Consider the following 143,585-nt stretch of genomic DNA (forward strand, 5'->3'; position numbering starts at 1 on the left):
CCAATGGGCAATCACTCTCTCTATGAAGAATTTCCTCCTAACATCCAGACTAAACCTCCCCTGGCACAGCTTGAGACTGTGTCCTCTTGTTCTGGACTTAAACTGACTTTTTTCTCCTGTCACTTTAAAATTTTTTGCCAGCTATCCCAATTTTGTGTCTCATGGTACTTTTAAACTAGAGCAGGGCAGATTTAGGTCAGACATTAGGAAGGGTGGTGAGACATTGGAACAGGTTGCCTAGAGAAATTGTGAATGGTTAATCCCTGTAAGCATTTCAGATCAGGCTGGATGAGTCTCTGAGCAACCTGGTCTAGTGGGAGGTGTCCCTGTCCATGCTAAGGGGGTTGGAATTGGATGACCTTTAAGGTCCCTTCCAACCCAAACCAGGCTATGAGTCCACCAATCTCTGAATCTGACTCAACGAGGCTTTGAACAGCTGGGTGTAGTAGGAGGTGTCCCTGCCCATGGCAGAGAGTTTAGAACTAGATGATCTTTAAAGGTCCTTTCCAACCCAGGCTGTTCTGTGATTCTCTGATATTGGGAAGGGCTGGTTCATGGCCTCAGTTCCTTGAGTACTTTGATTAAAGAAAACATTTGCTTTCTTTTACAACACAAATAAGTACCAGGTGTCAAAACTGCAGAGCAGAAGTGTGAAAATGTAGCTTACTTCCATTCCCAATGGCCTCTTTTTCCCCCCAGAAAACTTGTGTTTCCTACATCAGTTGTGGTTTTGTGCAGGCCCTAATAGAAGGTCTTTCAATAATGAGGATTGGCAATATTATTTCTAAAGGAGGTTGGTTGCCTAACTCAAAACAAATAGAAACTTTTTTTCTCTAACTATCATTTCACTTCATGTAAAAGGAAAAAAACCACCCAAACACATGCAAAATAGCTGGGCAGCTACTCAAGTTCCTTTAACAATGTAATTTCCTACCCACAATGTCTATTACAAATTCTTCATCCCATTATCTCAGAGGAGGAGGCCACTGTGGGAGTTCTTGTACTTCATGGTACAGTTCATCATGCTTCACATTTCCTTTGTTGCTTGATTCATCTATGTGCTGACTGAAATACAGAACTGAATCCCTAAATAGTTCTGGCAGGGGCTGTGTTTTGTTCTGCAGGCTTTAATAGAAGGCAGGTGAGCACCACAGCTTATGGAGCTCAGCCTGGTGTGATTAGGCTGCAGAGATGTCCAGCATTGCACAGAGGAGGGTGACAGGGAACGTTCCTCTCACAGACTGGGAGTGATTTCTTGCTGTTTACACTTGGGAAAGAGCCAATCCAGCTAAGATCCATAATGTTAGGGTTGGATGAAGAGGGAAAGGTCTCTAGGAAACTATGCAGAGCTGACTTTGTTTTGGAGGCAGTGGGCACATTTGTGGTCTGCAGTGCAGCAGGAGAACAAGTCAGGGAGGGGACAGGTCTGAGCTGCCTCAAGGCATGAGAGGAAAATAACAAACTTCACCAGTAGGCAGGTGTTCAGCTTCCAAATGCTGGCTGTTGTGTCAGAGCCTAAATCTGGTACAGGTTTCAGACAGAATGATGGTTTTATTTATTTACTTAAATAAAAAACACAAAGTGGAAGGCTCCAGCTTGTGAATCTGTGTCCAATTTGTTGACTTGTCTAGAAAACGAGCACTAAACTCATCCCTCTGTCATGACTTTGCTCTGTATCCCAAAGAAGCAGCAGCAATGTGGAACGCCAGAATGTCTTACCTTGACATTTTAGAAATGAAACTCTTCATTTCCTTGATGTTTGCTTTCAAAGTGCTGCTTCTTTGTAAACTGAGTGCAGTCTGACCTTAGAGATAAACTGGAAAAACCAAACCATGCCTGAGGATCAAATGCTTTCACATAATTCAAATCTATTTTTGCTTTCTCTCCTCCCACTTTTTGACTTTTGGAACTTTTTTTTAAGTTTCACTGGAGAAATGGACTCTTTTCAGGTCAACCTGCAGGGCAGCTTCTGCTGGCCTCTCTTCCTCCTGCTGTTTCCTACTGATCCAGCTAAGCAAAACTGAAAAATATACCCCTTTGCAGCACAGAAGCTTCCTTTGTGCATGCAAAGATCCTCCATCCAGGTGGAAGAGGGAGCACAAGAAAAGGAGATGGGTTGTTTTCTTCCTAAAGTCCTCTCTGGCAGCTTGCAACATTAGTGCACAGGCCTGGTGCCTACCTCACAGCAATATCTTTGCAAACTGGGAAACCTGAGCTCTTCCAGCTGGAGCTCCTACCCAGGATGGCTGTAGCAACACCTCCCCCTAGCCTGGGAGCATTTCTCATGCTTGCTTTCCGTGTGGGGTCCCAACCAAAGATGAGGTTTTATCCAGGAAAGATCAGTGGAGCTGATCTTATGACAGTTACAGCGATGCCAAGGAAAGGCAGCTGGCTGGTATGAGCTGCTCAGATGGTGGAAGAAATTGGTTGATGGGCTGAGACATGCTGATGGGAGGTTTGGGGGCATTTTGCTTCTAACTCAGGTGCACATCCCTGCCTGTGGAACAGATGCTTGGGATCCCAGTTGCCTACCCTGCAGAAACTCAACCTCAGGTGAGCCAGGCTGAACCAAGCATTGCAGGGAGCTCAGAGAGTGCTGGGAAGCAGGACAGCTTCTCTGGGTATGCTCCAGTCCTTTCTGGGAACCAGGACAACTTCTCTGGGTATGCTCCAGTCCTTTCTGAGAACCTGTGGGCTGAGTAGGGTGACAGGCTTTGAACCAGTGCTGGTTATTAAAGACACTAAACCAGTATGCCAGAGCAAGCTGTCCCACAGCCAGCTGCACCCAGGAGACCCAACAAGCTGATGCCCCATGCTCCTGGCCAGCACCCCAACAGCAGGATGCTGACTGTGATGCTCCAGCCAGCTGCCAGCTCCTGTGGGTGGACAGGAGGCAGCCCAGCCACGGCTGGGTGTTCTGCCTTCAGACTCCTGCCTCCTGCCTGGCACGGGCAGGGCTGTGGTTTTCAGATGGGATGATTACATCTGCAAAGCACTCGGGAATGCTTTGGGATGAAGTGTGTTATGTAAGTGTAAGATAATGTTATTTATAGAGCCAGGTTTTGTTCAAAATGGAATTAAATTTGTGTTCCTGAAGCCTCTGCTGTCCCCTTTCCTCTAGTCTTTTGCATCTGATTTGTTCACTGATTTGTTCACCTCCCTTCAGCCCAAAGTTTAAGAATGTGTTTTATTTACACATCATACCTCTCAGGAAGCTAATAGATCTCTTTTCCATCAGCTGTGAGGTGGCCCTGGAAGCCTGGGCTCCTGCCATGCTTTGCAACCACAGCAGCTGTGGCACTGAAGTGTCATAAACCAGGAAATTAAGGCAGAGCTTGAGCTTGGTTAGACACCAAAAACCCCAGAGCAGTGTCCCGGGCACAATATTCTGCCTGCTTGTAACAATCCTTGTAGCAGCCCATGAGCTGCAGGGAGGGTATCAAGCTTAAATCCCTGACGGAGAGGGCACAGGTTCATCAGGCTCATGTCCGTGCTCCTGCAGAATTAGAGACCTCGTGGCCTTTTGCAATCTTGCCTGATCACTGTAAAGAACTTTATATGAAATATTAGGCTTGAGGTCCTCCTTTTTACAAGCCACAAAACCCCAAACTGCTGGGCTGCCTGCTGAAGCCCGTGCTGACAGGTGTGAGGAAGAGAGAAATTGGGAGGTACAGCACCTCACTCCTGTCAGTTTGCGCAGCTCTCCTGCTGCCCCTTGCTTCTCATAGTATCTTGCATGAAATTCCACACATGCCTTTTATTTAGGAAAGAGCACAAAAGTATGTTATCTTATTCCTCTGGAATTTTCCACAGCTCTTTAGCATGTTAGTTTAAGCATAATTGGTTAGTGGGCTCTTGAAATTTATATCTTAGCAGCACTTATTTACATCAGGCTTAGAGTAATTCGTTTTGGTTGAGGTAAATGTGAAGCATTAGATTGCAAACGTACCTAATCCATCTCTCCTCCCCCACGACTAGAAATCCTGTGGTTAAAATAACACAGCCTCTATTCAGAGCACAAACTTAGAGCTGCTGGTGGGAGCGGGCTTGGGATTTAGACAACTCTCGGCAGATGAGCCTGTTCAAGGGTCTTTCTGGGGTTTGTTTTTCATCCTACTTCTGATCCATGAGAGGAAACCAGGCTCTCTCCTCTGGGAATACAAGGTAAAGCTTTTCTGCATTCTGTGTACGCTTGCATGTGCTTGTAAAGGAGCCTGGAAACCCGACTGCAAGACTGCTGTTGCAAATGCAATTGTAAAGATGTTGTTGCTCACAGAGCACATTTGGCAAATGGCTTCACAATCTGTAACTGTTAATCTCTTTTTGTGGCTCTTTCCACACGACAGTGAAAGGATGGAATGATAATCTTGCCCGGGGAAGCAAGCAGCAGCGATTCTCTGTCACCCGTTAGAGAGGCTGAGCATGTAGCAATAGAGGCAATACCAAAGCCAGGCACTGTCGCTATCAAGCCAGACTAAAGCCAAGCTGGCATTTTGTTGTCTGTCAGGTAGAGTCCCCCCCGGGTTGGTCCAGCTTCTGTAATCCCGTGCGGGAGGCTGAGGCTGAGCCGGAGTCTGTTTGCAGGGCGTCCGCTAGGGCAGCTCCAGCGTGACTCCGACGGGGACGGTGCTTTCCCCTACACTGGGATGTGGCGTGCCAGATAATTAACTGTCTTCATTTGCCTTTGCTGCTTTCCAAGTCACAGGGGATGTAGGAAAGCATCATCTTTTCCTTGAATCCTGATTTTATTAGAAATCCAGGAAACAACTGTGATGTCTGTGCTAATGCCCGTGGAACTGCGCTCCCAGTCTGGAGCCAGTTAACTCTCCCAGTCCCAATGCTCTTGCTTCTCCCGTGCTGTGACTCACAGGGGATCCCGAGTACCAAATCAGTCTTCCTGCACTGTAGCGTTCGAACACAGGGGGTCATGCTGCTGGGTAAGACAGAAACAGCATAACCCAAATTTGCTTAGTTTGGAGGGCTCCAGTGTGTGTGTGTGTGTGTGTGTGTGTGTGTTGGATAGGAACTTACACAAACACTGCTCCAGGTACTACCTTCCCCAGGCTAGAGGAAGCCTTGTCTCCAAAGCAGAGGTTCTCCCTGTCTTCCCCCTCTTTCCACTTCCCAATTCCCTTCCCTGAGCAGGACAGGCTGGTTTCACAGTGTCCTGCCTGCAACAACTGGCCTCCCCTTGTCCCTGCTGTCCCACCGCTGTGTTACTCTGACAAGACACAATCCACTCCTCTGCTTCTCTGCAGAAAAGAGGAGAACCCTGCTTACATGCCAGGTGCCTCACAGCACAGAGCTGTGGTGCTGCAGGGAAGCCCCTTAGCTGGCATAGGTGCCCGCGTTCCTTGAGCCAGCGATGCTGATGCGTGCTGGAGGGAGGACTGCAGCTGTATCACTGGGGTGCCTGGTGCAGGGAGGGGCAAGCAGGGCTGTGAGGAAAACACACAGAGCTTTTCCTGATACCCCTGTACAGCAACCATGGCAGGGGCAGCTCAGAGGAGGGAGAGTATCTGCAGAACAAAGAGCTGTGGTCAGGCAGCAACGATGCAGTATAGAAAGTGGAACTGATGTCATTTTTAACGTCCCGAGCAGTGCCAAGAATCCTAAGCTCCATATCAAGATTCAGCGCAAATCCCCCACACACTCACAGTTTGTTCTTGTGGAAAAATGAACTTTCATGGAAAATATGCATGGGAACCTGCCAGAGGAGTGTGTTGCTTTCTTTCTTTTATTAATTCTGAATACATTAGTTCAGAGAGCAGTCCTGTTTTAGCATCAGCTGCCTCTACCCAAGGAGACGAAGCTCAAACGCAAATACCGGAGGCGAAGGGAACTGTGGGGTTGGTACAACAGTTGTTAGATGAGAAGAGCTTTTGAGTGGGAAGGGGTGTGGGAAGGCTCAGTGGGATGACGGAGGTAAAGCTTTTTTGCTGCTGACATATCTGAATCGTGATAAGACACCTGAATGGAACAGCATCAGCAGCTATTATAACTCCGGCTGCGTCAAAGGTGGGATTGCTTGCAGCTGCTGCGGCTGAGCTTACTCCCGTCCTGCTGGAAGGCCGCAGTCACAGTTGCTTCAAACTTTGCCAGACTTGAACAGTTTAGACTGAGTTCTTCCAACTGGATTGTCTGCCCCTAGGCTGAGCAGTTTGCTGGAAAAAAAATAAATAATAATAAATCACTTCAGCCCAAACTCTCCAGCCAGCCACTTCCAAGAACGAACACATCAGCAAAGCAATTGTTGTCCAACTGCAAAAAGAAAAAGCCTGGAAGAAAGAGGAGGGGGAACCTGGTGCTCCTTCCCTTGCATAGTTCTTATCCCTCTGTGCTTTGGAGCAGAGATCTGACTTTTGGCAGCTTTGTGTTTGGACTGCAGTTTTATTTTTTTCTTTCCCCTCCTTTGTAAATCTTCTCCAATTTGGCTTAGTGAAAGCCTTTGAAGGGAAAAAATAGTAACTTATTAGGGACGTGCTAGGGCTGAGCAGTCAAAAGCTTCTGAGATTCCTTCCCATGTGAGTGAGCTCAGCCCAGCATCCCAGCAGTTCCCAGTGCTGAACCCAATGCTCCTGTGCACCCAGTCAGTGCTACCAAGTTCCTGCTGCTCCTGCTGCCTCCTCACAGCTCTGCAGGGACCAGGGTCTCTGTGTCTCCTCTCTGCAGCTCTAGAGCCATCCCCAGCTCTAGGAATGGGATGAAGCTGGGCTCTCCCCATAATGCTGCTCAGGGCAAAGGGATCGGGCAATGGGAAGGCAAGCAGGGGACAGCACTCTTCTTTTGACACCTTCCCTGCACAGCCAGGAGACAGCTGGGGACTGTGGGGATGCTGGGCTAAGGGAAGGTCTGGTACTGAGATAACAAAGGATAGCATGGGACTGGGATGGAGAGCACCTGGTACAAGTGAGGAGCTGGGGGCTTGGGTGGGAGCAGGGTAGTGAGGTGTGTGTCGAGGTGTGTGTCAAGGTGTGAGCCACAGGGAGGGGCTGGACATGCCAAAGTCCTACAAGAAACCAGAGCTGCCCCATTCCCTGTTTTGGGAATGTGAGTGCTGCCCTGCAGAGCTGGTTTCAGTCCTGCTCTCCCTGCAGGATCTTTTGCACTGGCTCACACTGAGGCTTTCCCCAGGCTGCAGTCAGTTCCTGTGGGATATGTCCCCTGTCCATGCATGATGTACTGATACTGAGTGTTTGCTGCTGGGATGTGAGTTGATGGGAGCATTGCCTTGAGCACATCCAGTGCTGCCTGACGCTGAACTCCCTTGCATGGCTCCTGCCCCTGCTATGTCTATTGGTCACCCCTTGGTCTCACCTCATGACCTTGAAGCCCTGGGCTGTGGGACCTGTAAAGCCTGCAAGGCTGGATGTAGGCATGAATCTTGCTACAGGGAAGTCCTACCACTGTGGTGGGGGTCAGCTGGAATATGTGACCAAGCCAGACCCATGATAAACTGGTGCCTGATATGATCAAGTTGGTTGCTTGCATGCCTGTTGGCTCTTCTTATTTCCACTTTGTTCAAATGGATAAAGCACCACCACACCCTCTGACAGAGGTCAGAGACACTTGTGAGGCACCCAGATACTACAGGGAGGTATGCCACTGAAATGTCCAGTGCTGGTGCAGTAATTTTTCTACACAGGGGGAGTTGGTTGACAAATAAAGGCTAAGATCACATTGAACACTGAGGAAAACCCCCCAAATTCTATATGATATCTTCTCCAGTGCAGACACCCCAGCCTGTACATGAAAAAGGGACAGAGGGGAGACCTCTGGCAAAATACTGTGTGATCATCTAATTAAGCAGTGCATCATAACACATAGCACAAGGGAGGCCTAATTCTAGCATCTCTTGGGTTTTTGAGGCTTAACAGTATTCTTACAGCCTATTTTTATAGGCAATACATATGCAGCATTTGCAGACAGATGGTGAAAGCTCAGCCTTTCCATTTTGCCACTTGATGTGATTTCCACATGGAAAGGTAAGGAGCTGCATTCTGCTTACTTCTGCTCCTGCTGGAAGGGCAAGGAGAGGTGCTTTCCTTCACTTCTTTTATGACTGTGGGTTACAGAGCATCCTGTACAGCCTCTCCTTCTACAATGCCAGGCAGTGAAGTTTCATCATCTTTACCCTGGGAGCCCCATGCACTCACCAGGGCTCGGCTGTGTGAGGTGGTGTGGAAGCAAACACCAGAGACCATGAACTGACAATGTGAGAAGACTAGAGCTGCCTACAGACAACTAATGAGAGATGAAGGAGTTCTAAGAAGCTGTGAGATGGTGTTGGCCAGCATGGCAAGCGGTACTTGCTGCAAACCAACAGCCTTGCCTTTGTCAAGGATGTCACAAGAGGGAGTTTTAAGCAGGCGCTTGCAGAAGAACTGAAAGAGAAAGGAGTGGTAGGCTTCTGCTCCAAGGGTCATGGATGAAAACAAGAAAGTGCTTGTCTGGACACTGTGGAAAACAGGGCATTTTGATGCTGGAGGAGGGCAGAGGGGTAGAGTGGAGACCTACAGTCAAAGACTGGAGATGTTTATTGGGGATGTCCTTGTGGAAGCTGTCACAGAAGAAATAAATCCTGGAAGCTGTTGCTGTTACAGCTTTGATGTTATGCCCTTGGCATTTTCTACCTGAGAGTTGGAAAGCATCTCCTTGTATCCAGCCTCTGATGCTACACAGCGTTGAGCTTTGGCTATGCCAAGCACAAGGTGACTCCAAGCACAAGGTGGCTCCAGCTCTGTAGCCACAGAACACAATAAACACTCAGCCAAGTTGTCAGCTCAGAGACTCAGCCAAATCAAACAGGGGTTTTGAGTTTCATGTTGCAATGTGCAGCTCTTTGGTATCAAGTCTGTGACTGTGTGACTGCCAAAGACTGGCCCAAACACGTGATGGTCATACATGACTGGCCATACCCACCTTTGTCCCCTTCTCCTTGGGCACACAGCCCTGCTGCTGCATGTTGGGTCACTGGCCACCTGGCAGGGCATATTCTGCAGGGCTGAACCCTGCCCTTACCGTTGTCCCCAGACATTCCAGCAGACAAATGCCAACAGGGCATGGGGAATCATTCCTTGCACAACGCTGTCGCTGCCAGGGCTGCCAGCGTGTCTCCCTTTAGTCACCTTCTGTCACCCAGTGACACACACACCATGGCACCACCACCCCCCAACAAAAGGGATTGGGGAAAGGAAAGGAAACCCTTGGGTTGAAGGGGAAAGAGATTTAATACAACAATAATTTGAAACCATAATATTAATACTAATATAAAGAACACAAAGTTGAACTTGGCTCATGTAGTGGTGGTGAGCTGTGCTTGCCCAGCAGGGAATGCTGGATGAGAAGCACTGTGAGCACCACACCTCCAGCAAAATTGTGATGGTCACAGCCAACAGGAGTGTAGACCTTGGGAGCAGAATGATGGGTGAGACCCTCGAGGGATGGGATGGAACGGAACGGAACGGAACGGAACAGAATAGAATAGAATAGAATAGAATAGTTTAAGGATGTTGCTAGGTCATGTAGGAAAAAAATTAGAGAGGCAAAAGCCCATTTAGAGCTTAGACTGACCTCTGCTGTGAAGGACAACAAAAATCCTTCTATAAATATATTAATAGCAAGAGGAGGGGCAAGGACAACCTCCACTCCTTGGTGGACACAGATGGAATCATGGTAACAAAAGATGAGGAAAAAGCAGAGTTATTTAACACCTTCTTTGCCTCAAATTTTAATAGCAGGACAGGTTATCTTCCAGACAGCTGGCCTCCAGAGCTGGCAGATGGAGGCAGGGAGCAGTATAGTTCCCCTGTGATCCAGGAGGAAGTAGTTAGAGACCTCCTTAGCTGCTTGGATCCCCACAAGTCCATGGGACCAGATGGGATCTATCCTAGGGTGCTGAGAGAGCTGGCAGATGAGCTGGCCAAGCCACTCTCCATCATTTTTCAGCAGTCCTGGCTCACTGGCGAGGTCCCAGAGGACTGGAAGCTGGCCAACGTGGTGCCCATCCACAAGAAGGGCCGGTTGGATGAGCCAGGGAATTCCAGACCTGTCAGCCTGACCTCAGTGCCAGGCAAGATTACAGAACAGGTCATCTTGAGTGCAGTCACACAGCACTTACAGGATGGCCAGGGGATCAGGCCCAGCCAGCATGGTTTCAGGAAGGGCAGGTCCTGCCTGACCAACCTGATCTCCTTCTATGATCAGGTGACCCGCCTGGTGGATATGGGGCAAGCTGTCATGTAGTCTACCCGGACTTGGATGATGACCATCAGGAGGAAAGGCTGTCCCCAGCAAACTTTCCAGTTTACAGTGAGCATGCCATTTATTGTATGGAACATTTCTGGGGGCCAGCTTGGGTCAGCTGCCCTGGTTATTCTCCTCCTGGCTTTAGGAGCTGGCTAACGTGAAGCTACTAAAGACCTTGATCGCTATGGAGACCCACATACAATGGCTGACCAGGAACAAACCCAGAGTGTCTTATCAATTTGTTCTCACCAAATCAGGTGGTGCAGTGCTTCTCAAAAATGCAGCTTTCTTGAAGAGAAAATTGATTCTATGACTCCAGCCCAGCAAAAGCAGGACCCAGGGTTTGTACCTCTGCTGCACGTTGGCACTAGACAGATGTGGTGCTGTCAATAACCGATCTCAGAGCAACAGAACCAAAAGTAGTTGCTTTCTCCTCCTCTGCTGCTTTTGTTCATAACAGCTTGCTTTGGCCTCTTGCATGTATGTAATCAGACACTGCTGCTTTCCACATGCTGCAGCTCACTGTGTTTAAATTGAGGGGAATCTCCCTTAAATATTTATTTAAACAATAACATCCCTTGAGCTCTGTGTAAATCATTGTACAAGACTGCCTTTCATAAAAGGCCTCAATCTTTTCTTTTTTCCTTTATTTATTTATTTGAACTACTTTCTTGCTTCACCACTGTGCTGTGGGCCAGCATCTCCTTCTGCTGGGGCTGCAGATCCAGCAGGTCAGAGCACTGGTGCCTGCTTTGCAGGGCTGAAAGAGTCAGCCCTCAAATCCTGCCTGTAGCTCTCACAGGGCAGAGTTGCAGCAGTCATATTGTTTCTGTCCCAGGAAGTCAACAACCCTGTAGCTCCCAGGAACAGGCTCCTTCCAGACACAGGAAAGATGCTCTGAGACCTCTTACCTGTCTTTTCAACAGCTGAGGCTGGGGACACAAGGATGCTAACCCTCTGTGGCTCTCACTGGCTGGGAGGTCAGACTCAGGCTGCTGGGACCGTTCAATAGTGTTTAGATTGTAACCTCAGAGCCTACAGCCCTGAGCATTTTCTGGGCACAAGACACACAAGACATGTGATGCTATTCAATGGGAGTCTGCAAAGCTAAGAAAAACTCATCATCCAAAAAAATAGAAAGATTTTGACATAAAAGAGAGGATTCCAGCTGTTCACCTAGCAGGCCACTTAGTTGTGGCTACCTTTAGCTGAAAGTGGACTTTCACCAAAGTGCTGCTCTCTGTTAACAGGTTTGCCCCAAAAGATGAGTGTTTAAGAAGAAGTGGTGGAGAGCTGCAGTCCTTCTGAGGCCTTGAGCACAAGCCCTATGAGGAGAGGCTGAGGGAGCTGGGGTTGCTTAGCCTGGAGAAAAGGAGGCTCAGGGGAGACCTCATTGCTCTCTACAACTACCTGAAGGGAGGTTGTACCCAGGAGGGGGTTGGTCTCTTCTCCCAGGCAACCAGCACCAGAACAAGAGGACACAGTCTCAAGCTGCACCAAGGGAAGTTTAGGCTGGAGGTGAGGAGAACGTTCTTCACAGAGAGAGTTGTTAGCCACTGGAATGTGCTGCCCAGGGAGCTGGTGGAGTCACCATACCTGGAGGTGCTCAAGAGGGGATTGGATGTGGCACTTGGTGCCATGGTTTAGTACTCACGAGGTCTTGGGTGACAGGTTGGACTTGATGATCTTTGAGCTCTTTTCCAACCTTATTGGATCTGTGATTTTTCCACATCTCTAATTTCACATCCTTCCAGCATCTCCATGAATCTGATACAGGCAACATCTCCATAGTCAAGATAGATTTGGGTAGAAATTGGATTACTCACCAGCTAAAGTAAGCGCAAAGGAGATAATTTGTTATGCTGTTACTTAGCTATAATTAAGGCTCATTTCACCATTTGAGGCTCTGTGTGGGTTTAATCATGGGACCTAAACAGGGGAGAAGTACCAGAGCTTCTCTGAATCATTTTTATTCTAGTTCCAGCTCTTTATCATTAATTACATCAAGGCATATTTCCATGGAGACTCAGAATGGTGCCATCAGCCCTACTGTCCCTCAGGTCCCCTTGAAGCCTTCACTTGCTTTGCAGTGCAGCCTGTCCCTGGAGGGTCCCTGGGGAGGAAGAAGCAGGCTTCCTTTTGCTCAGGACCCTCCTTGTTCTGAGTGTAAATCTGAACAGGCCATGTGAAAAGCTAGAATGCTGATGGTGAAGCTGGGGGATCAATTAGCCTTTTCTGGTGACTGAGGATGATTGCAGAAACAGTTTTGAGCATCAGGAGGGTGCTGAGTGCTGCTTTCCTCCTATGGTGAGTGCAGCGTGTGGAAAGTCTGCCTTGGAAAGCCTTTTCCTTTTTCCAGTCTGAACTGGAAAGACCTCCTTGTACTTTTTCTCTCCAACAGACAAGGCCATCATCAGCAACATGGATGAGCACCACAGTTTGGTGATTTCAAATCAATGCTTTATTACTTTGCTCCCTTCAGAGGAAACACATTTTTCTCTGCAGGGGTATGTGGAGCCTTTATTGAGCTCATGTCCACGCAGTCATCTCGTGCCAGGGGCAGGGGCAATTTCCTCCTTTTAATTTCCTCTCATTCTTTATTCACTGCATCTGGTATAGACTTTTGAGGGTGAATGGATGTGAAAGAGTATTTCCAGAACAAAGCTCTTACATCTATATATTTCTTTTTTTAAGTTCTTGCCTAGTCAGTCTGAACATCTGCTTGGTAGCATGAAAAGCTCTCTCTCCCTCTCCTTCCAAGCTTTTGCTTTTCAGTAGCAGCTCTTGCACAGCTCCTGCATTGCACATGGCTGCACTGGTCCTAGTGTTTCCAATTCATGGGAACTTCCAAGAGTTATACCCTTGGTCTTGGTACACAATCAGGCCAAGTCAAATTGCAGAAAATCTACAGGAGCAGTACAGTCCTGAAAAACGTTGATTCAGATGTGTCTAGGTCAATTAACTCTAGAAACAGAACATTTGGGTGGTTCAGAAGTGAAAGAACTTGTTTCCAGTTTGAACTGAACCAAAACCTCTGACTTCCTCTCAGTTTGATATTAGTCCATGCTGTCTCTTTCCTGCCCTGGTGTCTCGTGGAGTGGCTTGTGGTTACCTACAGTATCTCTGTCTCACCAGCTGGGCTGTATGCACCCGTGAGCTGCAGCAATCACACTCTTGTGTCACTACAACGGAGGTGGCAACACCTCTCCAACACTGGAGCAGGCTTTTCTTGTGATCCTGCACACCTGCAATGGAAGATATTCACCCTGATAGAGAATAGAATAGAATAAACCAGGTTGGAAGGGACCTTCAAGATCATCGCGTCCAACCCATCAACCAATCCAACCCACCCAAACAGCTAACCCATGGCACCAAGCACCCCATCAAGTCTCCAAGAGGAGTCCTCTCAAGAGGACTTTGGTGATGTCATCCAAAGCACTACAGTGGAAATCCCACCTCCTCCTGGAAGCCACTGAAGACCCAAGGTAGAGCAGTGAAAAATGCAAGGCTGAGGAAAACTAGTGATGTACCATGAAGTGAAGCTGTACTCTTGCAGGGGCTGCAGCTGCCTCCTGGACATGGTGAGGCTCACTTCCCAAACTGCACCATCCTGCATCTGGAGAAGGGGCTTGAAGTGCAGTGCCCTCCATCCACACTGGTTGTCCTGCATACAAACCCAGTCATTTCCTTCTGCCCAGTGAGTGCTGGAAGAGGTGTGGACAGCACAGGCACCATGCAAGAGCACAGCTGGGCACTGTAACCCCTGTGTTAGGCACCCCCTGCAGTTGTCCCTGATGTTTGCATGGCCAAGGTCTGCTGAAAGAAAGACTCCTTTAACTCCACTTCTGTGTCCGTGTGGCTCTCCGAGCGCTGGAGCCGAGTCCACACAGCTAACTGTTGTGATTTATCAGGCACCACTCTGCCCAGTCCCGAGCCTGAACTCTCCAGGCTGACGCCCAGTGTGTACAAGCAGCCTTGCCTCTCTCCAAACAGCACCCAGCATCCGTCATGGCACTGTAAATTGTTTACACAGCACTGCAGACATCATAACTTATTAAACAACTCTCTTGTCAGTCAGACAAGTAAATATTTCGAAAGACAGCAAACACCACAGCGAGCTCCAACTGGCCAGACCAAGCCCAAATGGATCCAAGTTAACAAGGGACCAGATTTGCCTTGCCTTTTGATCTCCCTGCTCCAAATCAGGATGAAGAGAGATCTGAAACCAAGCCTCCCTGAGGGAAGTTAGTGCAGTTTTAAAGATGCTCAATTTCTGTAAGGTAACAGGAGGATGAGAAGCATGGGAAGTGTTCACACAGAAGCTGTCTTCCTGAAGCTGTACATTTGTACTTTGGGGAGCTAGAGCCTCCCCCTCCTTCTCCACATTCTCCTCATTTAACCAGGGCAGACAAATGAGGTAGATGCCAGCAAACCTCTGCAGAAGGGATGGAGTGCTCACTCCTTGGGCCGTATCTAGAGATGGCAGCGGTGGCTCTGCAGCACTGTTGGTGAAGGCAGATGATGGTGGTGCCTTATCACAACCCCCTCACAGTGCAGTGCAGTGCAGTGCAGTGCAGGCAGCAGTCCCAGGGGCTTTGTGCAGGAGGAAAGGAAAGGCGTTGGCAGGGACTCCCACACCTCCACTGCCTGCCTCTGTGCTTTGGAAAACTCACCATTTCACAGCTGCTTCTGAAACGTTCAGCCCTCTCTTTGGTTCAGGATGTTGTTTTATGAGATATTTCATCCCAATCATTTCCAACAATTATTTGGGATCTTTTTCCTTTCGTGTTCACTGGGTTGTACAAGTTTCAAAAGAGATCCTGTTACAAGCAGGAATGTGAACCTAGAAGAGCCTGAGTCTCTTGCAACAGGAATTTGTTTTGGAAGCAAGTGAGTTGAAAGGAGAGGAAATGGGCAGCCCACCAAGGGCTTGGGCAGGATTATCCCACCCTTTCAGCAAGCTACAGCAACCCATGGGCTGGGGCTGAGCCTGCTTCCAGGGGAGGCAGGGACAAACAGACCACTCCTAACCAGCAGCTTTTACTCAGCACAGGGTCTGGTTCTGTTGTTTGAAACCTCACCTGAAAAATTCTCTCAGGCACAGACCTCACCAATCTGATAGTCATCATGAGTGCTGGGACCCTTCTTGTGTGTGTAGCTGGCTGCTCTTGGCTGCTGTTGTGTTCCTGGGGTGTTGAGGAGGCCAGTTCTCCAGGCCATGCACAAAGTTCATTATTAGCTGGAAGCTCATGGGCTTGAAGCTAACCTAATGCTGCACCACTGGCTTAGCTGCATGCTCCATGTTTATTTGTCTGACACCTTTCTGGGACATCCTTTCATGCAATTCCAGTTTTAATTTGTTGTCTTTTGAGTTACTTCAGTATCTCCTGTTGCTGATGCATCTGGGTTGTCTTCTTAAAATATACCTTCCTGTGTACTGTGTGCTCTACTTCTTTAATGTCAGAGGCATTTGTGAGGCTCTCCATGGCTGCAAAAAGGCAGGGTTTCATCCCAGGACTAAAGCAAATGCTGCCAAGAGAGTACAGTACAGCCACAAATAAAACAGAGGTTGTAGAGATAAACTATCAGTGGTTCTCATCTCCTTAGATACCAGTTCCTGTGTGTCATAGTAGTATCAGTCAGGGTTGGAAGGGACCACAAGGATCATTCAGTTCCAACCCTTGTCATGGGCAGGGACATCCCACAGTAGATCAGGCTGGCCAGAGCCTCATCCAGCCTGGTCTTAAACATCTCCAGGGACAGGGCCAAGCCAGGAGTGCACAGCCTGGCACTCCTGCCTCAATGCTTTCAGTGTCCACTGGTGATCAACTGAGAAAACATGTTGGCAAAAAAGAATAAATGCTTACAAGTGGGTAGATGAAGAGGGGAGATGGCCAAAGGCAGAAGTATCATTGTCACAATGGGACATGTGCCAGTGTGAAAGACAAGCAGTACAGTCAATGTGTTCATGTCCCACAGGTGTGGAGAAGTCTCACAGGTGAATAAAGATTTCCTTTCACACATGCCAGGAAAGGACAGCACACAGAGGTGATGATTTTCAGGGAACCTGCCAGAAAGAAAGGTGCTATTCTTTTAAAGAGAGCTGGAAACACTCAGCTGTGAGTCCAGATCCAGTTCTAGTCCCCAGTCACATGGATCCTAACCCACATTGTTGCAGACAACACCTAAATGTCACCACTCCTGTGGGATACATACCTGTCCTGCATGGCCTGCGTGGCTGTCAGTGAGCAGTATGATGCACCCCTGTGCTGTATGCACCTGTGGACATTTCAGGAGAAGTATCTTCCTACCACCTGCAGCCTCAAAGCCCTGGGACTCCCACACCATGCAGGACCCTACAGCTCGCCTTGCCCATCACAGTCATGACCCCTCTTGCACTCTGAGAGAATCTTTTCGGTCAACCAGTGCCTCCCTGCTAGGTGCAGACCCTGCTGGCTTCTCTCTGAGTAGTTGATGTGTTGGTAACTATGCTTCATGAGGCTTTTCTGGAAGCTAAAGGTGCTGTGTAGCTGCCTCTGTCTTAGTGCTTCTGTAGACCAGCACCTACAACAGGAAGAATGCAGTGAGAGTTGATGTGCCCTTGACTGAGTGCATTTCATTTCTTATCTCCATTGCAACGTGCCACTGGTTTTTCATCCATTAAGGATTTTTCTCCCCCCCTCTCCTAACATTGTCTCTGGATTCTGTGTCATGAGGGGGAGTATTGTCAGATCACATTCTCGTGATGGGAGAGGCAGAAAATCCGTTCTGTACATCATGTGCCCTTGGCTCCCAACACCACAAAGGATTTCTTCAAGCCCTGCTCATTATCTCGTTTTATACTTTAAAAGAAAAGCTAAAATGCTGGTGACAAATGGCCTCGTTTATCACATTTAATTGACTGACTGCTCATTTAAGCCTCTGAAATACACACTTTGGGCCAAAGCACTGGAAAAAGAACATGCCACTTACCCTGGTCTGCTGCCAGGTCACATTAAAAAATGTTCAGGAGGTGTTTGCTAGCCCAGTACATGGAGCCTGCTTTCTCCAGCAGCGTGTCTCCAGCTCCATGATAGGCTGCTCTTTGAAAAGGAGATCAAGCAGCTACATCAGAGGTACTTTTTATCCTTTTCTAATTACACTAACAACTTTACTAGAGACATCTGCACAAGCAGCACAAGGCCTGTGCCCTCTACAAGAGGGTAGGACTTGGAAAGACTTGCAAGGGTCCATGAAGCAGAAACATGGCCAGCCACATGCACAGCTCTTACCACTGTGAGGTTGCTAATGCTTATTGGAGCAGCAGAACTCAGTTGTTGCACCAAAACAGAGGCACCTTGCTCCTAGCCCATGCCTCCCAGTACCTCACATGTTTTTCCTTCTTGCAGCAGAGCCCCTGCACCATTTGAAGTCCTGTCTGTGCCAGCTATGATTGGGGTCTTCAAAGCTTTTCTACAGAGGGCCCCCGCTCTGAGTGGTTTCTTTCCTCTCTCTCTTCTTGATGCAGAGCGTCCTACAGCTCTATGAGTGATAGAACAAGAGTCAATGCACTCAAGTTGCACCAGGGGAGGTTTAGATTGGATATGAGGAAAAAATCTCTTCAGTTAAAGGGTCTGGAAGAGGCTGCCCAGGGAAATGGTGGAGACACCATCCCTGGAGGCGTTTAAAAGATGTTTGGATGAAGAGCTTAGGGCTGTGGTCCAACAGCTGTGTTCAAGGAGATGTTAGGGCTATGGTTGGACTTGATGTTCTTAAGGTCTTTTTAAACAAGGTCATTCTATGATTCTGTTTAATCCTATGTGGCAACTAAGCCCCATACAGCCCTACACAGCCACTTGCTCACAAACCCAGAGTGGGATGGGAGAAGAGAATCAGAAGACTAAGAGTGAGAAAACTTGTGGGTGGGCATAAAGACAGCTTAATAAGTAAAGCCAAAGACATGCACACAAGAACCAAGGAATTCATTCATTACTTCCTCTGGCAGGCAGGTGTTCAGCCCTCTCTGGGAGAGCAGGGCTCCATCATACATAAGAGTTACTTGAGGAGACAAATGTCATCCCTCTAAATGTTCTCTCCTTCCTCCTTCTTCCTCCAGCTGTATATGCTGAGCATAATGCCATATGGTATGGCATATCTCTTTGGTCAGTTAGGGTCAACTGTCTCCCCTGTGTGCCCTCCTAACTTCTGGTGCTCCCCCAGACTGCCTACAGATCAGATGGAATGAAAAGCAGAAAAGGCCTGGACTCTGTATAACACTGCTCAGCAAGAACAAAAACATCTGTCTTATCAACACTGCTTCCAGCCCAACCCCAAAACACAACCCCCTGCAAGCTACTGTGAAGAAAATTAACTCTATCCTAGCCAAAACCGGCACAAGCCCCCACAGCCCCCACCCTATGGGTGCTACCTGCTTTGCTTGTGGTGTAAGTGGGTGCACTCTCACCCCAGCAACTTTTCCTCCCTCCTTCTACCAGCCCTGGCCCTCTCATCCCTTTCATAAGCAACCAGCAGAAATTGGTTTGGAGCAAAACTGTTAGGGGAAGGGTGAAGCCATCACAGAGCTGTATGCATAAGGTGTCAATACATTGCTGTCGACTAGGGGAGTGCTTTGAATGGGACCCTGGGGATCTCTCTTCGTTCTAGAAGTAACCAATGTCGTCACTGACAGCTTGGGCAATGGAAAATTAATGCAATGTGCTTGTTGCATCTGTAGTGGGCATTGCTCAGGCTGTAGGCTGCAGGAATGCCCTAAGAGGGGTGAAGGCACAGCTCTCCTCAGTGTCCCTGAGCCACGTTAGGGATGGCTGCCTGGGCCAGCTCTGAGGACCTGCAGGTTGTGATGGGTCATGGACTGTAATGTCACATTGCCAAAACCCCCTCCAAACTCCGTTGTGGAATACACAGCATGCAAGACATCTCCCTTCCCTCTGTTCAGCTCTGCTTGCTAGTGTGAAACTTCACCTAGAGATTTTTTTTCATGGATGGGGATCCTGTTTCTCAACAAAAGGTGTATCCAGGTGTGGGCAGGAAGGTAGGCTAGAGAATCTGGGTTTGATTAAAGAACACATGTCTGAAGGTGGAAATGATGGCTTGCAGGCACATAAGAGGCTGAGCAAAAATCAAGTAAATAAGCTGCTCTTTGTCCCCACTGCAGATAGCAGCCACATGCTAAAATTTCCATGAGGGTGTGTACTGGGCCTGGCTCAGAGAGAGTTAAGAAAGATTTAAGGCTGATTTCAGAAATGTTCTTAATAGCAAGAGTAGTAAAATGCTGAAACACTGTCTCAGGAGACTATGGAGGTTCTGTTATTAGAGGTTTTTAGGAACAGGTTATCCAGACATCTGTAGAGACTGACCTAGGCACAGGGTGGAGGAATGGATTGGAGCCAGTCTGAGTCCCTGGGGACCCTTCTGCATTGCATTTTCATTGGGTTTATGTGAACATATGAGACTGCCCTTACAAAGTACTAAACCCATCACCCTGGTTTCTCAACAGCCCCTAGAAACGGTTTCAATGTCAACTGAGTCCATCTTTACTTTGAAGATGGAAAACTGACTCTTTCCCCACCCAACCCTTAGACAAACCAAAGAAGGGGCACTAAAGCCTGCAGTCATTGGAGTCTCCTCCCATTTCCCATCCTCTCCTGCAATGGGAGCCCTGAGCTGGAAAGGGCAGCAGCAGGACCCTTGTCTGAGGCTCTGGAGCCCCATGGCTTGGCAGAGCTGGTCCCACATTCCTGCTCCTCATTAGAGCAGCACACACAGGGCACCTCAAATCCAAGTGCCGCTTCCCACAGCTGCTCAACCCCAAGAAGCGTCAGTCCCGTTGCATCCCCAGCCACCCCACACTGACCACTGGGGATGTGGCATCACATCCTAGGTAAAAGACTGGCACAAATCCGGCTGTCCTCATTAGCAGCCCATCTAATCCCTGTGATGTCAGCAGGGTTTTGCATGGCCAGATTTGGCCCACTGCCCTCATGCCGGCTCTGCTGAAGAGCTCGGGGTTTTATTCCCCTGCCTTCTGCTTGGTGGTTGACAGGAGGAGGCTGCAGGTGTGAGCCTGCACCAGGAGCCTGCACTGGGGTTTTAGTCACCCAGCAAAATTCACTGCCAAGTGTTGTTTATCTCAGGGGGAAAATGGGATACAAAGGTGTTTCCTGCAGCAGGCAGCAAGCCCCCCCCCGCCTTGCCCCCAGCAGTTCCTCTTTAACTGCACAGTGTATATACACATACACATGGGATTGATTAGATCTGTGTGTATAAATGTATATACTGCAATTATACTGTTTTCATGCTTCCTACAAGCACAGTTACTGGGGTTAAGACAAGGTACACATGTTGGTGGGGGGGTAGGGGAGGAAAGGGAGACATAGAAGGAGAGGAAGCTGCCGCCGGACACAGCAGCTCTCCTCTAACCCTCATTTTTCACACTGCTGGAATGCACCCAGCAACTGCTTCTACTATTTAAGGAAAAAGGTTCCTATACAAAATCCTGTGGTTTTGAAGTGATCCTTTTATAGGCATAAAGAGATTTTTTTTTTCCACATCCCTCTATTTGATTTCCTTTTTAACTCAGACCTGGCCACTCAAGTAGATGTTTGTGGGATATCATGCACGAGAATCAGAAAGTTTGTTCCTATTCTTGATGCTGGGGATCAAATATCCCACCACATAAAGCCATAGGGATGCAAACTGAAGTCAGTCTAGCTCTAGGGAAGTGTAAGAGAGTTGAATTTGGTGCTGTACCCACCCAGAGGGATTTTTAGCTGGCATTGCCCCATCACACAGCTGAATGTGCTCTATGTTCTGCAGCAGATTCGCCACAGTCACAGAGCTCTCTGATGAGTTGGATACTCTCCTGCTTCTCAGCAGTGGTGAATATTAAAAGCATTTGGGATCTCCTACATTTAGAATAAGATTAACTCTAACCTAGGGTTCATAGCACAGGTTTTTAGGGTGTGTATCCTACACAGCAGTTGGCTGCAATGCACAACCTGCACCTGGAGCAGGGACTTGAATATTCATCTGTCCTGTCCCAGAAACGGAAGACATGGCAATCGTGTGCTCGAGCCCAGAAAACTGTGAGCACATCCTGAATAGTGAATTGCCATCAGTGACGTGGGACAGGGAGGAGACATGGAGTGCCTGGGCTGTGAAGGGCAGCCTGTGGGTACTCAACCCAGGAAGCATGCATCCTGTGTGGGGTGTCAGGTGGGGGACATCCAGCCTGAGGGCAGATGTTGAACTGCTTGACCTAGCCAAAATGTGGGGATATGAGGAGGCAAAGCAAACCTTAGGGATTTTTAAGCAAGACCATGGACACTTGAGAGTTCTCTGAGTCCCTCCTTAGGCACCAATGTCCTTGGGGGAATCCAGGCACAAGTGTTAAGTAGGGACCTGAAAGCAGCATTACACAGTTCAGTGCCCAGTGCAAGGACCAATGAAATATTTAATTTGTCTCTCCAGACTGTACAGCCATATACTGCCCTGGAGGTGGCTGCTCTGGACAGAACTACAAGCCAAGGGCTATGCAGAGGCCCAGCATCTGCTCAGTGCCAGATGTCTATTATCTCATCACATACATATGCTGCGCGAAGGCGCCGGCGCTAAGGCTTTCCTTCACCACCACGGAGACATGCCTGGTACCACCAGTTTGTGCTGACATAAATAACAACCTGTCCAAGCATCTCCCCTGCAAGTGCTGGGGGAAGGGGGAAGGACATGTTCCGTGTTCCAGATGGAAATACAACTGGGGGTTGTGCCCTCAGTGGCTTTGAGAGGTATTATTTTACCTCAGTGTGACCTGAGTGGGAGCGAGTCCTCCACAAACTGCATTTTGGCTGCTTGCACACTCACTCTTTTTATGAAAGCAGTGGGACTCCTAATAGGAATGACAACAAAACTACTGCAAAGCATCTGAGACCCCCAGTATATCTCAGAAAACATTAACCTTCTACCTGGTCCCCCCTCAACAGATCAAGCATGTCCACTTATTCCTGCTTTAAAGTGGTCTGACTTCAGAGGCATAAATCCCAATTTACTCCCACACCGAAAGAGTGGAAAATGTTGAAGTTGGGTCAATGGTACAGGTCTCAGCTCTCCAGGCTTTGAGGACTCTCAACTTCTAATCATCTTTTAACTGCATATGTGCCCTGCCCTGGAAAGTTATATGATCCAGATATAGAAACATAGAACACAGAAACATAGAATCAATAAGGTTGGAAAAGACCTCAGAGATCATCAAGCCCAACCTATCACCTATCACCCAACACCTCCTGACAACTAAACCATGGCTCCAAGTGCCACGTCCAGTCCTTTTTTGAGCACCCCCAGGGATGGTGACTCCACCACCTCCCTGGGCAGCACATTCCAACGGCCAATTACTCTTTCTAGGAAGAACTTTCTCCTCATGCTTCCAGTTCATCTGGAGAGAAGGATTAAGGCCAGCCTGAAGATACATTGACAGAACAGGGATGGAAAACCAAGTGCTGTCTGCACACTGCACACGGAGGGCCAAACTCACAGCCCTCTCCCAAATTGTGGGTGGTCTCTTGTGCATGGCTGTAGTCAGTGATAACATTACACTCATAGATGCAAATCTAATTTGAAAACCCATTATTTAAAGAGAACAATGACTGCATTGTAACCTCGTCATTTGCACACGCTGAGCCTCAGCCCTCTGCTCTCCTCCAGGACAGAGTGGTCTGCTCACAATCCTGCAATTTTACTTAAAAAGAATAAAATAATAATGCTGTGGGCGTGAAGTTAGCACAGAAGTACACAGACCACTGATGACTCTGTTTTCATCCACACAGAGCAGAAGGCAACCAGATGATTTATTTTTATTGGCACTGCAGGCAGATGAGCTCCCAGCGTCATGGGGGAGAGCAGCGCGGGCTGGCCTGGGCTGTCAGTCAGAGCGTGCCCAGCAGAGAGGCTACAAACCCAATTCAGTAATTGCATTCTCCTCGAGGATGTACTGTGGAGGAAGGCCAGGCCCTCTGCTTCTCCCATTCATCTTGGAAAGAGCCAGGAGAGGTCCTAGTCAGCAAAGGACTTGGACTGTTGCTGATTGTTGTAAATGTTGTGGTGCGTCGTGGGACATCAGGGCTGCGCTGCAACTGAATCAGCAATGTCCAGCTTAGAATAAGAACTGAGCACTGAGGCTGAAAAACAGAAAGCCTCGATAAAGGTGCCGAGATGTGGTGCCACAAACTCCCTTCACAGACTTTGGTGGGGTGAGGGCAAGGTAGAACATCTCTACTTGAAGAGCTGCAGTCTGGGGAGGCTCATCAGCTTCTCCCTCTCTCCCAGGCAGGCTCAGCTCCACGTGGCCCTCCCACTGCTTGTCAAACCTGTTCTTCATCCCACACAACCTGCCTCACTGCCCACATCCACTGCCTCACTGCTGTGCTTCACCCCCTGCCAGCCACGGGCAGGGAGGTTAGCCTGTGATCATTTTTCTCCTGTGGCCACCTCAGCAGGGCTTTCCTGGTGTAGAGACCTCACCATACAAAATCTCCTCACTTTGCCTGTCACTCTTCTGGCTTCTACAAAACAAAGATTTTTGTGATCACCTGGTGTCTGGAATTAAGTGGACAAACTCTGGATGGATACTCCCACTCTTGCTGGGTTGTGGCTCATTTTTCCAGTTCCTACCTTTCTGTTGAAGGAGACCTTGATTGTCGTGTAAAAGACATTGTTATTCCATTCCTCTGAGATCTGAAGTGGGAAATGATTATTTATTTACTTTAAAGAATTATTTTATTAAGGACTGCTAGAGAACTCTAGCAAGCAAAGAGACCACAAGTACAAATGGGTGATCAAACATCAAATGTGCAGAGAAGGGCAACAAAGTTGGTGAGGGGTTTGGAACACAAGCCCTATGAGGAGAGGCTGAGGGAGCTGGGGTTGCTTAGCCTGGAGAAGAGGAGGCTCAGAGGAGACCTTATTGTTGTCTACAACTACCTGGAGGGAGATTGTAGACAGGCAGGGGCTGGTCTCTTCTCCCAGGCAACCAGCACCAGAACAAGAGGACACAGTCTCAAGCTGCACCAGGGGAGGTTCAGACTAGATGTTAGGAGGAAATTCTGCACAGAGAGAGGGATTGCCCATTTGGAATGGGCTGCCAGTGAGGTGGTGGAGTCACCATCATTGGAGGTGCTTAGGAGGAGACTGGATGGGGTGCTTGGTTGCATGGTTTAGTTGATTAGGTGGTGTTGGATGATAGGTTGGGCATGATGATCTTGGAGGTCTCTTCCAACCTGGTCTGGTTCGGTTCGGTTCGGTTCGGTTCCATTCCATTCCATTCCATTCCATTCCATTCCATTCCATTCCATTCCATTCCATTCCATTCCATTCCATTCCATTCCATTCCATTCCATTCCATTCACTACTAACAGCCCTGCAGAACTGCTCCATAGCTTTTAATCCCAGTGCTGTGTGTCTGAGTGCCTCTACAGTTGTACTCACACCTCTTGGATGGTAGCTTCATACCTTCCACCCCCTTCTGCTGAGAGGGGGAAAAAAAGGCATCTCTCCTGCATCTTCAAGGCCAACAACAAAGGCATCTCAAAGTAGAGCAAATCACAGCTCACTGTACACCTGCACATGCTTTGGGCATGTCTGAAAGCATCCACAGCAGGGAGCAGAGCTACTCGGACTTTCATGACTCAGAAATGTTCTTCCCAAAATAAGGGTTTTGTTATTGTTTTCAAAAGTCATTTATTGCAGGGGAATGTTGCTTCTGGACAAGGTTTATTTTACACTGGATTTAAAAGAGCAGCACCTGAAATTTAAGTCTTCAGGTTCTGGAAAACAAAATACCATGAGCGATTTTAATTTCATTTCTCCATCTCTGGTATCAGGTAAAGGAAGTTCTTTCTGTTTGGTTTTTCTCCTTGTTTGTCCATCTCTCTCTCAACCCTAAAGCCTGCAGTTGTTCAAGGGCATCCTGCCTTCCCTGCACACCTTGCTGAATCAGTTCACCTGAATGGCTCCAGCACCACACAGAATCACAGTATCACTAAGGTTGGAAGAGACCTCAAAGATCATCAAGTCCAACCTGTCACCACAGACCTCATGACTAAACCGTGGCACCAAGTGCCATGTCTGATCCCCTCTTGAACACCTCCAGGGATGGTGACTCCACCACCTCCCTGGGCAGCACTTTCCAATGCCTAATGACTCTCTCAGTGAACCACCAAAGTGCAGGCTGCATTTTGGAGAGGCATGAGCAACACCCCATGCCAGCCATGCAGAGGAGGAGCTGTACCCTAGGTGCACCCATGGGCACTGATGGGACACCTCAGGTCAGACCACTGGTTGGATGCTGTGTTCTTGCTCTCCTCCTCCTTTCTGTTTCCTGGGCTGAGCTTAGAAAAGGTCTGACCTTTCTTTAGCTGGTGGCTGAGTGCTCAGTGCTTTCTGCTGCTGGCATTGATGATTGAACCTTGGAGGTCAATGTGCTTTCCACGGACAAATTTGGTGGCTCAAGGCAGTCAGGGGCTGTGCCATGGGGACGCTGTGGCCTTCAGAGGAAACATGGTAGGGACAGCAGGTGTTGTGAGGGTCTCCATCTGTTACACCTGTGCTCCTTCCCACAAATGTTTCAGGGCCCCAGGTTGCCTGGATTTCATAGAATCAATAAGGTTGGAAAAGACCTCAAAGATCATCAAGTCCAACCTGTCACCCAAGACCTCATGACTACTAAACCATGGCACCAAGTGCTGCACCCAATCCCCTCTTGAACACCTCCAGGGATGGTGACCCCACCACCTCCCTGGGCAGCACATTCCAATGGCTAACAACTCTTTCTGTGAAGAACTTTCTCCTCACCTCAAGCCTAAACTTCCCCTGGCACAGTGTGAGACTGTGTCCTCTTGTTCTGCTCTGCTGCCAGGGCATAAGAAGCACTACTGCACCCTCTACCTGGCTCTGGCCAACCTGATCTAGTGCGGGGTGTCCCTGCCCATGGCAGGGGGGTTGGAACTAGATGATCCTTGTGGTCCCTTCCAACCCTGACTGATACTATGATACCTTCTTTAGGGCACCACACCACAAAATGGATCTAGTGGGAAAGGACCTTCAGAGATCATCTTGGGACTCAGGTTACCACCCCTTGCACTGTTTGCCCTTCTCCTTCTAGCCAAAGATGGGATTATTTCCTTCAGCTGTCAGAGGCTGGGGGAAAAAAAATAAAAGAGAGTCAGATCTGATTTTGTACTGCTGCAGTTAGATTTTTCTGTCCTCTGCAGGGAAAACAATGAAAGGTGAAATCCCTGCAGGGAAGGATTTGTGAAATTCTGCAGGAAATTGGTATTACAGATAAGTGTTTCCTGCTGAGGGGATCTGCAGAAGCTTGCAGAAAAGCTGCCCTTTTCAGCAGTATCCACTGCAGCACACCTAGGCACAAAGGTCTGTCTCTGGCATAAATATGCTCCACTGCACACTTCCCTGCTGCACTTGAAAGCTAATAATGGTTAATTCCACTGGGATTTCCTTCAAGAGAGACACCATAGTGTGAGTGATAAAGCTGTTAAATTGCAAATGAGGTGAAGTGGTGGGTGCTTTGGCCTCTGGAGCATGAAGGCTTTGATTCTACTTGGTAGCTGCTGAGACTTACCTGCTGTAAATGAGTAGGGAAAATTTACTGACTGTCAGAGCAAAATCTCCCCTCCTAAGCAGGCTCAGGCTGCCAGCAGTCACCAACTTTGTTTCACAGCACTTAACTGAGCATAACAAAGACACCTATGAGCAATTCCTTCTTCTTTTTTGTATCTGGTTTCCAGTATTTTGAGAATATGTCCTTTATTTCTCCTTGGTGAAGCACAAATAGATTAGTAAATATGATGTACTGCTACCTTTCACCATTGGATATGGCCATGGATACACCTGCACACCAAAAATCCATTCCTTTCTCCAAGCTTTGGCAAGCTGCTCTGAGCTCTAACAGTGTTAGCAATGCAAGGGAGAGTTGTTTCTCCAACAAACCCTCCTCTTCACTCTTCCACTGAACTTACCAAAGATGCCCAATGATATCTGCTGGATCAGATACTGCTGTCCACTGAATAAAGCCTTCTTGCTCACTTGTCTCTGACAGCTCCAAACTTGAAACAACAGAGCCTTAAACCTAGACAAAAGGAAACTTCTGCTTATAATTATCACAATCAGAACGAAACCAAGAAGGGTGGTTGTAGCCAGGAGGGGGTTGGTCTCTTCTCCCAGGCAACTAGAGCAAGGGGACACAGTCTCAAGCTGCACCAGGGGAAGTTTAGGCTCAAGGTGAGGAGAAAATTCCTCCCAGACAGAGTTGTTAGCCATTGGAATGTGCTGCCCAGGGAGGTGGTGGAGTCACCATCCCTAGAGGTGTTCAAGAGGGGATTGGACATGGCACTTGGAGCCACGGTCTAGTAGTCATGAGGTCTTGGGTGACAGGTTGGACTTGATCTTTGAGGTCTTTTCCAGCCTTGTTGATTCTATGACTGTGACTGTTTGATTAACAGTGTGCTTTGCTGCTCCCAACCTTTGCAAAATCTGTGTATCCAGCACTCAAAAAAATGTTTCTGCTTGGACCTATTTCATATGGATTGTGAAGGATAAAGACATTCCTGAAAGCTTGCTTGCCAGCCATGCTGCTCTGCCAGCACCAGTAATTCGAGAAGGAATCGTGGTCTCTTCAAAACACAGATCTCTGCATGGCTGGAGGATGGGGCACAGCCAGGTGCTCACGCATGGGCAGATCCACAGAAGATTCATTTTCCATCCTACAGTAGCCCACACCTTCCCTCTTCTGCTGCTCTGCAGTTCTCCTGCTGAGGACACACATAGACTGAGAAGACATGAAACCCCATCTCTGAAATAATTTCAGAAACATGCCTCCACATCTGACTGTAGGGAGAGGAGCCAGCAGCAGAAGGCTGGAGCAGGAAGGAGCTCAGATCTCTTGTTCTCCTTACGTGTCTCAGTAATAGCCTGATGAAGAATTAGAGCATTTTTGCAGGACTGAAGGGTGCTGATGGCATCTGGTTTACCATCATAAACCTTGCTTGTCATCCTAAATTTACTGGCTAGCAGACCAGTTCATCTGTTAGATTGGCAGAGTGGCTCCCTGACGTCACCAGGAGTGAATATGTTACATCGATTAAGCCTTTTACAGTCCAGCACGGATTTAGGTAAACTGCAGGGGCTGAAGGGCTTAATGAGGAAACCAGCTTGTGCCTGCAGAGCCCCACCTGAGACACATAGTTGAGAAGTGCAAGTGTCTGTTACATGGACCCTAACTGCTTTATCAGACAAGAGGAGAAACCTGGCAAAGCTTAATGATCTCATGGCAAGACACGTAAGCAGAGATGAAAGATGTCTGTCAGATGGCCCAGATGTGCTCAGGCTGGGGGAAGGTCTGCTGCCACCCCAACTAATGTGTGGCCAGCACATGTGCCTCAGCTCATCATCTACCCCAAGAGCTCAGACAGTTAATTGGCTTTTTCAGGAGCAGGGTGGATAAGCTCTAATGGAAGAGCAGCTGCCCTTTCTCTTGCTCCCTGTAAGTTGCTGTCTACAACTACCTGCAGGGAGCTTGCAGCCAGGTGGAGGTTGGTCTCTTCTCCCAGGCAACCAGCACCAGAACAAGAGGACACAGTCTCAAGCTTCACAGGGGAAGTTTAGGCTCGATCTTAGAAAGAAGTTCTTCACAGAAAGAGAGATTGGTCATTGGAATGGGCTGCCCAGGGAGGTGGTGGGGTCAACATCACTGAAGGTGTTTAAGAGGAGACTAGATGAGGCACTTAGTGCCATGGTTTAGTTGATCAGACTGGGTTGGGTGATTGGTTGGACTTGATGATCTTGGAGATCCCTTCCAACCTGGTTGATTCTGTTGTTCTGTGAGTTTGATACCCAGATGTCTGTAACTATTTTGAGCTCTGTCTTGACTAAAGAGGCACACTCTGCAGTCTAGTGGAAGAGTTGGTTAATGGAAGTATTTTATACCACGTTAGGAATGACTTTATGCTGTTCTTGTGCAGCTTTATTGATGGGTGGCAATATGACTGGCTCTGAGCCTGCTGACCTGTAACCCCTCCAGCTTCCACACATACAGCAACCACCAGACTGCAGAGTCCACCTGGTTCCATGGCTTCATCAGGCCATCAGTAGCAAGGGTAGTGGAAGAGGTGGAAGAGGAAACATCTGTTTTCTGAGAGGGGTATATTCACTTCTATCCTAGATCCCTTTTAGGGGGTGGGAGAAAGTGAACGATACGTGGGGAAAATGTGCTCAAGACAGGCTCATCAGCATCAAGTCATCCTTGTGCCATACCCATCATGACTCTCCGGCTTCAAAGAGGCAGCCAATACAGCCCCATCGTGGTGGGGAACCAACAAGGAAGAGCAGCCCCAGCTACAGTTTGAGCAAGAGAAGCAGTAGCTGCTGAATTCAGAGGTCAGGGCACAGCCACAGAGCACCTCAGTGACACCAAACGTGGCCAAGTCATCTGCAGAGCCAGATGGCAGAGGGGCAGAAGGCAGGCTCCAATGGCCAAGCCCAGTTAAGATGGTAACCCCTAGAGTCACTCCATTGCAGAAGTCCAGGTTCTTTAAGAGGTTCTGGGAAAAGGTGTACAAAAAGGGAACCTAAGTCCTTAGGCAGCTGTGAGTTGCTGTCTTGGGTTTAGGCACTAAGTAGGTTTTTTGGATCTAATCCCAAAAACTTCATTGAGTGAGTGCTGCATTAACAACAGCCCAGCCAGAGGACAAGCAGCATCAGAAATACTCCAAACTGCTCTTTAATGCATCCTAGGATGTGAACAAATGATCACTGCAGAATCAGTTGTACTGGGTTACAGTGTCATTGCCCCAAGCTGTTTCCTTGATCATTTCTGCAGGGAAACACCCCTTAGCACAGCTTTCCTCACTGTCTTCACTGCAGAATCACCAGCCTAGTGCACTCCAGAATCCTGGCCAGGCTACTACCACTGTCTTGGTGTTGAAATAGGTTTGCAGCTTCCACTAGTCACACATCTGACACCATTAGACAGGCAGGTGGCTCCTGATGAGTACAGGAGGATGGCATCTCAAGGTAGTACTGTTGTTTCTGCAGTGATTGTCCTTTAATGTGGTGTGGCCACTTGTAAGGATCTGAGCTATGCTCCGAGCTTTGCAACTTGCTCAACAGCTTCCCTTCTGAGATGTGTCAAGTACTTGCATGGTTTGTGGTGTTGCTCATGACTACTAAGTTGATGTTGACTAGGACAACAGAAGCTCTTCTGAGAAAGATGGAAATCAGAAGGTAAGGCTGTGTGTGCCATTTTTTACTTTAGGCAAGCATGCTCTGACTTTGGAGGGTACATGGATGCAGGTGCACGCTGCCTGCAGGGCACAACAAAAGGCAAAGCTGTAGCGAGTTCTATTTTAACTTTCTCCTTGGCAACTTGGCTTCTCTGATGTCATCTGCCTGACAGGGAGAGTTTAATCTCCTTTCAAGCAGGGGTTCATTTGCAGACTGGCTGGATGCTTTTCTCCCAGAGCTTTCCTGAGGACAGAGCAGGCACTCCAAACCAGCTTGAATTAAGGATTTTTATAGCCCACTCATCCCCCTTCCCTAGGCTCAGGTCTTTTAGAGAAGTGAGGTCTTGCAAAGTCCCACTCCATTCAGGCAGGAGGCTATGGGATCTCCAGAGTAGGGATTGGCCTGTGGGAGCCACTGATTTGGGCAGAGTGGTGAAGCAGTAAAAGAGCACACATGGGGCTAAATGTCCCTCAGAGTCTGTGTGACTCTGTCACAGCTGCAATACCCCACATATCAGAGGTAAAGCCTGAGCCAGTGAAAGAAAGGATGTGACAAATTAAGGCTTTCAGATATGTTTTTTTCTGGTGCAAATCACAGGAAACATGGTGAGGAGAGGTGTAACTTCCACTGGTGAGCCTGGAAGCACCCTGGTGAACCAGGAGCTGTATAAACTGTGCAGAAGCTGGCCCCAGAACACAACAGCCTAGTAAAATACACAAGGATGACTTGTGGTTAATCTGAATGAGGCTCTGCCAAACAAAAAGCTTCTGTTATTTTGGTGCTTGATTCCATATCCTCTTTGGTCCTGGATAGAAAGAGGGCCACGAGAATGACCAGAGGGTTGGAACACCTCTCCTATGAGGACAGGCTGAGAGAGTTGGGATTGCTCAGTTTGGAAAAGAGAAGGCTCTGAGGAGACCTTCTTGTGGCCTTCCAATATCTGAAAGGGGCTACAAGAAAGCTGATGAGGGACTTTTTAGGGTGTCAGGTAGTGATAGGACTAAGGGGAATGGATCCAAGCTAGAGGAGGGGAGATTTAGATTAGACATTAGCAAGAATTTCTTCACCATAAGGGTGGTGAGACACTAGAACAAGTTGCTCAGTGAGGTGGTCGAAGCCTCATCCCTGGATGTTTTTAAGGCCAGGCTGGATGTGGCTCTGGGCAACCTGATCTAGTGGAAGGTGTCCCTGCCCATGTCAGGGGGGTTGGAACTGGATGATCCTTGGGGTCCCTTCCAACCCTGACAATTCTGTGAAATGGAAAGATTCAGCTGCACAAGAAAAGCACTTTGGTACAAGCAGTTGGATTTCTCTACCTTCCAAGCAAAGTTTTTTTTTCCCCAATATCAGTATGAGCTCCTACTAAATACTTGCTAGAGTCTAATGACTTTCAAACCCAAACACTGTCCCTACAGACTTGCAAACCTCTATGTCGCAGGCTGAGGTTCTGGTGTTGGTGCTGCAATCCTCTGCAGTGTTGCTGGGCCTCAAAAGATGATTGAGGAGACCCATGTAGCGCTGCTCACACGAGTTCTTGGCAAAAGTACTTTTCTGCAAGTGTCTCCTCTCCAGCCTTTGCAAAAGCAAATCCAGTAGAGAGCAGGTAAGAAATGAGGACGTCAGCAGTGCCTGCAGAAGTGGAATCCCTGCTGTAACATAATATGAGAGCAAATCACAGTTAAAACTGAGACTAAAATACACATGCACAAGGCAAGTTTCTTACTGTTGGGCTGAAGACACATCCTCACTCCCTCCTCTAAATCTGTCCACCAGCAGGTGTTGGGGGAAGGCAAGCAGCTTGGTGAGCATGACTGTGCAATGGGGGGGGGGCTCTGCACGGCTATATTCTGCTGGATTTTGGATTCCTGCTTGAAGCAGAGGTGGGTCTGTACCACCCTCACAGATAACAGCATGCTCCCTGGGTGATTTCATAGCTTTAAGTCAGGCATTTGGAAAAGATTTTTCTATGAAGAATGGATTTGAGTCATAATCCCTTGACCCCCTGGCCTGTTCAAGGCAGCCGTGACATGTCATTGCTCTCTGATAACCATTCTCCACGCTGCCTCTTCCTGCTCCCGTGGTGCTGAGCTGCTGTGGGGTGGGTCCACATCCCTGGCCTCACTCCAGAGCTCTGGGATCTGTGCAATCTCCAGTGTCAAGATGTGTTTGGATATGGAAAGCCAAGACACTCTGGTATATATCAGCTAGATAAAAGGAGCATCCCCTCGCCTGAGGAGACAGATGCCTGGTGCTGGGTGTTGAGTCGCCAAGGGTTCATCCCTCTGTGGGATTTCTGCCTGCTCTTTAACCCTGGATGACACTCACATCTTCAAGGGGTTGTTCTTTGGAAGATAAACATAGCTTTTCTGGTTCACAAATTACAAGCCATGCTCACAGATTTTGTCTTTAACAGAGGACTGTAATTTCAGCTTTTTGGGTGAGGCTTTTTGTGGGAACTCGCTGGCATGAAGGGGTCTCACAAACTCCTCTTGAACTTCTTGAGTGCTCCCATCACAGACAACCCATTCTTCATGCTCTGCCCTTGCAGCTGTGCTCAACTCCTCTTATGAAAAACAAACAATCTGCTAGATATTTTTCTCCCCTTGATCCCCCAAAACCAGATCATGCAGATCTACAGAAGGGAGGCAGTATTCTGGGAAGGACAATGCTACCTTTTGAGAATTAAGATTTAAAAGCTAGCATTGCCACAGCTAGAAGCTGAAATTGGTGAGCTTAATTTCAACAGCTATCACTTAAGTCCTTACAGAAATAACAGGAATGATGCCAGAGAGCATTTATAAGAAGAGCCCTTTCATTGTGTGGTTTGTGGCAGTGCTGCTCTCCCCTCCCAAGTTTGAAGACTTGCTGCAGAGAGCCATTGCCAGCAGTACCCAAAGCCATGCTGCTTGAAGCAGAGCAGGTGCTGTGGGAAGGATGGCCTCTCACTTCTGAAGCTGTTTACCTCCTGCTTTCTAAAGGCAAGCAGGAGCACTATCATGCCAATAGCTGGCCCATAGCCTGGAGCTGCCCGTCTGACTCATCACTCCACTGTGTTCCCCTGACTGGCTATGTACAGGTCCCTCAGCACCTCCACCCTTGTCTTAATAGCAGTGACTGGGGCTGAGGGAAAGGGCTAATGTGCTCCATGGAAGACTATTCTTTATTTTCCCAGTCATTACAGTCTGGCCAAAGCTTTGAGCAGCATAACCTCCTCTCAACCCTATTTCTTGATATTTACTGTCCTAACTTCTTTTGCCATTGGTATATTTTCATTTGTACCTTACAAACCTCAGGTCCTCAGCTGTGTCTTATCACAGTGATTGTCACAGCCTACCTAGATTGGTGGGAAGAAATAAGAATCTTTTTATCAGTGATGTATTTGCCAGCTAATTGCTTATACATATACATTCTGAAAAGGGAGGAGATATTCCCAAACCACATCTCCTGTTTCTGCATTACTTCACATGCCTTTATCAGCCTGTCCCTCGTGCATCTCCTCCCACAGGTGCCTCATTCTTTCAGACTCTGCTCTCCCAGAGAAGGAGCTGCTCAGCGCACACTGCGTCTTTGCAAGTTAAATGATCTGCATTGATAGGAGCAAGTTTGTAGCTGTTTTGAAGATGAAGTTGTCTTATTTTTTTCCCCCCAAGTAGATTGCCAATTATCTTCATGAAAAATGCAAAGAATGTTTAGCTAATGCCTGTGGGCAACCTGAGCTTGCTCTCATCCTTCACTGTAGTGCCAACAGATCAGTATCTGAACTTGCCACAGTAAATCACAGCTGGACGATGCTGAGGTGTAGCTAGAGATTTGCTGGGAGCACAGGATGGATCCTACTGTTTAACTAGACCTACATTGCTTACCAAACAGAACCCAGTGGGCTGCTGAGTGTTGGCTGGGAGGTGCTGAGCACCCATAAGTACTGGCAAAGTGGGCATTTCTCTGGAGATCATCAACATCTCCTGGTAATACCCAAGATCTGACCAGGGCCCACTCTTCTTTTGCCTTATCACAGCATCACCAATGTTGGAAGAGGCCTCAAAGATCAAGTCCAACCTGTCACCACAGACCTCATGACTAGACCATGGCACCAAGTGCCACATCCAATCCCCTCTTGAATACCTCCAGGGATGGTGACTCCACCACCTCCCTGGGCAGCACATTCCAATGGCAAATGACTCTCTCTGGGAAGAACTTTCTCCTCACCTTCAGCCTAAACTTCCCCTGGTGCAGCTTGAGACTGTGTCCTCTTGTTCTGGTGCTGGTTGCTAGAGAGAAGAGACCAACCCCTTCCTGGCTACAACCACCTTTCAGGTAGTTGTAGAGAGCAATGAGGTCACCCCTGAGCCTCCTCTGAAGCATGTTTTCCACCAGCACCACTCCACACAGTGATGTTAATGGGATGCACAGCTCCTGCTAACCCTTTCTTTCTGATTAGAGAGATCAAGGTAAAACCTTGCCCGTGCTTGGTAAACGACCACTTTGTGACTGCACACTGCTCAGCTGTGACCACACTTCCCACTGTCTGTGAGCCTTCACCAGCAGGGATGACAGTGTGACAGCCACAGCTCAGCTTCCATAAGTGCCCTCATGGAGTCTGATGGAGCGGTGGTAATGCCTGCATTAGACCATTCGTGTACCTTTGTACATAATACATCAAATGCAGGGATTAGTCTTCTCTGGAGTAGTAAGCATCCACATTTTAAAGTAGGGAAACCGAGATAGATCCAACACCAGTAAGCTTTGCTACTGTAACTATTCCACTTTCATCTTTCCCTGCCTTTGGGGACCAGACACCTTTCTGGGAGGCCAGCTGGAGATCTTAACCCTTCTTGAGAGCTTTTCAGATGAACAACTGTACAAATATTTTGGTCAGGAAGTTCTCTTGAAAAAAACGAGGCTCAACTGTTCTGTTTCTCAGCTGGGTGAAGGGGGTAATTACTGTGATAACTTCCCATCTCTCCTGGGTGTCATGGAGAGAAACTCATTAATATTTGCTGAGCACCCTGAGCCAAGTCCTGGAATGAAAGAGCTGTAAGGATTATTTTAACAATATTTAGCACTTCAAAAGTTTTGGAAGCCCTACCAAGCTTTCCCAAGTACAAGCCAGCTAAATTCTGAAGGGTGAGTTTTGTGCCACACCTCTTAGGCTTTTTGGCAGCCTTCACAATGTTCAGGGAAATACATGGTGTGGGTTTACACTTCCTCTCTGTTAATTGGTGTTTTGTGTTTTCACCTTTTTTTTCCCCCCTCCCTTCAGCACACATTTGTGTGTCATACTCTGAGGTATATCTAAGGGATATGATAGCTGAGACCTTACATTTAAAGGAAAACATTTCTCCACCAGTGCACTGTTGCTCCTCCCTAGCAGCTGGTGGTCCAACAGCTTGCACAGAATCACAGAAACATTCAGGTTGGAAAAGACCCTCATGATCACCAAGTCCAACCAACAACCCTGCTCTGCAAGGTTCATATCCCCATATCCCCAAGCACCACATCCAAACAACTTTAAACACACCCAGGGCTGGAGACTCAACCACCTTCCTGGCCAGCACATTCCAATACCTAACCACTCTTGCTGTGAAAAATATGTTTCCTAATGTCCAGTCTAAACCTACCCAGTTGCAGCTTAAGGCTGTTTCCTCTTGTTCTATGATTGTGAGAAGAGACCAGCAGCAGCCTCCCTACAACACCCTTTCAGGTAGCTGTAGACAGCAATGAGGTTTTCCCTCAGCCTCCTCTTTTTCAAACTAAACAGCCCCAGCTCCTTTGGTTGCTCTTTGTAAGATTTATTCTCCAGGCCCTTAACACTGTGACTGCTGTGTGTTAAGTGATCCACTTGACACCATGAACTATTTCCCTCTATTCAATACACACCCATCCCACTGGCTTCTTTGAGATGCTTAGGCAGTGATAAGGTACTTTGAGAAGTGAATTCCTGACTACCAGGTAAGAGTGCAGCTAAAGAAGCAGGGAAGAACTACCAAGTGAAAACATCCCCTCTCCATGGCAATGCTGAGTGTTTCCCTAGGTATGGCAATAAAAGATCTGAAGCTCTGCTGTTCCAAAGCAAAAAGAGGTGCCAATTCAATAAACAGGTGGTTGCTGGCAGGATGGGTTGAGAGACATGTTTTCTTGCAAAAGCTGGTTTGCTTATGGCTATCATCTGCTCAAAGAAAGTTTAATATAGCGTGGCTGCAACATGCCACAGAGGATGGACAAGAGGTGAAAACAAGGACAGGTTTAATGGCACATCTGTGGCTACTTAGTTATGGTAAACTTCAGGTATGTAGTGATTTCAGCATATGGTCCTAAATACATTCCCAGCAACTGGATCTAAGACAAAAAGTGTTACAGTCTTCCAGGGAATAATTAATGCATCTAGTCACTTCACACCACACCAAATTAGGAAGAAATCTGATTGATTTCAGCATGAAAACCACTAATGCAGGATCACCTCCAGAAATGCGGCTCCAAGCCGGCAACAATCTTGGTAGGAATGGCAGGAAAGCTCTGGCCCTGCTGATGATGGGACATAAACCATAAACAGAGGACTCCCAGACAGGGAGGTTTTGAGGCCAGAGAGAATTATAAAGGCATAAAGTAGCAATAACTTGCACTGAGCAGGGCAGGACTTCCCATTCACTCATCAGAGCCATGGCACGCAGCAGTGCTGCTGAGGAGCTGGCTGGCCTGCAGCATGCCTGTGTGTTTTTCCTTCTCCCTGTCCTGTAATTCATCTGTATTTCCCCATCTGGCCTGTCTCTCTCATATTTGTTTTTCTGTTTTCCACGATTTCTGCCCGTAGTGGCCACTCACTCAGACTTGCAGGCGCTGCTTGTTGTCTCCTGAGAAGCCAAGCCCTGGTGTTCCCTGCTTGCCCAGGCACGTGGACCTGCTCTGTCGTGTCCCACAGGATGCTGGTCTCGACCTGATGGTTGTGATGGCTTTACCACTTGCTGGGTTCCTGCAGTCTCTCCATGCTGCTGTCAAGACACTTGCCTTTGCCACACACAGCCACCACCAGCACTTCATTTGTGGTTTCTTTGCCCTCCTTGCCAGCTATGTAAAGCAGAGGGGCAGTAACAGCTCTCCTCTCTTGCCCCATGGTGTCACCCTGCCCCATTACACTGACTTTCACCCATCTCAGGAGTCCTCCATGGCAGAGCAGAGGCTTTAGCCCTATTTTCTCTTCCACAAACCTCATCTGTATGCTTTTCCTGCAGCAACACTTAGTTCTTCCATCTTTTTCAAGGCTGAAGCTCTAAACTGAAGAATGTCAGCTATGTTCTTCTTCTCCAGAAAGAGCCAGGAGAGGCCTCAGGTTGCTGCAGGACCATGGGCTTTGCAGGGAAGCAATGCTCCCTCAGTCGTGTGCCTTTGTTCTGACCATCAAAAAGCAGAATTGCTTTCCTGCCTCCTCTACTTCTCTTCAGGTTTCCTCTTCCCTTGGCAATCATGGCCTGCACTGCAGTAGCCACCCGAGCCCACAACCCAGCACCGATCTAAAGCAAAGCCAGAAGCAACATCTGCTGAAAGAGTTTGCTCTCTAACAGGCAGAGAGCAAGATGCAGCAGGAGCACAGGGAGTCCCTGAAAGTCATGCTGCCACTGAGCAGCACAGCTCCTGGACTTCCCAAACTATACACTAATGGCTTCATGTGTTCTGTCAGCCCTCTGGGCAGTCCTGCTTGGATGTGACTCAAGGCTGCCAGCTATCACTGGTCCTTGATTGTGAATGCAGCCCAGGAGAGCCCTCAGATTCTCTCAAGCAAGATAGAATTTGCTTTCTGGTGCCTGACTGTGAGCTATATTTAGCTCATGTTTGTCAGGCTTTCCCCTGTACCAGTAGAACTAGAGACACAAGAGACTGGTTTATTTGCTGGTTGCAACTCCCCTCAGTGCCAGGTAAGACTATGGAACAGGTCATCTTGAGGGCAATCACACAGCACTTAACAGGATGGCCAAGGGATCAGGCCCAGCCAGCATGGGTTTAGGAAGGGCAGGTCCTGCCTGACCAACCTGATCTCCTTCACCTGGTGGATGTGGGGCAGGCTGTGGATGTAGTCTACCTGGACTTCAGCAAGGCCTTTGACACCATCCCCCACAGCAAACTCCTGGCCAAGCTGGCAGCTCATGTCTTGGACAGCAGCATTCTGAACTGGGTTAGGCACCGGCTGGAGGCTGAGCCCAGAGAGTGGTGGTGAATGGTGCCACAGCCAGCTGGCAGACAGTCACTAGTGGTGTCCCCCAGGGATCAGTGCTGGGCCCCATCTTGTTCAGTATCTTTATCGATGATCTGGATGAGGGGATTGAGTCCATCATCAGTAAATTTTCAGATGACAGCAAGCTGGGGGCAGGAGTTGATCTGTTAGAGGGTAGGAGAGCTCTGCAGAGGGACCTCGACAGGCTGGACAGATGGGCAGAGTCCAAGGGCATGAGATTGAGCACATCTAAGTGTCAGGTTCTACACATTGGCCACAGCAACCCCATGCAGTGCTACAGGCTGGGGTCAGAGTGGCTGGAGAGTGGCCAGGGAGAAAGGGACCTGAGGGTACTGGTTGATAGTAGGCTGAACATGAGCCAGCAGTGTGCCCAGGTAGCCAGGAAGGTTACCTGGCCTCTATCCTGGCCTGTATCAGGTACAGTGTGGCCAGCAGGAGCAGGGAAGTCATTCTGCCCTGTGCTCAGCACTGGTTAGGCCACACCTTGAGTCCTGTGTCCAGATCTGGGCCCCTCAGTTTAGGAAAGATGTTGGCTTGCTCACAAACTCACACAAAACTGGTGAGGAGTTTGGAGCACAGCCCTATGAGGAGAGGCTGAGGGAGCTGGGGTTGCTTAGCCTGGAGAAGAGGAGGCTCAGGGCAGACCTTATTGCTGTCTACAACTACCTGAAGGCAGGTTGCAGCCAGGTGGAGGTTGGTCTCTTCTCCCAGGCAACCAGTGACAGAACAAGAGGACACAGCCTCAAGCTGCACCAGAGGAGATTTAGGCTGGATAGTAGGAAGATATTCATCACAGAAAGAGCAATTTGCCATTGGAATATGCCGCCCAGGGAGGTGGAGTCACCACCACTGGAAGTGTTTAAGAGGAAACTGGATGAGCCACTTAGTGCCATGGTTTAGTTGATCAGATGTTGTTGGGTGATAAGCTGGACTCCATTCCAAAGGTCTTTTCCAACCTGGTTAATTCTGTATTTCTCTATGAAGGATGGGGATTCCCTTGTCACAATGTCCCTTTCTCAGGGATTCTTCCTGCAGAGAAAAGTGACAGATTTCCAAGCCAGTTTGAACTCTCTTTTCCCCTCTTCATTTACTACCATGAAACATAACCACCATGGAGAAGATGCAGTCTTTTCCTGTCTGTTCTTTATGAAATTTGTCTTGTGATTCATAAGAAGTGATTCTCACTTTCCACCCTGCCCCTCTTCCTGAAGGCTTCCTGGTCAGAGTTGATTGATAAGTGAATGCATTTGCCAGATATGCTTTATTGCCTTTTTTCCTCCTTTCTTTTCCTATTTCTGAAAAGAAGCAGTGAGGGGGAGGAGGTGGTCTGTAAGTGAGGCACAAAAGCAGAGACTTACTGGATGATGAGAGCAGACTCAAGGGGCCTCTAGGTCAGAACAGTGTAATTAGCATAATATCATCTGCCTAAACAGCTCCTGCTCCACCACCATCATTCCTGCACCCATCCCAGAGCCAGGGGCAAGACCCTCACCAGCCAAGACACCACACAGAGGAGCTCAGCCCCAGTAAGGAGACCCAGCCAGCACCTATGGATGATATTGAAGTAGTCATCAATACTTTTCCTACCTAACCGGGGGGCCACCAGGCCCCCCGGCCTTTGTTGTCACCACCACCAACACCCAGTGTGCACCAGGGGCACTCACCAGTGATGAGAGGAGGATCCTCCAGCCCAGATGGGCTCAGCTTGGGGTTTCTGCCTCTCCTGGGGGGTTAAAAAGGTGAGTGGGTGGGGAGAGCCAAGTGGCCACACCTGGGGTGGGAGGAGACTCCAACAAGCCCAGGTGCTCTGGGATTTGAGGAGGACAAGGGGGGAAATGGGGCAGGTGAGGGACATTTAGGGTGTCAGCTAATGATAGGACTAGGGGCAATGGAAAAAGTAGAAATGGGGAGATGCAGATTGGATGTTAGGAAGAAATTCTTCCCCATGAGGGTGGTGAGACACTGGAACAGGTTGCCCAGGGAGGTGCTGGAATCCTCATCCCTGGGAATTTTTAAGGCCAGGCTGGATGTGGCTCTGGGCAACCTGATCTAGTGTGAGGTGTCCCTGGCCATGGCAGGGGGGTTGGAACTTGATGATCCTTGACGTCCCCTCCAACCCCAACAATTCTGTGATTCTAAACCAATTTTGCAGTTTAGGCTGGATGTTAGGAAGAAATTCTTCACAGAAAGAGTGATTGGCCATTGGAATGGGCTGCCCAGGGAGGTGGTGGAGTCACCATCCCTGGAAGTGTTTAAAACTGGATGAGACACTTAGTGCCATGGTTAGTGCCATGGTTTAGTTGATTAGATGGTGCTGGGTGATAGGTTGGACTTGATGATCTTGAAGGTCTTTTCCAACCTGGTTAATTCTGTGATTTAGGAGGAAATTCTGCTTTGAGGGGAGCTTGGCCCTTTGTCTTGATTCAGCAGAAACATTCAGTGACTGCAGGACAAATCTGCAGAAATGCCTCCTTCCAAGGGCTATGCTTCCCTTTGCAGCCCACAAAAGTCTTCTGAGAAGAGGTGTAACAAAAAATACCCCCTGGTGAATAGAGGCAGCTCTTAGGTGTGCTGTCCTTTCTCCAGTCTGTGACTTGTCCTTTCCATTCACCTTGACCTTGTTCAGCACATGATCCAGATTTCCTTCGCTGAAGTGGCAGCTCCAGCCTGTGCCCCCCTTCCCCATCCCCTAAAGCCAGTGCTGCAGCAGCTTTCCCAAGGGAGAGCCAAGCTCTGTGTGGTGCATCACAACTGCCAAACAGTGAGCAAAAGGTTTTTGGCTCAGGAAGGAGGGATGTGAACAGGACTGTCTCCTATGAACAAGGAGAACAAACAGCTCAGAGCTGCAGCCATGCAGATGAGAGAATAACCCTAGATACATTTTTTTTTTCATACAAGACAGCAGAGACAGGTATTTGAAAAACCCACAACTCCCAATTTGCCTGTCAGAGTCAAGATATTTAAATAATTAACTGCAACTTGCGCCAGCACAGCTTCTTTGATGGAAATCCATCCTATTGTCACACCCACAAGAAGCTGCTGTGACAAAACCTGAACTCTCTGCTGATTGACTGTCAGCTACAGGGCTTTACCACGGGAAAATCCAGGAGTTTCCCAACCAGTAAAGCCACAGAGAACCCTGCAGGTACCTTTCAGCGTTAAGGTGTAAGGTGCCTGTGTGGAGTCCTGCTGGAGGCCCCCCAGTTCCTATTTATGCTGCCCTCGGTGGATGCTTCATGTGCCAGTGGCTGTGGGCTCAGGGCCTCACTTCTGGCAGACAGGAGGAGATGTCCGTAGAAAAGCAGGTCAGTGACGATTACTCCCAGAGCCCTGCAAAACCAGGGCACCAGGAAACCTGTGCTTGGTTCTGGGCTCCTCTGCACACTTCTCCCTGACCTTGAGCTCATCACACAGGCTCACTGCCCTTGTTTCCCTGTTATTAACTAGAGCACATATTGAATAGGACTCCATTTATGAGCATGTGGCAAGCGCTTTGGCAGCCCAGGGTAAAAGCCAGTTAGGACTCGTCGAGCAGCCGATGGGTCCAAGTGGTTGCTGAAGTTAATTATTCACAAATCCACCCTTTCCAGGGTGTCATTAAGCCAAAACAGATTTGCAAAGTGTTCACCTGTTTCTAGAGGCTGAACACACGATGGGAAGGGGAGATGTGGGGGAGCAGGCCACCAGCAGCGCTTCAAACACGCATGCAGATGTCACAGTGGAAACCACGGTGAGGATAAGCCTGTGAGGCAGCGTGGAGGTGATGTTTCATTACATGCCTAATCCTGGGATGTGCTTCACTTACAGATGTGAGGTCTGGCTGAACACAGACGTGCCAGGTGCAAATTCAATGAGTGGTGTCTGAAAACAACCCTGGGAAACAGGGCTCTGACCTGATGCACAGAAACACCTGAGTGTCCAATTCTTGGGGGTGGCTGGGGCCACCAGGGAGGAGCAGAGTGCCACAGGAGACAGCTAGAAAGCAAAAAGGCTCAGCTCTCCTCTGATGGTGAACTTTTGGGTGAATAGTCCTAGGCATCCCATCATGAACAAGAGGGAACTGATTGGACTGGGCTGTGATGGCTGGCAGTGGGCAGAACGTCCTGTCTCACCATCTCCTGGGACAGGAGTAGAGTCTCGAGTTGTGCCAAGGGAGGTTTATGTTAGACATTAGGAAACAAATTCCTCGTTGAAGGTGTTGTCAAGTCCTGGAACAGGCTGCGCAGGGCAGTGGTGGAGTCCTCATCTCTGGAGGGATTTAAGAGTAGTGTGGATGTGGTGCTGAGGGACATGGCAGGCTCGGCAGAATTACAGAATGGCTGGACCGCCGGATCTTTAAGCCCTTTTGCCTCCGAAGCGATCCGATGATTCCGTGACCGCCCCACGGCTGAGGCGCCGCCCGCCCCCCCTGGCTCCGTCCCGCCCCCCCCGCCCCGCCCCGCCGCGGCCGCTGAGCGCGGTGGCCCCGGCCGCCACCGGAGGGTCCTTCGGAGGAGAGGTGAGTGCCGGCAGGTCGCGGAGGGAGGTAGTGAGGAGCTGGAGAAGCTCCCCGGAGAGGGGAGCGCACATCCCTCGGGTTCCCATCCCTTTACACCTGCTTGTTCCTCGCTTTGCCCCCAAATCTCGCCCCGTTTCTCCGTCACCCTGCAACGGGAGTCCTGGGGAAGTTCGGTCCCGCTCGCTCTCATTTGGTGCCTTTTTGATGCGGTCCTCAGCGCCCGGAATCGAGGTACCGGTTGTGGCTCAGTCCCGGCTCTCATTGCCACCAGCCGGGATGTGGCACCACGGTCTGAAACATCCCCTCCTGCTGCTCGCACTTACCCGGTTTTCACGCCGCACTCGCATCGGTCTTTCGGGTTATTTGCCTTTCGGTGGTTGTTTAAAGCATCCAGTGTTGCAAAGGAGACCAAAGAAAAGCATTTCTGTCAGAAGGAGGGCTGTGCTGTTATGTCATTTCATAATTGCCTCAGAATTACAAATTATGGCTGTAGTCTCCCGCTGGATGTGCGCCAAAGGACTCTTGCATTTATTAAGGGTTGGGGGTTTTTCCTATCTTTTTAAGTCAAGACTTGAGAATAATGGCTTTTTTTTATTATTATTATTATTTTTGTGGCAGGGACCCTCCATGTTAAGCTACTCCAGCCCATGTCTTGAAGTGAAAATACGATGTAAGTGCTCACAGCAGTCTGATCCACACAGTCGAGTCATTAAATCTTGGCTCATGACAATGAGAATTGTGTCCTGCTGAAAAGTATTCAGCTGCACTTCTTTGCATGAGCTGGCTCGTTTTCTCTTTGTTGCTTCAGAACTTCCAGTTCTGCTCACAAATGTTGGTGCTGTTTTTAACAGACACGTGGAAAAACAGCAACCTTCCAGCCTCAAACTAGAGAAGATCAGGTTAATTGCAGAGAAGGGCTCCGCTCTTCAGAGATGCAGCCACAGGGAGAACTTCAGTTTGTGTCAGCGCTTAGTTTGTAGTCACAGAGGCTAGATCTGCCTTGGGCTGCTAGGACCTGCAGTTCTCAGGACCATGGTACCACTTGGAGGAAAAAAGTGTGATCTTGCCGGCTGTTCCCTTTGCCAAGGATGCTGAGGGCAGCAGGAGTCCAGAAGAGGTCAGGGCAGGTTGCTGTTGCAGAATAGAGAAGCTGGGCAGGGCAGTCTCCCTCAAGGCAGGATGTTGTTCTAAGCTGTGCCACTGGGAGATGTTACAATACCAACCAAAATACCAATTTATTCTGTTGTTTCAAAGGCTGGGCCCATTGCTGTGTCCTCTCCTCTTGTGGCGGTGTTCAGGGTTTCTTCATGCTGCAACATGTATTCTGTAGCTCTTGGAAAGATGGATCCCTCAGAGCCTACCAGGCTGTGTGTATCAAGTGGCATATTACAGTAGTATATTGTTCTTTAGATGCATAATTTTACTGGCCTCTTATGACCTAAAAAAGCACAGAGAAAATAAACAAGGGCGTATTGTTCGGTGGGAAGGATGCAGAAAATTCTTCTGCCTTAGCTGTTAACTTAGGGAAAAACTACTTTTAAGAGTTCCTCCTGGTTGTCAGAGAAATGAGATGGCACAGGAGAGCTTGGGTTTTGCCAAGCAGGCTTTATTTGGGAGGTGAGGCATTTCTGAACTTCTCGGTCACCTTGGAACTAGTTGTGAGTGCATAGCAAAGTCCTGCCCAAATCTTCTTGTCTAATTAATTTGGCCGGAGGCCATCCTAATTAACCTTGAGGGAGTTCAGGGGTGGGAGAGCTTGGTATGAAACAATTGTTCTCTTGTAATTTGCTGTTCACAATGTGTTGACCAAGCCACGAGCTGCATCTCTGAAATCCTCTGGGTCTCTTGCTGAAGCCATTACTCCTGCTTATTTGTTTTTTAACAGATGTTGTTTTCCACTCCCTGAGTGGAAAGGGTTATCTCACTTTCTGCAACCTTGTTATTGTGCTTTGTTTCAAGAGCCAGTGGAGTTGGGCTTCTTGGGGAAGCTTACTCACCAGTTCCAGCTATGAAGGAAGGGGTTGGTCAGCCTTTCAGCGGTCTTGATGCAATTGTTAAGATCTCTATGTGAACTGATGGCATCTTGTCACATCCACCTAGAGATAACCCTCAGTTCTTCTGATATTGACAGTGCCTGCAGAGAACAAAAATCAACAGCAGCCCCTTTGTCACCCAAGTGTATTACAGTTAGGATATTAATAGAATTTGTCAGCCATAACTGGGATCATCTCAAATGGTGGGGCAAGGGAAGAGGTTTTGAAATCTGAACTAGTAGAAGAAAGATCTAAAAAAGTTAAAGGCTGAGTTGTGCTTTTTGAAAGTGCTGAGGGCACCCTGCTAGTCACCAAACACATGACAGAAGAGGGAAAATAATCAGCTGTTTCTGAGGTTGTAGGATAGCCCCTGTTGTGGGGATGGCTGCTTGTTTTGCTGGCTCAGGAGGCTCATCTGTGCTTAGGAGCTGGGCCACTTTTCACCAGCCTGGGTGTAACACCTTACTGGTGGGCAGCCCTGCCCAGCACACACAGCCTCCCTGCAGCACAGTGGCACTTGTGTGTAGGCTTCTCCAGCCTCTGCCTTCTTTTTTTTCCCCCTATACTACTGCATACAAGTGCTACTTTGGCATTTAGTTTGTGGTGGAGCAAGGGTTTGGGGGGAAATCCTGCTGAGATGACAAGGGAGGACACACAGATGCAAGACAGAAAGATCAAAGGCGTCTATAATACAGGAAGAAGCAGAGGGTCAATCCAGAAGAGAAGGCATTTGATTATACGTACAAGGGTAATATAAAAGGGATAACAACACAGGAGAGGATGGTAATGTCCAGAAATGAGTAAACAAACAGATGTGAAAGACTAAGCTGAGAATTCATTTACTGCAGCAGCCACAATCCTTATCTCTTTGAAAGAGGAGAAGACCACACCAACCTTGGAACGCCTCTGCTCCCAGACACGTTTGTGAGCGGGAGAAAGTGGTTGTTTACGGATCTCTGAGTCCTGGCCTGATGGGCTGGCCTGTCCTGCTGTGATTAGTAGGATGCTAATGTGTGTAATCCTTTTGATCACGGAGCCCAGGCCCTATAAGTCATGTCACTGTCACCTTAAAGAAGTTCAGCTACGTGATAGATCCCTTATTAAAATTTTTTACTTTGAAAGGTTTCATACAGTTATCAGTTATTAATGCCTTCTAGAGATGGAGAACCTCTCTGTTAAAAAACCCCAACAAACAACAACAAACACCAAACAATAATAATGATCCATGTAGTCCTTGTATGGGAGGAGCTCATTAGCACTTTGCCCATAGGTATTTTAGCCCTGAACAGCTTGATTTTAAGATGTAGGCAACAACTGTGGTGCCATGTGCTTTGTTCCACCAGAGAGGGTTGCTCCATACAAAAGTGTCATGAGCAGCATGGTAACATTCAGCTGAGCCCTAAAAAATATCCTGTTCTGCCAGTCCTTTTTTGGGAGGGAAAGAGTTGGCTAATTGTGCCTTGTTTAATAAATGTACTATTTTGTTCTCCTGTTGTGACAAACAAAAGCTGTCATTTGAGGAAATACACCATATGCTGCCAATTGGTGTAAGGACTGCTTATATCTGGAGTGCAGAGTAGCAGGGAGGGCTCCTTAACAATTGCTCCTTCTCTCTCAAAAAAAAAATCTGGACTGGTTTCAATGGTGTGCTGCTCCATCAACGGTGGAAGCAAGCTGTTGACGTTCTGCAGTATCTGTGCATGCTTGGACGTTTCCTCTCTCCCTTTTATCTGTTTACATCTACTTGGATGCTTGTGAGCTGCAGCGAGTCAGTGTTCCGGCACAGGGCTGGATTGGTCCCTGGCAGATTCAAAAGTCAACCTCATTTTGCATACTAACTCCTGCCCATGCACCAGCAGAGATGTGCTTCAGCACTGTTGAACTCTGTAGTCACACACCCACGTTACTCTAAAAAATATCTAGCTCTTTACCATTTTTTTTCCTCCTCTCTTGGCAAATGTGAGAAGGCAAACTTTGAAACACGACCTGGAACCTCCTAACAGACAGGGCTGATAACCCCTGGAGAGCAGCTGCCACTCATTAAGGTCTCCCCCAAGAGACGCTGTGTGCTCGCTCTCTCATGCCACAGTGGATTTGCTCATCTAGCTGCGCTGGTGAGATACCAGACAGGAATAACTACCTTCTGAAAGTTAAATCAACTCTTTTAAGACTCTCTCCTCTTCTCCTCCCCGTTTCCTAATTTTATTGGAGACACGTTGTATCATTAATTTATTCTCTGGCGCAGTTCCTCGGTGATTTCAGTGAGGGCTTTCTGCTTAAAGAATGCAAAGAGGATGTGAGCTGTAATTTTCACCGTCTGTGAATTTCTGTGCTCAAGAAAAAAAAGAAGAAAAAAGTCTCCTGCCCACAGATAATGAGGGTTAAAGACCAGAATTCACAGATTTCTTTTTAATTTCCCTTAGGTGAATGGAAGAGACTGGCCTGGGAAGAGCCAACATAAAGTTGGCTTATGATCCAGTAATGATTTTGGCACGCCTTCTTCGTGTGTGGTCAGCAGGGATGATGATGGATTTAGCACTGGTGGGCTTTGAAGCCCTCAGTGTGGTGTTGACTGCAATGGGAACTTTCTTGAATCTTTGCCTGATGTGTGTCTGTGGTCTGATCCGAGTCCTTTAGTCAGGACCCTGTTCCTGCGCCTTGCTTCAGCCCATCTAGCGCCTCTTCTCTGCTCGGGATCCATCAACGTGTAGTGTGTCTCCTGTGTCTCAGTCTCCCCATCTCTCTCATCCCTGGAGGAGGGGCAGTTTCTTTTCCTGCTAAATGGTAATTGCCACCTTGCCAGGCCTGCCTGCCCTTGGCATCCCCTCACTCTTCCCTGCAATGCAGAGGATGTCAGGAAAAGGGGGTGCAAGGCAGGTCATTCCTGGCATCTTGTGATACAGTGGTTGATCTACTTTGGATGGTTGTGGCAGGGGGGATTGCCACACTTGTGGCAGGGGGGAAAGCCACACTGTAATTCTGGGGAGGTGTCTATTTGTAAGACTGACAGTCTTGTACAGAAGAATTCTGATTTGATTTGGAAATGTATGGGGCATGCCAAGAAAACAATACCTTTGTGGGCTGTGGAGGGGAGGAGGAGTGTCAAAATGTTTAGTTTCCAGCCCAAATCCCTTGGTTCTGGGGCAAGATATGCAACATTCCCAATAGATCTTCGTTTAGTCTGTTCCTTAAAATGTGCAGTGATGGAGATTCACAGCCTCCCAGCATAACCAGTGATTAGCTATCATCATGGCTAGACAGTTCCTCCTAATATCTGTCCTAAATCTCCCTTGCTGCATGCTAAGCATCCACAGGGAGCAGGACAAGATTATCACTGCCTTTTGGCAGCCTGACATATTTAAAACCTGTTACCATCTCTCATTCTCTCGCCCTCATTCCTCTTTCCCCTTTATTAATTTTTTTTTCCAGCTAAACAAGTCCACTTTCTCGTACTCTCTTCTCCAGGGGTCACACTTCCTCAACTTCTTATCATTCTTGTGAGCAAGTGACAGAGGGCAGAATCTTGCTTGAGGTAGGGCCCAAAACTCAATATAGGGCTGGGAGACATAAAGAGCCTCTTGTGATGCTCCTCCTTGTAGATCTCCAAGCATATTTCTGTGATTCTGTGATATTTGCCTGAACAATTAGCTCTGCACTACTCTTGGTATCTTCTGTATTTGCAGCTCCAGCCCCAGCAACTCTTTTGCCATGCTGCTCCATCTTCTGCTTTTGCACTGCATCCCTCTTTAACACGATGCCTTACACCTGCCTGTGCTGAATCTCAATCATTCATTTCAGACTGGGTCTCTAATTTATTAAGATTTTATTCTAATTGTAATCCCTGAAAATGCTCTCAGCACTCCCTACAGATTTGTAATTGTAATTTTTATCCTCATTTACAAGTCATTAATGGAAATACTGAGTAGAACAAGACCCCAGGCACAGGCCCTTGTGTGGCTTTTCAGGTTGACATTGAATTTACTATTCCTTGAGTACAAATTCAAAACATTTGTATACCCACCTAGAGTAAATCATACCTAAATTGTATTCACTTGGTTTGCATCTTAGACTATCACATGCATCCATCAAAAGCTTTCCTCGTTCCAATGTGCCACTTCTACTGTTTTCTACTCCCTAGTCACTACGCTCCCAACTCCGTCAAAGAACATTAAATTGATTAGACTTAATTTGTTCTTGACAAGTCTGTGTTTTCTGTTTTCTCATGGCTTTATCATATGGGAGTGGAGGCAGCTGCAGTGTGGGGCAGTGAGCTGGAAATGCTGCTGCTCCTCCTGGATTGCACAGTCACTCCCTCCTGCTCCACGATAAACCAACACCTGTTAGGAGTATTTACAAGTGAGTTGAATAATAATTTGTCTGAGCTGATATCAAAGCCGGGCTGTTTGGTCTATGATACCTCAGCTCTGTCTCCTTCCCCTTTTCTGTTTGAAGTTAGAGAGTAAGTTTGCCCTTCACCCATCCTTTGAGACTTTCTAGGAAGTATTTACTCATGCCTTGGAGGCTGCCCCAGCTCATTCCTTTCTCATTCCTTACTCCTAGCCTATGCTAATTAAGCCATGCTGAGTCAAGTATATCCAACCTACATTCATATTCTCTGATATCTTTTTCTTTTCCTGTGTTCTAGACTCTCTTTATATTACATATCTAATATTTGATCATAGTGAACATTGCTGTTGAAGTCCTTTCCAGCAGATGAATTCTGTCATTCCCAATGGGACGTATGTTCCTAAGCCAGAGAGTGTGGTGGTGGCACGGTGTGTTGGGGCAGCTGTGTGCAAAGGCAGCCTGCCATTTGCAGTCCTGTTTGACTTTATGAGCCAAAAGAAGCTGAAATGATCAAGGCAAAGGCCTCATTAATGTGTTTATTTTTGATAAGCTGTCTCATATGCACACATGCAAAACCAGAGTGAGAAAACAGGGGCAACTACAATGGTCAAAGACTTAGATATTCTCCTGGGATGTAGCTCAGGGTTAGATTTAAACTGAGCAAGTTATACCATCTAGCATTAAAACTTCTACTACAAGAACCTGTTTTCCATTGCTGTTGCCTGTCAGGCTTTTATCACTTGATCTGGAACTTTCAGGTTGTGTGTCTCACTCAGGCTAAATTTATTTTAATATCCTCAGCTAAACCAATTCAACCATTTCCAAGAACAGCTAGGAGAGAGGAAGTAGGATAGGAGGAATGTTGTTCTGCCCACATAAAAAGGGGAAAGAAAATAAATCCTCCAGCTGTTTGATTGAGAGCTGTGGTGCCATCATGCTCAGGAACAGGATCTGTGGTGACAAGGCTTGGAGACATCCATGCATGTTCTTAGCAGACTTGCCTCTGTTTCTAGCTGCTCTGTTTTCCAAAGCCATTTCCCTCCCATCCATCAGCACTCCCTAGCCTCTGATGCTGAGCAGCCCTCCTGTGACCTACCCCCCGCATAACCCTGGCATCATGCCCCTGAGCCATGGGGATGGATTGCCCTTGTAATGGCAGCATCTGCTTTTTTCAGGTACAGGTGAGACAGGATCTTGGAAGTGGGAGCAGAGAGCAGGCACAGAGATATTTCTGCTGGAAATGTAGGCAAGGCAGAAGCTGGTCATCAGAGGAGAAGGAGGAAATTGGAGTAATGGACATGAACTGACAATGGGTCAGGAGGAGCTGTAAGAGGTGCAGGAGGGCTGAGCAGGTTGGCTTAGCTTGGTGGTGGGATGTGTGGGAAGAGCAGCCAGCCAGGTGGGACCAGGAGATGGGGAAGCAGGGAAGGGATGCTGAGGGATGGCAAGAAGGGCAGATGTGTGTGGGATGTGGCAAATGGGAAAATGAAGGCACTAGGGAGCACGGTGGTGGGGAGTTAGCAGAGGTGGGAGGGGTACAGGGCAGCCTGGACTAAAGCATTGGTCTTGGATTAGATGGGCAGAGGGGTGGAGGAGAGTGTGGTAGACAAATTACTGCAACAAATTTTTTGGCTCATCCCATGTCTTCCTTGCATGGACAACTTCCCACACTTGGGTTCATGTGCTTAGGCACTAGGTTCTTGCAGCAGTTACTTTGAGCATACCTAGTTCACTTTTAAGAGTAAGTCCTTTACAACCTCAGGTGGTAGGTGCTTCAGACTGGGTGCCTAGAATGCAGAGGGTTGTTTTCCCTTTGTCTGCATAAATACTTCTGTCTGGCACACGTCTGATATGAAATGGGAATAATGTCACCCAGAGGTAAGTGAAGATAAGCTACTTTAATGTGACCTATCTAGATAATAGGCTTTGTAATTCAGATGCCTGTTAGTCACTGTGTTTGGAACAGTATTTGGATAGCTGCTGTAGATAAAGCCCAGCAAGACTAGCATCACCTAGCTTGCACATCAGCTGAGACAAGAGGCCTGCAGAATCCAGTAGCCTGAAGTCACGTAATTACAGTCTGCAGCACCTCGTGTGTCCATGCATGGTGCCTCGCTTCTGACAATCCATGATACCTCTATGCTTCATTTTCCACTATGGAACCTGTTCCTCCACAGTTTTCTGTAAAGTTCTGCAGAATGGCTTGCAAAAATGTTATAAACAGTTGTGCAGGTTAAGCAGGGTAAATAATGTACAAGGACCTCAAGAGCCATGTTAAACAATGAGAAGGTTGGCACCTTCTGCTTTATTTCAAGTAGAAGAGAGTGGAAAAGATTTAACAGAGGGCAGCCAGGGCCCAATTCTCTGTCACTTATGGCCTCCCACCTGATATGTGGGTGCTGTGTCAGGATGCTCTCTGGAACCAAGGCTAAAAGAAGCAGCCTGCCAATGGGCTGCTTGAATCTCCACTCAAGGGGGATTCAGCAGCATGCAAGCCATTTCAGATCATGGAGACAAAACCTACATCTGCCACTCCTGCAAGTGTTGACACTCAGCATTGCTGGTACTGGTCATTGTACAGGCAATGTTGGCACTCTCCCCCAAAACAATAGGGCTTGGGAACTTCTGCAACTGAAAAAATCCTGTAGATAAAGGCAGACCATCAACAGAAAACAGTGGGAAAGAACCCTCAAGCCTTTCCCTCACTGTGAATGGGCCCCAGGAGCAGCTCAGAGGAAATTCTATCACCAGATTTGTTCAGAGTGTCTTTCAGGAGTGTTTTGGGCTTTTTTCTGGGCTAGAAATGAGATCCCCATCCTTGGACAGAGCACCCTGAGATGAGTAGCTCTGATGTCGTTTCCATCTGGTGGTCCCATTGTGTCCCTCTCTTGGAGGCTGCGGGTCCCCATTGTGTCCATTCACAGGGGGGCTGCTGCTGATTTCCGCCACTGAGCCTGTGCTTTCTTCTTTGCATCTGAGAAGCTTCCAGAGAGAAGCTTGGCCCCTGGTTCCAGAGTGAAGCAGAGCTGTACTGGCTGACGGGGACAAGTCGGAAATGCTGGCAAGATAGCAGGCATCCTCAGGAAGCAAACCCTATCAGAAAGCACTGATGTCATTGGCAATCAAAACAAATGAGGGCTGGGAAAACAAACTGTTTTCCAGTGCTGTTGATCTTCCCTCAAGTTAGAAGCTCTGCACAGCCTTTACTCTTTGGCTCACTCTGACAGATTATTTACAAGACAGTGCTGCAATGATGGCTTTGTTAATCCTGCCAATCCCATTCCTTTGATTTGATTTTCTAGATTTATTTATCTAAGGGAGGGTGGGAAGAGCATCCCAGTGTCACAGCAAGGTTTGGAGAGCTGACCGGTATCCTTGCGGATGCTGGCTGCTGCCATGGTTGATGTCTTGCAGGCTTTGCTCTGGGAGGGCTCCCAGCTACCCTGCCCCTAGCAGGGCCCAATGCAGGAGGGGGGTACCTCCTCACAACTTCTGTGTAGCCCTTCAAGACGTGTCCTGACAGTGTCCCTGCTAGTGCCCTCCTGCCACCACTGCTACTGGGTTCTGGAAGCTTGTGCCATGGGTGTGGAGCATTGCTCTATGCAGTGAGTCTGAGGAGAGATCATCAGATGGCTTGGTGCCAAGGGCACTGTGGCAGGAGAGGGGTGCAGGCTTTTCCACCCTGTTTGTTCCCATTGCAGAACTGCAATTGCCACAGTGAGAGCATTCCTCTCCCAGCTTGGTCTTCCCACAACCCATAGCACCATGGGATTTTTTCCCTTCCACCCATGGTAAATTTGTAGAGCAGGAGGAGACAGTTATACCAGTTCCCCATGGTGCGTTTCCACCCTGTTGCTCCTCACCACTGGTGCTAAAAGGAAGATCAGAGTGAACCTTAGGGGCTGGAGGTTTTATTGCTCACTCACCATTGCCTCTCTGACGACCCCATGGCTGCAGTGGGTGGCAGAGAAGGGGTTAACCTCTTCTCTAAGCCAGTCTGACAATAATAGCAGGAAAAGCACATTTCTTCCTTGCACCTGTGAGCGCTCCAATGGGCTTTCTGCTGTTTATGGTAGTCACATTGGATCTTACTCTTGTTAGAAGCTGACCAGCTCTAGCAGCTAGCTGTTGCCCTTGCTCTGATTGTACCTGGCTCCTTGCACAGTCTGGGATGGTGGGTGGATGGAAAATCAGCCTTCTAGGTCATTATTCAAAAATAACCCACAAAGTCTTCCCTTCCTTCCAAGAGGGAAGGGTCCTGCTCCTCCCTGCTTTCTGCCTGCTTGTACTTACTGCTGGCTTGCTTGCTTAGAGTACTTACTGGGAATTTGGAATCTTGTTCTAGCAAGGAATACTCCTAAAATATCTTCAGCACAGAGATTTTTTTTTTTTCTGTTCTTGAAGGGTGTGTTGTGTTGCTTGTGTGAAAGGGAAAGAGATTTATTAAGCTCAAAAGACAAACCGGTTTAAGTGCTCAGCAGGCTCTAAGGCTGAAAAGCCACTTCTGCAGCGTTCCAGGTTACCAGTTAAATTGTGGCTCTGCATAAAAAGTGTGCATGTTTTTCCACCCTATGGGCTGTCCTTGGGTGAGTGCCATGGCCATTGTGGGCAGTGAAGAGCAGAGGCAGCTGGAGGGTCCCGGCATGCCTGGGAGCTGCACACCAGGCTGGTCCAGAGCAGCTGGCCAGACCGGCTCCACAGCTTGCAGAGACAGGGCGGGAGCAGTGAATGGATGGGGCACTGGAGTGTCAAGAAGTGGCCATATACATGGAGCACTGCACTGCAGAAACTGGTTTATGTTGTGAGCCAACCCATCGACTTCTGGGTGTATGCAGCCTGAGAGATTTAGTACTAATACACACACAGCAGCCATCTCAACTCATTGCGCAGTCTTGAGTAAACAGCAGTAAACAGAGCTCTCCTTTTCTTTTCACCCTGGGAGACCATTAGAGGCCAGTGTATAAACCACACTTGTTTGTTGTGGGCTTTGTAGAGATGATCTCCTTTTGAGTAGCTGCCAATGCTGGACTTCTGTCCCTCAACTAGACCTGCTACTGCTAAGAACACACAGCGCTCACCAGGGGTGTCAAATGAGCTCTTCATGCAGGGAAAATTGTCTGGAGTGTTTTATGTTTTGCATAATGAATATATTTCTGTGTGTTTCACTTCTTTATCCACTTTTCTTTATTTCTTTCTTCTGGTGACACAGTTGAAGCAAGGAGGAACGCATCAGAATGGTTCCATTGTTGTGCACAACTCAGAGAATAGATGATTACCTTCCGCTCCTTTTAAACCTCTGGAGGAATGAGTATTCTGTAATTGCCATAATAAGCTATGAGAACGCTTTAGACAAGAGAGGTTGTTTCCAGCCAACTGATTCAGTCCTGGTCTTTGCTCCAGTCAGTGCAGAATTGAGGGCTGTCACTGGGAAGGAAAATCTAGAGCGTCCCATATCTTGGAAATCATTGAGATAAAACAGACACAGGCATCTCAGGTTGATTCCAGGTATTTCACACAGTGGAAGCAAAAATAGGGTGTACCTTAAATCTTAGCTCTTGTACCATTCTACCTGAGAATGACTGATTTTCAGCAGGCCAAACCGGCCAAAAAAAGGGAAAGTAATCTGTAAAAAAACCCAAACCACTGTTCAGCTGGGGTATTGCATAATAATACCTGGGTTTTTCATGTGGTTACATAATTCATTTTTATGCTCATGCATATTTTGTCCTTGTTCATGTGAACATTTTTTCTTAATTGGACTGTGCAGAGCTGTAGGGAGAGGCACATTGCTCTGTGATCCACCCCCTCCTCCTGTAGCAACTTCAAACGTAATACAGAGCACACCTCTCCCTGGCTGGAGAAAAACTGCTTTTAAGGAAATGCCTGGCTCCAATTTTGGGCTTACCTCTGGTGCAAAGATATTTGTTTTTGGTTTTTTTGAGATCACTCAGTGAAATCTGAAAGCTGCAATCACCAGTGAGTTCTTCAGTGAAACAGACTGAGTCAGCAGCAGCGCAGCATCTGCTGCTTGGCTGAGTGCATGGAGGTGTATTGTCTGGGGAAGGTCAGCACATGATTCATCAGCATCTGCATGCACTTTGCTTCATCTATTTTATTATGAAGATGGAAGACTGAGGACAGGGGATGAGGTTTTTAGCAGCTGATCAAAACTATCCGTGTTTAAAACAGCCTTCTGTTTGTTTTTGGTTCTGTTTTGCAGTGATGGGTCCTGCTGGAAAGAGCTTTCTGATGGCACAGCTGTGAGTGAAACCAGCACAACATGTTCAGTGTCGAGGACCTCCTGATTTCTCATGGATACAAATTGTCAAAAAAAACCCCTGTTTCATATGAGAACAGATATGATGGATACCGGCATGAAATTGTGGGGAACAGATCTGCTCACAGAACACTGAGTGGGTTTGAGGCAGAGTTGAGAGCTGGGGCTTACAGCAAGAAACCTTTGGTGAAAAGCAGCTCGAGCAGCACTGAAAGCAGCCATGAGAGCCAAGGGAGGCATTCGGGTCCTGGTTACCACCATGACCATCAGGGTTTGTCCACTTTTCATACTTCAGAAGGGGGGTAAGTTTCAGCATCATGCCATGGCTTTGCTTTCTATGCCCTTTTGGTACTGTCAGAAAACTAAGCATGACCCTAACCTGTGACACCATCTTCCTGCTCCCATAACAGCCACCATTTCCATGCACTGCAAGTCCACACCTTGAAGCAGTGGCACATCCATTCACCTCCTGCTGGAGCAAGGTCTTTGGGAATACTGGGATAATGAGAGGTGGCCCAGTGTGGGAAAAATTCAGTGATTAACGTGCTCTGTATCAGAAAGGTCCTTCTGCTGGGCTTAGAAAAGCTCAATCCAAGTACAGGGGAAAAGAAAAAAAGGGACAAAAGTTCTTCCTTTTCTTCACGTTTAAAAAACAGAACCCAGCTTCCTGCCCTGTGTGGGCTTTGCTGTAGAATCAGCCGTGTGCAGCTCTTGGTGGCTGTTTTCCTACATGTGTTGAGGACTTTCTTGCCTTTTTAAGGCTGTTTTTTATCTTTTAGGTGAACATGAGAAGGTGCCTGTGCATTTCTTTATAGGACGGCTCCAAGGCAGCAGAAGCTCTTGCGGCCACTTCCCCAAAGGTGCCTGTGGGGCCGTGCCTGGCCCGGCGCGAGTACGTGCGCTGGGGCCGGGGCCGGCCGGGCAGGAAGAGCTGTGTGTACACACCGCTGCTCGGCCATTGTTCTGAGGCTATTTGGGTGCTGCAGATGAACAAAGGGAAGGGGCTAGAGCAGGACTGGAAGCTAGCCCAAGTGTGACGATGGTTTACGAGGAAAAGCCCCTTCCTCCTGACGAGAGGGCCTGAAACTGAAAGCATGGCAAAACGCTGCTGCTTTAGGAGCTCGTCCTCTTACAGGGAGACCTCCAGTAACATGTGTCTGCTGCGCTGGGCAGCTCTTGCCTTTCATATCTCTTCCCCTTGCAAGCCTGTTGGCCCGGAGCAGGAGTGGCTCCTGGGTTCCAGCAAGGATAATGGGCAGGAAGAGATGTGAGCCCTGTAACACAGTCCTAGGGCAGCAAGTCACAGCTGCGGTGAAGGTCCTGAGGTGGAGCCATCCCTTCTGGAGAAGGAAGGAGAGGACACAGGTTTAAAGGTAATAAGGAAGATCCTTCATATTGCGTTTTGGGTGAAGTAAATTAGACAGCAATAAAGTGAGGAAAGATACTGGGAAAGAATGAAAGGGGAAAAGGTTTTGAAGCGGGGAAAGTGAGCATGCAGGGGTGCCTAGGAAGGTGGCACTTGGCCTTGGAGCTGTGTTTACATTGTGGAGCAAAACTGGTATGATGAAGGCAGGGCTGTGTGAGGCGGGAAGCTACCGCAGAGCTGCTGCTGCTCCCGCATCCTGTCAGGCAGAGCCTGGTGGGTGCACGGTGGCGTGGGAGGACTGCTGATTCCCTGCTGCCTGCTTCTCCAGGTGAATTTGCAGGGGCTTGCACGTCTGACCCACATCTCGGATGTGGCCAAGGTATCTGTAACTGCTGGTGCTGCCTTTAGGCTGTTTGACAGTTAAGTGTCTCTTTCTAACATCTCGAAATGCAAGGTGTGGAACCTGTCACTCTGCAGCAGAGTTAAACATTATATCCTGGCTTTTCAAAGTGGCTTTTCCAGATAAAATAGGGAACACAGCCCTGAAAGTGGCTTTGTCATACTTTCATAAAAATAGAAACCTTTTCTTACTGTTGCTGTTACAGCAAGCTGATTCCCAGTGAAGAGTTGGGAACTCTTACAAGGCACTAGCAGCTATGAACAAGTGAAAACCTTTGCGTCAGCTGTCCCTGTGTGTGCAGAGTCCCTTGGGTGCCCAATGTGACACTGCTGCTGCCCTGCTGGTACAGGAAGGGGTGTGAGCTCTCCAGGACAGATCTGGAAAAGCTGGCCCCACTTCAGCCTGTTTTGGTTGCTGAGCTCCAGGGTGGCAGTTCCTCCACAGACCCACTGCCCTGCCCTGGGGAAGCATCCAAGGCATAGGGCTACCATGCCAATGAGAGCTGTTTAAAAACTGAAGAGCTTCATGATGGCCCACTTCAGGGTGTTTTGGCTTGTTAAAGGTGGAGCATAGTGAACTCCACCAGGGATTTTGAGCTCTCTGGTTTCTGGACCATCATGGGAAATAGGTTCCTGGTTCTTGGGCTGGGAAACAACTACACATGGCAGAGACTTGGGTGACATTGCCCACCTCTTTGTTGCCTTTGCAGACAGGTTTGCAGGGATCAGGGTCTTTCATGACAGTAGAGGACAATATTGTTCACTCACTAGGGTTGTTCTGCTGATCAACCCTTGCTGAGGAGGAAGAGAGAAGCTTCATAGCAACTGCATGTGGGCACATCACACCACCCACTGCTGCTGCTTGCAAAGGGGGAGCGATGCCCTGGCAGAGTGGCGAAGTGATGTTTTGCTTCATCCTGTTGTTCTTCAGGCAAAGCGTGGGGGAACAGATGGTGGAAGGGCTGTCCTGGCTGTCCTTGCTTAACTGAGCATTAGGAGACTGCACAGTAGAGGTTTGGAAGACAAGACAAGGCGAAGAAAACAGGAAAGCTGACCCTATGGGTAAAGATGAGAGGGTTCACAGAAGGAGAACTCCCTTCTGCTTCTCTTCTGAGTGGGGAGAAGAGGCACTTTGCTTAGCTGTTTGTGTGGGAGGAACTATGTTGGTAGCTAGAGAATTTAGAGATAAACAGATATCACTAATGAGGTCACCTGCAGGAGAAATTAGAAAAGTGTTCTGGTGTTTCCCAGTTTTGGGCCTTGTAAGAGTGTATGTGAGGATAGGATCCCAAAATAGAACAGAAGCTGCTAGTATACAGAACAGTCCTCTGAAATTTTTTCTTCCTTGCTGCCAAATCCTGGAAATTTCTTAACAGTTCTTCCGCACCGGCACAAAATCTGTCCTGGTGCCTGTGGCTCACCCACTCTGAGCTACCGGGTGCCTAACACCTACCACTTGCATGCTGGCAGCCAAGAACAGGGTCAGAAACACCTTAGATAGCCTCATTCTGCAGGGCTTTGACGTTGATGCCTGTGCCACACTCTTTCACTGATGGTCCCATTAAGTGCATCTTGTGAGGTCCTGCTGGTTCCTAGCGGAACTGGGCAGCTTCAACTCATTGCTTTGAGAGTGGCAGCTCAAGTGGAATGTGGTCATGCAGCCAGTGCTGGGTGGACAGATGACCTCATTTCTTGCCAAAAGCCTAAAATCCATAATGTGCTAGCAATGGTGGTTGTTTTAAAAACCTGTTTGTGTTCAATTCATTATGTATGGAATCCATACAGACAGCAAATGTGGTATTTGTTAGGAGCTGGCCTGTTAGAAAAGAGTTCTTAGTGTTAAATTCTACCTCCTTGGTCCCCTGGCACTGCTCTGTCCCTAGCACTTAAATCTTCCCAGTTGGTCCCACGGGACTGCTCCATCCTTGGCACTCTCCCAGCTGTGAAGTGCTGTGCAGCAGCTGTGTCTGTGTGTGTCAGTCCCTGTGCATAAGGGGTGAGACAGGACCATGCAGTGGCACAGTCAGAGACTTGCTGCTGCTGCTATGAGGGACTGTGAAATCTCTTTGTTGATTGTATGTCATGGATGCAGCATGATTGGCCTTTGCCAGACAGAGATGCAGCATTGCTAAGGCTGTAGTGAAGCACTCTGAACTTGGGGCGTCTCTTGGGTGGCCCTTTCCACCACTTCATTGACTGCAAGACCCCAAAGTGTTATGTATCCTGGAAGAAGGCCACAAGCAGTGTGGTTGTGCTGTGCTGCTTCACTGCTTGCTGCCTCTTGCAATGCCTGCTGTGCGCAGGTGTACAGGAGCTGATCTCCATGCTTGGGAGCAGAGAAGCCTTCAGGCTGGAGCTAAGCTGGAGGGTCCCTTGAGGACACTGTGGAGCAACCCTTTCCCACGGTGCCAGTGCAGTGCCACCCTCTCCAGAAATGTATGGGGCCCAGGATACAGGCTGTCTGTGTAACCACCTCTAGCACCTGGGCCAGGAGCTGGAGAGACTGATATGTCCATCTTGTGACTAGCTCATAGAAAAGATCAGGTTTTAAATGCTCTGAATACCTCCTTTTAAATGTCATCTCTACACCCTCATTGCAATGCTGACACAGTACAGGTTATATGAGCATTTCTAGCACGTTCCAAAGTTCATTACTAGAGCCTAGTTATTAATCTCTTAATCTTTAAAAAATAAACTTAATCTTCCAACCAACCTTTAATAAATGGAGGAACATCCTTTCTGTAACTGAAGCTGCCCTAACTTAGGACTGATTTATTTTACTGAATAGCTGAGCTTGGGGTTTGTTTGGTTTTTTAAAAAGCAAACCAACTGAAACTCTTTTTTTTTTTAGTAGTTTACTAGGAAAGAGTCAAATCATGCTTCCTCCCCTACTCCTGGTTTTGGTTTCCTAGTAAACTCTTTAGACAACCAGCCCATTCAATTTCCATGCTGTTAGTTTCAGCTGTTGCAAATCTCAATGTTATTGTTTACCATACCTCCTCCCCCCAGGGATTTTATATTTGGGTTGATAAGTATTTGGGTTTACTTTGGATGTTTGTTGTATGGGTGTAAGATTTTTAAATGCTTATCTAAAGGACGTGCTACCAGTGAAGCAGAAGGCTTTTTGGGCAAGTCTGGTGGCCTTCATTGAGCAAGATGGCAAAGTAAATAATCACAACAGTCTCTTCTGATCTTGGAATCTGTGACTCTCTACTTCCTGTGATTTCTGGAGAAATTGATCATGGAGAAAGTCAAACAGAAAGAGCAATTGTCCGTCCCCTCCTCACTGTTGCTAGACCAAATTTCTCAGCTCAAATGATGATGCTATAGCAGCACGGGGATGAGATGAAAAGGTAGATTTGATAATCTCAGAAGGAGGCAGCGTTTGTTCAGATGCATGCTTCCACATGCAGAGAGGCATGGAAATGTTCAATGCTACTGCAGTCAGCTTTCCAGTGTAGAAGTGTCCTGTTATATCTCACCGAATAATAAAGACGTCTGCCACTTCCTGGAGTTCAGCAAAGAAACTTTCCTTTGTGCACAACGTTTTTGGTCAGATGTTGAATCTTCATTAATATGAACAAGATGCTCCTTATCCCAGATTTGTTCCTAAACTTTTATAGTCATAGGATGAAGTTAATTTATGCCAAGAAAATTGCTGTGGATCTGGATTGCTTCTCTTTCATTCCAGATATCGAATTGCATTCTGTTTGCACAAACTACCATTTAAATATATCATTGTTTTTAAGTGAAAAAAGAGCCAGATGACACTGTTTATATACCTTGGGGTGGAGGGAAGAGAATGAAATTCTTGGGTCCTCTCCACATACTTGTCCTATTTCTGTCAATTTTGATTTTTCTTTCCAGTCTTATGCTGGTGGCAGCCACATAGTGTAAAGGCAGTTATACTGTTGGACACCTTGGGTACAAGAATAGCAGAACACAGTTCAAGTGTAAGATTAATTATTTATATAGGAGAGTGCCAATTTTGTTCAGCAGTAATACAGCAAACAGTTTACACTCTGTTCAGAACAAAGGGCCTATTCTCTTCATGTAAATCTGTCTTCTGAGTTTCAAATCCACAACAAAATGCCCAATGTCTTTTCATAGTTCAGTAATAGGTTGCTGGAGCTAATCCCTCTTTAATTTAAGAATTTTAGACTTCTTTTGAAGTAGTTTGTGTTTAAAATATTGGTTCCATTTTAACCAGGACCGATCTGATACATCCCCATTGTTGGGGCATGTATCCTTTTCATCCAGAGCACTTTGAAGATTCATTCCCCTGGGAAGATGGACAAGAAAAAATGCTGGAAATGGCACATTTAATTTCAGCTCTCATATTAGGATACAAATCATGTTTCTGACAGGATATACCTTATGAAAAAGCCCCCTGCTTGTTCTCCTTACCTCTGATCTTTTGGATTCCTATTAAACTTTGCATCCCACAGTAGTCCCCTTGACATCTATAGATTTTGGTGCAGCAGAGTGCAGAGATAAGTTCAAGACAAATGTTTCTGGTTTCTTGGTGTCCATCAAGGAGGCCTGTGTGTATTTGCACAGCAGGTAACTGTGTGCATTTGTTTCTCTTTCTAACAGCTTTGCCTAGCTAACAACATGCCAGCAGAGCATCGGTCCCTTCCTTTACTCACGTTAGTGACTGACTTTTAAATCTTCTCATTAAAATCATGAAGTTATCTCGGTGCAAACAGAGTATACAAACCCCATTGGCCTAACTCAGCATTTAACCTCCTAACAGCCATAGCCATAAGAGAAGGTAAAAAGAGCATCTGTGCAAGCTGCCTGTGACGCTGTGTTTCTTTTGCAGGGTTTATGACAGGCCTCAATTAGCATGGTCTGCCCAGCCCAGGACTGATAAAGAGCTCGCCTACTGGAGAAGACGAGGTCAGGACTTCAGTGTACTCCTGGGCTATTCCCAGAAAGCTGGTGTGGAAATGAAAGGCTTGTCTGCAGCCCCGGGGACACCTCGGCACCCCAAAGAGAGTCAGCTGAAGGTGGGGATGGGCACAGGGTATGTTAGAAGAAGTGGCTTGCAGGAGAGCTGTGAAGTGCCTGATGACTGCAAATGGCAAAGTCTGGGAATGGAAAGCTGGAACCAGCCAAAAAAGGTAGGGAGGCAAATGTCTGAGGGTGACAGGGAGAAGCTGCTTCAAGAGCTGTATTCTCTGACTCTGGGAGACAACGTACTGAGCACCCACAACAAGGGGAAATCACAGTCACTGCCAAGGGTCCTTTCGCCTGAGAGCATGAGGTGTGTGGAAATTCCTTCCCTGACCAACAGTAACAACTCACTCAGCGTGACTAAAACCCCCTCCTATCCCCCAAGCGTGGAACCAGCCAAACACCATGAAACAGGAAGCCATTTCCTTCCCCTGGTGAAACCCAAGTATGGGAAACCTCTCAAGCCTCCAGCCTATGAACTGCAGCGGCAGAGCAGGGCACCTGCAGAAACGGCAGGTTTCCAGGACCACTACCAGAAAGATGAACCCATCTCCTACTTAGCCAAAGTTAATGAGCCAAGGCAAGATGCTTGCATTCAAGACTCTGGTTTGGAACCCCCGGTCTACGTACCTCCTCCTTCTTACAAATCCCCCCCCCACCACAGCGTGACCCCGCACCCTCTCCGTGAAGTGCCTAACACCAACACCTATGCCAGCAGCGATCAGCAGGGCCCTGCAGAGCGGGCTGTCCCCTGCCAACGACCAGCTGTAAATACTTTTGAAGCAGGGGGTGAGCCCTGCAAAGACAACCACCTTCCTCACGGGAAGCAAAGCCATGCCAGGCGCCCTGCTGACTACCTGTGCTCTGTTCAGTATATTCCCTTTGATGACCCTAGAATACGACACATTAAGATCGCACCACCGGAAGGTCTGCAGGACAATGCTAAACACGCTGAGAATGCAAGGAGCCCCAGTTCTGGTGCTTTGCAAGAGAGAAACCCTGAACTACAGTACAACAGTGCCTTTTTGGATGCATCAAATTTGCCCAATTCTGCAAAGGGAGAAAGAACTTCTGACAGCTCCACCCATAGCAACAGATGGTTGGCACCATCCATCCGAGATCAGGAAAACTGTGCCTTGCCAGACCAAAGAGACAGTTGTAGCACAACTAATCACAGCCCCTATAATGAAGCCAGCACAGAGTACACAAAAGGCAAACTTTCTGTAAGAAATTCACATATGGACAGCACCTGTGAGACTGTTACGAAAGTCAAAAAGTTTGAACCTGGAACTGGGCTGCAGAGCAAAAAGAGTTCAAAGAAAAAAATGAATGAAACTATATTTTGTTTGGTCTCTATCCCAGTTAAATCAGAATCCAATCTGCCAGATACAGATAGGAACAACAACATAACCCAGAGCCCCGATAAGAATGAGTTTGATAACAATGGAGCTTTGCAAGAACAAAGTCTCTTAAGTATGTCTTCAACGGACTTGGAGTTACAAGCGCTTACAGGAAGCATGACCAATAAAAATGAGTTACAAAAACAAGAGCTGTGGAGACCAGAAGAGTTCAAACAAATGAATGACCTCAGATTTATTCAGCCTGCAAAACACAGAGAGCTCAAATACTCTGGCTCCTGGCCAGGTGATCAGTACAAAGACCAGCAGACACAGACTAATTTTGCTGAAGAACCTAAAAGCCCACAGTTTTTCCATGGTACAAAGCCTGGGCAGCCCAACAGTGACAGATTGCTGTCTCCAAAGCTCCTGGGATGTACAGCATCCACAACAGGGTCAAAACAGACAGAGTTACCTGCTGATGAGAGAAGCTGCAGACAGAGCACTTATGGCATGAAGGGTCAGATGTACCTCAGCCAGTCTAGCAACAGTGCATTTTCCAGGGCTGCCACCTCGGTCCTTCGGTCTCCCTCCCCAAAACCCCACCAGAGCCAGCCCATGCCTGCCCAGGAGAGGGAAACTGACCTTTCCAAGGGAGATGTAGTTAAGGCAGAAGCAGGCACTCCCTGCAGAAGGAAGGAGCTGTTTGGGCAGTTCCTATTGAAGCCTGTAAGTCGCCGTCCCTGGGATGCAATAAGTGAGCTAGAAAGTTTTAACAAGGAGCTGCAAGAGCAGGAGGAGAGTACAAGCAGTGAAGAAGACTTGGAAAGTACTACAGCTTCTCCACTGGCAGGTGCCCTTACACAGAAGAGGGCATCCAGAAATGAGAAGATGAACCAGGAGCCAAAACACAGTGGGAAGTTGGAAATGGTTGTGCCAGAGGTGCCTATATTTAAGTCAGGAAGAGTTAAAAGTAAGTCTGAAAGTTGGAGCATGGGAAAGGAGCATGGTGGTGAGCCAGGCTGTGTTGGCTCTCGAGGCTCCTCGCAGCCAGGAGGGAGCAGTGAAGGAGTCAAGCCAGCAGATGGAAGTCTGATAACAGAAATGAGGATAGGGGAAGCCAAGAGCAGAACAAGCAAGCAGCCAGTTGATGTGGGCTCTCTTGAGACAGTTTTGTCCAGTAGCCCAAACAGTTTGTGTCACAGTAATCCTTTCAATAACCTTGTCTTGCAAGAGATGAGTGAAGACCAAAGTTACCTAGAGTTTGTTAAACTGAGCAAAGGTGCAACTTCCCCAAATGATATGGTATTAGAGAGAGGCCCAGAAGCACACTTGTCACTGACGAAGAGGAACCAAGGGCACTCTGAGCCAGATTTGAGGTCGGTGGGACTAGATGTAGTCCCAGGACCTGGTGCTAACAACTCTGATCACTTTTCAAATGCAAATGCAGTGGAAATCCCAGTGAATGAGTCATTGCAGGCAAGAGCTGCAAGAATTTTAGGTATAGATATAGCTGTGGAGTCTCTCCTACCAGATGATCAGGTTGGATGCCACCCAGGCACTAGCCCTGCAAATGGCACCCAGGACTCCCAGTCATCAGTGGGAAGCACAGTAAGTGAGAAAGACAGTAAAAAAGAGGACTCTTATGAAGGCAGACGTAAGTGTGGCTGGACAGAGAGTGCTCTTTTTGTCAGAGTGGGAGGCCGAGCTTCGCACCCTGGTGAATGCCAGACCGCTCACCAGGAAGCCAGTGCAAAAACGCTGGTAACCGAGCAAGTCCTTGAGCAGCCTGCGAGTCCCAGCCAAGGTGAGAGCCAAAGCTTGGTTTGCAAGTCGGCTGTGTATCAGCAGTCAGAAAAGAGAGTGAGAAGCACCTCGAAAGTGATAGAGACGCTCCAAGGCAAGCTGACGTCTCCACCCAGCCGGACTGCCATGGATCGCTTGGTGCGAATGAAAGAGGTTGACTCTGTGTCCCGGATGAGGCGGCTGAGCATTAAAAGTGCAGACTCGGGAGAGGAGGTGGATGAGGAGAAGCTGTCAAGGGTACAAGAGGAGAGAGGAAGCAAACTGGCAAGCTCAGGGGCTGTTTCCAAGCGTGTTATCTCTCTCAGTGAAAATGGATATTTAGGTGGAATGGACAAGAAGAAGATCGACAGAGATTTTTCTTTAGGTAAGATCCTATTCTGGGGGATCCAAATAGATCCTGTTTCCTTATGTAATGGGCATGGTTGGTTTGCTTATACCCACATAATGCTGCTCAAATAGTAACAGGCTGTGGGTGGTACTACCCCTGTCTGGTTGCCACTCACTTTGGTCTCCTTGTGAAAGAGATAACATGAGCGTTCTCTGATCCCATTTTAGGAAACCTTACTGTAAAACGCACTTGTGATACTGAAACTCATTCACAGAGACTGGAGTGCTCCCTGAGGTCTTATCTGGGTCTAATTGTTTCAGGAATGGCCAGCTTCAAACACCAGAGCTCAAAGATAGGCACTCTAGTGCCAGTGTTTGGGAGCACATGGTGATTTAACCGTAGCCTCTCCTTGAATACCCATTTTTCCCCTCTCTAATGCTTAAGCAGACACATCCTATATCAGAGTTCAGAAGAAACTACAGATAGAAATCTGATGTTCTTCTCTGAAGCCTCTGGGAAATGGCTGCATTAAGGGGCCTGGAAAATTCTCTCTGTCTCTCTTGTGAATATTTTCCAGATCAGCTGTGAAGAATAACTGCTATCCTTAGGTCAGATGGAAAGCTGACTTTTTCAGGGAACACCTTTCTTTTTTTCCTTTCTGTTTTTTCCCCCTGATGTTCCTCATCTCTCAAAAGCACATGAACTTGTGCTGTCCATATGTGTCCCCAAAGTAACGTGGGCTGTTCTATCTCCAAACCAGTTTTCATATGACATTGTGCTGAGCAACTGAAAAATCAGTGGTTGTCATAGATCTGTGTAAAGGAATAATTCTCCCAGGCCACCTAAGTCTACTAAATTAATAGGAGTGAGCAAATGCATGCCGTGAAAGTTGTTAAACTAGTATTAATCTCCTGCCTTTTTCCATCCTCTGTCTGTAACAGCTAACATTCTACCTTGAAATCAACACAGGTTACTCATTAAGCCTCATCAATATAAATTTGTTAACAGCTTTCCAGTACAGAGGGACTGAAATTAAATGGAGCATACTTTAAAGTAGATTTATGTCTTTCCCTCTGAAGAGAAATATTTGTATAAGTTCTAGCTGTTGACTCCTGCAGCTTTTCAGCCTTTCCCTTTATGTATTTTTTCTGTGTCTTACAGCTCTGTCTTTCTGCTCTGAACTGTATTTCTCTAGAGCAGATTTTCCAAACAAGCTAATTCAGCTTTCTCATACCCATCAGGTCTAGGATGCCCCACATGCATTTCATGTGCTTTCCTCCCTTGGGGTTTCTGCTGGAGTGAAGAAAATAACTGTTGTGGTGACATGACTTCAGGGATGTATCAAAACAGATTGTGTGTGTTTTATTGGAGAGCTATTCTGCAGTAAATTAGGTCTAAATTTATCCCTCTTGCTGACAATGCCAGGCTTGTATTCTGCAGTGTGTTCCCATTGCAGCAGTTCCCTTGCAGATGTAAAGCCCTCCCCACATCTGGAGAGCATGGATGTCCCTTCCTGCCTCACACATCCAGTCCGACCAGGGTAGTGTGCACTCATATTGGGTGAGAAGGCATCTCTTCTATAGGCTCCTTCCCATCCAGGGACCCTCGTTTGTTGATGGCCACAAGATCTTCACTTTACATTAATGGGGCAGGACTGAAGAAGTAAAAAGTAATTCTTGCCAAAGGCCATTCTGTTTGGAGCAAGGTAGGGTGATGTTAGTCTGGGCCTGTCGCAGAGCCCTTACCAGAAGCAGGTTTGCACATGTATAAGGCAGCCTGGCAGAGGAACAGTCATCTGCCAGGGTAAGAGCTCTGCTGAAACTCAGGGCAAGAAGCTGATCTTGCTATGCAAATAGTGCCATTAGAGGAACACCTCCAAATGTCCCCAAATGCACTGGATGTCTTCTCTCCTTTGCTGCCTGAAGATGGCTTCCACGAGGCTGCTGCTCTGGCTTTGTTTCTGTAGAGAACATTTCAAATGAGCTTAACCAAATGGTGAATCAACATTTCTGTATCGGTGCTAGGACTCCAGTGTTTGTCCTCCCACAGAACCTGGTAGACTGGCCCCTTTGTGTCCTTGGTTTAGGTGCTAAGGGTGTGTGGGAGCTTTCAGGGAACGAACTGAGCCGTGCAGACGCTCTGTGTCTTGTGGCCTGATTTTCTGCACACCCCCCCCTGCCACTCCCTGAAAACAATGAGCACCTGCAGTTTTGTGGGGAGTTCTATCAGTGCCAGTGTGTCTGGCTGTAGGAAAATCAGCCTTCTGAAATGTAAATCCCTTTTTATTCTTAGGTAAACCTCACCCAAAGTATGTTCTAGCGAACGTTCTAGATGGCAAATTATTTACAACTGAAAAAAATTTTACTGCTTTAGAGGCATCTTCCCACACCATCAGTGCATTAGGCTTGGAAAGATGTGGTGTTATCCTGGGGTGCACCAGCCCTCAACAACTTTTTTTCTTCTTGATTTTTTTCCTTATTTTTTGCATTCATGTGGTGTCTCTTCTTTAAGTTGAGAAATACCAGAAGAGGCTGAACGGTGATAAGCAGTTCTGAAAGGATAGGTGTTGCTGGCACAGACTCCTTTCTTGGCTGGCCCTGCCATTTTGAGGAGCGTGAGCAAGAGAAGTGGATTCCTGCACCAGGAAACCACTCACTGGGGCCAAATCCCTAAGTTCTTTCCTAGCTGAGTCCCCACTCGGTATGAGTCTGGATGCTGCAGATGGGCACTTGCACACAGGAATAAACATTTCCCTCCGAGGAGTTTTTATTCTTGTTTGAATGAAGACGTTCACTTACATCACCATAAAAGTCCTGGGGATGAATGTTTTACTGCAAAGTGTGATATTTATGTGTGCAACCATTTTCATGCTCAACTGTTCCAATGCGAGTGCTGTGGGAGTACAGCCTGCGGGAGGGACGTTTAAGGTTAGTACAGACACCCAGGTTGCATAAGAGCAGCAAGCAGCACAAGGTAGCAGGGGCTGCAGTGCTGATTTATCCAGGCCCCTGAGTGCCTGTAGACACCTCTATAGGCGGCCATGGTTCCTCCACACCATGACCATGCATCCCATGCAGCCTGGGGTAAGTTAGATGTGTACATGATCCAGGGAGACCTTAGAGCTGCATTTCAATATCTGAAGGGGACTTGCAAGAAGGCTGGGAAGGGACTGTTTAAAAGAGCTTGTAGTGACAGGACAAAGGGGCAGTGATTTGAAACTGGAGCAGGGTAGAGCTAGGCTGGACATAAGGAAGAAATTCTTTACAGCGAGAGTGGTGAAACACTGGAACAAGTTACCCAGGGGCTGGGTTGAGGCCCCATCCTTGGAGACATTCAAGATCAGACTCGATGTGGTCCTAGTCAACCTGATCTAGTTGGAGGTGTCCCTGGTGACTGCAGGGGATTGGACAAGATGCCTTTTGAGGGTCCCTTCCAACCCAAGGCAATTTGTGAATCTGTGAATGATGGCACAGAGCAGGCAGATCTTGCAAGGCTGAGCCCTTTCACTGGAATTATTTCCCAGAGTCACAAGGGTGAAGGAAAAGGCTGGTATCTGATCATTCCAGAGCCAATGCTAGGACAAATCCAGTAAAAATATCTGATAGACAAGTCTCCTTGGTGATGCAGGAAAAGAAAAGGAAGTGTTGTCTGTCCTGTGAACTGCCAAGAAGGCGGCTGAAAATGAAGACCAGTGTTAGTAAGCCAGTTCAGTGCTTCAGTGAATGATGCTCCAACCGTGGGCTGCAGTTTTGCAGATTGAAGGGAGACAGCCCAACCACAGCGGTGCAGCGCAGCTGTGCTTTCCTCTATTCTGCTGAATTAATCTGAAACCAAGGATTTGCAATTGAATGAAAAGACCCTGATGGCTGGATGGCATCATCACTTCTTCAGCCAGCCTTAAACACCCAGCCAGGATGCTTAAAGCATTTACTTGTCCTTAGTATTCAGTGCAAGGGAGGGCAAATCTTAGGTCTTCCTCTTCCTGCCAAAGCATCTGAAAAGTAGATGTAACCACTTAGCATTCTGTGTGCTCCTTCCTACCTACCCAAGGCTTCTGAAATGCTATCTCTGTGCATTTGATCCACGTTGTTCACACATCATACTGATGCAAATACAGAGTTGGGGTCAAGAATGCAGTCAGTATGTAGCTTTCAGGCTGTAACCCCAGTATTAGCTTCCTGTTTTAAAATGAAAACCTGGAGAGGGGGGTGGAAATCTCATTTCCACAGCTGGCATTGTTGAGGAGATTTCCCAGTACAGTACTAATAGTGTTTCCTTGCTTTTGTTTGGTTTCTTTATTTCTTTCTGTCTTTTTTTTTTCCTTTCAGATACTTATGATCCCACCAAAGTTGAGAAGGTGTGAGATGAACGAAGAGGAGAACAGAGAGATTTCTGCTCTGCTAAGAATGTTTCACTGATTTTAGTTGTTGGTGTTTTGGTTTGTTTTTTTTTCTGGGTGCTTTTTGTTTGTGTTTTGTTCTCTGATGCTTGGAAATTGCCTCCTTTTGTGGTGTTCATGGTGTCCTGATAATGCCTTTACCACACTGCCACTAGGAGTTAGCTGTTTGTTACCTGAAACTGTTGGGAGAGACCACAGAAAACTCTGTCTTCTACATTGGAACCATCTGGCTTCGTAGCGCTAAGACTTCATACCTACTGTTGGCAAAGAGGTGTTTTTTTTCTGAACCCTATTTCAGTCTCCAAGCAGGGATGATGAAATGCATGAAGCGAGGCTTTTGAGCTTTCTCTTTGGTGTAAATGTCAATGTGAGAGATCAGTGAAGTTTGTTTTCCTGTTGTTTGTTTAAAAAAAGAAAAGAAAAGAAAAAAATAATGTGAATTTATAAGCTAAACTCCTAAGTATCTACAGCCTAAACTTTGTTTAACTTGAGGGATTTTTGGCCATAAGGAGAAAGTGCTGCTGCACTACGTGGTGGTGGTGGTGGTGGTGGGGAGGGAAGGGGATGGTAGCGAAGACCGATTGTGAAAGGATTTCTGACTTCCAGAGTTTGAATTTACTTGGATTAAATACCTGCTTGCCACCTAGAAAGAAGAAAAGAACAGAAAAGAGAAAAACCCCAAAGCTTTCTAAAAGATGGATGACTTTTGTAGTACAGTGTACAGAACGTGTAATTATAGTAGCTGGCAACTAGTGTTTCAAACCAATGCAAAGTATACCACTGGCTGTTTTGCACTCAGTATTACCTATTTTTTGTTGTTGTTGTTGTTTGGTTTGGTTTTGTTTTGCTGTTTAGAAATTCTTTATATGAAAGAACAGTAGCTGGTTTAAAATAGCCCATTTTAACAAAGTAACTATATTTCTTGTTACAGAATACTATCTATTTTTCTATGATGTAAACAATTGCTAACAAGTGGCAAGTATAAAGAAGTATTATTATTATTATTATTAATTATTATTATTCTATTTTAAGAAGACTTATCCCTCTGAGTGAAGGTGCCCCAAGCTGATCTCACTTGTATACCTTAATGCACACTCCATATTGCCACATACTCAGTAGTGCTACCTTGTTTTGTTCTGAGAAGAGCCATCTGTGTATGTGTGTATGTATGTACTGCAAGGTTAATTCCTGGTTTTCCTCATTCAACCCTTGGATACTTCTTCCTGGAGCCACTCTCTGAAACGCAGCTGAGAACTGTCTGGGCCAGTGTTGCTGCCACTACATTCCATTACCAAAAAGTGGGTTTGGATCTTTCTCCTGATTAGAATAGAATAGAATAGAATAGAATAGAATAGAATAGAATAGAATAGAATAGAATAGAATAGACCAGGTTGGAAGAGACCTTCAAGATCATCGTGTCAAACCTATCAACCAATCCAACCCACCTAATCAACTGAACCATGGCACCAAGCACCCCATCAAGTCCAGCGATGGTGACTCTACCACCTCCCTGGGCAGCCCATTCCAATGGGCAATCACTCTCTCTGTATAGAACTTCTTCCTAACAGCCAACCTAAACCTCCCCTGGCACAGCCTGAGACTGTGTCCTCTTGTTCTGGTGCTGGTTGCCTGGGAGAAGAGATCAACCTCCGCCTGTATACAACCTCCCTTCAGGTAGTTGTTAGGTCACCCCTGAGTCTCCTCTTCTCCAGGCTAAGCAACCCCAGCTCCCTCAGCCTCTCCTCATAGGGCTTGTGTTCCAAACCCCTCACCAACTTCGTTGCCCTTCTCTGGACATGCTCCAGATGTCTCAGAGTGGCTCAGAAAGATACCTGTCCTTTTCTTTGGCGGGGGGTGTCTGGTTTTATTTTCTTCTACTTTGTTCCTTCTTACAGATTGTGGGTTTGGATTAGGCCAGTGTATAAAAATAAACAAAAGTGAGTTTCATTCTTCCCTGCAGTCAGCTGCTGTTGCTGGGGAGTTCAGGTGTCTTCTTGATGGCATTTAAATACATGGCTTTAAGTATATTTTACCTGCACACACAAATGCATGAACTGCAGAGCTTACAATAAAGCCTGTGCATTCTGCTCTTTGATCCTGAATTAGCCTGCATAATATCTGTGTCTTTAAAGCCTCTATGTCCACTTCTCTGTGTGTGTGTTGGGGTGTTTTTTTTGTAAGTACCTCTGTACTAACATTCTTCTGATGTTCATGTACTTCACTGGTCTGTTCTCCTGACCTTTTGGGGTGGTTTAGCATAATTGTGTTTGGGTTTTGTTTGTGTTTTGTTGGGGTTTTTTTTAAACATTTTCTCATTTCTTGATTTTTTTTCCTTTTTTTCCCTGAGTCTGTAATTTGGATAAGGATGATGGGGGGAAAACACTCATCCTGTGTTTTGGCAGCAAGAATCTCTTGTCTGTAACACATGCTTTTGTTAACATATGGACTATTTAAAGCTTGTTTGAAAAGAAAAAAAGCGGTGTATAATTTATTTTAACAACTCTTGTGCATGTTGTGTAGCAATGCTTGTTGACAAACTGTTCCCACCATTCTGACTATAACCACTTCATACCTGTCTGAGACATCTGGGGGGCTACTAAACAGCTACAAACCATGTTTCCTCACAGGATCATAGAATCAACAAGGTTGGAAAAGACCTCAAGGATCATCAAGTCAAACCTGTCACCAAGACCTCATGATGACTAAACCATGGCACCCATCCAGTCCTCTCTTGAACACCTCCAGGGATGGTGACTCCACCACCTCCCTGGGCAGCCCATTCCAATGGATAACAAATCTCTTTCTCCTCACCTTGAGCCTACATTTCCCCTGGCACAGCTTGAGACTGTGTCCTCTTGTTCTGGTGCTGGTTGCCTGGGAGAAGAGACCAACCGCCTCCTGGTTACAACCACCCCTCAGGTAGTTGTAGACAGCAATAAGGTCTCCCCTGAGCCTCCTCTTCTCCAGGCTAAACAATCCCAGCTCCCTCAGCCTCTCCTCACAGGGCTGTGCTCAAGGCCTCTCCCCAGCCTCGTTGCTTTTCTCTGGACACGTTCAAGAGTCTCAATGTCCTTCTTAAAGTGAGGGGCCCAGAAGTGGACACAGGACTCAAAGTATGGCTTAACCAGTGCTGAGTACAGGGGCAGAATGACTTCCCTGCTCCTGCTGGCCACACTATTCTTGATGCAGTCCAGGATGCCATTGGCCTTCTTGGCCACCTGGGCACACTGCTGGCTCATGTTCAGCTGGCTGTCAATCAGCACCCCCAGGTCCCTTTCTGTCTGGCAGCTCTCCAGCCACTCCGACTCCCCCCCCTCACACCCTCAGTGCTGCCCCTAAAAGTCCACTTCTTAAAAAGAATTGCTTCAATTCTCACAATCCCAGCTACTAAGGAATTACTAAAAAGAATTGCTTTATTTCTCATCATCCCACCTATTGATAAGGCTGAGATGCCTGTCAATAACTTGAAAGTTTTAATTGATCCTTGATTTCTGGAGAGCTGTAAATTGTTCCATAGAACCAGTCCTTTGCCACCTTCAGTTCATGTCTCCATGGAACAAGAGTTTTCTGTGCATTTTATTTTCTTCTGATGTGGAGGTGGAGGGCCTTACCTGATTCTGCAGCACACCTGTTTCATCAGTTATGTCAAGTAATTATTCTTCCACTGCACATAAACAGCCAAGATCTTAAAAACCGAAGCAAAACCCCCAAACAAACCACACACACAACCCCCCCAAAAAACAGCCAACCAACCAAAAACCACAACCCCCCCCAAGCAACCCCAAGCAAACAAATAAATAGGAAGCAGCAATGTTGCAGGGAAGGTTTTGTTGGCTAAGAATGAGATATCTGAACCTTGTAACCTTTGTATTGCAGTAGTATGTGACTGGATGAAGGGCTAGAGTTAGTACTGCTTTTAAAATGGTGTGCTCCTCTAGCAACAGTGGTTCTTTCATTTGATATTATGATACAGACAACTAAGAAACAGATGGAGTACAGCTTAGGAATGGTTGTGCTTCAGTGTCTCTACAGTACCTGTGCCATAATGAAAATGTCAGCTCTTGGAGTGGGCTGGAGGGTACCATAGTTGAATACCTTTCCAGAAGCCTTTTGCCAGTTGCAAAGAGCAGCCAAAGCTAATTTTACACCAGCTGTAGTTAGGAAACAGTAAATTATTATTTTCAATGCCTGTCTCAATGGGTGCATAAAACTGTCATGGCAACAGCCATTGCTGACAGTGGCAAGGGCAGGAGCTCTGAGCTGACATGCAGAGCAAGAGGATGTGGCAGTCTGCTTCCAGTGCCTCCTGCAGTGCAGTTGTGTGATGGCAGAGCAGCAGTGAAGAACTGTGCAGTCATCTTAACTCTCAGGAGGAAGAGCAGAGCTAGAACCTCAGAAATCACGTTGCTACAAGTTGTTGTCTATTCAGCTTGTGCCGTAGCTGTGCTGCTGCAGCTGAGCAATTTGGGGTTGGATGACAGGCTGTCAAAGGGCTTGGTTGGGAAGATGCTGGTTTCACGAGCAGCCCTAGAAATTAAGGCAAACCCATCGTGCCTGGTCCATACATGTCCAAACTGTTTAATGGAGAGATTCTTCAGGAGATGGGTGGCTGGATAGGACCCATCATCTCCTCCCAGTTACTTTCTTGAGATGCAGAATGGATAATCATCCTAAGAGATTAGTGGCAGTAGCAGCAGCTGGTGGCAGTGCCAGGAAGATACACAACGAACCCGAAGTTTCAGGCTCTTATCTTCTGTCTGAGAAGGAAGAGTCACCCGCGAGCTTCGGGCGCTGCAGAGTCTCCCTTGCTGGTCTTTAATCGTCGGTCGGGACAAGGACAGGGACTGGGCAGTCCCCGCGGCACCGTTTGAAGGGGGAAGTACTCCCTCGTGCGGTTCCCTGAGCACCAGCTGGGAGCTGCTTCCCTCCGAACCCCGCTGGTTTCGGACTCTGCGCCAGCCTCCTTGCCAGGCGTGCTTTGAACTCGACAGAAGTAGGGGCTGAGAAGATCGATTCAGTATGTGTTTCAACCCCCAGCTGAACAGGGTGGGATGAGGGAGGCAAAGGAGGGCAGCGCCTTTGAGTGACTCGAGGTGACTGGTAACCGAAACGGCCGGCAGTGTGCCTGATGAATCAGCACAGCGCCTGCTACTCCCTCAAGAAACCTTCCCCGGGCATAGGAAGGGCTGTTGTATTCCACGCTACAGGTTTTACAGCAGGTTAGGCTTCACTGCAATTGTATCACCCATTGAAACCAGCGAGGTTCCTTGACTCACCTCCTGACTTGGGAGCACACGGTCTGAAGCATCCAACAGCTCTTTGAAAACACCTTAAGGGCAACATACTCCTAAAGGGGTCAGGTAACAGAATTAGTCTGTCAGCCTTAGAAAATGACCAGTCCCATCCCATTTATTTACATATAATATAGGAATTTAGTAAAATATTGCTTTGTTTAATATCACAAATCAGTGGTGATATGTAGGGTCACCATTCTGCTGCCTTTGTCACATGGACAGACAGCTGAATAGTAGCTTTATAGCTCCTGACCTTCTTTTGGGGTTAAAATGTTGACATTTCCTTCACTGCCCCTTTTCAAAGGAAAAACTCGTGGAGTGATTAGGAGAAGAGTGGAAGTGAAATGTTCTTGCATTTTAAATAGCAGAAGTTATTGCAATTGCCAGGTGAGCACTTTTGTCCCCATTCAAGATCTGCTAGAGGTAAGCATGTATGTGAGAAGTGAATCTTTACTTGGCAGGAGCCATCAGCTCAAGGAAGAGAAACAGAACAGTATTAAAAGGAATGGAAAGGACTGACAGCTTGTCAGCCTTTTGAGTGTAAAATGGTTTCTGTAAGGCTGTCCTGTTGGAGGACATCAGTATTTTCTTGTTTGAAGATCAAACGATCCCCTAATTTCCCTCCCGTGGCAATAAGCCAGGATGCTGCCATCCTAATTTACCGGAGTGAGATTTAACTACGAGTTGGGCCTACAACGTTTAAACTTCCATTCTTCTGCATAATCTCACTCAAGGATCGAGCTGAAGATTCATGATGATGACTTTGTCACTGAGTTCATTAGAAAAGCTGGGAAACGGTGATAGAATTCTCTCATTCAAACTTGCATGCAAGTTTGCATCTCTCCCTGGGGACTAAACGAAAGCTGTTTACCATCTACTCTATTTTTAAAGGAAAAAATGTTTCAGACAAAGAAAAAGGGAAATCCTGATACCAATAGCAAAGCCCAAAACCACAATACTACCTCCCACCCATGCTGAAAAATATGTTTGCAATATGGCTTGCAGAGCTGCACAGCGGGGAGAGGGTGAAGGGAACTTAAGTAGAAATTGACCGACACATGGCTGAGATTAGAAACAAAAATGACATTTCCCAGCCAAGAGAAACCGCAGTAACATACAGATTATAAAATGAAGGAGGAACTTTCCACCCTCAGCAGCAGCAATCTCAGCCTGCTTTCAAGCTCTGGACCAGCAGAGAAAATAATCAGAACCATTCCCAAGGCCATTCCTAACCTGAAAGGAAAAGAAGGAGATATATGTGCTAGTGAGTGTATCAGTACCTTTGTGTCTTTGTCCATACACAATGCAGATAATTCTCCACACTGACTTTCAAGATACTGTGGCCTGTCTCCAAAACTAATACTATGTCATTGCCATGGTGTTCTTCTCTGACTAGCTTAAGGGCAGATACAGAGGGATAAAAAGAGAGGAAAGAGGGGTAAGCAGTTACAATACTATTTATGTGATACCAGAAGATGAATGTGGTTGGTGAGTTTTCTTTGTATTCTCTTCTGCACAGTGCAAATATTGTGTTTCTGTGTAAGCTGGAGGGGTGCTGTTAATCAAGAGGAGACATTCTCCAAATAAAGATTTTGCATGGACATGCTCCTCTGTGATGTTGTTGATGTTGTTATCACAGGGCAAAACGGAGCATGTGCTCTGATGTTTGCATTGCCTTTGAGAGAGATAAATGTGTTGGTGGAGTGTTAAAAGTCTGCAGGATCCTCCAGGGGACTGTAACTTCAAAACGTGACATTGTGCCTGGCCTGTTACACCATGGGGGACAGAAACTGTGTTTACTTGAAAAAATTACTTTTCACATCCACACTTTGTCGGATGAGCACAGACTGTAGGTTACTCATTTCCAAGTTGTGTTCTGTTTGTTTGCGACCTCTAGGGCGTGTTCTGTCTCTCTGCAAGTGTCGATTCCTCCTTTACTGCCTGGCAACCAGCCATCGGCACTGAGTAAACCTTCGGTGTCAGAGCGTTTTCCACTCCATCTGAGTATTTTCCACTCCCTTTGCACAAGTTGATATGGCACTGGAATAGTTTACTTTGGCTGCGTTGCAGTAAAGAATGGCATGCTCTGTATCTGTGCTGATAGGGCTTCACAAGAGCTAAGCTATCAAGTTAATAGAGAAAAACAAACTTTATTTTCAGGCAAAAGTGTAGGTTGGTCATGGCTAGAATGTGCAGCTCTGTCTTTTGTCACTGGCTCAGGTTAGCCCTTACCGTCATGCTCATATGTACTGCTGTGGAGAAGCAACAGATTTATCCTGGTGCTCCTGACCTGTCACCAGCAAACCTGTGGAACAAAAGACCCAACAGATCTGAGGAAGCTGAAGATGCAAATCATTGTGGCAGGTTTACTCTCTTTTGTTTTCTGTCATCCAGCCAATCTGGCCTCACTATGCCCTCTGCTTTCTTACCTGGTTGAAGTATAAAAATCTCTACCATCATCCCACCTTCCACATGATTTGAGTCTAGAAACCAATTTTCCTACTTTTATTTTGTTCTCTTGGTAGGAGAAGGCACACATCCAGTTCTTTCCAGCTGCTGATAGGTGGGGTTTTCTTTCTGTTTTTACTCTTCACCTGCATCCATTCACAGATATTGGGCATTACTTTTTCCAGGAGTAGCCATATACCTAACAGAATAGTCCTGTTTGCTGTCTGCCATGGGGACAAATTGTCCTGTGACTCAGACCTGATGCTACTGTGATACTGTGTAAAGTCCTCCAACAATGAAGATCTGATTCTCTTTGGTCACCAGGCTGACGTGGTTCTTTGGGATCTGAGCAGACAGGGAGGCAAAGTAGCACTCGTAGGCAGTGGGGTTGTAGGCCACTGCTCCGCTGTTGCTCACCATGAAGATAAGGTCCTGGAGGAACATCCCGAAGCGCATTGTGTCGTTCAGGATCCCGGGGAGGGCGTCCTCCTCGGCCTCTTCTTTCTCGTCTGCCAGGCAACCAGCACCAGAACAAGGGGACACAGTCTCAAGCTGCGCCAGGGGAGGTTTAGACTCGAGGTGAGGAGGAAGTTCTTCACCGAGCGAGTCATTCGTCATTGGAACGGGTTGCCCAGGGAGGTGGTTGAGTCATCGACCCTGGAGGCATTCAAGGGGAGATTGGACTTGGCACTTGGTGCCATGGTCTAGGCATGGGGTCTGTATTGATAGGTTGGACTCGATGATCCTCGAGGTCCTTTCCAACCTAAGCGATACTGTGATACTGTGATACTGTGAAGGGACTGGCCATATGGGGCGGGGGAAACTACACACCTGGGTTAGTAAGAAAGGTGAAGGTGTGAGAGCAGAGACCTTTCTGTGCTTGCTCCTATTCACCCATATCCATCCTCTCTACAAAGAGGTAGGAAGCCCACACCAGCAGGAAGCCATCTCCGCCTTTTACTCTTGGATGTTACCTGGTCAGCATTCCCATGTCATGTCTCAAGTGGGGAGATGTTCTGCCATCTGCCACCAGACAGGGACAGGAGCTGGCCAACATAATCATTCTTCATGTAGACAAATATGTAGGTGCCCAGGCCTACCCTGGCCTGCAAAGTAAGTCAGTGGGAAAACATAAGTGTGACTAAGGGCAAGTGGGTGCTGTACAGCCTTCACTCAGAAGGTTTTTTGCTAAGTCAACCAAAACCCGTCATAGCTGGAGGGCTTTCATTCACCTCTTCTCCAGCACGAGTCAGAGAGTCACAAGCACACTTGCCACACTAGTCCACACACATCTGACTCTTGGCTCATCATGTAAAACCCTTAACTCTTATCTTGCTCTACGCACATCTCATCTTTATCCCTCTCACTGACCTCTGACAGCCCTGAAGTATGTCTGACCTTTTCTGGGTAACAATGGTATGCATACCCAGGTTCAATTAAAGCTCTCTTCTGGTCTGAACCTTCCCTTTCTTGAGGGAAAGACAAACAGCCCCCTGGGAATCCCTTTGCACCATTTATGCTGTGAGGTGCTAACTCTGGCCTGCAGAGTTGTCTGTATCTCCTCAGAGAGGTGGTACAGAAAGCAAAGAAGCCAGTTCCCTCCTTTTACCTCTTAAAATAGGAGCACTTGTTACAGCACTGACTGAGATCACAGCAAATGTTTACAAAAAAAGTAGAACCCCCCCCTTAAATCTCTGTACTCTGTAGCTGTGTGCTTCAAAGGCTAGCTGTAGCTTGCTTTACCATTGGTTTAACAGCCAGTCCATTGGAAGCACTGGGTGACTGGATCTTCCCCTAACCAGGGAGCTTCAGCTTAACCCTTCCCTACTCCCTTTAGCCTGTATTTAGATTCTCTTTCCATGTATTGCCTCAGGTACAGCCTTTAGCCTCAGTACAGCTCCAGTAGCAACCACAGCCAGTAACCTGAAACCTGCTGAGCAAAGAGCATGGTGACCTAGCCAGCTGGTGTCACTTGAAATGGCAGGGGTAGGACATTTTGTGGGCAGGAAGGCTTGTCATTTGTCCCACTTTCTCATCATTATTATTGTAGCCCAATGTTTAGAGCATAAAGGAAGTCCTCTGCTCTCCCAGTGGTGGGTCACACTATAAATATCCCAGATGGCACAGGACAAGGAGGGCTGTAAAACTCAGGATGTGGGCCACAGGATGGCTGTCTGCTTTCTGTCTGGGAGAACATGATAATAAACTCTTGCAAAGCACTCTGATAACACCACATGAAAGGAATACAAACACAGTGGAGGAGATCTTTGGCTGCTGTAAAATGTCACCACTCTCTTCATGGTATGCTTCTTTTCTTATTTCCTTCCCTTCTCAGTCTCTTCTTGAGTGCCTGTGGCTAAAGAGAATCCACAGAACTTTTCTTTTGTTTTGAACTTCGGCATTACTTTTCAGCTCCGTCTTTCTCTCAGTGCAGACATGCTTCCATGTTCCAGCAACACTCTCCTTTACCACCCTAAGCAGCTCTGATACAATTCAATCACTTCAGCTAAAGGTCCCTTAAAGGATATCAGCACTGTGCCAAAAACACAGAGCCCTTTCCTCTGCACCCAAGAATCACAGTCACTGTGGGGAGGTAAGCCAGGACAATCAAACAGAGGCCACCAAGCTCCTGGGCCACGTTTTAACATCCCCTTGAGATGTGAAATGTTGCCAACTCGTGTAACAAGGGGATGTTTCTGGAGAACATTCTGCCTTTTATTGTTGTGTACTTTGCACTTTTATTAGCAAATAATGACTGGCTATGGTAGTGGTGTTTCAATAACCCCTGAATCATGCTTTTGATAACAGATTTAGAAAGATGCTTTAAGGGGAATGGTAATAATTAAGCAACTGTGGATACATTTCAAACCTTCTGAAGTGCTCTTTGACAACCTCCTCTCCCACCCACCTCCAAAAGTAGTTTTTAATTTCTTTGATCCGATCAGCTCTGTATCCCCCACCACAGCCCAACCTTTCATGGTATCACCCCCAAAGCCTGGTGTGCACACAGCTGTACAGAGCAGAGTATCTGTCTCAAGTGAAGTTATAACTCAGTGGTTGGTAAATGCTGGTGACCACATTTATACCTGTAGGGTTTTGTTGACTGCATAGAAATTACACTGCTTTAGGTATGGGAGTGAAGCAGCAAAGTTTTGTGATACAGTTGCACATTTCAGCCAGACAGGGTTGAAAGGTGTCACTGATGCCTCCTAAGGCAAGCAAGATTTATTCTCTTTTATTCTCCTTCCCTGTGTGATAGGAACTATCCTCTACTGCTGAATCAGCAGGATATGCCCTATGACAGACTTTAGCTGGCTGAAAAGCTGTTAATGGGTCTGAAAACTATATCCTACTCCAGCTTCCCTCCAAGCAGCATGCACGGGAGAGGCATGGAGCCGAGCAAACAGCATGGGAGAGGGAAGTGGAGACCCCTGATACACACAGCTGTTATCTGTGATAAGCTGCATCCTGTGCCATGCTCCACCTCTCTGCAGCAGGGAAGGCGTTTGAACTCCAAGACCTTTTCTCAGTTCAGCCCCTATCTGACAAACACACAGCAGGCAGCTGGAAGAAAAAAAAGCAAAGTTCAACCCATTCCCAGTGACTCAGTTTCTAAGACTTCTGACCAATTTCCTAAAACTCTGCCTTAAGGATTTTTTTTTTTTCTTTCTTTTTTTAGGCAGTATAGGTACATTTGAGCCATACAAAGAGTTGAAGAAGTTCAGTGAAGCAAATAGATGGAGCTGAAAAAGGAAACAAAGAACTCAATTACATGTAGGCAGGGCAGTTAAAAAAAAACACACCTTCTTTCAGGAGAAACTTGTTTAAATGTCTGCAGCTGACCTCTGATCACTGGAGTGTGGTTGTTGGCTTGTGTGTCCCCTTTACATGCAGTTCGTAACCACTGCCCTTGCTCTGACACTGTGGTGGAAATCTCTGGGAATGCAGTGGTGGACCTCCTCCCCCAATATCCTCCTCCCCCAATATCCTCCTCAAGGACTCTTCACTCATGAGGTTCATATTCTGCCCTCTAAGATGAGGTCGATCTCCATCCTCAAGGGTTAAAGCATTAGAAGAGACAAAAATCACAGCTGTGAAGTATCGTTCAGATTACCTTAATCAAACACTTGTTCCTCCTTTCTGTGTTCACTATATTTTTACAAATCAGGGTACAATAACAGTTCACAAGCCTCAGCAGCCTGTCAGGGAGTTGGCCCTTTCCATCCTGTCTGGCCAGCCTGGAGCACCCCTCCGGCAGGAGTCAGAACGAACTTCTCCATTTCTCCCTCACACAGAGCAGCTAAGCATAGACGAGGAGCTTCTGCAGTCCCTTCCACACAAATCCACTCAGAGGCACAGCCACTGTGCCACAGTCCCAAGGCCACCACAGCCCTGTAGAGCTGGCAGCCATCGCTGCCCCACTGCCCCAATCCCTTCTGAGATGTGCCATGACACCAAGGCAAAATCTGTGAGGAAACATCGGAGTTCCCTGCACCTGGAGCCACTGCAGCACTGCTGGGCCGGGTGGCATTTTGTGCCAGCACTGTGCACAGGGGCTGCTGGTCTCTCATCTGGGGAAAGGCTACCCTCCGGTGTGCCACCACGGATGGTTTTTATCTGCAGAACAAAATCAGTGAAAAAAATGCTCCACTTTCGGGGTGTGTGTGGGGGGGTGGGGTGTGTACTTTATATAAGGGAAAACACGAAGCGATGAGGCTACAGTTTGGCAGGTCTTTGAGGCTGCTGCCCATGCCGAGGCACCCCACTCTGCACAGCCTCCTCAGGGCTGCCCCAGCATCCCTCCGGATCAGAGAGAAGGACGCACCAGCAAACTCGGACCTTCCTCGCAGCTCTGCGAAACTCCGCGCTGCGGACCCCGCCATCAGCGCTTCCCCAGGCAGGCGGCAGGCAGGCTGCAGGCCGGCGAGGCTCGGGAACGTTCTTTGGCATGGGGACGGACCGAGCCGAGCCGTTCCCGTCCCCGTCCCCCGTCCCCGTCCCCGTCCCCGTCCCCCGTCGCACTGCCGCTAGCCGCCTTTGCAAGAGCGCCACCTGCGGGGCGCGCCTTGTCTAGGCGGGCCGAGAGCGGCGGCGGGGGGCGGAAACGTAGGCTCTGTTGTAGCGGTTTCCCCAGGGGCGTGGGGACCCACAGCTACACTGGGAGAGGATCTCCCAGGTCGAGGAAGAGATGAGCAAAACACATGTGAGATTACTTCAGCAAAAGAAGCGTGGCCAGCAGGTTGAGAGAAGCGATTCTATCACTTTGCTCTGGTAAAAGGCCTCACCTGGATTGCTGTGTCCAGCTCTGGAGCCCTCAATGCAAGAAAGACATGGACCTGATGGAACAAGTCCAGAGGAGGACCACAAAAATGATCGGGGGGAGGGAGGGGAAGAGGGCTGGAGTAGCTCTCCTAGGAGGACAGGCTGAGGGAGCTGGGGTTGTTCAACCTGGAGAAAGCTCCAGCAGACCTAATAGCAGCCTTCCAGTAGCTGAAGGGGGCTACAGGAAGACTGCAGAGGGACTGTTAACAAAGGCTTGCAGTGATAGGACAAGGATTAATGGTTTAAAATTAGAGAAGAGGAGATTTAGGTTGGATATTAGGAACAAGTTCTTTACCTGTTCCAGTGAAACACAGGTTGTCCAGGCCCCATCCTTGGATATATTTAGGGTCAGGCTCTGAAAAAGCTGATCTAGTGGGGATATCCCTGCTGAGTGCAGGAGGGTTGGACTAGATGACTGTTGGAGGTCCTTTCCAACCCAACTCAATCACAGGATTCTATACTTGGCAGGATCACCACATTCACCGACTATCACTGACCTTCTAAACCATTTGTCTGTACCTCACCAACTTCTGTTCTTGGTTCTGAACACAACACTTCAGTTCTACTTTCATGAAAACAACACCATCAGCATTTGACTATTCGCTAAACCTGTTCAGAGCATCCTTCTTTCCTCCCATAGCCATCTTTTCTCCACAGGTTTGGTGTCATGCCTGGCTCATTCTCACACCTCATGCTTTGACCAGACCCCTCCCTCTCCTATTGATTCCTTTGTCTTTATACACTGAGATGTCAACAATTAGTAATCAGCTGACTCTGATTGCCTATACAGACACAATTTCTCCTACTCTTACTGAGTATCAAATTATTTCTAAAATTAGGATACTTTTAGAAGGAGAAACTGAGACATAACCCAGAGTCTCAGAAAAGAATAACAGCCAGTGCGCGGCAGCCAGACTCTTTGCCCGGTACATACCCAGATTATGAGGTTGGTCTTACACACCCCAGAGCTGCTGCACAATTCTGGCAAGGGAGAATCTTTTATTTTTAATGAATATTCCAAGAAACCTGGGGTTTATTCTAGTCCTGGTTCTCATGAAGGGAAAGAAGGTTTTCAAAACTGGATTAAGCACAGTTTCTTCCCACTTGCCAAGCCCTAGCAGCCAGAGCTCCGTAGCTCTTTTCATGCCGGCCACCCTATATCCCAGTCCCAAATCAGTAACCCATAATCCTATCTGACTTTCATAGCAGAACTGAATTGTCCAATGCCAGTCCTGTGATTTCAGACCCAGCATAGGCAAATTTGACTTTTCACAGTTGGATGGAAAATCACTTGAAAGCAGCAAATAAACCAAAAGTCTGTGGAGACTGGCTTTGTTTTCCATTGTTGACTGAATAGCTGGGAAGGGATTAGGGATGTTAGCTGCATGCTGGAGGAGGAAAGCTGTGTCTTGGCATTTCTTTTGTGGGGAGCTGTGTTGCAGGATGACTGGGAACATCCACTGGATTTAACAATGAATTGTCTGGCTGCTCTGTAACCTCACCCATCACTGACACATTTTTCTGGTCAATTTGAAGGAGACGTTGCCAATTTAACTCCATTTTTTTCCCCCCTGAAATCCTTCTCAATCCCAAATTTACATTAGGTTTCCTCCAGCTTTTGAACTCAGTGAACCTCTGTTGTTGGGAAAGGGACATTTACATTGAAACATGCCAGAAGATGAGCTGGGAGGAGGAAAGGGAAATATTTCAAGAGCAGCATGAAGGTAATGTTTGACTCTCGATTCTGGTGTAAACAAGTTCAGCCAACTTGGCAATGGGCTTTGTGTGCTTTCCATCTTACAAAATGGTGAAGCATTTTGAGATCCAAAAGTAAGGGAAGCTCTCACCAGCACTACATCTTTATGAGTGTTTTTTCCATTCTTTCTCATCTCTTTTATTTAAATGTTTGTTTTTCCAGCTCCCTACACATCTTTTCCTTCCTGTCTTAGCTGGGAGATGAGCAGATGCCTTGGTCCATATCCTGCTCTGTGGTGACACAAAAAGCAGGCAGTGCTGCCACATTACCCATACTGCATCAGCCTTGTCTTGTTGCACAGTCCTTGGAGTTGCCAGCCCTTTGTAAGTCATATAACACAGGATAACATTTTTTACCTATGTTGATCCCTTTGCTGCTACAGACTATAGCAAAAAGATGAAGGCCAAACACTTCGCATCTGCCTGAGCAGGAAGAAATGGATGGGAATTGTGCTCCTTTTGTCTCCACTTCCCCCCTCACCTTCTAATGCTGCCTATGATAAGTCAAAGTATTCATAAGAAGACAAAGAACAGGGATGAAATCCATAGTTGTGGCAGCAGAACAAAAGGAAGAGGAATAAACAGAAAAGGTTTTGAATCCTGCAAAGTGAAACTCCTCTTGTTTCGAATGACTAAGGGATCAGACACTCCTCTGCAGCTCTCCAGAAGCATTTATCTCAAATTTTTTTTCTGAGCTGACCGAAGCTGGAACACAGGCTACCCTGCAGAGAAATGCCTGCCAGCCCCCACAAAACCAAACAAAGTCTTATTTCATGAGAAAAGGCAAACACAACACCCAGCCTGATAGAGATCTGCATTCGATAGATGCAGAGCCAAGCAGCTCCCTTCAAGCACTTGGAGCAGGAGGGGGTGAACATCTCTGCAGGGATAGCTGCTACAAGAGCTTTGCTTCTTCAAGCTCATCCCTCTGCTCCTGCTGTGGCAAAGGCCAGGTTTGAGTCCAGCAGCTGAGTATCTCACCCTTGAGCCAGTTCCCAGCACCTGCAGGCTGAGTTCTGCGTGAACCAGGCCAGCTGCTTTGCCCCCTCTCTAAAGGGCGCAGATTTCTCATACACTGTTTCTCTGCACAGATTTATTTGCATAAAATGAATGTTCATTAAACCCAGGTTCCTCTCTTTTTGTTTTGAGATCAAAAGCCTAGTGCCCTTCACTGCAGCTGTGTCTGTCTCTTAATGTGTAAGCCACTGTTATTTTAGATCCAGACAAATCAGCTTCAGGGAGCTCTTCTTTCCTGCAGTGCAAGAGGCTGTGGGGAAAACATGTATCAGCAAAAACGAAGTCCAAAAGAATTGAGTTGAGCATAAAGCAAAGAACCTGGAAGAGAATTTGGGATTATAAATATTCAAGTGTAGCTATCTAACATTAGGTATCTAAATCAGAACCTCTTTTGAGTCAGTTTTGGTTCCCACATCTCAGCCCTCAGAAAAACTGGTCAAGAGAGGCAATGCTCACAGTGTCACAGGTGTGCTTTACCTTTCTCTTCTGAGCAAGGCTGTCTTCAAATCAACAATAGCATTTTTGAGGAAGCCATCTGTAGGAAGAAAGAAACTGGCTTGTATCAACATTTGTTGTCGCCTTGATTTAATAAGTGATCCATTATAGCCCATAAATTAGAACTGCAGGTGGTTAGTGCAGAACAGAAGCCTCCTGATTCGATCTGAAGAGCCTGGCTGCTCGCATTAACCACGAGGCACTATCACTTGTTGTCTGTGGATTTAGTTCAGTACAACTCTTGGTGTCAGTCTAATCTCAGTGATCGTCTGCAGGAAAGTGGAGAGGATCCTCTGTGGTCCTTCTAGGGTTTATAAAACGCCAGTCCTCGGCTTACTAGCTTTGAGCCCCGTGTGGAGAAACTCTAAGAGAGTATTTATCAAGTGCTATTTTGAAAGCATCTAGCAGCTCTACTTATTATTTGTGTCAAATAATTGTGCCTGATATAAGACCCCACTCTTCCTTGTTTGTGATTTTGCCAGTTTTTGAAAGATGTTTGGGCAGGAGGTTTTCCATGCCAGACATCCAGCTTCAGCTACTTCAAAGATCTGAGTTAAGGATGAGAAATGCTTTTTTCTTCTCATAATTCTCAAGTGCCTTTTGTTTTTTCTTTTGGGTGAGGGGTGGGTTGGGTGACAGTTCTTTCACTCTGCAGAAAGGGTTTGCAATGTGGCAAAAGAACTGGCTGTACTGCAGAGTGTGGAACAAATGAGCAGCCTTTGAAACTCCAGAGCAGTCTTTAAGGCAGCCTTTGAAACTCCAGAGCAGTCTTTAAGGTGTGTTTACAGACTGTGATTTTAGTACCTCCCAGAGTCTGTCCTCTCTGAGCATCAACGGAAAGGAAGTGCACATTGCAGCAAGGAAGCAAAAGGAGAGGAAGCACAGGGCCACCCTAGAAAGCTGCATTGTCCCTGTCCCTCTGTCCCCAGGGTGACAGAAGGCACACCATTCAAATAGTCAGTAGAGCTACTGAAAGCCAGTGGGAACTGTGCTATGGGCAGGTGAGGTGCCATGCTTACAAATCCTGAAAAATCAGGGTGAGACATGCTTCAGGGCAGAGCAGTCCATTTCCTGGCCAGCTGTGGCTGTCCTGGTTTACATGGACGACTACAGATCAAATCTTGACTCATGGCAATGCCATCTAACAGCCTGTCTTGAAAAGAATTGTGTTCTGTGGAGGACAGGCTCTACAGAGATGACTGCCAGAGAAGGGTAACATGGCTGTGTCATTCCAAGTGCTACACCGGAGCACAATGACCTTAGTTGTGGTATTTCCTGGCTTTTGAACACTCATCTTGGCAACCTTTGTATTGTTCACCTGGTAGAAGATTTTAGTGTAATAACATTACTCTGACAGGCTGGAATGCCAGTTATTAGGCAGGTTTCTTAAGCCCTTTCTAACTTTACAGTTCCAACACAGAAAAAGTCCAGCCCTGAAATTGGGTTGTCAAATATGATTGATCTAAAACTGTGGCTTTCAGCCCTCCTCTGAGAATCCCTGGAACTACTCCTGAGGGGCTTGTCCAAGTTAACTGCTTGTTGTCAGCCAGCTTGCATTTGAATGCAGGATCTTTCCCTCCATTGCATGGTTCTGTGGAGGTCTGCAGATTAAAACCATGAGTTTGAAACATTGAGGATGATTTTCCTGCTATCCTATTGCTGGTGGCCTGCCAGTGGAGTGTGACTGGATCCATACATATTAGTGTTGCCATGTGATTGGAACAAAATAAACTTCTTGGAATGGAACACTATATTTGAATGACTTATTTTTAATTTCCCCCCCTACCCCCCTTTGTGATTTGGCCAGATGCAGGTTATGACCATTTAGAACATATTTGTTTAATCAGAATTGCTCAGTGGATAACTCCCTAGTCAAAAGCAATTTGGAAGCAGCCTATATCACAGAATCACAGAATCAACAAGGTTGGAAGAGACCTCAAAGATCATCAAGTCCAACCTGTCACTACAGACCTCACGACTAAACCATGGCACCAAGTGCCATGTCCAATCCCCTCTTGAACACCTCCAGGGATGGTGACTCTACCACGTCCCTGGGCAGCACATTCCAATGACCAATGACTCTCTCAGTGAAGAACTTTCTCCTCACCTTGAGCCTAAACCTCCCCTGGTGCAGCTTGAGACTGTGTCCCCTTGTTCTGGTGCTGGTTGCCTGGGAGAAGAGACCAACCCCCTCCTGGCTACAACCACCCTTCAGGTAGTTGTAGAGAGCAATAAGGTCTCCCCTGAGTCTCCTCTTCTCCAGGCTAAACAATCCCAGCTCCCTCAGCCTCTCCTCACAGGGCTGTGCTCAAGACCTCTCCCCAGCCTCGTTGCCCTTCTCTGGACACATTCAAGTGTCTCAATGTCTTTCTTAAAGTGAGGGGCCCAGAACTGGACACAGTACTCAAGGTGTGGCTTAACCAGTGCTGACTACAGGGGCTCAATGACTTCCCTGCTCCTGCTGGCCACACTATTCTTGATGCAGTCCAGGATGCCACTGGCCTTCTTGGCCACCTGGGCACACTGCTGGCTCATGTTCAGCTGGCTGTCAATCAGCACCCCCAGGTCCCTTTCTGTTTGGCAGCTCTCCAGCCACTAATATCTATCTCCAGCCACTAATATCTGTCTCCAGCCACCATATCTAGCATGCAGCATTTGATCACTGACAGAGTTGACTGAATTTGCGATTCATAAGTACGGTCTTGCTCCTCATTCCCCCATTGGGCAGATGAAACTTGACTTTAGGTTTTGTGCATGATCACTCCCATAGCACAGGTCCAAAACCTGCCCTTTCCTGTGAACATTTCCAAATATTGCTTAAAAAAAATCTAGTACTTGACACAAACAACAGGCCCTGTCAAATCCAACGTGCACTTCAACACCTGCAGGTGCTCTGGAAACTAGCTCCTGATTACTGGGGAGACATGGACAACTTAAATTAAAGGCAGTAAATGCTTCACCTCACACTTCCTTTTTATTAAAATGCCTACAAAAAAAAGATTTTTTTTTTTTGGCCTTGATGATATCCCTATAGTGAGTGAATCACTTGTAAAGATGTGAGTGAATCACTTGTAAAGATGTGAATGAATGTTTCCAGAAAATGGTTTGCATGCAGGAGATCTGGCCAGGGAAATTGCTTGGCTGTGTGTAGGACACCCTCTGGAAGAGTTGTGTGTCACTTGTAGGTTGCTACAGCATATCAGATATTGCAAGAGTGAAATGATTATAACATAGCATGCAGCAATTTCCCTTGCTAACTGTTAACTCCTGGGTGTCATTGGATTTTGAGCAGCTCTGAAGGGGCTGATACTAAGCTAGTGCATTACTCATTAGGTTTGTTAGTTACATGATAACCTGTTAGGGATTTTGAGAGACAGAACTCATACAGATTTGAATCTTACACCATTTTGGGGCAAAACAGTTTAGTTGCTCTTTTAATAACAGAGATCTAAAGGGTTCACTAAAGAACAGGATATTTTGCTCATTGTTTTGCACTCTAGACATAAAGGCTAATAGACATAAACAGTTGTAAGAGGGATAGCAACTAGAAGAGTTTTGACTAGAAGAGTTTTTGAACTCAGGATTTTCCCATCTGGATCCAGTTGTTGAGTTGCTTCTGCCTTGTAAATAGCACTGTACTTAGCCATGCTGTTTGTGTTCTGCCACACGGGCCACCAGAATTTGAATGTTAAATCAGGACCTGTGGAGGGACTGCATCTCAACTGGGGCCAAGGGTGCAGTTAGGGAACATGGTTTTTGAGTCATCCATCTTAGGATGAGACTTGACATACTCAAGAGTCTGCCACTTGTGTTGGCTAGGTCTCTATTTCCATAGATCCATAGAATGGTTTACTTTGGAAGGGACCTTGAATATCGTCTAGCTCAAATCCACCTGCCGTGGGCAGGGATACTTAGTACATCTCCTGTGCTATAGCTGATGTAGTCACTTGCACTTTAGCTGCAGCTGCTGCCAGCCCTGCTGGCCTCTACTTGCAAGGCTGGATGAAAAGTCACTCCAAGTGCAGAAGACATCTACAGAGTCTCAGCACTTAGCTGAGCAGTTCTCCATGACAGGAGAGCAGTCAGCAGTGGGAACTGGGCCCCCCTACTCCTCACCACCTTCCCTGGAGCTGCCAGAGCACACAGGACAGTAGCAGGAGCAGGGCGGTGTACAGAGCCCTGCAACAACCCCAATGCAGCTGTGTCTTGCTGTGGCATCTCCTGGGACACCAAGAAATAGGAGGAGATTGAATTCCTTCTCCCCAAGATCTGTATCTCATTTCCATACTAAATTCTCATTCTGAGAACCTTGCTCACTTGCACTCCTCCCCATAACTCAGAGCTTTTGCCTTCCTCTGTAAATCACAGGCATAATGCACCATAGAGCTCCATTTATGAAAACAAGATCTCTAACAAAACCCTCTTAACACCACTAAATCTTCTTTTAATGAATTGTGACTGCAACTTCAATTATGAGCCTGGGCTGTGACGGCTGCTGAGCGAGCCATGCCAACAACAACACTGAGGCAGATCACTGTCACAGGGGTGTTGGGAGAGTCACTGGAAAGGCTTGGACTCTCCCTCTTTCCCTCCAAGCACTTTCACATCTGCATTGCATTACATCCCAGTCCAGATGACTTTGCTGGGATCTGCAGTGTTCTTGGGAGTATTTACATTATCAGAAAAGAAACCACTAATTTATTTGTTCAGTCTTCCACATAAATATACCCATAGCCCAGGGTGAAACAGCTCACATTTGTCTGGCTTGCTTTGTTTTCAAATGGACCTACCCTGGATTTTCGGTTTTACAGTGTGTATAAAGAATTAAACTCTTTAATTAGGTTGTAAACCCTCTGGATCATATTTTTTCTTTACCCTGGTTTTGTGCACTACATACCAACAGAGAGTACTCTCCTTCAGCGTTATTAGAGATAGAGGACTTCCTGTAGGGATCTGGATGGGCCACTTATGAGGGGGGACAGACCTAGTGTCTCTCACATGGACAGCGGATGTGGGAAGGCTGAAGCTGCTATTTCTATCTTTTTCCCTTGGGTGGTGCATTTGGGTGATCCATAAGACTGTGTGCTGGGGAGCCCAGTTTTCCCTTCTCTGGCAATGAGAAATTGTCAGAGAACACTGAGGTAGGAGATGTAGGTAGGCCTTGTAGTTAGAGAGGGATTTTTCATGAGGGCTTGTAGTGAGCAGACGTTGGGGAATGGCTTTGTACTGAAAGAGGGTTGATTTAGATTAGGTATAAGGAGGAAGCTCTTCACTGTGTGGGTGGTGAGGCACTGGAACAGGGTGCCCAGAGATAGTGTGGATGCTCCATCCCTGGATGTGTTCAAGGCCAGGTTGGATGTGGCTTTGAGCAACCTGATCTAGTGGAAGAGGTCCTTCATGGCAGAGTAGGAACTAAAAGATCTTTAAGGCCCCTTCCAACCCAAACCATTCTATGGTTCTGTGATTCTGTGCTCTTATTCTTCTGGTCTAGGGCACAGAGAAAGGGGCAAAGCACAAAGCAAATGCTCACCTGCAAACAGTCTCACCCTTCTCTGTGACCAATGTGATGATAAAGGCAGCTGGAGGGACCCTATTGCCTTGCCCTGAACTGAGCAGGACCTCAGATGGTATTCTTGCATACTTGTCACATTGACACCAGTGACAAGCTTTTCTTGCTACTTGCTTCTTCTGTGATATCACAGAGTAGCCCTCTTGAGTCATCTTGGTGCCATAGTAAAACTCAGTATCACAGTGGATCTCTCTGGTTCTGTTTTACTTTTAGATAGCCTGATCTTGTCCTGTTTTCTGTCTTTGTACATCAGGCTGAGTCATGTTGATTTAGTGAGGGAAGATCCTATAGAATAGAATAGAATAGAATAGAATAGAATAGAATAGAATAGAATAGAATAGAATAGAATAGACTAGACTAGGTTGGAAAAGACCTTCAAGATCATCGTGTCCAACCCATCATCCAACACCATCTAATTAACTAAACCATGGCACAAAATACTCCATCAAGTCTCCTCCTAAACACCTCCAGTGATGGTGACTCCACCACCTCCCCAGGCAGCCCATTACAATGGGCAATCACTCTCTCTATGAAGAATTTCTTTGATGCAGAAATGGCAGAAAGGAATGGTAAAACAATAAATTTTACTCACTAGAATGCTTGGCCTAGAGGCACCTGCTCCTGTAGACTTCTGTCACTGAAAGCAGGTGCTGGTCTACCTAGAGCTAGTGCAGCACATAGGCACTCTTGTGGACTGCAAGGTGGACTGCAAGTCTGGATTGATGACAAAGCAAGACACCTAGTCTGCTAAAGAGAGATCTCTGAGCCCTGATGAGGACTGCTAAGGGTTTTTTGTGTTGCAGCATCTCCTTCCCCTAAATGATTAGGGGTTCATTAGAAGTGGTAAAGTAGAAAGATACTGAAAGCATGGCAATTTCCAACAGAGTCAGCTGAAACTGGGCTCCTACCAAATGTTAGAAAACCAGCTGGGTTACTGCTTCTGTTTCTGTGAAGGTGGCTTGGGCAGGAGTTTCAGGCTGAGGAAAATCTGGAGAACCTTGGGGAATGTTTCTATGCAGATTCAGAGGTTTTCTTCTAGGAAAAAGTTGTTTTCTTCTAGGAAAAAGTTGTTTTCTTGGGTCTTGCTTTTTGGAGTTGGGTTTTGTTGTTTTTAAGGATCACACTCAACTATTCAAAATTTCAGTTTGTGTTACTGCAGAGCTGTATTTCTATGCATTCTCTTACTTTGATTCATTCTTTCAAAAAAAGCTGGTGGGAATGGGTCTACTCTGCAGAAAATGCCCCTTCTGCTTAGCCCTTCCCCATCCCTGAATTAAAGCACGGTCCTGCACAGCGCTGGCTGGCTGAGGAAGGGTGGCTGTGCCTGGCTGTGCACGCAGGTCCTTGCTGCCTGCCGTCACTGGGTGCTCACATTGCTGGAAGAAAGCCAGCAGCTGTCACCTGTCTGTGTACCCAAGAGCAGCAGAAAGGCTCCAGATGTTTAAGCTCCTGAAGAGCCATAGCAGTCAGGGCACGGCAGAGGAGAAGCATGTGGGTACACATTCAACATGACCTTCTGGTGACACCCACATGACACTTAATGGTGCTTGGGAATTTGAGGATGAATGTTTCCCCTGATAGCTCACTTTCTGAAAACCAGCTGAGGGCACAGCAGTAAGGTCAGGCATTGCTCATGAGTCAAAAATGAGACAGTATTAAAACTCACTCTTTATCTATATATCAAACCCTAAATGTTCTGGTCTGGAAAATCATTTTGTTGGTTTAGACTAACCAATAAATGCTCTGGACTTGGGGTCAGCTGCACGACCCAGGAGGGGATTTAAGGGAAGGGTGTGACTGAGAAAGCAATAGAAAAGCCCCTAGGACTGTGGCCAGTTTTAGTCAGAGGAACTGCTTTGTTATTGTATTACAGATGCATGGTGTTTTTAACCATAAACCACACTTCAGGCTCAGGCTGAAATGGGCTCCAGTACTGCAGTGATTTGTACAGCAGAACATTTACAAATCCCACATGAAGCAGTGTTTGGAAGTCCTTTGAAAACATTGTTTGGCCAGCAGCAGGACTCTTTTCAAGCCCTACTCTGGTTGCAACTCTTGTTTCTAAAGGTGCAGCTATACAAACAAATTACTGTAAGGATGTGCATTTACATCACATCATGTTTTCCACAGCAAGGTCCCACTCACAGCCTGTGGTAAGTGAAAAGTTGCCTAACCATAAAGGGAAGTCAGCTCCAAGGCAAAAGGCTGTCTCTGAGAAGTTGCCACTAGCAGCTGTACTGACATTGCAAATCCAGTCCTCCACAGAGTACCCTGTTTGTGTTAGCTGTGCCCTTGCCAGAGGTGCAGTTTCATGGATGCAAGAAGCAGCTGTACAGGAGATACCTGTGGAGTATGCTTCATGCTGGAAATTGATACAGCTACCTAAGCAGCCAGTGGGGAAGGGGAGAGAAGTCCAGTGTAAATTTCACTTTACAAGCCCACGTATAACAGTGTTATCTGCCTCCTCCATCCTGGGCTTGGAATATTCTGGCTAGTGGGATATTTTCCAGATGAATCCTAATCTTGACTCTGGCAATCAAAAGGAGGTAGGCTGAATTTACTGTCTGCTCCAGCAGGCACGGTGCAGCTATTGGCCACATCAACAGTGCATGGAGCCAACAGAGACCTCCTGGAGGCATTTGAAGCCTCACAGGAAAGCGGCTCCTGCACTTCTGACAAGTTCCTACAGCCAGTGCATGGCTTGGGTTGGTGGAAGCACCATTGTGTTGCGTGGAGAGCCCACAGACCCTGTGTAGGCTTCATTTTATGTACTTCATTCATAGACTTCATTGTATCTGTTACCCTCTTTTATAGGAACAAAATGAAGCAGTGAGTGAATGGGGCAAGGATGATACTATTAAACCTCTCCATGTTCCCCCCCAGCCAGAAATTTCTAGTGCCTCTAATTCCCTAAATTACTGATGAGGTTAAATACTGCCAGAGAAACACGGGCTCAGGTTGGACCTGCAGCCAGCCAATATCTAGGTAATAATCTAAAATGTATTATTCATGAACACTTTATGAATGTTCACATTAAGTCATTATAATTCTTTCAGTACCAATGTCCCTGCTTCATGAGAGGTGTTTAATATTAGCTGCTGTTCAGCCCCTTCCAGCCAAATAAAATCAGTCTTAGTTCATTCTGCCCTGCTTAGATCAACAAGCATGGAACATAATGAACTTGCCTTGCTCTAAGAATTACCTTGCCAAGATGGGAAAGGGAATGGACCACAGCAAAACATTTGACAGCACTTTCTTTTGACAGCATGAGTGTTCCTGCTCGGGCAAGGACCAGGGCTGTGCCTCAGGGTACTACACTCTCCTGGTTCCTCCATCTGCCAGCACAGAAGAGCCGCTGTGACTGCCCTCCCCACCACCACTGCTTTAGAAGGGCAATATGGCAGTGCAGGGAGTCCTGTAATTAGTCTTCTTTCCAGAAAGGCTCAAGGATGGATATTTTCCAGCAGCAGCCTCCTGCCCTGTGGCTCCTGTGAAAGTTGGGGTGGCTGTTAGGTTGGACACTGTTGGGAGCAGCCCTAGTGCTGGTCTAGTAACAGAAGAGGTATAGGCTCTGCAGTAAGTAATGGAAAACTGGCTCACCTCTTGAGTGAGTCCCCACTCATAATGATGGAGACAGGAAATTCTGAGCATACCCACCCCCATCTCTGTTAAGAGTTTTAAAGTGGAGCACTGGGAATGTTTTTGAATCATGAAAGCACTGCCAAGAACAAAACCAAAGAATAATGTCAGGTTCTCCTGATTAAATCTAAATTTTCCCCACTATTACTTGAAAATTAGAAGCAGGCAAAACTATCCATCATGTTATAGATAACTTGGCTGTAGAAGTATGGCATCAGCATATGCTGAAAAGTAAAAGCTAACATGATTAGTAGACTATTAATCCTAGCAGCAGCCTTGCCTGTATGAGATCCATGTGTTTAGAAAGGAAGGTCTTTAGAGCTTTCCTGTGTATCTGGAAAGTGGGTGGCATAGGCCTGAGCATTAAACTTCAGATCTGGTATTGCAAAATTGGCAATGACCTTCGAAAATGTTGGCCCATCTGAAGAGCTGCCAGAGCCTTGTGCTTCTATTGCTCCAAAGCTTGATGATATCCATAAGTTTTCTTCCACAGGGCTGGTTAGGCTGACTTGAATCTGGCATCCAGATATGTCCATCCAAGAGCTGGATTTTCAAGGCACATTGCAGCTCCTGGAGTTCATAAAAGCTGTGGTTACAGAGCTGTTAGTCTGTGCTCTGTGAGATGTAGTTTGCATGATAATGATTTGGATGCTGGTCCTGCAGGCCTCCCACGCCTCTCTGTTTTTTTTGTGGTAGGTGTTTCTCAGGTGCTTTAACTTAGCAGCTGCAAGGGAAAAGAAAAAAAGGAAGAAGATAAAAAAAGGAAGAAGGGGGGAAAAAAAAGGAGGAAGATAAGAGGACTCCATTAAAGAGTTGATACTTGCTAGTATGATTAGCCTCACTGAACTGTGGTGCTTTTCTTTTCCCAGGGAAAACAGAGAAGAAACTGCATCCTGCTGAGTTCTGTTGATAGTTTGGCAGGGGAAGGTCCACAAAGAAAACACTCTCAGCAAAGGTCTTGTGAAAAACAAACTTCAACATCACCTGATCCAAACAGTCCCATTAAATCATGTTAAATGTTTTCTGTGCAGCCACAAAGGCTATGGCAGCTGGTGTCTCCATATCACTGCAGCCTGCCTTAAGTTACAAATGGTACACATGCTGTCCTCTGCTAGCCTCCTGCACATGAATCCAGCTTGGACCCTCCAAATCAACTTGGCTGCAGTATTTTCTGGCCCAGGATTCTCAGAGGGCTCCATTTGAGTTGCCTTCCCTGGCAAAGGCAGCAATTTCCTCGTGGTGGGTGAAAGCTTTGCCACCACGGCCACTCTCTGCTGAAATAGCTGTCCCTTGCCCAGGAACACACTGTGCTCTGCAGCTCCCAGTCATGCCTCTCTGACCTCCAGAAGTCACCCTGTACCACAGCTCAGTCATGGGGATTGTGACAGCCTGGAGCAAAACCACAGAAGACCAATAGACTCTGTCCTGTCCATGACTTCTTTGTCATTTTGATGTCATCACCTTTCATTAATTCCAGCAATTTTTTTCACATTAAAAATCATGTTTAGAGGTGAAGAGGAAGTTCACTTTAACTGAAACCTTAACAGTAATCCAAGAATCACTGCTAGTGAGGTGTTACAGAAAGAGTAGCAGTGCAGTGAAAATGGTTTCACACACACTTAGTTTCTACCCTTTTTCTTGGTGTCAGGCTTGCCATTCACCTGCTCCTCTCTGCCCTGGGCTGGACAGCCTCAGTCTGATGGAGCTGGGGGTGTTGCAGCACACCAGGGGCATCTGGAGTGCTTTAGAGGGAGAAATGTGATATTCAGGTTGATGGTGTCTCCTTCCTTGAACGAGGATCTGCTTGCAGTCATTTTCCTAAATCTGATAGTGTGGTTTTTCACACTTTTTCTTTGTTCGTCTGCAGGTCCACAAGGCTTGCTAAAGAGTGCCTTTTCCACATGCTGGGTGCTACTTCTCTGTCCTCTTTTTCACTCTAAACCCAGTTTTGTCCAGTCCCACTTTCACTGAACTATGGGAGTAATATTTATAGCAGTGAGACTGCCAGTGCCAGTCTGTGCTCCGTCTCTCAGCATCACATATCTCTGTGCCTCATCCTGTGCGTCCACTTCTAGAGGCTGCTGTAGCAGACCTGTCCTACTCTACACTACATAATTATTAGTTAGAAATGTCAAATCCTACATAGAATAGCTGCTATCTCTGAAAGCATGCTTGTGCCAGGCAGAGACACACAAAAATGAAACAAATCAGCTTTGCACGTGCGGTCACAGAGAGAAGTTGCTGCCACAGCTAAATGAAGCAGAGCAAAGTAGAACAGAACTGCAAGCAGGTCATGAAAAGTTCAGACCAAGGACTTCCTGAGGACTTCCAAACTCAGTGCAAAACTTCTGGCCTGCTCCTGAGAGAGGCAGCACTGCACAACAGGGCTACGTCATTGCATGCTACTCTGCTGAGCTCCACAGGCAATAGATTTTGTAGTGCCTCACCTTAAAACCAGACTGTGGGGCATGGGAGGATGGATAACAGTGACATGCAAAGGCAACAGCATGTTTTAAGTGTTACACCAGTCTGTGCTTGCTTTTTTGATTAGCTGTTTGAAAGCTGCTAGTGGAGAAGGGCAGTTGTGGATGATGGAACAGGTTATCTCTTGCTTTTTGTCTCCTGAGCTCTTGAGCTTCTGGCTTGTTTTAACAGAGCCAAAGGCTGGGTTTGACAGCCCAGATGCATCCCAGCAGACCTGGGAAGGCACACCTCCTCAGGCTTACCCTTGCTTGCTTCCAGGACACAGCAAAGCACTTCACATTTGGCATGGGTAACTTGTCAAAATCCTTTTATTTTCCCTTCCAGGCACATCATTTCCCACACAGAAAACGCCTGAGAACTGCTGGCATCACTGCGGTGTATTCCTGTCCTTTGCAGAGATACGAGTGGCCACTTCTGCATCAGGCTGCCTTTCACTGAGTTAGAGTCACGGGGCACTTGGCACTTGCAACCCAAGCTGTCAATAAGTCTCTTGCCCTTCCAGTCCTGCTGTAATGAGACACTTGGTGCCACAGAGTGAGGAAAATGCCACTTCTGTTTGCAAAATGGACACACTTCCCTGGGTAATAAATGAAGCGAGTCACTGTCCGGATGGGCTGGCAGTTATCTTCTGCTCCTTGTGCCTTGATTTACTGTGTGTGGGAGCAGCTTAGCACAGCAAGATCGCAAATTAAATACCAAGTGGATGGGTGATCTTTTGAGTTCTCATCTGGGAAGGAAGCAACCTTCAAAGAAAGGTTCAGCTCTCTTCTGTTGTTCAAATCAGGGCACTCAGCTGGTCAGACAGTGTTTGATTAGTGGTTTTTACAGAGATCCAGTTTGCAAAGTCTGTTCAGAGCTTCCCCCCCCCCCCCCCCCCCCACTTTTCTCCTTTGATAGTTATATTTTGCATCAAAGGCTGGTTGAAGCTTTGAGATTGGTATTACACCATTCACAGGTTAAGTGAAGCTGTTTAAGATCATACATAATTACCATCTTTGTGTATCTGTTTGCCTCAGCAGCCTTGGTGGGGTGTGGAATCAGTGTGTCTCCCACAAGTATCAGGGCCAGGCAAGGTTTGGCCAATGAAAATGCTAACTGGGATGGAAAAATATATTGTGTGTGTCCCACATGTTTACATCTGAAAAAAAAAATAAAAGGGAAAAATCCTCAGCCTTAACACTCTAAAGATGTCAGAGACTTCTCTCAGATGATGTTTTGGGAGCCCTAGTAAGCCTCAGCAGGGAGATATTATTTTGCTAATGCTCCCCTGATAATTAGGTCCATATGCACATGACACACCATGAACCCTGTCTTGCTTTTCAGCTTCAAGCCCGTGACAGTGGTGAATGTTGAACTTCAGGGTGTGTTTTAAAATAACACAAAAATATGCCTGCTAACTATTGAAGCTACCAAATGAAGCCTGCAGGCCAGGGACAGGCAGTATCCTGCCCATGCTACCCTCCTGTGCCTCCTTGTGGCACATTCACACAGTAGTGGAGCCTCTGCTCACACAGCCAGATGGTACATCTCTTGCAGGTCCTCTGTCCCAGGCTACTATTAATTAACTAACAGCTAACCAAGGAATTGGTTTCATCCTGCTCCTCAGAGGGTGACCCAGCACCTTGGGTACTGCATCCTGCTCAGCCTAGGCAGGGTCAGACCACACACCCTCCAGCTGGAGCTCAGCAGCAAGTTGCTAGAACTTAGGGACACTGTCGAGGATGTGCCTATTCTCCCACCTTCTCTAGGCATCCCCTTCCACCCCTGCAGACCTGGCTCTTTCCTCTGTGTCATCCTTCCCTTGTTCCTGCAGGCAGATCCCATCAATCTTTCTCTGTCCTTCCTGTTTAAGGCAGGATGCTGCATCCAACCCCTTGTCACTCTGTTGGCAAAGGGACATTTGGGAGCCAGGCAGAGAAGGACTTTGGAACATCCCACAGCTGCTTGATGCTGTGGTGGCAAGTGTCTGTGCCAGTGCCATGCAGCAGTGAAGGAGCAGTGGGACAGGCTCACAGCTTGGCACCTCTGGAGCCTGTCAGCTTCTGACAAACACATGAGAAGTGCAGGTTCTTTGAGGCAAGAGGGACCCTTCATCTGGGGAGCATCCCTGGGACAGTGTATGGCTGCAATGCAATGCCAGACTGCTGCTCCAGCACATAGTGGTAGCTGGAGGAGGCTCATCAGAAAGGATACAAAGGAGGTTTTTAATGTTTACAGTGAGCTGAGCAGTGTATATTTTATTTTAGCCTTACTCCTGGAAATGGAAGAATTATTTTATAGTGCACTCTGGAGGGCACAGGGCCCCTTGCACTGCCAGAATTTTGCTACAGACCATTTCTGAAAGCTAAAGGAGGCGAGACCACATCTCTACCCACTGGAGGAAGCTCCCACTTAGCCCCTTCCTTTTACCTCCCACCCTGTACCCCACACTGTGTCCCCAGAGCCACATGTGTGCTCAAGAGCCTGGCTCACCACTCTGGCATCAGTCAGTAGTGAAGAGGCACCTGGGGCTGATTTCCACCACATACTTGGCATGTGTCAGGACTCACCTTCCCTTCCCTCGGCCCTGGGGCTGCCGTGGAGATACCATTTATGCAGTACTGCAGGGGGAAGGAATCCTATCCTTTGGAGGAGGGGAGAACTAAAACATAAATAGCTGCAGAAAATAACAATTATGCTAAGAAAACAAGTCCAAAGGTTTAACTGGTAAAGTGGAAAAATAACATTTCATAACCATGATCTTCCTAATGCTGCATAATACAGCTCTCCATGTCACGCAGCACAATAATTTCCTGTTCAGCTTCACTTTCTGAGCAAAACCAGAGATCAAGATTGGCAAGCTCCAGCTGGAAATTTGAGGCTCTCCTTGCAGCCCCAGTCACCAGAGAGGGCCTGGTTCCTGCTCTCACTCTCAGCATAAGCTGGTTCAGCCACCGGGTGATCCTCTTGAATCACTTTTTAACCAAGTCAAGAAGACGTCTATGGCAACAGCCCTGTTTGTGCGTGAGTAAGGACAGGGATTTCCAGTGAGGTAGTGAAGGGGGAGGGAAGAGAGGACATTTGGCCGAGACTGCTCTCACAAGAAAAAAACAGATTTTCTCCACAGCTTGTTTCAGAGTAAGTTTTTGGAGTAATTACCAATGGCTTTCTTTACAGAATTATGGGGTGTGTGTGTGTGTGTGAGTGTGTTTGCCATTAGGGATGTTGCTGTATCTTGCTCTGGTGGAAGCCAGCTTGCTCTGCAGGCTGAAGTCCCCTGGCATCTGCTGCTGCTGTGCCTGCAGAGGAGACCCACCTCCCGTTCTGGGTCTGCCCTCCCTTCGCTGGCACTTCGCTTCCTCCTCTGCCCCCACAAAGAGCTGGCTCCACGTTCCGTACAGCATGTCCTGCGGGCTGGGGTGTCAGGAGGTTTGCTGACTGTACATGGCTGAACCCAGATTGTTTTCCATTTGGACAGAGCTATATTTAGCCTGTCCAGTAACCGTGTCCTGGGCTTTCTAAAATCAAAGAGTGCACAAGGCCTTGACCCAGCGGCCGCCTGTGCCAGCCCTGAGCCCGGCCTGCCCGCAGCTTGCCTACGATCCCTGCAGGCTTTGAACGGCCGCTGGCAGAGATCTGGTTGCAGGATCCTGGTTTGACAAGTCTCTTCTCCTGCCCCACTCTGCCCTTGTGTCCTGCCTGCCACCTGCTGACCTGCACTCAGGTTAATATAGCTCTGGAATGAATTCAGCTGAATCACAGCTTTGCACCTCTGCAGCCAGGCCTGCGCTCCTGGGCTATCTTCCTAAATTAACCATCACTTGATCCCCCTTTTAGAGTTGTGAAAAAAAAAAACACCTGCCCTTCTGTGACCTCTGCAGGAAACAAGTCAAACAAACCAATCTTTTCCATTGCAAGAAGCAAGGTTTGGTCCCAAATCTGTATTTTTAGCCCAGGGATCCAGTTGTAAACTGAACCAAGGGAAAGGACTGTGATTTCCAGAAGCTGTTCTGCAAAAAGCAGAGACCAAATCACAGGAAAAGTTCTCCTTGATCACCAAAGATTTCCCCCTCTCCCCCCCCCCCCCCGCCCCCCTTTTTTCCCCCCTCTTATTGTGGACGTTGTAGAATTAGTTAAAAATATCAGTCTGCAGGTATTAAGCCTGAAGACTTAAAAATGAATCCCCTCACATTTCAGAAGTACAAAGATCTGACTGTGGCCTGTGCCTCTTAGCCACCCACAGCTGGGGTTGTAGCCACACGCTGTCACTGCAGCAGGGAATTCACAGATAGAAGTTTCTGTTAGCTCTCTTTTCTTTGAGGACTTCCTGTGCTTCTGCAAGGCTCACTGACATTCTTGTCTTAAGGACCAGCTAGTGATGCTCCCAGCTTGGAGGCATGAGCCACAGTCTGATGCCAGTAGCCTCATTTGGAGGTTGAATTGGATTCCCAGTGGGCTGGCAAGGCGGAGTGCCAGCAGCCGGGCTGGCCTCACAGGGTGTGCATCACAGAGAGGAATGGTGGATCCCTGACACGAAACTGAGTTTCATGCCTTGTCAGCCTTGAAGACAGCCACATGCTCCTTTAATTAGAAATCATTTGATACAGTGTTAGGAACTGATTGGCTGTTCAGTTTTTGTGGGCGAGATGGAATTTTTTATCAAGCTTTCAATCAGCTTTGAACTTGAAACATGCAAAACATCTTCAAATCCATCTAGTCTAGTCCAGCTCTGGGTCTCTTCTCACGCTCAAGTGTAACTGCATTCTCCATTTACCATACTTGATGTAGCTGAAGTATGTGTGGGTGACATTTATAAATAAAAGGTATCCATGTGGTCATAGAGTCACAGAATTGTTTTGGTTGGAACACTCTAAGATCACTGAGTCCAACTATCAACCTAAAACCACCCTGGCCATTAAATCATGTCCTAAAGTGCCACATCTACATTCAGCTTTCAATCATCACTACAATAAATTTATCAGACTGGATTTCTGATGTCTTTTAGAGGCTCCCAGATCACCGAACCTGAAAGGACAGTGTGAGCATATGCAAGAGTTAAGATGACTCTTCCCAAGCTTGTGAAGCCGCACCACATACTGCTGGTATTGTGCTGTGGAATGTATTGAACAGCCTTGCAAGGCTTCCTTGTCTGTCTTATGAGTTCTTGAGCAATAATCATGCAATGGTCAGTTCAGCCACTTTTGCCAGAGCTTAACTAGAGAGCATGCTTGAGAAAATGCATGAACCAGTGTGCCCTGTGCTGGCATGGAATTCAATGTATATGAAGGATTCAGGAAGAGTTCTTTTCCAGTGGTGCAAGGACTGGGGTCCATCATGCTGCACTGATGGTGCTACTAAACTCTTTATTAAAAGAAATACAAAAAAAGGGAAAATATGCCATAAGACCTCCTCAGCAGAAAGGGTGCTGCTGCCCTCTGAATGCTTTCTGGAAACATTCCCATGCACTTCAAGTGTCTGTGGTTATATTAGTCATGCGACAATGAGAAAATAGTCTGCTCTGGAGGCTAGACTGGCTCCAGCTCAGGGAGTGAGATGGAGCTGGATTCACCCAACTGCTCCACCTTTTCCTACCAGAATGACACCAAACGGACGACAAACCTCTGACAACATGCATGGCAGCTCAGGTCTGAAAAGTCAGCCAGGCACATACACTGCTGGAGCCCTGCTGAGGAAAGCACACATTATATGCACTGGGTATTTTCAACTACCGAAAAGTGACATTTTAGCAACTCTTTTGAAATGCAAGCAAGGAGAGGTTCACTGTGTAATGTTTCCTGGGTTTGAGGTAATTTCTGTTACAAAAGCAGGCTGTCACTTGGAGATTTTATTTCATTCCTGTTTAACCAAACTCCAGATTACCCACATCTGAAATATTCTTGTTTTGTGACTCTGTTGTTGCTAGACAAATACTAGGGAAATAAAGTGAACTCTTGACTGGCATGAAAGCTCTTTTCTTGCCTTTTATGGTAGAGTGGCCTACTACAATAATTCTGTCAAAACACGAACTAAGGACGCTTTCTAATTGCTGAGCAAAAGGCAAAACAAAAAAAGCATGAAATATTCAGTGGGGTAACCCTTGCCGTGGAGATTGTATTTCTGAGCATGGTGTCATGTTCTTCTACTAGTGCTAACACTCTGCAGATACTATGCCAGTGAAGTCTTAAAAGGCTGACATCCAGCAAGTGGGTAGAGAGCTGAACAACAAGGTAAAAATAAAATCATTGCATTAGAAAACAAACAAAAACCAAACAAACATAAAACAAACAACAGAGAAACAAAACAAAAGAAGCCCAAGCAAACAACTAAACCAGCAACAACAGCAAAGGAAACCCAAACCTGACCCAAGCCAACCAACCAACAAAAAAAAACCCACATTCAAAAAAACCAAACAAACCCCAACCACCCCCCAAGCCAAACAAAAAACCACAACAAAAACACACACACAGAAGCAATCACAAAAAGCCAACCAAAATTTCTCCTCTTGCTTTTCTCTTTTCTTTTTCTTTCTTTTTCTTTTTCTTTTTTTTTTTCTTTCTTTTTCTTTTTCTTCTTTTTCTTTTTCTTTTTCTCTTTTTCTTTTTCTTTTTCTTTTTCTTTTTCTTTTTCTTTTTCTTTTTCTTTTTCTTTTTCTTTTTCTTTTTTTTTTTCTTTTCCTTTTCCTTTTCCTTTTCCTTTTCCTTTTCCTTTTCCTTTTCCTTTTCCTTTTCCTTTTCCTTTTCCTTTTCCTTTTTCCTTTTCCTTTTCCTTTTCCTTTTCCTTTTCCTTTTCCTTTTTCCTTTTCCTTTTCCTTTTCTTTTTCTTTTTTTTTAAAGCCCATGGGGAGGTTCTCTGTCTTCATGTTCTTGACCAGAAAGGAATGGCGGAGCATGGACGTAACAGACGGCGATGGTGTGGAAGGTGAGTCATGAGCTGCGACAACAATGAGCAGATGCCCAGGGCTAGGTGTTCAGTGTGTCTCCTGGTTTTACAAAGGGAATTTAAAGTATCTACATAAAAAAGCAGTCAAGGTACTTCTAATGCTTTGACAAGGACCATTACTGGATATAACAGTCTCTCACAGTGGTCTTTCTGGGATTAGAAACCTTGTTGTACCAGCGGTTCGTTTGCCTTGTTATCATTGCTAATCGCCGTGTAACTGCTCTTTGTTGTTGTTGTTTGGTTTTTTCTCCCTCTGCATATCTTTTCATTGGTACTTGCAGTACCCTGTGGTACACTGGGGAGGAAATCTGGCTGTGAAGTTTCACAGCAGGGAGGAAGGTCACTGTAGCAGTAACAAGCGGTAGGAAAAGATACGCAACATGTAGCTCATTTCTCGCTCCCTTGCCCTGGGTGGGCTGGCACAAATTCCGTCTTTTGCTGGGCTACCAAAGCCAGAGAGGAAGCATTCTAGATACCAAGGGATTTAGCTAACAGGAATCAAAACACAATTGTATTAATTTCTCGGTCCTCAAATGTGTTAAAAATATCCACTTAACAATAACAATCTATTTCATAGCTTATGTATGACTTGATGTTTCCAAAGACACTGTTAAGCAACAATTCTTGCTGAAGTCCCTGACGGCAGAGGACCGCTTGTGTGCACACTGAAATGGATAGCTTGAATGCAAACAGATATTACATTTTCTGGCAGAAGTCCCAAACCCTGATCCAAAACTTGGGAAACTGATGAAGTTATTCACCCTAGCAGAAAGTTTGGGAAAGATTATCTTCAAGGCAGGCTACGTTTGCCTAGACTTGTGGTGCTGCAGCCAGGAGGAGTATTTACAGATACCAAGCGAGAAAACAGCAGTGCAAAACAACTCCAGCACAAAAAATGTTCAGGCTAGTTGCAGATCTCTCAGCCTAGCATGCTTTAGGAGTGGCTAGAATTGCTCTAAATCTTTCCTTGTCAAAGTGATGTCTCACTCCTGGTGGATACAGCAGGAAAATAAAAGTAAACCAAACTGTATGAAAATTAAATGCATTATGCCATCTGTACTGCAGCATCAGAGATGTTTGTGTCTCTGCATAGTTTCTATGCATGCATTTAAGCAGCTGGACATGGCATTGACCTTCTTTGCAGGAAAGAAAAAGAAAGAAAAGGAGAAAAAAATGCAAAGAAAAACAAAAAGAAAAAAACCATTCCAGATAAGGAGACTGCAGAGCAAGTTGTTGTTTGGAAAATGGTTTCTAATTGAGCCCTGCGTCTGCAATGGGCTGAGCTAATCCCCAGTCCTAAACATTAGCTGGATTGATTTTGGCTGGACTTCATTACTCTTGTCTGTCATACTTAGTGAGAAAGGAGCCAACAGTCCCTAAAATGCTCCTTCCCCCTAGCTGCTGAGCATTTGCCCTCCATCACTGGTGTGCATGGAGAGCTGCACTCCTGTTCCTCGAGTGCTGATGGGGCAAGAGGAGGCTGCTGGAGACCACACAGCAGCTGTGCACATCAGAGGACTCCCTTGCTGAAAAGTGACTCAGCCAAATAGCTCAACTCTGGTTGGCCCTAAAAATAAGAATCAGGGAGAAGTATAGGAGTCCATTAAAACTCCCAGGCTTGTCAGCATAAACAGCAGTCCATCTGAGCCAACTTGGTCAAATCAGAGGAACGCAGCACAAAGGCTTGCATGTGCAAAGTCACCAACCCAAACTGAGCAAAGCAGTTTGCAGTCTGCTAAGAGCACAGCACTTAAAAGTCATGCTGGCTTGACTAACTCAGACCTTTATGCCCTAACAAGCCTTGCTCTTCCAGAACCATATATTTAAGACCTTGAGAATACATCTGAGAAACTATATCTTGATAAGAATAAATGCAGGTCTTGGAGAATAATTACATTCTCTGGTGTAGCCCTTTGAAACATTTAATGCCCTCACAACCTTTCCTGTAAAGTTTGTGGAAATTTATGGCCCTGGTTATTAAATTTGTTGAAGTCCTTTTTATCAGGAAGAGATGGAATGCTTTCTCTGCCTCACTTCACACTGAACCTACACCAACTCTATTTGATTTTATGTTATTCCTTGTGAACATGACCTGAGCCCACTCCAACATCAAATGAGAGAGAAAAGGTCAGAACCATAAATTTTTGACCTTGCTGGGTGAAAGCAGACATTACACTCAAATCCCTGTTACTAATGGTAGCGATACTTCATGGCAGTGCAGGCAGTGCTAAAGGGCACCAGCAATGACATCTCTCATCGCTTGTGCTAAAATGCTCCTCACTTAGTGCCTCTTGCATGGGGTGCCAGTGGAATGAGATGTAAACGGATCTGTTGACAAACAGGTTAAATGTCAACACCCCTGGTGATACATTGTTAGGAGTAAGGGCAGAAGATACACAGAATTGTTTAAAAGGGACAAGTGCTGAAAGGTGAGCGAGGTTGTCAGCACGGTTATTTACTGTGTAAGTACCATGGGCTGCCTGGCTGGCTCGGCTTCAGTGCAGCCCTCAGCTTAATCTCCCTTTATCTTTCAGGCAGACTCGTTTGAAACTTTGCTGCCGGTTGTCCACATCCCTGGGGCTCCCCTGTTAGTGCTGAAATGCAACAGGAGGAGATAGAGGACGTACATGGAGGCACAGAGCCCCCTTGGGACTGATGTCTGGGGACTAAAATGCCTTCTGCTTGCTGGAGGCTGTTCTGAGGGGTGGTGAGAGCTTCAGGTAGGAGATGTTAGGTATTGTGCAAGCCAGGGCAGCTATTAGATGTAACATTCCTGTGTGCTCTGACTTGTTTGCTTTAGAGGAAGCCCTTTTAATCATGCTGGTACTTACATTGTTTTGCAATGGGTTTACTAATCTGAATTGCTATCCAGGACTTGTGCTAAGCACAACTTAATCAATTTGGTTATTCTTATTTACTTTTCTACTGTGAGAAGCATCTCAAAACCCTGAGAACTGCTACCAAGAGAAGCAAACTGAAAACCTTCCCTTTCTTTGATGCTGAAACACAGTTTTTTCATGGGGAAGGAGCTGGAGTGAGTGATTGCTTCTTGTTTCCACTGTGCCTCAGGCAAAGGAGGAAAGATGCTACAGAAATACATTAGGAGCAAACATGTACAAGGTGGCACCCATGATTGACTCAGTATCTTCCAGGCAAAACAGTTCATAAGCAGGATAGCAATTAAACAAATGATCCATTCTTTTTGTGAAGCTGTTAGTGCTGTTATGATTAATAGCCAATCATGCCCCCATGTCCCAGTGAGGTCAGCTGTCTCAGGTGCTGTTTAAACCTGGTGGAGTATATAACAGGCAAGATTAGACTTATTCCAGGCAATTTTTGATTAATACATATTTTGAGGGTCTATTTTTAATGATGTGAATGGAGAAACTACCCCATGAAAGGATGTTAGTGTGAAATAGCCAAAGGGAAAAGCAACTTCTAACAAGACATGAGCAGCTCTGAAATCACAGGGTTTCCTGTCTTAAGCTGATGGATTTGTCACTTCCTCTCTTGGCTCTTTCCCAACTGCAGATGCCAAACGAAACAAAAAGAATGACTTCAGATGAAAATCTTCATAGATAATGACAAGAATAAAAACCCTTCACTCAAAGCATTAGGAAAGTATCTCTATGAAAAGATAATGTTGGTATAAAATGCATCTCTTATTAGAAGAAAGGATATTAAGAAACAAAAAGCAAGCAAGACATGGGAGGTCAGCAGCAACCTCTGTGGAAACAGGGCTGGATTGTGTCTCCATCAGCAATCATCTCAGATGTTTCTTAGAACTAACCTTGAAATAACTTCTTCAGCTAGAACAGTGCAACCCTGAGACAAGAAACCAGGGGAGAAGTGGGAGTCCCTGACACTGAAGAGAAAACAATAACTCAACCATTTCTATGCCTTGGAATAGATTTCATTTAGTGCAGTACTATTAGAGTGGGAATGCAGTACTGTTCTAAAGAGCTTTTCAAATATGAGGATTAAATGTTGGTTTGAAAACCAGTAACGACCACTTACATCCTAGCATTACGCCAAATAAAACTGGAGGAGCAATGTGAAGGCTCTAAATTGTGAGGCTGTCACCTCACTCCTGGGGAAATCTTCCCTTGTAACATCTTCAAGCTTTGTTCCTCCATGGCTATGGCTTCTGGCTGTTCTTCCACAGGAGGGGTTGGACAGCAAGTGTGATCCAGAGCAGCAGTTGCTTAGTCCCCCATGGAAGAAATAAACTTCCTGGAAATATCCCAGCCATGCTGGTGATACTTATTATGCTACATGGCAGATTCCAGTGGCCTGCCTGGCCTGCTCTCCATGCTCTCTGCATCCCACTTTGGATGCATTCTCCAACTTCTCTTGAGTTTCTGCTTCCTTTTGCACTTTCCCCCATGTTCTTCTCAGGGTTCCTTTGTTTTGCTTTCTAACCAGAGAGCTCCATTTGGCTTCTCCTAGTGCTTATTCTGTTTCATTGTTTCCTTGTGTGCCCCTCAAAGAGTACCATGTAGGAGCACACACATATTGGGCAGCTCTCTTATTGTTTGCAGCATTAAGAAAGGCAGTGTACAGCTCTTCCATGTGAAATTTCTTGCAGGACTACAAAACTGTCCCCCTGCTGTGGTGTGAGAATGCTCTCACTCTACCTCAGGCTGTATATCCCTATGTGCCCCTCCTAACAAATGGCTTCCTCCTATATTACAAGCAGTACATGGAACTTAGCCATCTACAGGATGATGTTTGAGTGCTTGCTGCTTTAGTGTCACATCAGTTTTGCTTCCACCAGCTCCTGCTTCTCTTTCTCTTTGTGACTTTTTTCCCCATTATTTGATTGTGACCCCCCTTTCTCTGCCTGTTCATCTCTCCTGTGCCTCCTGGTCAGATCTTATCTCCTGACAGTCTGTACAAACCAAGTGACTCTCTGGCTGGGCCTCCCTTCTGGAGCCCTGCTGAAGTTGAGGATCTCTTTCATCCTTTCTGCCATCTCTGCTGCCACTTCTTGGACACCTCAGCAGTCATGGGATATCTTTTTCCAGTTCTAGCTATCCAGAGCTGCAAACATAGTAGCTGTCTCTCAAACCCGGTAACAGCAGTAAATATTTATACTGTGTTAACATCTTAACTGGTATTTAGGCTCTACTGAATTGCTGTACAAACTCCAGTGGCATCAATCCTTGGTGTGGCAGCAGAAGCTGCTGAAGGTGGGGCAGCCCATATCAGAGGGTGCCTGTGCTGTCCCACTGAGTGCTGCCTTTTCAAGTGGGAACTTAGAGACTTTTGTGTACCATAAATCCACAGTCTGTATTCTGCTCTCCTGTCACTGGGTTGCCACACAAATCCCAGCCAAATAACTCTTGCTGCACACTAAACCCTGGCTAAAGAACACCACACATAACATAAACTTACATGAACTCCTCAGGTTACCAATGCTTTCGCTCCTCAGAACAACAATATTTAGCAGCCCTAAGACCGTAGAGTGAACTTCCCCAGGAAATACCTCATCACCTTCTGCCCTCAGTCTAAACTCTGTTTCTTTGATGTTACCTTCTCTTAAATGCACAATAACATGTGTGTGTGTGTTGGTAGGAAATTCAAATCCTTGTATACACTGGAAGAGAGAAGAGAAGAAAGGCAGCCCGTGAGAAGCTAATCCCAGCAGGGACCTCAGGAGGGAGATGTGCTGGGATGTGATGCTGGCCTGTGTGTCAGTGCAGGGAGGACAGAGGAGCTGAGCAGCTTGTCAGGATGAAGAAGTGACTTTGTACTGATGTGAGAATGGACCCCACAAGGTCTGAGTCCAGGCTCTTGGCTTGACTGCATTTTGCAGTTAAGACAAGATACCCTGAGCCTGCCAGCTGTGACAGGCACTGCTCAAAACAAGACAGTAACAGCAAATGCAGTGGCATGTGCCACAGCCCAGCCCTAAGGTGAGGGCACAGATAATATGATGGCCCTGCCCATGGCAGGAGGGATGGAACTAGATGTTCTTTGAGGTCCCTTCCAACTTAAACCATTCTATTCATGAATCAATGAATCCTGCAGTACTTCTCTGTGGGCAGCTGTGGCCAAGTGGATGGCTCCTTAATGGTGACAGTGGTAACTCCAGGACTTGACAAATGTCTCTTTATCAGTGGAGTCAGAGCATGTTATTAGCAGATGGATATGGATTTTGTGTGCTGCTATAGCATGTGTTTGTGCAGCCCTTTCTGACAGTTAAAGATGTGCTAAGTTTCCTTGACAGAAAACAGACATTTTAATAAAATGGTTGCCATTTAACTAGAAACTGCTGGGCAGAGCTCTATGGGAAACAGTTCCCATGACCTTTGGAGGGGGGAAGAAGTGTTTGAGTTTTAATAGGGCTCCATAGTGTAAAAACCCCCTTACTCTGCAGTATACAGGCTTTTGAAACACAGCCCTAATGATGCAAGGCCTGAGGAACTGCATCTGCTGCTTGTGGGAACACATTGCAAACTACACAAGTCTTCACTTTCAGAAAAAAGAAACTCTGAAATACTGTGTCAGAACAGTGACTTTGGGCAGACTAAGACTGAAACAGGATCTAGTGTAATGCTTCTAATTTCATTACGTTGCCCATTTTAATCCTGAAATGATGATTGCTTATTGAGTCAATGAAATCCATCAAGGACAAGTGCAGAGCCTTGCATCTGGGAGAGAACAGCCCCATGGACCAGTATAGATGGGGACTGACCTGATGGAGAGCAGTGTAGCAGAAAGGGTCCTGGGGGTTGTGGTGGACAATAGGATGACCATGAGCCAGCAATGTGCTCTTGTGGCCAAGAAGGCAAATGGCATCCTGGGGTGCATTAGAATGGATGTGGTTAGTGAGTCAGAGAGCTTCTCCTATCCCTCTACTCTGCCCTGGTGAGGCCCCATCTGGAATATTGTGTCCAGTTCTGGGCCCCTTAGTTCAAGAATGACCTCAGGGAACTGCCAGAAAGAGTACAGTGCAGCGCCACAAACATGCTGAAGGGAGTGGAACATCTCCCTTGTGAGGAAAGGCTGAGGGAGCTGGGGCTCTTTAGTTTGGAGCAGAGGAGCCTGAGGGGTGACCTCATTCATGTTTATAAAGATGTGTAGGGAAGCATTGGGAGGATGGAGCCAGGCTCTGCTCAGTGATGTCCAATGACAGGACAAGGGGCAATGGGTGCAGGCTGGAGCAGAGGAGGTTCCCTGTGAACATAAGGAAAAACTTTCATTGGGGGTGGACAGAGCCCTGGAACAGGCTGCCCAGAGAGGTTGTGGGGTCTCCTTCTCTGGAAACATTCAAAGCCCACTTGGGTGCACTCCTGTGTGACCTGCCCTAGCTGATCCTGCTCTGTCAGAGGGATTGGACTGGATGATCTTTCGAGGTCCCTTCCAACCCCTAACATTCTGTGATTTACTTACTCCATTTAAGCAGCTGACTGCTAGTCTTGTATACCTGGGAATTTGTACTCCTACTCTACACAGGTTCTGGGTTGGATCTTTTCTAAGTTCACATTGAATGTACTTCTTTTCATTTAAAGCATGTTTTACAAAAGTAGCAAAGCCTACAACCCAGCTGTCTGTATTCAGTGTCTTCAGTTCACACTTAAGGGTCACCAGCTTGGATTAGCTCCTTATTCAGATTGCTGGGTTGTTTATAGGCTGCACATGTCACTGAGCAATTGTAAAGAAAGGCTTTTTTGTGGGCTGCCCTACCTGGGACTGCTCCCCAGTGGCAAGACAAGAAGTGAGCGATGGGAACTGGAGCTGCAAAGGAAGTTACACCATCTGTCTCAAAAGCAAGACGCAGGTGAGGGACAAGGGAAGGATGAAAAGAGGCATTCATAAAAAGCTGATTCATCATTAATCTGCTAGCACTCACACACAGACAACAATAGCTTGTTTCATGACAAGGTGTTGCTCTTCCAAAGCTACATTCCACTTTGGGAAGGAGTGTATTCTATACTGTGAACTTGGGGTGATTGACTTCATTTCAGCAAACAGCTTGTGCTGAACTCCACTTCTTGTTTGTGCTTGGCACAGAAAAGAAACAAAATGTGTCTTGTGGGGCAAGCAAACAAAAAGGAGAGGAGCTCCACAGAGTCTGCCCAAAGCAATTGCTCCTGAAGGTCATTGGTTGGCCAAGCTGGCTGGATGGGGTGTTCACCCCTACCCTCCTCAAGCCACTTGGATCTGAAATCCATGCAGCTGCCTTAGGCAGTGTTGTGGCTCTGAGTACACCAAGGATCCCTTCTGATCCCTTTAGCAGTGTCACTGCCTCTTTGCATCAGCCTTTCTGGCAGCTTCCAAAAGCAGCATCTGACCACACTTGAGTCCTAAGGCTGCTAAGGTTCAACTCATCACTTATGCCTGTGTATAGCAAGACTTGAACAAGCACATCACAGAATCACAGAATGTTAGGGGCTGGAAGGGACCTCAAAAGATCAACCAGTCCAAAACCCTGCCAGAGCAGGATCACCTGTACCAGATCCCACTGGAATGCATCCAGACTGTCAAGAGACATTCCCTCAATAACAGAGAAAAGGACTTTGCACTGCATACAAGAGTGGAGAAACCATTTTGTATGGGTAATTAAGAGCAGTAACAATTGTCACTTGGCTTATTATAGGTGTTACAGGAGGAGGCTCTTGATGAACTATTAGTGAGCTGCCACAATGTGTAGAAGGAGCAGAGACCAAAAGTTGTCAGCAAATTCTTTCATCTTGTGTGTAATTCTCATCTTAAAACCCCAGTGACAAGACAGAAAAGATGAAAAGCAGTATCATTCCATCTGTATATTAGCTTTCAAAGGCTTGACTTATTTGTTAATTATTATCTTATTTATTATTATTACTTATTTATTTCAGCAACTAACATTTTGTTAATTAATTCAACCAGTTTCAATGGGGGGGTGGGGAGGGAAATGCTGACAAAAGGTTGAGAGTTAATTACCAAGTAGGAGAATTGTGCCAGGAAGTGGTCTGAGCTCTATTTTCAGAGTCCTATCCTTCACTTTGTTAAAATGCACTGAGTTTATGATGTCCTTTCCCTCATCTTAGGCAGGAATGGGAAGAATATTTCCCTCCTCTGAACAGATTCTGAGCACAATGAAGAGTTTAATGAATTGATTAGAGAAAAAAACAAAACACAGACTAACATTGTCTCTAAGTACCATCTTAAATAAGAAGAGCTGAATTATGACAGAAGCACAGAATGCCAGGTTGGAAGGGACTCCAAGGATCATCTGGTCCAACCTTTCTAAGTTAATTGTGAATTATACACTGAAGGGCAGCAGCAACATATGCTTAAGAGGAAAATGCATCATCTCTAATTGAAATACAATGCCTCTGACCATCCCATTGAACAAAGAGTTAGTTGTTCCACATTTGTGCCTTATTTCCCATCAATACAGGCTGTTGTGCAGATCACTGTGCTGCCAGATACAAACCTCCTCAGCAGCTGCAACAGATGCTTGCTGACAGCCACAGTCACCTCAGCCTGTGTCTAGGGAGGACAGGTAGGAAATGAGGGGACCTAGGATGTTCCTGAGGGGGGTGGGCTGTAGGCCTGGGGTGGGAGGCATGGCAGAAAGAACAACATTCAGAAAAGAAAATAGAAAAAAAGGAACCATAAGAGAATAAGAGGAAATTAAGACTACAGCTCAGGAAAAGATATCCCATAAGCAGCTAAAGGAAAAGAGAAACCAACCAACCAAAACAACCAACCAACCAAACCCAAACAAACAAACAAAACCCTCCCCAAACCCAAACTGAAATAGAATGCAAAGCAAGGGAGAGCAAGAGAAAGCTGGTATATAGGGTTTCTGAATAATGGTCCATGAATGCACCATCAGATGGTGCAAACCAGCAGACCATGTGTAATTCAGCCATTCAGTTGACCTGAATCCATTAAAACCTGAGATTTCTTCTGGCTTGACCCTAATGCATTGCAAATTGCAACATATGCCTGCTGCAGTGCCAAGTTAGTACCAGTGGTTATCAGCCTAAAGCTTACAGAGATGGGGCTTGTGGAAACTCATTTTAATGGGTTTCAACTAGCTGGAAGGTTCCTCTCTTCAAAAAATATCAGAGCAACTTATAGAATCATAGAATCAGTAAGGTTGGAAGAGACCTCGAAGATCATTGAGTCCAACCTGTCACCACAGACCTCATGACTACTAGACCATGGCACCAAGTGCCACGTCCAATCCCCTCTTGAGCACCTCCAGAGATGGTGACTCCACCACCTCCCTGGGCAGCACATTCCAATGCCTAACAACTCTCTCAGTGAAGAACTTTCTCCTCACTTCGAGCCTAAACTTCCCCTGGTGCAGCTTGAGACTGCCATGAAGGGTTCAGGGACAGTGTAATTTATAATGCCCAGTGGTGGTGTCACCTGTTCAGTGTCAGAGGACAGCTCAGTATTCTGCAGGACTTAAAGCCAGTAGCAAACACCAGTGTGCCATCTCTGTATGGCCAGGAATGAGGGTTTTCCAATGAGCATCCTAACCACAAACATCAGGAAAGAGCAGAGGCTGCTTCTGAATTTGCTGTTTTGTGTTGTCAGTCATCATCCATCTCTCAGTGGAGATGGATGATGACTGCAGGAGAGTTTGTGATCATATGTGGTAACAATACCTGGATGATGGCAGTGGTGCCAAGTGAAAGGAGGGGGTACAGAAGGAGCAGTCCACTGACTGGGGTCTGCTTCCTTCCAATTAAAGTCCCTCTGAACTCCACTCAGTAGACTAACACCAGCAGATACTGTTGTACTACTGCCCATAATTAGATGTGGTTCACTGAGAGCCCCAGCAGTGCACAGTACTGCTCTGCAAAGGAAAATTCAGAAACAGTGCATTAGTGTCTCAATGACATTCAGATGAGCTGTGACCTCTTCAAACCTCCATGATATGAAGGCTCATTACACGCTCTGCTGCTGCAGAATACCTCCCTCTTCCTTTCTTTGGTCACGACTCCATTATGCTCTTGTGAATAACTCCACACAGTGAAGAGCTCATCTGAGCAGAGACTGCTTTGCTGCTGGCCCCTTCATGAGGGTACAACCACAGCTGCAGCTACGGTACAGAAGAAACATGACAAACCTTTATCTCATTATTGCTGTAGCCTGAACACTGCCTCTGGACAGCAATTTTCTCTCTATTATCTTTTTAACTTGCACTTTAGGTCTTGCTCTAAGTATGTTTATAAAATTAAAAGGAAACTTTTGAAAAGGTTAAAATCCACCACCCAGCCTTGCACAGCTGGGTCCCACTGTGCACCATCCTACAGCCATGGCCAGATTCCACCTGTCTGACACAGCTAGCTCATGCTCCACCACTGCTGGGGGCATCTGCAAGGCTGGATCATGGAACAGGAAATAGCTGTGGCTGCAATGCCACAGCCTGGAGTTGTACTGCCCAGCAGAGACTCTGCTTAAAACCAGTGTCCAGGTATGGCTGGGACAGAATTCTAGACCAGCCATGGGCTGCAGGGCATAAGCAGCTCTGAGTCAGCCAGGGCAGCTGAGCTGAGTTGGCTACAGGTGTATCCAAGAACATCAGCATCACATTCAGTATAAAGGGGGAAGTTTGAGAAGAGGGGACTTCTTGTCAGAGCCTCCTGTTTGGATTTCTCCTTGTCACCATGCTCCTCTTTCCTGCTCTTGAGGACTGCCTTCCTGGATATCGTGACTGCTGCACCTTTCTTGGGTGAATATTGTTTTGTATGTTTTGTATTGACATTGGTATCAAGTTGACTATTTCATTTAATCTGTTTTCATTTCAACCTGTGGGTCTTCTCACCTTTTCCTGATCTCCCTTCTCTGCTGGGAGTGGGCAGTCCCTGGGTGATGAAGCGATTGCTGTAGTTTAGCCACAGACGGGGGCTACATGTAGACAACCAGCAACCACTTTCTGTTGCTTTGGAACAGGTCCACAGGCTCCCATCAAGTTGTAAACCATTTCCCTTATGTGATCCAACATGGGACTGTCCACGTGTCAGAGGCATCAGTACTGGTGTGGCTCATAGCCTAGTATGTTCATGTTGACAATGCAGCCCAGGACTGGAAGACCTCATCAAGTCCCCATGCAACAGCTTGAGGTGCAACAAATTTAATTCCTACCACTGCTCTAGCTGAGAAAATGCTGTTGTTTTTTGTTTTACCCCAAAGAATAGAATACTTCTGCTGATGCTGAGGAGCTGGCCCAAGAGTTGGCCACAGCACTTGGAATGCGTGTGTCTCTGTAGCTCCTCTCAGCTGCAGTCAGCAGCTCCAGAGCCGTATGAGGAACACAGTGAGGCAAAAGCAAAGAGCAACAATCTTGGTGTCTTAAAATCCAGGTTAATCTTCAGAGACAGTTATGAGGGGGGAAAAACCCAAACAACCATAAGAGCTTCCAACTTCCATACTAACTGAATATTGTGTGGAGCCTATCATGCAGGGACATTATTTTCACTCTTGCTGCTCTTCACTGAATAGGAAGGTCCTCCAAGGTCCATCTAGTGGACTTGTGCTTTGATAGAAGCATAGAATTGTAGAAATGTTAGGGTTGGAAGGGACCTCAAGGATCACCTAGTTCCAACCCCGCTGCCATGGGCAGGGACACCTCACAATAGATCAGGTAACAATAACGATAACCTGCTTTAGTCTGCTTCCCCAAACCCCCTTCCCTCGAATCAGATCACTCCGAAGGATCAAGCCTGCCATGTTTTAAATACTATTTTCCTTGTGAGAAAGCAACAGCTGATCAAAGTTTAACAGTGTGAAACGCATTTCTTGTTTTTGCTGCGAGCCTTCATGTCCCTTGTTGCTGATCCAAGTTCGTGGAGGTTTATTTTCAAAGCAAGTCCCTTGTTTTCATTCCACCAGGGAGCTGTTATAAAGCCAACCATTGTTACTGCAGAGTAGAATTTTTTAAAGTCTAACTGCTAGAAGCAAATGGTTTCCATCAGGTGAAAAGTCACTGCATGCATGTACTATATAGACAAGCTTGGGACACAACAAGCAGTTAATGGCTTTTAATTAAATAGTGAGGCAGGACACTGAAGGAGTCACCAGGGATTACTTGTAGAGGAAGTTTCTCTTATGAGTAAGAGTGGCTAGAAATAAGGTGGGGTATTACAATAAAAGTCTACTGCTGACAAAAATATTAACAGTAAACTATGACAGAGCTTTCATCTGGGACTAGGAGAGCATCTGGAATATATTAAAGCTGCAAAATTTCCCTTTAAGTATGGATTGCTGAAGTCGAAGCCAGCCACCCAGAAACCATGGCACCCAGAGGAGCTCAATATTGGTTTTCATTAAGAATTATTTCTGGAGATTTGCATCTTCCCTCAGCTGACATTGTGATGGTCTGCTTGTCCAGACTTTGAGGTCCTGAAAATAGTGTGTGTGATGAGGAGGAATGGAGGTAAAAAATGGTCTTGGATATGTCCTGCCTATGCTCCTCTGGGTAAATCACCCCAGTTCCAAGTGTCCTTCTGCAGTGCAGTCAGGTGCTCTGTGCCACAGCTCTGTGCAGATGCCTACTGCTTACTAATACCATCTGTGAAGTTGATACCTTATGGATCTAGAGATGCAATTTAAGCACCAGATAGACAAACAGGAGAGAAGTGGGATGTGCTGGGAGATCATTCCAGAAAACAGGAAAGCTTGCTCCAAACAAAAAAGGCAGCGTGCTAAAAGGAGGATGAGGTTGTGGCCAGTTTCCTATTTCCCATCCTCCTCTCCCTGCGCTGCCAGTTCTCGTGACATCTCTCACTGCAATCTTGGCTTAATTTAGACTGCGAGTTCCTGGAGACAGAAACTCTCCTGTAACTTTGTATACATTGCCTGCAGTACAAGAAGTGCTCTTGTCTCGCCTGATCCTCAGATGGTGTTCAGGAGGCAGCTGCAGCATAAGCAGGGCAGATGGATGCCTCTGCAGCTGAACTCCTGAGCATGCACTGGGCATAACAGGTGGTGGTCCTGGGAGGGGACTCAGCCCCCTGCTCCTGTAAGGCTGCACTAACTGGCCTTGAAGCACCAGAAATTGGGAATAACTAGTCCCTGTGTACTGCCCCTCATTTTCAGAGTAAGACCCAGGACATGATGTTGGACTACATTGGGAGCTCCCAAAAGACAAGCCAAGGTTATAGAACAGAGTGAGTGACAAGGGCTGGCTCTGCAGTTCTCTCAGTTAACTGGACCAAATCCCACGAAGCTTCTCAGGGTGGGATTCATCTTGCTTCTCAGGAGGCTTCAGGTCATGAAGATCCAGGGTAAATGATTTTTCTTCAGTTTTTGCTCACTTGCTCTAGAGGGAATGGCAATAGGAAGGACTAGCTGCTCAGCAGTTACCTTGCAGCAGCTAGCATTAAGAAGCAGTCTGTCCACTGTGTAGGGAAATCAGCCCTACCAAAGCATTTCCCTCCCCTATATATTCCACCCTGAGGAGCTCCCTAGCTGTGTCTGGAGGATACTTGCCAGCACATGAACCTCAAACATGAACAGCAAACCTCAGCACATGAAGCACAGCAGGCGTTGCTCTGCTATTGGCATGGCAGTGGTAGGTTGTGGTCCCTCTTGGAGCCAAGCACCTCATGGTGAAAAACATGCTTAAATATAGAGCATAAAAATGGTCTCAAATAAAAGCCAGCTCACTGGGTGGCCTTGGTAAGTGTCTGATGTCTTGGTTGAATATTTATGTATTTATTTCTGCTTCTGCATGTTTGCCTCAGAAGCAGGCAGGGGTCTTTTGTGGCTGCTACAAACCTTCAGCCCAAATCCTAACAATGGAGTAAAACCAATATTCACAGAGCAAAACTCTGCTAGGAAGAAGAAATTAATCTTTTTTTCCTCCCTCATTTCCCACCTTCCTCCAGCTCCTTTTTCCTCTTTCTTCTGATTGTGTACTTGTGTGGCTGAAACTTTCAAATGTAGCTGTAGAAGCGAGAGCAGGTTTGTCAGAAACCGACAGTGAGCAACTAGGATATCCACTGACAGCAGAGGATCTGACCTCTGATGAGATGGCAGTTCCTTTTTTGGCATTTAAGAGGAGATTTGCAGTGTTGAGTGGGACAAAACCTCTGCATGTGTTCTCCAACAGGGCAATCTGAATCTCTTGATCTACCCCACATTTCATCCTACCATGAAGTTGGAGAATAGTATCAAAAAACCAAAACACAAAGTCCTGGGGATGTTCTGCAAGGAGGAAGGCACAGCTATATACTGCCCTGAGCACCAGTCCTTACCACCTTGCCCCATTTCTGGCCATGCTAGTAAGAAGGCAGCATGCGAGGAGGTGAAATAGAACTGCACTAAGCCACTGCTGTCCTCAAATTTTCCTTCCTATCAGTAAGTCCTTGCTGCTAAAGGCAACGAAGGAAACCTGCCAAATGCAACAGCTAAAAACAACACCCTGGAAAGCCTAATATTTAGGGAAAGATGTGTGTGGTGGGGCCAGCTAGTGCCAGCTGCCAAGTCTGCAACCACAAGAGGTCTGGGGCACTCCAGGAGAGTGCCTGTTGGTGGTCAGGCCCAGGACAACCCCCTCCTCCCCTTTCTCTGCAGATGTGAGACTGTGACCCCCCACAGCTGATGGATGGTCCCACTGACAGTGTGGGTGGTTCAGCTTCCCCTTCCTGCAAACCAGGTGCTCTTTGAAAAAGGAAATGAAGATAAATACTATGATGGCCTCAGAGTAGGAGACACCTTGGCTAGGTGGCTCAGACAAGGGCTGCGGTCACCAGTCCAGCAGCAGCTCCCAGGGCCGTAGTAGGAGCTTAACATGAGGCTGAAGCAAAAGAGGGTCTTAGAGAAATCTTAAATCTAGCAGGGTCTCTTGGAGTCCCATCAAAGAAATGGAGAAGGAGTTCTCCTCCCACACAGCCCTGGCAAGACTGCTGTAATGCAATTTCCTTGTCTGTGCCTCTAGAGGGATCGTGGGAGGGATCCACAGTGTGACACAGGTAGGGAAAACCTTGCAGTTCTTGGAGATGGGATGTGATGTAACTAGAGGATTCCCTATCTTCCTTGTCCACATCTTTTTCCCTACATCAGGATGACATTGTCTGGTTCCCTTACCAGGAGATTTTGGTCAAGGAATTGGGTGTGGCCATTAGTAGAATCAATCCTGTACTTTTATTGGTGGCAGTTGGGTAGCTCTGTTCCTTGAGAATTCATTTCTTATGGCTAATTTGTGCCTATGGGCTCAAGTGAGAAGCAGGTAGCAAAAGTTTGTCTGTGCCCAATCTGCAAGCAGTTTGATCTTCTGTCTTTAAACTCAGTGAAATCCATGGCTTTAGGTCTTCATGAGGCACTCATCAGCTGCTTCTCATAGCCAGCATTGCTGTCCTTGGTATTAGAGTCTCCTAAGAAGGCTAAGACTTGAGGCTAGGGTGTGCAAAGCCATTGGTGGTTGGGGATGACTGGTGGGGATGCCTTTCGAGTGAGGTGAATTTTGGAGCATGCTGAGTACCTCTTCTCTGGCACTGGGCCTGTTCAGATGTCAAGCACAGCAGAGGCATATCCAAGGGCTCAGAGTTGCTGCCCACCCCCATTTCATGCAAGCTCTGCAAGGCCCCGCAGGACAAACCCTGCTCTGGCACAGCAGCTCCTTTTGGTGCAGGTGGTGCTACAGCAGCCACAGAGATCACCACACCTCAAAATCTACCTGCTTGGTTTTGGTGCCTTTCAGTCCAAAGAGTCATAAACCAGCATTTACTAACCCCCATGGCAAGTTATTCCTGAGAGGCCTGAATTTCTCAGCATTTGAAGAACTCTTCTTACCATGGGGCTCCCAGGAACCACTGCAATTGCTCCTGCCCCTGCTTCTTGCAATTTCTATTCTCCATCTGCTCTCACTTGCCTGCTATTCCTGTGCTCTTTTTTTATCTTCATGCCAGCCTTGAGCTGCAGCTCGTTGTAACAATATTTCCTCATAAGGCTGTGCTTAAAAACTGAGGATCTTGTATTTGTTGGTGCTGGGTGATGGCATGTGAGGCTGCACAAAGGAAAACAAATGTTTGAGATGTTTGTGAAGGTGCTGTCATGAGACAAAACAGGGCACTTAGGCCTGACATTGCTACGTTTACTTGTGCTTGGATATACCAGAGCCTGTTCAGTCACTTTAATAACCCTCCCCTGGGAAGTTTCCATCAGCTTCCTGCCCTCCTGCCAGCTCTGCTTGCTGCCAGGGCTGTGTTCTTTGGAAAGAAGATGGAGAGACTTGCCCCCACCTTGGAGACTCTTCCCAGCCATTGTCACCTTGCCAAATCAACTTCTCCTGCCCTGTTTGCCACACCTGAGCTGTTCTTAGCCACAGCAGGGCTATGTTCACCCTGCTCTGGGGAAGTGATTCACTCAGACTGCACAGCTTGAAACATTGCAGGCTTTGTGCTGGCTCTAAGCCATTAAAATGTCCCCCCTGTCTATGCAAACAGAGACAAATATCCTGCTTACCCAGTTCAGGGGGAGCTGCAAAGTGGAAGGACGAGGCTCTGTCTCTCAGCCTTCCTTGGAAAACAGTTAGCTGTCCATCCAGGAGATTCCCCCCACTATACCATCCATCCACAGCATGCCCTGGTGAGCTTCCTGGGAGCAGCATGTCCATCTTTGACAGGTGCCCTCAGGACTGCTCATCTCTATGTTTCTGGGGGAAGCAGAGGAGGGGACAATAAATTTGCCCTTGCACCTAGCTGAGCTTGCTTGTCCTTATCCAGCCTGATTTGGAAGCAGAGCTTAAAAGCTCTTTGCTTAGGAGGTTTGTTATAGTTATGGAAGCTAACACTGGAGTTATGCTAAGCAGCAGGGCAGAGGGTAAACCAATATTTTATTCTTAGTTAAAGCACTTTCACAAGGGTGAAATAAGTAGTCTGCTCTGGCTGGGACTCATGTAAGCAAGGGGTACCGGTGGGGCTGGCCGGTGGGAGTCCATGCCAGGGCTTTCCTTCTGCCTGCCTGCTTGGTGGGTATAGCACCCAGGACACCCCTTTCTCTCCTTCTCTTTCGGTGATGTTCTGGGGTGAGGAAAGGAAAAGGAATAGTTTCAATGACTGGCCAGTGCGGGGGCAAATGGATCTGTTAAAGCCTTAGCATGTAAAGCTTTCTTTCTCAACATAAATTTGCAGCTGTGAAGCTGCACCATGCTGCCACCTTGGACAATATTTCAAGAGATTGATCAGCTAAGTAAAGCCACGTTTAGAGGGTGTGGGGAAATACTGGTGGTGGTGAGTATGAGGTGGGTAACAGAGCACTACCTGGGCATTAAGGCCAAAACCTCCTTTTGAACTTGGAAATGTTTGCTATGTTTGTTCTGTGAGCAGTTGTGTTCTTCTTTGGAATAAGTGAAAACTCTCTCAGACTTCCAGTTTCAGGGTCTGGTATTCCTTGGGTTTGCCTTCCTGTTTTGTTTTTTTTCTTGCTAAAACATCAGCATTTATTCTCTCTGGAAATAAGACATGCAAAGGAAATGTGCTTGGGGAAGGGCATGAGGAAGTGAGGTCCCAGGAGCTAAAGGGTCTTGCCCCAGGCTGCCATAGGAAGCTTGTCCCATACTGTATAACCAAGGGACATTTTAAACCCTAGTCTTTTGTCTTAATTGCAATTTTCTTGCAAATATTTGGGACTCAGATTTCAAAGTTCAAGCTGGGTTAATCACAAAGAATGCAGCTCTTCCTGCTCTGCATGCAGTGATGTAAGGTAACAGTGGCAGCAGTGCCCTCCTGGACATCCCATGCATCTGCACGAGTTTCAAGAAACATCTGGTCTTTAAACTCAGTATCACACATCCAGGTTAATGATTACCTGCCTGCTGCCCTGGCTTCCAATCAGCTCCACATTATTGACTTAGCCTGGGCTCAGCAATGGCTTATTAATCTTCCCTGTGTATACATAGCAGCTTTACTGTGATCAGACATTTCTGCCAGCTTTGCCAACCAAGGTTATTAGAGTAAGGCACTGAGGATTCTGTTAATTTGGGCTGCTGTTAGCAGTCTGCAGACTGGAGTCTAGGTGTGATAATGAAAGCCAGATCAACCCCTGCTGTGGGGGAAGTTTCCTACAGGGAGAGGTTTGATAACAAAACTCTGCTGTACCCTGAGGAGAACAGACCTGGAGGCTTTTAGGTGCCCATCCCATGGGCTGCCACCAGAGATTGTAGAGCTGCCTAGCTCTGCACCCTGGCATAGTGCCTGGGACTGCAGCCCAAGGATCCTGCCTCTGGTTGGTGCCTCTGCAGAGTTGGAGTCTGCCCTGTGCCTGGCTCTGGTGCACCATGCCCTGCCCTCCCCTCCTGCCTGTATCTCTGCAGAAAGGTGCCTGCAAGCAGCTTGGGCAAGGCCAGGGTTACAGCTGTGTGGCAGAGCTACTTGCTTGGCTCTGGCTGGCTAATGTGTTTGGGAAAGCTGCTCCTGGCCATTCCCGAGAGCTCGTTCCTGGAAACAGCTAATTCAAAACATTTGTCTGGAGGATGGTCCGTGGGATAACCACAAGCATTGGTATCATAGGGCAAATATTTGAGGCTCATCCAGATCAGCTTTTATCGACGTTGTTGTTTTCCATCATCTTTTGGAGGATTCCCTGGGGGGTGGCTGTGTGGGGGAAGGAGAGCTGGGGCACGAGGTGCACTCCAGGCTGATGGCTCATCTGCTTTTTCCCAGAGGCACTGCCTACTGTGAGCACTGATGTCAGAGCTCAGGACTCTGCACCAGGTCCTGCAAAGGTTATTTTTTGGGAGGTCACCTGCATATGAGGAGAAACAAGAGCCTTTTCTGAAAAGCAGAGGGAGTCAAACAGCAGCTGTGAAAGTGAGAACCTCCAACAATACAACAAACAGAAAACTGCATTTCCCCTCATTGTGTTGAAGGGGCCAGGCTTCCAGCCAGCTGTAGAGGAAATCAGGAGTTTATATGAATTGCCGTGTCAGTGAGGATCAATGTACAAATTTCCTGCCTGACTCCCTCTGCAGATCAACAAAACTTCAGCAAAGAATACATTTTCAACTCATTTTTCTGTTTCTGTGGGGTGAAGGTGCACCCCAAGCAGAGTGTGACTGAGAAGGTGCCATGGGAAATGGAGCATACAGGAGACAAAAAGAGCCTAAAGACAGAAATGCCTGTGATGGCAGAGTAACACAGCTCTGCCCCTTGCTGCTCTGGGCCCAGAGAGCTGCAGCCTGCAGGTGCCTGTCAGTGGTTGTGGTCATGCAGAGGAGCACAGGTCATTTGTTCACAAGCCTGAAGCTTTTCCAGTGTGTGTGTTGCCATGCAGAAGGTCACCAGCCCACAATGTTTGTTTTAAGCTTTAAAACACAGCCATGTAAACTTAAATTATTAAAAGAAGGCAGCCACACTCTGCCCTGGTGCTTGCCTTCCCAGCCTGTGTAAGCAGAAAGCACAGCCCACATGTGCTGGACCTTGTTTGGTGTCTCCCTGCAATTCAGCCAGCTGTGGGCAGAAACAGACCTCACAAGGCCCTTGGCCATGGGTGATGGCTGGCATTCATGCTGCTTTCCCAGCTGCTTCCAGCATCCCATGACTGACTGCTCTAGACAGGGGCAAAGCAAACATGCACATCCAGCAATGTGCAGCGCAGGTGTGTGTACAGAGCAGCAGCTGATGGTCATTAGCAAACTGCTCAGTGCAGTGCTGGCTTCCTGCAGCACTGTAAGGAACAGTCAGGGGTGCAAGAAGACCCCAGGCACAGCACCCTGCCATCATGAGCATTGCATTCTCTCTAGTTTTCAGACAATCCCACCACAAATAAAACTGGTATTGCCAGCTCTGTCTTCCTGTCCAAAATTACATCTTTTAGGTTCCTAATTTAAGGGCAACTCCTCTGCCTTTCCCCTATGTTTGAGGCACGCTGGCTGCTGGATCTCTGGTCTTAGCATCTTGGAATAAACGGTGGAGCTGTCAGCTGCCCTGTTCCCAAGATGCTTGGAGCCATCAGGGAACATTACATGTAACAGAGAGAAGAGTATTTCAGGCTCTTTCACTTGAGACAAGGGAAGGACCATGGAAGAACTTCTGAACAAAAAGAGCTGGCGTTCACCCATTTGTAAACTGACCTAGCTGCTTTCACTGCTGTAACCCAACAGATGGTCTCCTGTGCCTGAGCTATGCCATGTGTTTCCAGGAGTCCTGTCCCTCTGCTGTTGTGTGTTTGTGCATCTATCACCTCTGTGCAATGAGCTTTTCCCTTCATCTCCTGGGGCAGCCCTAGGAGGGGGCCCTTAGAGCCACAGTTACATGGAGGTGGTTTGCGATGGCCAGATGAAGAAGGAGCAGTCTGAGGGATGTGCTCCAGAAGATGCTGGGAAGAGAGTGCACATGGCTGAAAAACAGCAGCTAGGAAAGAAACAGGCATCTGCTTTGGGGAGGCTACAAGGGTTGTCCTGGCACCAGGGTCTCCCAAGCTGGTTAACCTCTGGTGTGGAGTGGGCTCATTGTTTACCTTCCCGGGAGATGAAGACCAGAGTGAGATTTTGCAGCACTCAGATTCCCTGAATTTTTTAAAGATTTTGATTAATCATGAGGCATTTTGGCAGCCTGCTTGGATACTCCATAACCCCTCTTTAATCAGTCTCCATTGAAGTGCTTACTCAGTCTGGGCTCAGCTGGCATGGCTCAAGTGCACAGGGGAACTGGGGGGCCTCAAGGTCCTGTGCTCTCTCGTCTGCTCCTCTTTCAGGCAGCAGGCAGTTGGATCTACACACACACACTGTTAGCAGAATGTCATTCTGATTCCAATCTTTCTGCCAGTGATAAAACAGTTTGTCTCTCATTCATCATTAAAACTGAATGGCATGAGAAGAGTGGAGTCAATGAATGAGCAGCTGAGACAGCTGAAAATTTCATGTTAAATGGCTTTTAGTTAGTGCTTGGAAAAAAAGCATTCACGAGCCTGCAGTGGGTGTCCTGGCATCCTTTCCCCCCACAATTGCTGAGTAATCAAACAAGTAAAGAACCATTTTCCTTTAAGGTTTCCTTCATGGAGGTATTTATTAGTTTAAAAAAAAAAAAATGGGAACATTAAACCTCTGACTGGTGCCAGACTATCATCCAGGGGAATACTCAGATGCTCTCTCCTGCAAACCCCTATGTTTATTCTGCTACTGGCAGAAGTAGGATAGGCATATCTGATGTGAAAGATGCTGAAGTGATGATCACTTAGACCTGGAGCTGGTCCAGACAGATGTATAGAGAGACTTTGTAGCTGGGAGTCATACAACTGGCACTGATTTTTCTTGAAGTCTCAAGCTGCTGGCACAGACTGTCCACATGTGAGTTCAGCTACTGCACTAGGAGAAAGTACTCCCTTTGTCTTACCTGCTGCTTGTTCAGGTTGCAGATTGTTAAGTAGTTTTTCTCTGTTCATCTTCAGGCCAGGGAAATATCACAACTGTGCTACGCCAGTGCCACATAAAGCTCTGAGGAGGCAGTGGGAAATCCCTGATGAGTGTCTTGTATGTATGTAAATGTTGATGTTTTGGTGCTGTTACCTTCCTTCCTTTGCTGGTATGCAGTATGCTAATTGTTCTTCTGAGTAAGGGGAAAGAAAGTTGAAGCAGTGAGAACAAGAAGTAGTGAATGCACTCTTCAGTCCTTCCTGCAGAGCAAACATTGCTGTGTCCTCTGTTTAAGGGTTGGTGATACTTTCAAGCATGCAGCAGCCTAAGTTCCCTTGTTCTGTACTGTTTCATTCTATCTGAAACAATGAAATTGTATGAGGAGAGAGGAATAATCCTCAAGCCTTCAAAGACTGGAAATATCAATTTTAATATGCCATTGAAATTCTGGGACTTGCCTGAAACTTACTTTTTAACTCCTCAGCTGCAGTTTGTGTGTTTGTGGGAACTATCATGACAAAGCAGCTCTGAGGAACTGGAAAAGAGGGATTTTCAACTCATTCTTGTCGAGTCCTGGAAAGGTTCAGGTTATTTTGTTGTGTGCAAGGGAAAAGTTTGCTGTAGAACAACAGATCCATGACTCCTAGACCTGACTGCTTTGGTAAGAAACAGTCAGCTTATGGATCAGGACACTTGTGCCTACAGGCAACCTGTCTAATCCCCACTAAAAAGATGGAAATACAATTTTCATAACACTGAATATTTATCTGTTTGGATGCCCTACAGAGGAGAGGCTGAGGGAGCTGGGGTTGCTTAGCCTGGAGAAGAGGAGGCTCAGGGGAGACCTTATTGCTCTCTACAACTACCTGAAGGGAGGTTGTAGCCAGGAGGGGGTTGGTCTCTTCTCCCAGGCAACCAGCACCAGAACAAGAGGACACAGTCTCAAGCTGTGCCAAGGGAGGTTTAGGCTCGAGGTGAAGAGAAAGTTCTTCACAGAGAGAGTTGTTAGCTGTTGGAATGTGCTGCCCAGGGAGGTGGTGGAGTCACTATTCCTGGAGGTATTCAAGAAGGGATTGGACGTGGCACTTGGTGCCATGGTATAGTCATGAGGTCTTGGGTGACAGGTTGGACTTTATGATCTTTGAGATCTCTTCCAACCTTGGTGATACTGTGATTCTGTGATCATTCTTATTCTTTGCATTATAAACCATAACCTCTTCCCAAAAGCTGCTTTCAGTCAAAGTCTTCATTTTTGTTAGCACAAGATGTTTCAGTCATTATGTTGTTGGTTTTTTGTTCCCAGTTAGGACCCACATGCACTATTCTTTCTGGAATGAAAGAAACTTCAAAGTTGTAAAATGCTCTCTGCAATGAAAAAAAAAAATATCTAACTCCTGGGCTATTTGTTGCTTTCCTCCACTGAGATAACCTTCACTTGCTGGCTTGTTCTTTTACTTATATGAGAACCTAGTTCAGCTTTTGAAAGGATCACCGGATGTTAAGGTTTGGGAGGGTACTCTGAAGATCATCAGTGCAACCCCCAAAGCAAAGGACATTTGTTGATGTGGGACACCCTTTTCACAGCCTTCTCACACCTTACAAATGCTCTCTGTAGGAATGCAAGCAAATTTTGCCTTTCTTTTTGCTATATACCACGTTCCTACCAACAATTATATGATAAACATGTGCCTAAGGAACTCAGATCTATTAAACTTTACCAGAAGGTCTGAAAAGCTACATTATATTTATTGAATGAATATTTAACTTCCCTTTTGTTTTGGTTTGGGGTGTTTTTTATTCATCTCTAAGACTCAGGCTGAAAATGTCCCCAGCCTATATGGAACCCTTAATGAAGACAAGCAAAAGATTTAAATTTTTTAATCTTGTGTCTGGATTATTATTATTATTTTTAATAATTTATGGAAATAGTAATGGAAAACTGTGCCCTCAGGACATGCACAGGACTTCTATGACAGTGTGTCAACAGGGACTGCATATCTGAGGTAAATGAATGGAGAAAATGACTCCTTGACAGATTCCAGGGGAGGGAAGAAAGAGAAGCAGCCAGGGAGAGCTGGCTTTGCCTCAAAGGAGTGATGGTAAGGGCACAAGGACAAACATCCCAATTAGGGAAGTGACTAGTTTGGCTAAAACTATGGCTTTGGGTGCTACAGGGAAACCAAAAACGTGTAAACAATATTGTGTGAATTTAGCACAAATATCTGAAAAAAGAGAGGCAAGGCTGAGGCAAGAGAGGGGCAAAAGGGATCGTGACCATTGTGAGTTTGCAGGTGGTGGTGGCTTACAGTATTCAGGACAATGAGTTCATGCAGAGAAGCAGCATCACACAGAATCACCGAGGTTGGAAAAGACCTCAAAGATCATCAAGTCCAACCTGTCACCACAGACTCCATGGCACCAAGTGCTGCACCAAATCCCCTCTTGAACACCTCCAGGGATGGTGACTCCACCACCTCCCTGGGCAGCACATTCCAATGGTGAATGACTCTCTCTGTGAAGAACTTTCTCCTCACCTTGAGTCTAAACTTCCCCTGGCACATCTTGAGACTGTCCTCTTGTTCTGGTGCTGGTTGCTTGAGAGAAGAGACCAACTCCCTCTTGGCTACAACCACTCTTCATTGTACAAACTGATATGGGTGACAAAATGCAGGTCCTTCCTGAGGAGACAACAAAGATCACAGCACACAGTAGAAGCTACCAAGAGACATCTAGAAGAAGAAGAAGCCATATGATAGATACAGGTAGAGAAAGCAAAAGGTCAAGGAAAGCCCTGCTTCACAGCTCAAGAGGGTTGCAACTGTTGGCAAAAGACTTCAAATTTGCTGGTTCTTTTTTAATATATCATTCTTTGGTGCAATTAGGGAACTGGTGTGATCCATATTAGTCAAAAAGAAGCAAGAGTTTGACTTGTAGTAGTTAATTTTAATCCTCTGGAAAACTGTAATCACTAGAAGGGAACAAATAGCACTTGGTGTGGGTTCATCAAGAAGCTGTTTATGAAATAAAGTGCATTTCATCCTGTGCTGGGGTAGGGAGCTTTGCAGGCAGAAGCAAGTGGCTTGGTGTTAGCCAGGCACTGAATGCTACATTTTGCCATTTTCATGAGCAAGCCATGGGAATGTCTTGAGGGAGGGAGTGGACATCTTTGAGAGCAGGTGGGACAAGTACACATAGGGATCAGTTGGACTTCTGGAGAAGTAGGAAGGGCAAAGGGATTGTTGGAGGACCTTCCCCTTTATTGTTCTATGTTTCTGCAACTTCACATGCCCGTAATTATGGTTACCTGGTCTGGCATTCTGTCCCTGTGCTGCCCTGAATCCCATGCTGTGTTTCCTTGTCTGATTGACACTGAGCTCTCCATAGTGCCTGGTTAATTACATTGCAAGTGTTTCTTTGTGCCAGGTGGCACTGAGATCTGACAGCCTCTTTTGCCAGAGGAGTTTCTTTTTTTCTTTGAAGTCATTACGTTCAGTGACAGGAGGCAGAGCAGAGGGATTGTTACTTATCCCCACTTTGCAGACATGAGAAGCCAGGCTCCACAGAAACCACAGCAAAACTGGTAACCAAACCCAAATACCCTGCATCCCCAGGAGAGTATCTTGTGTGCACAGACGACTACCCTATTAATCCTGAAGGCAGGGCAGGTTGTCAGGAACCACTGACAAGCCTCATGTCAGCAGTTGCCATCTTCTCTCTTACTCAAGTAGGTACAGGAGCGATCAGGCTGAGTCTAAATTGCAGAAGCCAAAGAAATGCTCCTGGGGCTTGAACAGCCCAACAAATCCAAAGTTTAGACCTCAGCATTGCAAGCTAATGAGCCTTCCAAAGCTCCCCTCAGGTTGTCTGGAGCCACTCCCCAGCCACAGATTTAATTCTTTCTATACACTCTGAAAAAATGTGGTCTGTTTAATATTCTACCCACAGCTTGGCTTCAGGCTACTTGAAGTTATTGTTTGGGGTTTCTCTCCGGTCTGTTAATTATACCTACAACTGGCAAACTACCCTTTCTGATGTAAAGCCACGTGATGTGTCTCCAGGCCAAATCACACATGATCTTATGCTGGAAAGCTAGCAGCCAAATGCAGCAAAATCTGAGCTGTGGAGGTATCCCCTGAGTCAAGACAAAATAAGATGATGCCAGAAGGGCAGATCCTGAAGTGCTTGCTCAGTTTTTATGGCAACTCTTTACTCAGTGAAAACTCTACTTGGTTTTAGGGAAGTGAAGGCTTTGGAGCTTGGATTTGTAGTGCTTACAGGAAGGCAACTGTGAATCCAGAAGGCTCCCTAAGGAAAGTTCTTTGTACTACCTATTTACAATGGTGATGCTTATATTGGGCTGCACTGCTTCTCATCCCACTATGTGATGAACGGCAGGTTGCCCCAGGTGCAAGTGAGAGCCTCCGGGGTGGCCAGCATCATGTGCACCTCTGACCACCCAGCACTGCCCACAGGAAGCTGCACAGGACCTCGGGACCTCCTGTGTCAGGGAGGATGCTCCACTGGGTGCCTGCACAAGCACAGTGTGTAATGTGAAGCAAAACGGTTTCAAGCAAACTTCTTTCATGAGAGCAGAAGGTTTCATGTCTGTAGGTCTTTGTTCCAGCAGGAGCTGGAGTGGGGTTAGCTGGTGGGGTTAGCTCTGGTGCCCAGTGGTGCTGAGCTGCACTCCTTCTCCTCACATGCTGCAGCAGCAGCAGAGGGGTCCTCACAGCACACACCCAGGCACAGAGTGGGGCCTGGCTCACACAGGAGACCTGGCCCCATGGGCAGCAGGGATCTGTTTGGGAGGGCTACATGCAAATTCAAATTTAAAAGCAAACAAGACTCCCCAAGGCAGTGCAGAGCCTTCACCTCCTGCCACTCATGAATCCCACACATACCTGAGGTGACAGGGAGTTTGCACTCAGTGCTTCCCCTGGGCGTTGCGCTTTGCTGTGGTCAGGTGGACCAGCAGAAAGAAAAAGTGCATGAAGTTAGGGCTGGCCACAAAGCAAAGGGCAGCCCAGCTCCGAGCATTCCCTCTGAGTTCATGCATTTCCCTGGGAAACCACCAGATTTGCCCACCAAGGCCTTTCCCATGGGAGACAAACAGCCACATCTCTCCTTGCAAATGCCAACCAGCCAGAAAAATCCACAAGGATGCTCCTGAGCCTGTCTCTTGGCAGCCCACACCAGGCGAGACAGCTCACACCTAAGCAGTCAAGACTTTTAATGAATGCAGTAAGAATCCAGAATGGAATAAATAAAAATATTTTCATTTCTCAAAGTCTGAGGTGAACATTTTTTTTTTTTTTAAAGTTTTTCACAATCTGTGGAATGTTTTCAGAGTATTTCATCTTTCTTGGTAGTTTAGCTTTGAGTTTCTTATTTGCTGCCAAATACAATAAACGAAGTGGTGGCCACAGGGTAGCACTTTCCCCCATTTTTTCACTTCTCCCTTTGTTATCCTAAGCTTTCAAGACATCATAAAAATGTGGAAGTTCTGTAAATTTAGAGAGAGACAGAAGGAAATGAAGTGATGAGTGGGAGCAGAGCAGGGGTAATTCAAGGGAAAAAAAAAAGGGGGGGGAAAAAAGATGCTGAGCTGAGCTGGCAAAAGGACCAGATGAAAACAACAGGGCCACCCTTGCTGCGTTGTGTAGCCTCCAGCTCCACTGGCAGGTCCTCTGCACGCTGGCATGAAATGATTTTGTGCCACAGTGTTTGGGCCTTAATTGCAAATGTGTGTCATGCTGCACATTGAAGAAGTCTGAGGCAACTTAATTTGGCAATTAGTCTGAGACTGGGGCCAGTGAAGTCTCTTCCATAAACATTTCAGAGCCAGTGCGATCCATTTCCTCCTTCACACAAAAAAACCCCTCTTTTCCATGAAATTTTGAACATGGAAAGAAAAATTGGCTAGAATGAGCCCCTTGGTGGAGAGGCTGCTTTCTGCAGCTACTCCAAAGAAGGTGTTTTACAAGCACAACTGTAAAGTCACATAAAGCAATGCTCCAGCCCCAGCGAGGAAACAGGGTGTGCTGGCTCGCTGCTTGTGCAGTGGCAATTCAACATGGAAGGGAGGCTCTGCACTGGCTGGAGCAGCACCAGCCAGCACACTGACAGTGCTGTTCTGGGTGGTCCCTGGTGAGTTTGGGGACTGAGACTGGCACCACTACAGGGTTCTTCAGGGGCCGGACAGCCCAGCAGTGCGAAGCTGCTCTCCAGATTTGGCAGCTGCAACTGGGATCAGTAAGGTTGGTAGCAAGATGCAAATATAGCAGAGATACACAGGATTAAAACAAAACAAAAAAAACCCAAACCCAATCCACAACAAACCCACCAGTTTTATCCTTTTCCTGCTCACTTTAATAAATCCCCCAAGAGACTTCTTTGCCTGTGGGTAATAATAGAAACTTGACCACTACTTTATATTAAAAACTTGGAACCCCATTTCACTCCTGCACGATACAGGCTGGAGTCCACCATGGTCTGGTAAACAGCAAGAGGAGGGGAAGAGAAAAGACAAGACAAAGAAGTTGGCATATTCGAGCATTTACCTCTTACCAAACAAATCTGGAGCAGCAGCGTTGCTGGGAAATAAAATAATGTCAGGGAATTCACAGAGTAACATCTGTTTCCATGTCAGGATTCATTAGTGGGGAGAAGGGGAGCACAGGTACACCAGGGGGATTTGGAAAATCTGAGATTACAAGCAAATGTGTCACTCCACGTCTGTTATTTTCTGCGTCTTGCAACTTTGCTCCCCAGATCAAAAGAAATTTGGGTCCAGCTAAAGAGTAATATGCGAGGCTTAAAAGTATTATGGCACTCATTATCCTTCATGCAATCCTCTTTAATGATTTGTCCTGTGGCCATATATAGGAGCACAAATGCAATAAAAGTGGGAAATGTCGAGTTAAAGCAAGGATCTGGCACGGTGATATCATCTATACAATAAACAAATGTCGATGCAGAGCTATAAATAATCTTTTAATCATAATCTTGATCTGATACCAGATGTATCCACACTTCATGAAAATTCCTGAGCTTTGAAGAAAGAGGACAATAACCTGGAATATAAGTTTGGATGTATTTATGGGTGCTTCTCATGGGTAATACATGTTACAGGCAAGAGGGCACGCTGCCTGTCCCGCTCTGTGCCAAGCATGGCATGCTCCTGTCAGCATGGAGGTGCAAAGAATCACTGTGGGCAGGTCACGACCTCCCCAGTGACAGCCAGATCCTTACAGGCATAGAAGAATCTTTACAAAGGACATTTCATTTACTGTATGAGGGAGATCTGTTCTAGCTTGCACAGGGTTATCTCCCAGGTTCAACATGTTAAACACGGCTGAGCTTTCCCTTTGCACGATGCAGAGTGAGGGACATTGCTGTCAAGTGTCAGAGAAATTCACATCCAGGCTGAAACACCAATCCTGGGCAGCTAAATCTCTCCTTTGGTCCCAAGCCTCTTTTTTATTCTGTTTCTATGAGACATTTCTGTCCAACAGGAGCTTTTACATTATAACAATTGCATTAAAAAAGAAACTAAATCCTGTTGCATCAGCCCAGCAGTGTCCTGGGGCCGGCTCAACCCAATGAGAATCTTTCCATTGACGTCATTAAGCTTTTATTCAGGCTCTTAATCTGCAATCAATCAACCCTTAATATTATTCTGTGCAGAACTCCATGCCTCCTTTTGGTGATAAAAAAAACCTGAGACCAAATGCTTGTCCCTGCTACCAGTGCTGACAAAATTGCCTGGGTCATGATTACATTCTAGCGAGCCTCGGCCAGGAGTTACCCTGAAATGCTCTCTTCTGCCCTTTTCCCTTTGTGTATCTTCCTCTAGCTTCATGTTTTGGCTTTCATGCTATACTGGACTGTCCCTGCTGATCTGATCTGGGAAGCCCAATCCTGTGGCATCCCCAGTGCTTCTGGGGACAGGCAGCCTCAGCCATGGGCCAGTTCCAGGGGCATGCAGTGCTTCCCAGAAGCAGGCTCTGGGATGTTAAATCCTCCTGTGGCAGCACGAGGTATTTACTAATGGTGCTGAGAGACTGCATGAGATTGTGAGGGGGAAAAAGGCATATAAATCCTAATCTTCCTTGGCCTCTCCCAGCACTGCATTTGGTATCTCATTAACCCTTCTATGTCCGATGGCTACAGCCATGGCTGCATCTGCTTGCACAGGCTGCCATGACAAGGGGCATCCAGCTAGGGGCTCCAAGGATAGGGACTTTATCTCTTGCTATGTTCTGGTGGTGGTCTTTCTGCTATATCTTCATCACAGGTCTTCTGTTAAAGGAAGGGGGCTGAGTGCCCTGCTCTTTGACTGCAGAGGTGGTTGTACAGGGTGTATACAGCTGAAAAAATGTCATCCCCTCCCCAGACTATGATGTGGCTGTAGCTGGAACGAAACAAGTGTCATTAAGCAGCAAAAAAACCCAAAACCAAACCAAACCAAACCACAAAGAAACAACAACAACAAAACCACACAAACCAGAACAAACCCCACCACAGGCAAAAAGGAGAAGCCAAGGGCATTATCAGAAGTGTCCTAAAGGTGGTCTGGGTACTTTGGACATTGAGAGGTCACCTGGAAAAGGAGTGACAGAAGGGAAGGCTTCACACCAGAAATAAGTTCAAACACAGGCAACACAGAAACTTGCACAACAGCAACCAGGTACCAGAGACTGCGAGGTCATGGGTGGGAGTGGTGGCCTGCTGCTTTCTATTGCAGCTACATCACTTACCTTTGGAAATCATTCAGGAAAGCCTTGGCCATACTTGCTTCAGTGCTTAGGTGTCCCTGAAAGAATCAAAATTAACCAGCAACCTCATGAAGTCAGAGAATGGGGACAATGGTTTTAAGTTTAGGCTGTAAAGGGCAAGGCATTCAGAATTGCTCTTAGAGATTAGGACACCAGCACTACAGGGACCCACCTACTCCTGAAGGTGTCAAAGTCTTTGCCCAGTGACTAATGTGAAGGCCAAAAGCGCAGATTTAGAGGAATACAGATCCAGACTTCAGGTCCAAAGTGTCTGAATATTTAAAGTAGACCATGAACAGAGCAGGCACCACTTCCAGGTCTCTCAAGCACTGGTCCCACACCTTATCCATGCTGCCTCCCTCATTCATATGCCATAGACTGAGGGGTGAAGTGTGCTGGAAAGGAAACTCATGGGATGCAGGGCTCAGAGCTGGTCTGCCCTGCTAGCAGAGGCAGCCTTCTTTCAAACAGTGAGCAAACACCACCCATCAGGAGTGCCCCAAGGGCTGAACTGAAGGTCAGGAAGAAAGGAAAGAAGCAACTAAGCTCAGAAGCACTCTTAAGCTGCTGACACAACTCAGTGAGGGTGAAGATGGTCTGCGCTCTCTCACAGCTTTTTGGTGTGTGTTCTAAGGAGTGTATTTACTGGGGAGAAGCGCTGCAAGCACTCCGGAGTAAACACTGGTTCTTCCTGTTCCGTGCAGAACCTTGCTGTGTGAGTTGCTTTGTTACCATGCTAACGATTGCACACTTGTAACCTGAGGCTTCATTTGTGGTGAAGTCATAAATTAAGTTATTCTCATCATTCATCGTTCCTGGGAAGATGTAGGCAGATATAAGTCACAGCTAGAAAATGAGGAGTAATTGATGAAGCAGCCAGAGGGCTTTGTTGTGGCCACATTCATTTTGTGCTGGTAAATCATGCCAACAATAGCAAATACATTTACAAACCTTAGCAGCACATTCAGGGATAACCTCTTGGTGTGTAAAGGAGGTGCAGGTACTCACTCTGCTGCTATACATTCTGCCAGTGATATGCTGTAGCAACAACACGCCTCTGTTTCTGAGTTAGTTCTGAATATTCCAGGTGCTCTGTAAGACTGAAGGCCTCTGCACCATAAATCACAGGAGAGCAATAATTTTAGGTTTTCACAATGAGAAAGCTTGTTCTGGAAAACCTTTCCCTCTCGAAGGCCCCCTCTTGACTTTGGGTGGTTTGGCCTTGCAAGCCTCCCTGCTCTTCTAGGCTAGAATTTACAGATAGAAATTACACCCAGGATCTGTGTCTTCAATATTCATCACAGGTGTGAATACAATATAAAAGCAAGGTGATGGTGCCTGACCTGGGGAGGCTGAGACCTTTCCTTATGGCCAGAGGAAATTAAAAAGTTTAAGCTGAGGAGGGACAAAACATGTTATGTGCAGAATTCTTGCTCAGTATTGCTAGCCCATGGCCTCAGGGGGCCTGCTAATAGCCTGGCTGTTGTCACAAGGGTCCTACCATTTTTAGCGTCCCTAGAAACTTGCCATCTGGACACACAAGGATTGCAAATGTCAGTTCACAAGACAACATTTTCTTGCTCTCAGCACTATAGGAAAAGAAAAAAACAAAACCAACTGGAAAAGATGAAACTAATGTCATTAGTGACTCACAGACATTGAGATGGAAAAGTATCCAAAGTAAGTTATTGTACAAAACATCATGATTTTTAAATCAAATTGATTGGGTCTGACTGCTCAGCCTGTGTTCAGAGATGTGCCAGCCCTACAGCCAGAGAGCTTTGTCTTTCTCCAGCACTGGAAAACTATTGAGAAAGGGATGACATCCTGATTTTCCACCCTAGTACTGCAGCCTGGCCAATTTCTGTTGAACGAGTTGTCTAAGTTAACAGCTGTAAAGCAGCGTTGGAGCTTGAATCTCTCTGCTCAGGCCGTGCAAACCTGAGCTCTGTCAGGGTAGAAGGAAAGGGACAGCAACCTGCCTGGGAAACACAGGAGGGCTATGATGGACAACCAGGTAGCCTGACATGGGAGGAAGGCTGCTCTGCCCACACTGAACATTCTGCCCTCAGCAGGTCTGCCCCAGTTTGCATCAGCAAGAAGCAATTGCTGGAGTCAGCTGCACCACACAAAAGCTTTTTTGAGGAAAACCACTGGAGCTCTCTAGGCAACTGCCCTGTTTCTCACTGACTAACTAGGAAAAGAAGAATCAAACCTGAATCATTCACCTGGTTCAAATGAAGGAGGAGGATTAAGAAGCAGCACCTAGGGCCCCAAGGTTACCTGGACAAGCATTTCCACAGAGGGGGTTAGCACAGCTGGGCTCATGAGATGAGTTTCCAGCTGATTCGCTTCCCCCAGCCCTCCTGGGTCAGGACATCTGCAGAATGCTCCCAGAGCACCACAGCTAAGCACCAACTCCCCAGCTCCTCCTGGGGCTTCTGCCTCTGGTCAGAGGAGCCCACCAACCTTGGGCAAACTGCAACTCAACCTGAAAACTGATGGTATGGAGAGGACAAGATTTTCAACTGTCCCATCCAGCCTTCTGTTCCCAGCCACCAGAAGGTAAATTAAGAAGCATTGGACACTGCTGTCACTCTTGTGGATAAATGCTACTGCTGTCTGAGCAGCCTCAGCTGGCAGCACTTTTGGATTTCCATTCTTGTGTTTGTGTATTTTACACTCAAGAAAAAAAGCTGAGGCCACAGGCCAGGTACTTTAAGCAAATCTCTAGGGGAGGAAGGGAAATAACAACACAAAACTGTCTACTTGACGTTCCTTAGAAGGTGGCTATCTCAGCAGGCTGCCCAGCTGCCCTCCTCCAGCACTCCTGCAGGCAATGCTCCATGAAGAAGGGCACATTGGGATGGGGATCAGCACCACTCCCACGGGGTGGGTCAGCAACATTCTCCACAGAGATGGAAAAGCAGGGCCAGACTTTGGAAAGCTGTGCTGCTCTTGTGAGGACTGCGCCTGGAGGCCGCTTGCTGCCCCCCGAGAAGCTGTCTTAGATGAGCTCTGGGTTTGGCTTCTGCCAGCCCCGTGTTGCGCAGGGGCAGGGCTGTAAACTCAGCCAGGCTGTCAGCACGGCCTGAAGGCAACCAGCAGCAAAGAAACTCTGGGACTGTTTTTTTCACCCTTTCTATATATATGGGCAGTGACAGGTGTAAAATTACACCGACCAGGCAATAACTCAGACCCGTTTGAGTGCCAATTATGTGTCTTTTTACAACGCTGGGCCTCTGCCTGAACACATCATTTAGGAGGAAAATATGTTGTAAAAGTGTATTCATTCAAAAGAATGCTATAAAAAATTATTATTGATATTGGTCTCACTTGTTTAATCTTCAATCTTTTCCCCTGCTCCTCCCCTGCTCTGCAATAAACGAGCTCTGGATGCCTTGGTCCTGCCTGCACAATCTTGTGGAGTTAGCGAATAGGCCATTGAAAATAAATATACATAAATCTTAGCCATGTATGGTCTTCAGATGGGGAAAATGGCTTACAAACCCAGAAAGATGATCACCCATTTAAAAAATGCTGGACACTATTATTTTGATGGCAGGGGCTCAAGCTGCCCAGCGTGCAGCAGAGTTTACAGAGAGGAGTCTGCTAATTAACAGGGTTGGTGTGGCGGGCGGAGTAGCTTCCCACCCAGGGCATGGGGTCAGGCTGGACTATGTCCTGGTGCCAGTGGTTGCCACCAGAAGTAAGAGTGATTTGCTTAATAATGACTAAAATTTAGGTGGAGATGGTGGGATCCTGCCTCTAAAACAGAGGAGTGTGGATGCTGTTATTTTCCAGCAGGAATGCATCAGGCATGAACTCATTTGCTCGCCTCATGGGTGTAATCATTGCCTGCTCCTAAGTCTGGGGGACTTCCGTGGCTGACCAGTGAACCCCTGCAGTGGGAGCAGGTTCAAAGAAGATAAATGAGGATGATGTGCTCATGAAGCTCAGAAAAGCCTCAGGAAGTGACCACAGGTTCATCACAGAAGATGAACTTAACACAAAGGGGACTGAAGGGTGGTCTTTGTTTGAGATGAACAGCTGTATCTCTTGAGTGGATCAACTGACTGTGAATGGCCTTTACAAAAATAATCAATAGAGAGTATTAACTTCAGGGGCCAGCCACCAGCATGGAGGAAGTGTGTTGGTGGCTCAGTCCAAAACAGCATCTAAAAACTAACCAACCAAAGGGGCTCTGAAGAGAACAATAGGCTCGAGTTGCCTTCAGCTAGGAATGGGAATTGTGTTTGCATTGTGATCCAGCTGCATGTTGCAGTTGCTATATTGTGTTTCCATTATGATTGCAACGTGTTGTTGTATCACTGTTAAATCAGAATCCCACGGGATGTCAAATATCTACTGATATTAAACATGTAATGCTCCTTGTGCAGTACATCCAAAAGAACCTGGTCAGAGGCTATCTGACTCTGACAATTTCATGCCTTACCCTCACCAGGACACAGGCTCAGGAATGGATTTCTGAAGCCCTTTGAAGCATGTTACTGCTGTCAGTAAAACTGATTGGATATTCTCTGTAGAGATTATCACACTTGTGATATTCCAGTATTTCCCTGTCATTTCCCAAACTACAGATGATTAAGACAACTAATTTGAAGCCACAGCTTCTTTGCCATTTCCCAAAGCACCACACAAGCCTGTAGAAATTCTCTTGCCTCCCTGTCCCCAGATTTCTACTTAGGCTCTTCCCTCCCATTTCCTTATCCCTCAGGCTACTCACACTCAGGTACTGGGACTCAGATGAGCAGAAAAATTGTGTGGGTGTTACCTGTGATAGGACATGGGGCAACAGTAAGAACTGAAACACTGGAAGTTCCACCTCAACATGAGGAGAAACTTTTTTACCATAAGGGTGACACAGTGCTGGAGCATGCTGCCCAGAGAGGGTGTGAAGTCTTCTCTGGAGACATTCAAAATCTGGGTGAGTGCCTGGATGAGTGCTCTAGGTGATCCTGCTTTGGCAGAGGATCACAGAATCACAGAATCAATAAGGTTGGAAGAGACTTCAAAGATCATCGAGTCCAACCTGTCACCACAGACCTCAGGGCTAAACCATGGCACCAAGTGCTACGTCCAATCCCCTCTTAAACACTTCCAGGGATGGTGACTCCACCACCTCCCTGGGCAGCCCATTCCAGTGGCTAACAACTCTCTCTGTGAAGAACTTTCTCCTCACCTCGAGTCTAAACCTCCCTTGGCACAGCTTGAGACTGTGTCCTCTTGTTCTGGTGCTGGTTGCCTGGAAGAAGAGACCAACCCCCGCCTGGTTACAACCACCCTTCAGGTAGTTGTAGAGAGCAATGAGGTCTCCCCTGAGCCTCCTCTTTTCCAGGCTAAACAATCCCAGCTCCCTCTGCCTCTCCTCACAGGGCTGTGCTCAAGGCCTCTCCCCAGCCTTGCTGCCCTTCTCTGGACACATTCAAGTGTCTCAATGTCCTTCTTAAACTGAGGGGCCCAGAACTGGACACAGTACTCAAGGTATGGCCTATCCAGTGTGGGGTACAGGGGCACAATGACTTGATGATCTTCAGAGATCCTTTCCAACCCCTACCATTGTATGATTCTATGATTCTATCAAACCCACCATGCTAAACCATGTCCCTGAGCACCACACCTACATGCCTTTTAAATAACTATTCCGCCCCCCACTCTAACAATACCGTATGAAATGGCATAAAAATGACAGAATAATATCTTGGAGTACTCTTTTTTATTATACATAATGGTATTTCTGTATATTTAAATGTACATTTATCATTTTCAGCCAGCCTATGGAAACACCAGACTAGAGCTCTGAAGCCCTCAAATAGTTTGAGCGTATCAGATGTCCATGGCAGTGATTTGTCTTGTGGCACAGACATGGTTGTAAGAAGTCATTTCACACACACAGCCACGCTGCTGATGGACATAGTTTTCTTTTGCTGACGCTGTATTCCTCAGCCTGTGAAAGCTGTTTCTTTCCTTTACAAGCCCTGTTTTAATAACACTTTAAGCCATTTAAAAATCTGCACTGCAAGCACAGTCAAGGGGGTGTAGAGCAGCCCAGAATTCAGGGCGAGAAGAACGCAGCCAAGTCTGGGGCTCGCACAGATGTTTCTGTGCACAGCTACGCATACTGTTATGATTAAGAGGTACCCCTTTTGCTAAAGGAGCTGCAAAGCCAGACTCAAGGGTTACACATTCCCATGTATGGGAGAAAATGGACATTTGTTAATATAAAGAAATAATCTCCACCAAATTGTGAACACATATCTCCTGGGTTGCTAGCTTCAGCTATCTCCTTTTAAACTAAGGTGTCTTGCTGTAGGGATTTTGGTGTGTGAATTCATGACAAACCCTGGTATCCACTCATTTGACCTTCTCAGTATCCTCCTAGCCTGGGACCACCTTTAGCCTTTCTTGATTTGTTCCCAAAGCCCCAGTGCACAGCAGTGTCTTTCCAGCAGGGATAACAAGATGTTTCCTGAAGTCTCAGGGTCATTTCTGAGCATCATCACAACTCTTTCTTTCCTCCCACCACCCAAAGATTGAGCTAGAAGCTCTTCTATTTAGATGAATTTACATTTCAGACTCCAATCAATGAAAGCTAAAACAAAGTCAGTGAAGCAATCCAGCAGTGAAGAAGGTTGCCTTTCCCCATGGGATGAACTTGCCTGTGGGCATTGCCCCTGGCATTGCAGAGGGAGGTGGGGGCAGACCTGGGCGCTCGTGGGTTTGGGACATTTATAGTTCCTAGGATTCCACTGGGTTCAGATGTAGCAAGTTGTTGGACAGTGGTATTGAGCATCTTTTAGAAACCTGAATAAATACAGTTGGTGTAATGCTCCAATGCTTGAGGAAGTCAGCAATTAACGGGCCTCTTGGGGAAGGTCTGTGGCTAATTGGTTTAGAGAACTAATCAAATGGGAAGTAATAGAAAAAACAGATTAGAAGAAGGAAGCAAAGTGTACTTGTGAAAGGAGATTTTAATTACTGTAAGAGGGTAGCAAGAAGACTGCCATTGCTGCTTGTCTTGCCTCTCTACCTT

General features: G+C 46.8%; 1 protein-coding gene across 5 annotated transcripts; it reads left to right on the plus strand.

The window, feature by feature from the left end:
• Positions 1-4,071: 4,071 nt before the first annotated feature.
• Positions 4,072-72,998, plus strand: JCAD (junctional cadherin 5 associated). 5 transcript variants are annotated; one of them, XM_068146177.1, is made up of 4 exons: positions 43,193-43,256; positions 55,857-56,215; positions 62,504-66,144; positions 70,437-72,998. In XM_068146177.1, exons 2-4 carry the CDS (start codon positions 55,917-55,919, stop codon positions 70,469-70,471), a joined length of 3,975 nt encoding a protein of 1,324 aa, XP_068002278.1. In that variant the 5' UTR covers positions 43,193-43,256; positions 55,857-55,916; the 3' UTR covers positions 70,472-72,998. The 5 variants fall into 5 exon arrangements, with proteins under 5 accessions (XP_068002275.1, XP_068002278.1, XP_068002277.1 ...); XM_068146174.1 differs by lacking the exons at positions 43,193-43,256; positions 70,437-72,998 and adding an exon at positions 4,072-4,164 and having other exon boundaries at positions 62,504-66,254; XM_068146176.1 differs by lacking the exons at positions 43,193-43,256; positions 70,437-72,998 and adding an exon at positions 43,911-43,926 and having other exon boundaries at positions 62,504-66,254.
• Positions 72,999-143,585: the final 70,587 nt, after the last annotated feature.

Source organism: Melanerpes formicivorus, unplaced genomic scaffold (assembly GCF_026170545.1).
Source record: "Melanerpes formicivorus ecotype bairdi unplaced genomic scaffold, bMelFor1.0.p_v2 SCAF_13, whole genome shotgun sequence".
NCBI lineage: Eukaryota > Metazoa > Chordata > Aves > Piciformes > Picidae > Melanerpes > Melanerpes formicivorus.

Coding starts and splice junctions, on each gene's coding strand:
- JCAD (XM_068146174.1), top strand. CDS start 55,917: ATGTTCAGTGTCGAGGACCTCCTGATTTCTCATGGATACAAATTGTCA. Junction 56,216..62,503: donor TTTCATACTTCAGAAGGGGG/GTAAGTTTCAGC, acceptor TTTCTTTTGCAG/GGTTTATGACAGGCCTCAAT.